The sequence below is a fragment of the Sciurus carolinensis genome, chromosome 2 (assembly GCF_902686445.1).
Source record: "Sciurus carolinensis chromosome 2, mSciCar1.2, whole genome shotgun sequence".
Taxonomy (NCBI): Eukaryota; Metazoa; Chordata; class Mammalia; order Rodentia; family Sciuridae; genus Sciurus; species Sciurus carolinensis.
This window is the reverse complement of record NC_062214.1, coordinates 69,318,332-69,462,510: the sequence shown is the minus strand read 5'-3', so window position 1 is coordinate 69,462,510 and position 144,179 is coordinate 69,318,332. Positions and strand designations below refer to the sequence as shown.

Sequence of the window (144,179 nt, the reverse complement as noted above, 5' to 3'; positions counted from 1 at the left end):
TGTTTTAATTTATCTGAGATTATTCTTTAACATCTGGGTATAAACAATGAAACACTATATAATATGAGAGATGGAACAGTACAAGTCAGTAGAATATTTAATAAGGTATACATGTATATACAAATGTGCATGTATCTAAGGCTATAATAAACAGAAATCATAAAACCATTTATGGCTTACATTCTCCATTTTGCTCTTAATGGCTACTTTAAGGGTCATTATTAAACTAGTGTAAGAAGCATTACCCAATGGAATAACTGTTCTTGTCCATTTGAATAAAAATGTAATTCAGGGACACACATTAACTTTCAAAATACCAGTGTTTTCCACCTGGATGTCTACATAAGAGGTCAAAACACTATTTACTTAAAATGTAACTGCCTGCTCACAAATCTACTCTACTGGGGATTACTACAGGAAAATGTAGCCTCTAGTAGAAGGAAAAGCAGATAGGTCCAAAAAAAAAGCAAGCCATAGTTTCGATTTTGCTGCTATCTTATTGTGCATGCTTTTAAAATATCAAATTTGTGCTTATTTTTCCCTAAATAAAATAATTTTTTACAATGTAACAAAATAGGTCCTGGTATAGCGATATTCATGACCATCCTCTCTGCTCAGTTGTAGTCTCTTTCTTCACATGTCTGCTATTTTTCTTCACCTGGCCCCAGGAAGGAAAATGTACCTACCTCTCAGAAGCCAGCCAGGGGTGCCTGCCTTCTGCTGCCTACTCCACCCATGCACTGGGACTTTCTCCTAAGTCAGCAGCAATTGTCCTTAACCCCATGCCCAGCCCAGTGGAGCTCTCTAGGCACTTGGTCTGTGTGCACTGTAACTTATCTGGGCCCCTGTCTTCACCCTGGTCAAACCCATGCTCCATGCTCCGTGTGCTTCATTAAGGATATAGGGAGATCCTTAAGAGAGAGACACATTTCTTTTGCAGGGGGCAGATGGGTACTGGGGATTGAACTCGGAGACACTCAACCACCAAGCCACACCCCCAGCCCTATTTTGTACTTTATTTAGAGACAGGGTCTCACTGAGTTGCTTAGCACGTTGGTTTTGCTGAGGCTGGCTTTGAACTTGCAATCCTCCTGCCTCAGCCTCCCCAAGTCACTGGGATTAGTTGTGCACCACCACACCCAGCGAGAGAGACACATTTCTAAGAACCATTTTTAGTAATAGCATTGGATTATAATGACAATAATGGCATTATTTTTGTCAATAAATTCCTCTTGACACATAAGTATATTGAAATCGGAAGTGCAGGAAGTCATCCATGACTGCAATGAGAACCCACTGAAGTTTGAGTCATTAACCAGGAATGCCTGGTCTCAGGAACTCCCAGTCAGAACCCACTGGTTTGAGAATGTCTGATTTAAGTGGCACCCTGTCTTAGCTCACCACTCAGGTTCAAGTACAAGCACCAGAGATGGAAGTGACCTGCTAGAGCCAACCAGCCTGCTTACCCCCACCCCTATCTTGTTTTTCTCAAAGAAGCTTCTACTGGTCCCTTTTGATATGTACTGATAAATAAAGCAAGCACAGGTTCCTTTTTTTGTTAGAGCCAGACTCCCATGGATGGCTCAAACGATCACACCCCTGCTCTTACGATATTTGTGCCTTTTGTCTTTATTTCTGATATATAAACTTCGTAGTTTTTACTTCACAGCCAGCCATCCCTCAGACAGGAACCTTTTCCCTCACCCACACAGGACATGAATGAGACTGAAGAATTCTTAAATGTGAATTATTTTTCATAGCAAAATTTAATTGCCGAGTTTTCTTGGTGCTGGGAGCTTTTCATTCTGTAAGATGCCTAGGGGTAGGGATAGCCATGTTGATGGGCGTGTGGTCTTCCACATCTTAGCTATGGTCCCAGCTGATTTTGTTTTTCATCAGCCAAAATTTCTCAGTCTCTTTAAACTTCACTGCACCAACCCACAGCAGCTGTCTCTCAATGGTTCTGGCCAACACTTGAAATAAGTTTTCAAGTCTACCATAATTTTCTATAATGGAAAGAAATATCTTCTTCCAATTCCCAGAGGGCTTTTTTATCTCTCTGTTGTACCCTTTGCCACTTACATTCCACAGATCCATGTCATCAATCCCAGGAGAGAGTAGCTTCTAATCATTGAACCCATATTCTCCATTAATTCCTAAGTAAAAGGAGTCAGCATTTCCCAGCATCCCTTGCAGCTGGGTGAGGGCACGCACAACTCTCTTCTGGTCTGACCCCTTTAAAATCTCTCATTTGCACTGATTGATGTTCCCTCCCCAGCCTCAGGCTGGATACCCAAAGCAGGGAGACCCTGGAAGCCAGAACCTGGGAGCTGTGTTGAAGGTGGAGGTGCCATGGTGGCCTGGGGTCCTTGAATGACCAGGAGTAGAGCCCCAACTTTTGACACAAAACCAGTCCACTGACCTAGAACCCCATTGGACTATGGAACCCACACAGAGTCCTTGAAATGTGGGCATTTGGGTGGTTACAGCAGTTAGCCTGCATTGATTAGTTTCTCAACCAGTCTCCAAGCCAACATTTGGGGCTTCCTTGGCTCTTTCAAAGGTGGCCCAAATGCACCAGGCTTCTGCCTTTTCTGTTTGTGGGCTGGGACACTTGGGCATTGTTAGGATTGTCCTAACAGCCTTAATGTCAGACATCAGTTCATCTGGGGTACAGCAGTCCTGGTGTGTCCCCAAGCCAGCCCTTTCTGCCACCTTCAAGTGACTGTTTCAAGTCTCTGGTTTTCGGAAGCCCTTGAACCTCTCTTCCTTCTTCAAGGAGAAAGTTGCCATCATGGGCTGGGAACTTGTTCCAAGCACTGGTCATCTATATCCACTAGCCACCCACTCCTCCCATGCCTGAAGAGGTCACAGCCAGCCCTCCTGGCTGGGGACCAGCTTCCGGGCTCCACAGGGACACTGCCCTACATCATGCCCCCTCTCTCCTATGCCTTCCTCTCTGCTCATGCCTGTCTCTGGTAGACTCAGCTCTGTATGTGTTCTGTATAAGCAAGGACAACTTCAACACTAAAAAATCATACACAGCAGCTTTAATGCCTCTGAACACTATTTATAGAGCAGCTGCCAAGTACTTGCAATCTAGCCAACATGCAAATCTTGCTCAACTCCTCTGCTATCTGTCTCCTTTCTAGCCATTGTGCTCCACTAAACAAAACGGTTCTCTTTAAAGGAGTGGCACAGATCATTCACAGTGGGTAGCACACCACATGGATTGCTACTTTTTGCTTTCTTGCAGGTGATAATGGAGAGCCTCCAGGGAACGCTTGCTCCCCTCCAGCTCCCTCTTTGTGGGAGAAAACTGGGTTGTGCTCTAAAACCTGTCATTCGAGTCATATTTGGAGAGCTGTGCTCATGAACTAGCTGAGGTCTCTTTTCCTTCTGAACAACACACTGGCTGCCATGCAACCAATCCTGACAGGCAACACCAGGGGAAGCTGGAGTCCACATCTTGGACTCGTGGTTTTCCGTCTTGTTTCTGTGGTTAAGCACATTTAGAGTATATTTGAATGTTCAAATGTTCAAGAGATGACCCTTCTGCATTATGCAAATCATAGGTATGTGCATTTAAGGAATGCAAAGAACCTATGTAAATTATCTTTTGAAAAACAGAAGTTGTTTAGACATTCAAATGTCTAATCAACATTTCAAACATTAACACAGCCAAAACTAAATTCTTGGTGTCCTTCTCCAACAACCTGCACCCCAGCAGGGGTGTCACTAGCAACTCGGGTCAAAAATCTAACAGTCAGACTTGATTACTTTCCCTGTCTCTCACCCAACATCCAGCAATATTGTTGGCTCTACTTTCCAAACCTACCTCCGTCACATCTCCCCCAACTTCCCACCCTGCCCCCACCCCCAGGGCCAGAATGCCCAACTTTTCTGGTTAGATGCAGTGACCTTTTAACAGGTTATCCTATTTCTAGTGCTGTCACACCCAATCCTATTTTTCATAGGAAAGCTAGATGGTTTGTTTTCTTTTGTTTTGTTTTTTGGGTACCAGGGATTGAACTCAGGGGCACTAGCCCCTAAGCCACATCCCCCACTCGTATTTCGTATTTTATTTATGGACAGGGTCTCACTGAGTTGCTTAGCACCTTGCTTTTGCTGAGGCTGGCTTTAAACTTGAGATTCTCTTGCCTCAGCCTCCTGAGCCGCTGGGATTACAGGCATGCACCACTGCACCTGGTGCTGGACAGTTTTGGTCAAGCTGGTTCCCTACTTAAAATGTCCTCCTATCCAATATGAGATCAAACCTGAAATCTTCACTGTGCTTACATGAGGTGGTCTCAGTCCTCAGCATTGACCTCCAACCCTTGCTCCTTGCTCCTGAACCTGCCAGGCAAATTCCCACCTCAGAATATCTGATTTGCTACATCCTCTACCAAGAAAGCTCTTCCCTGAGATATAAACTCCTGGAGTGGCCTTCCTTGATATCTGTATCAGTTTTTCAGGACTGCCATTACCACACACTGGGTGGCTTTAAACAACGGAAACTTAGTCTCTCACAGAGTCAGAAATCCAAAATCAAGGTATCCTGCAGGGCAATGCTCTCTCCAAAAGCTCTAGGGAAGAATCTGATCTATGTGTTTCTCTTAGCTCTTGTGGTTCCATCAATCCTTGTTGCTCTTTGGCCTATAGCTGCAGCATTCCAACTTCCATCCCCACCTGGCATTCTCCCTATGAATCTGAGTCTCTTCGCTTTCTATAAAGATCCTGGTCAACTTGATTATATCTGTAAACACCTTATTTCCAAATAAAGTCACCTTCCCAGGTACTAGAGGTTAGGGCTTCACTGTATCCTTTGAGGGGACACAATTCAACCCAAACAATGCCCTACATATGTCAGATTCCTATTTGTTCCATCATCTTGGCCTTTTTTGTTCACTCCCAGTTTTAGTCAGCTTTTTCACTGCTATGACTAAAAGATCAGACCAGAACAATTTTAGGAAAGAAAAGTTTACTTGAGGGCTGCTCATAGTTTCAGAGGTCCATAGAACACTGGCTCCATTCCTTGGGGCTCAAGGTGAGGTAGAACACCATGATGGCAGAGTGTTGAAGAGAGAACCAGCTCACATGATGATGAGAAAGCAGAGAGAGGGACTCACACTCCAGATAAAAAATATATACCCCATAGCCACGCCCCCAATGAACCACGTGCTCAAGTCACACACCACCTGCTTCCACTTACCACTCAGTTAAACCCACCATGGATTAATTAACTAATTAGGTTAATGCTATAGCCCAATCATTTCTCCTCCAAACCTTGCATTGTCTCACATGTGAGCTTTTAGGGGACACCTCACATTCAAACCATAACACTCCCTGAAAATATGCATTTGGTTCTCCCCAAGGATAATGGCAGTGGCCTAACTTAGAATCTCTCAACCCCTTCTTAAAACTTTGCAGATAAACGAGGAGAAAAACAAAACCACCCATTGCTCATGTGTACAAACACACCTAGGAGACAAAAGAAATAAAAAAGAAACTCAAAGAAATAGAGGCCCACCTGAAGCAAGAAAGTATGATAGAAATAGAGGGCAGAAGAAACAGTGCCTCATTGATTAAAGAAAGTGCCCTTTGCTCTAGAACAGAAGAGGGAGCAATTGATCTGCTCAGCCTGGTGGTCACTCAGACCCCTCTGCCTCTACTGCACGTCTGCTATTGCCTGTCAAAGAAATGGAGCAGAAAGAATCAAGAGTAAAGGGGAAAATCAGAACCAAAAATATCTGGCAGGTATAGCCAATTTAGAAAACAGTGTAGCGATTCCTCAAAAAAGTAAACATAATTACCATGACCCTCCTAGGTCCACCCAAAACAAATAAAAACATATATGGTACAAGTACCTATACATGAATGTTCAGAGAAATGTTGTTTTATAACAGACAAGAAGTGGGAAACAACTCAAGTGGCCAACAAATTATGACAACAACAAATTAAGCTGTGGTGTACCCATAGGACAGAAGATTATTTAGTAACAAATAGGAATGAAATACTGACCATGTTACAACATGGAGTCACTTTGAAAACATCATGCTAAATTAAAGAAGCTGATCATGAATAACATCATTCTTTGATATGAAATATCCAGAAGAGGCAAATCCAGATGGCTAGTGGTGGGTGGGCCAGGCAGGAGGGACAGCGAGGAGTGACTGTCAATGGGTGTGAGGTTTATTTGAGAGGGTGACAAAATTGTTATGGAACCAGATCATGGTAGGGGTTACACAATTCTGTGAATATATTTCAAAACCACTGAATAGTAGACCTGAAAAGAGTGAATCGTATAGTGTGTGAATTCGATCTCAATTTTAAAAATGTATGAAAAAAAATTGAAAGAATAAAAAAACAGGAAAGACTCTGAGACAGATAAAAATGCACCCAAACAAATACAGCTGCTGGGTCAGTTATTATAAGCTATCGCCTCTTGGTTCCCACCCAGTCTTCTTTTCTTGCTTCAAGATGAAACCCTGTTTTCTGGACATGTTTCAGGGAGAAAAGGATTTATTCCCAAGTTTATAAGATGGGTCAAATATTTATTTTACTAACATTTTATCTGGTGATTCATGTCCATGAATCAAAAACTGTATTTTTACTCCAATAATCTCATTAGTAAGAATTTGTTTCCAGGCTATATAGAAGACACTGTTTATAGAACTGAAAAAAAAATTTAATTACTTGATGCCTCATGTCAGTTGGCATTCCTTCTGATGGAATCCTGTGCTGAAGGATGGCTTAGAAGCACATTTAGTATGGGAAACTGTTGAAGATGCAAAGCGGGGAAATGTGGGTTAATTAGCAATATCATCAGTGTTTTCCTGTGTCATAAAAATGGACATAAAAAAAAAAGACTCAAAGGATATATACCAAAATATTAATCGCGTCATCTTGGGGTAAGAAAATGGATTTGCAAAGTGTAATTTTCCATGTTTATACTTTTACTCAACTAAAGTGCAATATTTTGTGATCAGAAATTTTAATGTTTTAAGACCCAATAAAACCCGTAAATGTTACATAGTACACTTATGTGAGTTTCATTCCCTCCAACTCCAGCAGCACTAACTGTCCCCATGCATCTGCCTCCAGCTCTGGGGGTTCCAGCTGCAGGCCCTCCAGGTGAGGAAATGGATTTAAACACACACACGAGCTCACACACACACTTCTCTCACATTCTTACATATATGCTGTAGAAGACACACATACTTTCACACTCTCAAGACCACTCTTCATTACTCTGACACACTCTCACATATTAATACATTCTCACAACTCACACATTCACACACTTCCACACTCACACACCGATGAACACAGTTTCACTCACACACTGTCACATTCATGTCCACACATTCACACAATTCACGTTTGTACACATACACATTTTCACAAAACACTTCCTGGCATGCACATGCATGCACTCTCTCACGCACATACACCCTTGCACCCTCGGGTTCTACCCCTGCAAGTGCATTTCTGCTGCTCTTTGGTGGGACTGGAAACCTAGTCAAGTTCCCTCCAAACTAAGAGGAATTGAGGTGAGGCTTGGAATACTTTTTACTGAAACTACTTCAGAAGGAAAATATGCACTGGTATTTAACTCCTGATCCTTGAGGACTTGCTCATCGAATGCAGGGCTTATCCAGAGGTAATCCTTGTCTGCTTCCTCCCTCCACCCCTCCAGGAAGGGACAGACACAACCCGCTGCCCCATTCAGAAGGGGGCCTGTGGTGGTGTTTGTAGCAGCTCCCTTAAGAGGGGCTCAGAGAGAGGAGACTGAATTATTTCCCCAAGTGTGTCTTATTTTTTAATGATGTGCTGATTTCCATTATCCATGTCATTCCTGTCCCCCATTACCATAAATTATGAAAGCACTAGCTGTACCTGGAAATGTCTGTTGGAGTGGCAAGGGACCGATTCCATGAGGCGCCTGACCTGTCAAGCATGGTGACTGTGCTTACAAATGAAACTCCAGCCTGTCCCAGTGCTCACTGTCACTTTCATCACTCTGAGTCAGAACTTCCAGATGCCAGACACTCCACAGCCATGTCAGCTCAGCTGTCAAGATGAAGCAGTTGATTGCATCTTATATTTGTGATAAACTCAATTGACATGCAGATTTCAAATATCTTATTTTGAAGCAATTTTAATCTAGGTTGAATGTAGCCTGTCAGATTCACCTGCAAGGCAGGAACCATAGTGGGGGCTGGGGATTGAGGGGAGAGGACACCAGCGTGGTTGGCATGCAGCGGAAAGGGAACATAAGTGGCAAAGGAAGTGCCTGAGTCCCCAAACTCTGCCCAGAAGTCATGTGGCTCTGTGGCAGGACACCTGCAGGGTCTAGCTTGGGTGAGCTCAGGTGGCTTCAGCATGCATTCCCAGGGATTGACTTGTTGCAGGAATGCGACTTTGGAGTCCCTGAGGAAGAGAGAGAGGTTGAGTCACAAGAGGATTCTGGTCTTTGGAGGACTATGTATTAGTACACACGGGACAGCCTTGGAAATTGAACATGCTCTTGACTTATAATGGTGCCACTTGTGAAGTTGCTGGACTGGAATTTACTCATTTAAGACTCTGTTATAACTTCTATGATGAGAAAAGTCAAGCTGTGTTATTATATCCTGAGGCAGATTTGTGGAGCCTGAGGTTTATGCAACCAGGGAGCTCTCTATGAGAAACAGATCACAAAATTGTATAATGACCCTAGGAACCCTCTGAGGGTCCATGGAAAGTGTCTACAAGGGTGGGGGTTTATGTATTCTGGGCACAGGGGACCCTGAGTTTCCCATGGCCTCAGGCCTATGGAAGGCTAAGCTGTGAAGCTCTGGAATACAACAGGAAATATATGGAGCATTATCTGTGATTTGCATTCCATGGTTTCAGTTACCCAAGGTCAATCTTGGGTAAGAAGACTGAACATAGTGCCATAAAATGTTCTGTGAGAGAGCAAGCACATTCACATAATTTTATTACAGTGTATTATTATAACTGGTCTATTTTATTATTAGTTATTGTTGTGAATCTCTTACTGTGCCTCATTTGTAAATTAAGTTTTATCACAGATATGTATGTATGGGGAAAACACAGTATGTAGGGGTCAATACTGTCTGTGGTTTCAGGCAGAGAGGAGTGATCAGTCTTTTTTTAATGTGCCATCAGGCCCTCAGAGCTTTGGGATAGGGCTGGAAACAGAGGTGAAAGGCAAGACCAAGAATTGGCACTTGCAGCCCAACTCCTGACTTCCAGGAAAGGGAGAAGGGTGAGACTGCGGTTAATCAGTCATGGTCAATGATTTAGCCAATCATGCCTATGTAATGAAGCTTCCATAAATACCCACAAACAACAGGATTCAGTGAAATTCCAGGTTAGAAGGCACATTGCGTGCCACTACCAAGGGTACACTCCAACTTCTCGGGAATAAGACGTTCCTGGGAACTTTGCAGACCTTGCCCTGCGTGTACTTCTTTGGAGAGCAGGCAGTGCCCTGCTCTGAGTTACTCTATTTTATAAAGCAGCTGTTTGTCCTGTCCTACTCCATTTTGAGTGCAGGCACTATGGCAGGATGATTTGGTAACTTGTCTGGGTAAATAGATAACCACCAGCTGTTGAACACAGTATTTATTGAAAAGAATAACCCCCCTCTGCATAGCACAGTCCTGTCATGATTGATAAATAAATTAGTTGTGCTAATAAAAAGTGACCAAGTTATCAAATTAAATCAGAAGCACATGGATGCATGGGCGTATCAAACCCACATCAGAGAAACTGAACCCATCACCTTCTGGTAAACACAATCATGAGGTCAACAGGTAATGAACTCCTGACTACCCCTGCGGCTTGGCTGGATCTCCCTGCTTCAGACAGCCCACTTCTGTGTGGGGGCCCTACCTAGAATAATTTCTGCACCCTGAATAAGTTCTCTGACTTGCTCTTAATCTTATTTGACACCAGAGGTCACTTTTTTGCATCTGTCATCTCTCAGTCTCTTTAAACCCTGTGGCCACTGTTAACCCTTTCTTAGTCATTCTGTAATCTATATATCATTGTGTAAAGTGTGATGGGTGACTTGATTAATGAATCTTAATTAAGATTGAAATAGAATTTTTAAAAACCTGTGTGTTATGGTTTAGATGTGAGGTGACCCCCAAAAGCTCATATGTGAGACGATGCAAGAACATTTAGAGGTGAAATGAGTAGATTATGAGAGCCTTAACTTAATCAGTGCATTAATCCTGTGACAGGGATTAACTGAGTGGTGACTGTAGACAGATAGGCTATGGCTGGACCAGGTGGGTCACTGGGGGTGTGTCACTTGGTATATATATTTTGTGAGCTGAGCTTAGTCTGTGCTTCCTGGTGCCATGTCTCGAGCTGCTTCTCTCTACTACACTCTTCCACCAAGATGCTCTGCCTTAATTCAAGACCAGAGGAATGAAGTTAGCTGTGTATGGACTGAGACCTCTGAAACCATGAGCCCCTAAATAAACTTTTCCTCCCTAAAATTATTCTTGTCAGTTCTTAAAAAACTGACTAAAACACTGTGATTGCCCTGCTCATGGTTACCAAGTGAACCATGAATTAATGCTGATAGAAGTGATATAGCTCCTGAATTTATTGTTATTCAATAAAATCTCACATTGTGGAAAGACACAAACTTGTCCAGTCTATATTAATGGCGTAGCTAGCTCGTAACAACCTCTTCTCCTGACTGTCCATTTGTATTCATTGTAACAAACTGGTAGTAGTCAGTAAAATGTTCTCTTAAGTTCTGGGTGTTGTTGTAGAAAATAATGACTGAGTTAGGTGTGGGTTGTGGGAACTTCTGACTTTGTAGCTAAAGTCAGACAGAGGTGTGGGTACCCTGAGTACCTGTGACTGGTGACTGGTATGGGTCCTGTGGGACCCATCCTTACACCTGTGACCTTTGATGCCAACTCTGGTAGGACATCCTGTTGATTTTGGAGAGCTGGTTGGTGGGGGAAAACCCACACACTCATGGTGTGAGAAGTGCTGTGAATAAAAACAGTTCAATCTTTATCATTTCTTTATGGTGAGGGCATTCAAAACCCTCTCTTCTAACTATTTTAAGATATAAATTTACTATTTTTTGTTTGTTCTAATTATTTAGACATGACAGTAAAATGCATTTTGACACATCATATGTAAATGGAGTATAAGTTCTCATTCATCTGGTTGTACATGATATAGAGATGTACGGTTACACAGGTCATGTAATCATATATGCACACAGGGTAATAATGTCCGATTGATTCTACTATCATTCCTACCCCCGTGCTCCCTCCCCTCCCTTCACCCCGCTCTATTTAGTGCGAAATACCACTATCCGCCTCCAACCTTATTGTGAATTAGAATCTAGTGCATATCAAAGAAAACATTCAGCCTTTGGCTCTTTGGGATTGGCTATTATTTTTATCCACTTTCATCCTGTTGTGGCACAAAACAACAGAATTATTCCTTCTAACTCTAATAATAATGTCAATAAAAGTAATAATTTTTAAAAACCAGTTCGAGCCCATTTTTCATTTCTCAACATGGTGGCTTTTATTTTCTTTGATGTTCCAACATTTTATTTTTCACCTGGATCCCAGCAGGCCTCAATTAGGAAGCTAAACCTTTTAACATAGAATCTGGCTCTGGATCTGAGTCCACTCACTCCCCAGAGCCTCTCTAGGGTCCTCATGGGCTCTGTTTGGATATGATCCAGCTTCAGAGGCCATGAATCTGTGATCCCCTCAGAGGCAGCACAGGCTGTCGTGTCCCCAAGAAGCCCCCTCTTCCTCCAGCCTGAGGCAGGGCAGAAGAAACAAAAGGTAGGTAGAAAGGAGATATAAAGGAAAGAAAAGGAAACATAATTTTAATCTGAGGTTCTGTGTGCATTTCTAGGTCTTTCACTTCCCAAGTCAGTCTCTCTTCCAGGCCTGTCACTCCCAAATTTCTGGGAAATCTATAAATCTCAATTATTGTTTAATTCTTCTACTTATGAGAATCATAGTGTGTATTGTTAATCAGCCCACCATTAAATAGACAGTAAAGAGAGATGTGACATTTTAAGAGATCTATAACTGACAGGACTGTCTAGCATCATCTACTGAGAGGTAATGAAGACCGTGTCAGCCTAAGAAGCCTGAGAATGCCAGACCACCACAGACCATCCTGGGATCACCTGGCTGGTGTCATCCTCACGAACCTTCCCACATCCGCTCTCACTGATTTTTCCTTAAAAGAAGAGCTGGGGGCCCTGAACACATGCGTCTCACTCAGGATGCCCTGCATCCTCCCTGGAGGTGCATCCTTGCCTTCCTACGTGAATGTCAGTGCTGACACAGTGACACTGACCCAGCGTGACCGGACCAATGAGTGTCCTGGCTCTTGGATGCTGAGTTACCACACACGGTCCTTGGAGGCAGCATGGTGAAGATCTATCATTAAACACGTGCTCTTTCTTTGAAGGCTGTTTGGTGTGGGTGGCCTATGAAAACCCGTGTCCCATCACTGTGTGTGTGTTTGGAAGTTGGAAGGGCATTTCCCCCATCTTCATTTTCCTACTGGGTCAAGTAGGAGCGTCACTTAGGAAATGGTGTCCTGGGGACCCTGGTTACCTTTCAGGCTACTTGGGACTTACTCCCTCCCCAGCCCACAGAGGAAGTGTCCCTAGGGCTGTGGGCTGCCTGGGAGACTGGTTGTCAGCTGGGTTGCAGGGAAGCCACACGTGGGGGCTGTGCCAGTGGGCCAGGAGCACTCTCTGGGGACCAGGAAGCCCTGTCCCACCCACCTAGCCAGGCACAACAAACCCTCTACCTCCCCTGCCACTCAGTTGACCGAGCACAGTTTTAATCAGATTTTTCTGCCACACCTCTGATGACTGCTCCCCCATGTTTGTGACCCAGCCCTATGTCCTCCACGGTGCACTCGTCCCTCCCAGCCTCCTTCCTGTCCCTTCCTCAGCCCTTACCTCTCTCAGCTTCCACTGACTTCCCCCCTCCCCTCCACCCCAGGAATCCTAGTGCCAACTGGTCATGGAAGATGCACAAATTGCCTCCCTTGCCCCTGCCAGACCATGGGCCTATGTGCTCCTCCTCTTGCAGCTCTCTGCCCCCTTTAGCTCCAGCACAATGTCCCTACTCTCCCTCCTCTTTTATCTCTGTCCCCTGACAGCATGTCCTCGAGTCTCTAGCTGAATGTCCAGAGTTCCCAGCCTGGGGTTCCTCTTCTGGTTATGAAGCCACCTCCTACTCTTCTGTCCCCAGAAGTCTGCATGTTCCCTACTTCTCAACCCAAGGTCAAGAGGTCCAGGCCTCTGAATGCTGCCTCCTTCACTCCGTGGTATTCACATGCCCCAGAAGTGGGTCTGTCCCCCTCTCCCTCTGCCCTGCTCTGGCCACCTGGCACCTTCTCCATACCCTCCTCCTGCTCAGGCATAGCACCTTGTGTTGGGTGCTCTAAGGACGACTTAGCTCATGGACGGGCCTCAGGGCTTCCCACAGTGTAGTGGGCTCAGCCCTGAGCTGTCAGTGATACAGATCTTGCTCCTGGCCTAGGCCACAGTGAGGTTGCCCAGCACACACTCGAACCAGATCCCAACAGGGTCCTGATGGGCCCATAAGTGTGGCCTCAGAGGCAGCTGTGTGGTATACACTCATTTTCCTAGAAGTGGACATTTATTTATTTATTTTTAGAGATGGTTCTCCCTGTGTTGCCCAGGTTGGTCTCAAGCTCCTGGGCTCAAGAGATCCTCCTGCCTCAGTCTCCTGAGTACTAAGACTACAGGTGTGCCCCACATCTGCTGTGGGCTTTTAAATAGAGCAAACAATGAGACTGCTAAAAAGAAAAAAAAAAGTGGCTTTCTTTTTGAAAGCAGTGAAGAGCATCGAGTACATGGGGATGTCAAATTCTTGGTGACTAAGCTGTTTGTGCCACATTCACCCTCAGTGTTAGAGCTGTGATGCTCTGACCCAGAAACATCAGGTCCAGAGTTCCACAGGGTTTGGGGAATCAGTGACCAGGGGAGGCTTCGTGCAGGATCCAGGGAAGATTCAGGAGGCACTGAGGGTGGCAGGGAGGGCAGAGCCAGGAGGAGGCGGCTCAGGCTGCAGAAGCACTGCTGGAGCCCCGAGTGGTGCACACTCAGGAGGCAGTCAGGAGAGGAGCAGTGGCCTGGATTTGTCCTGAGCTGTCCCTGGAAGAGAGCTCTGTGGGGAGCAGAGGAGGGGGAGAGAGTAGGAAGAAAGGAAAGAGAATAGAAGACAGAAGGAGAAGGAGGACTGGAAGAAGGGCATGGCAGCAAGGAGAAGGAGGGAAAGGAGGGAGAGGGACAAAGGGGAAGAGAAGGGAGAATAGGAGGGAGGTGGAGAGGAAGAATAGGAAGAGAGGGGGAAAAGGCGGGGAGAAGAGGAGAAGGAGAGGGAGAGGGGGTATCAGGAGGCGGTGTTAGGATTTGGATCTTAAATATCCTCCCAAGGACCAAAGACTTGGTCAACAGTCCAGTGGCACTGCTGGAAGGAGGTGGAACCTTTATGAGATGGGGCCTTGAGAAAGGAAGGAAGGTCATTGGAGGTTTGCCCTTGAAGGGGAGGTTGGGACCTCACCCCTCCTCTTTCTCTTTTGCTTCCTGGCCTCCATGAAGTGAACAACTTCCTGTGCATGCACTCCTGCCAAGATATACTGACCCAAAGTCAACAGGGCCAAGGACCCCATGGACTGACCTCTGAAACCATGAGCCAAAATAAATCCTTCTTCCTCTGAAGTTGTTTAAGTCAGGTATTTGTCACAGAGAAGGAAGATGACTGACACAGGAGGAGAAGGAGAGGAAGTGGAAGGAGGATAGGAGAAGGGAAAGGAAGGAGAAGCTAGGGAGGAAGGGGAGAAAGAAGACTAGGAAGAGGGGCACAGGAGAGGTTCCACTTGACCAGCAGGAGGCCTCCATAAAGGTTTCAGTCAGTTTTTCATCACTGTGACTAAAATACTCAACAGAACAGCTTAGAGGAGGGAAAGTTTATTTTGGCTCAAGGTTTCAGAGGTTCAGTTCACAGTTGGCAGACTTCGTAGTTTTGGGCCTGAAGTGAGGCAGAACATCATGGTGGAAAGGTGAAGTGGAGGAAGGCAGCTCAGTTCATGATGGTCAGGGAGCAGAGAGAGCTCTGCTCACCAGGGACAGAACATAAACTTCAGAGACATGCCCCCAGTGACCTACCTCCTCCAGCCTACCTGCCTATAGTCACCCCCAGTACAGTAGTCCTTTTGAATTATTAATCCACTAAATGGATTAATCCACTGATTAGGTTACAACTCTCAATCTAATCATTCACCTCGAACATTTCTGCATTGCCCCACACATGAGCTCTTGGGAGACACCACATATCCAAACCATACAATGGACATTCCAGCTGGGCTCAAACCAAGGAGGAGGGTGGTGTTTTGTGTGTTTCGGGTGGCCTTTAGGATGGTATTACTGTTTCTACCACTGCAGGAGTTGAGAAAAGTCACCCTGCTGAGCCCTGGCATGCGTCTGATAAAGGCTGCTGTTTTCTTCCCCACAATTCACACAGCAATAACCTACACAGGGCTTTGTCCTTGGGAAGTTGTACTCTTCAGAATGATGTCCCATTCTCCAGGATTATTAATAATAGGAAGATTGCTTTCCTCAGTTCCTCAGAAGGCCAAAAATAGCAATACAGATGGTCTAGGCAGCTTTGGTTTTATTACAAGGAGCAGCATGCACAAAATTTCTACGTGTGAATAAGGATGTGCACATGGAAACTCACATTAGGGTGGAGGCCAATCTTCGGACTCTGGGAGGTTTGGAAAAGAAAGTTCCGGTAATCAGCACACATCTAGTAGAAAAACAACAACAACAACAACAACAACACACACACATACACACACACACACACACACACCTGTAATCCCAGCAGCTCAGGAGGCTGAGGCAGGAGGGTTGTAAGTTCAAAGCCAGCCTTAGCAACTTAGTGAGGCCCTAAGCAACTTAGCTAGACACTGTCTCAAAATAAAAAATAAAAAAGACTGTGAATGTGATTCAGTGGTTAAGTACCCCTGGGTTCAGTTCCTGGTATCCCCCCCAAATTAACACACACCTATGGCTTCTCCCTGGGTGCCAAGGCAGCCCTTGACACAGGGCAAAACTGCTCTGGGGAAAACCCTACTGGCTCTTGCTTATGTAGAAAGAAAGGATAGCGCAGAGTTTATTGGCACACCTGCTAGCTCAATATAATTGCAGTTTCCTTAGCAGTCAGGGGAGCACCCCAAAAGCCCTGCCAAAGTTCCTTGCAAAGTTGGCTAGGCCCCCTCAGCACTCTGCCCAGAGGCAACTGGAGAAAATGCATATCTATGCTGGGGGAAAACAGGAAAATGTGTGGCATTTCAGAGAAACTTATTTAAAACCTATTAATGAAAAAAAAAAAAAGCCTATTGATGACCATGTCTTTTTTTCCTCCCATAACTAATGATCTTTACCCCCAGTGCTGGGGATAGAACCCAGGGCCTTTGCATGCCAGGTAAAAACTCCACCACTGAACGACACCCTCAGCCCCTAATAATTTGATAGGTGGAGGTAATGCAGTTATTTTGCACTCAGTCTTGGAATTATGTGACTTTGTACTAAGATAATGACTGAAGATAGTCATTTCTAAACTCAAACCAACTGCTTTCATCTGTGATTTTAATCTTAGCCGGCAGAAGAATGAACCCATGCATTCGGGCATTGCTTGGGCAGGCAGAGCAGGCAGGGGATGTGGTGGCTGGAACACAGAGAGTACAGGGTTCCCGGAGGAACAGGGAGGGCTGCAGTTAACACTGATGCACTGTGGGAGGGCTTGTTGGAGGAAGTGAGAAGTGAGCTCAGAATCTGATCTAAGCTAAGGGGGAACAGCATCCAGGGACAGGAGCCAGCTTCTGGAAAGATCAGAGGCACCATCTCTGAGTGACTGGCATGGTGGGGTCTTGGATGGGAGGAAGGGAGACCTCAAGTGAAAATAGTGGATTCTGTTTTGTACAAGAGCCTGTGAGGTGCTGGCAGGAACCCTGGAGAAGGAGGTGGTTTTCTAGTGGAGCATGTCTGTGCCCAGGGGACCACTTAACCAATAGGGGTGTCAGCTAGGGTCCCTGCAGCAGAAATAGTGGCCTGAGGAAAGGTGATAGCAGATGGGGAGTCCCTGAAGTGAGTGGTTTAGGGGACCCTGCAGGGGGGCTTCCTCAGAGGGGCTGCCTGGCAAAAGCATGGCCTTCCTAGGAAGATGCTGCCATTTGGAGGGTATCTAGTAGGGACCCAGTGTCAGGTAGGGGGACAGATCCACCATCCTTGCTCTCCTCCTGTTGTCTACTTCTGGGTGTCCCTCAAGGGCAAAAAAGGTAAGACGTGAGGGAGACTGGAGGACAGGGCTGTCAGCAGAGAAGCTGCCACCTACTACAGGAGGCCTGAGGCCCCTACACAGCAATAGAACAACTGTGGAAGGACAGCTGGGGTCATCCCAGAGGGTCCTGACTTTCACGGAGTGGCCAGAAATCTGAGGCTGGCAGGGGGAAGAGGTGGCAGATGGGGATGGGGTGGGATGTTGGGAAGGGAGGAGTAGGCGCAAGTCCAGGGCTGGGACCTCTGTTATGTCAGCATTTGTGATCTGTAGGTAACAACCACTGTCATAAGGTAAGCACTTCAAGCTTAAAATGAAAATATTCAATGTGGTTTTGGGAGCAAACACGTGCCCAGGTGTCCCAGTATTGGGGCCCTTGACTGATCTAGTGACCCTCCTGGGTAGTGGGCTCTCAGGGAGCAGGAAAGATAAAAGCTTACAGGGAAATGTGTCATCAATAAGGCTTGCCTACATCTCCACATCACAACCCCCAAGACAGAGACTGGGAAGCAGAGCTAATTCTCAAGCCCAGAGTGTCCGGCAGCCTTCGGGTTTTATGTCTACTTGCAAAATGGAGGAGCCCAGGATGGGCTGTGGCTTTGGGGTGAGTGGTGGTTCAGCCCCTTGGTGCCCACCTAGGTCACCTCTGCCCTACAAGGCCAAGGTCAAGTATTACTTCATCTTCCCATCAGGCCAGGAAAGGGCCATGCACCTGGGCAACAGCATGGTTTGAATCAAGTTCATGTGCCCTGAGTATCAGATGCTCATTTATCATCTCAGAAAGCCTGAAATGAAAAGAAGCAGAAGAATAGAAGGTGAAGAAAGAGGAGGAGTTGGAAAGAGGGCAAAGGGGCAGAGTGCAGAGAAGGACACTAGAGAGTGGAGGGGGAAGAGCCAGGGGCCTACCTGGTGCAGGGAGCCTTGGTCTAAACAGGGCACTTGTCCCTGGCCCTGCAGAATTGGTGATACCCCTTTATTCCCACTACATTTTGTAGAGGGTTAAGGGTGGTCTCCTTCCTGCTCATCATAAAGGGTCATAGTTGACACTCCTATAACAAAAGCCAGATTGATAGAAGAGCACATAGATTCATTTGATTGTAGTTTTATGTGACTCAGCATTGAAGACTCAAAGACCTGGGTGAACTATTCATTTTTATGTCGAGGTTGCCAGTGCAGACACCCCTGTAGAAATACGGTAGAACAAAAGCGTGTGATCTAACAGTAACAGACTGAGGAGGGGAAATCCAGTGAGGTCTGTATAGCACTTCTTCCTCCCAAGAATGGGGCAGGACCCCTCTGGAATGAGAATCCTATGCTCTACAATCAAACAAGGAAGGTCAGGGGATTTCTTTATGGCCAAGAAGAGCAGGAGAAGGTTAGAGTCAAAAATTTTAGGTTTTAAGGCTGACTTTGTGGAAAGGTGTTCTGGTTTGCATGACCTGCCTTGGGAAAGAGGCATTCTAGTTTCTGTGGTTTGCCTTCCAAAAGGAGACAGGAGGGCAGGAGGCACAGAGAGACTGCTTCTGAGGCCTTCACTTTGAGTTATCATTTTCTGAGACCTAACAGTTTCATATTTCCGGAGCAGTTCTGGTATTGTTGAGTAGGTAACAGGTCTTGAGTTTTTCTCTTCTTCTTAATTGCAAGGCTCAGGAGAACAGGAGCAGTTGCCATCTGTACAGTGTTCAACCTCCTGCAGCAGGGGAAATGAGTAATTTTAGGATAAAATGCAGCACTGCCATGAAATTCAAATTGCAGTAAGGTGGCAAGAATTATAATGTTTGCAGAAAGGCTCATCTAGGGGACTAATATCAGGCGAGCAATAGTCTGGCTACCTCACAGTCAGGCTGGTCTGACCAGGACATTGGCCTGATCACCCTTGTCAACTCTTTATTTATTCTACAACTTTTTGTTTTTGAACATTAAATAAGATGAAGAAAGTAAGAAGGTGGGAGAGAGTATCCCTGCAAATAAGTCATCATTCCAGAGTTATCAGTTGAACAGGCAGAATTCTTGCCAGTTTCATTGACTACATGGAGGGGAAATTCCTTGTGCTGTCTGAAAAGGGCAGCTTTCCTTATAGGGGTTGCAATAATATCCTGAATATTCCAGAAATGATCTACCTGTACCTTAAGCCTGGTGGCCAGTTTTAGATCTGCAGTGACAGATACACTGTGGGCAGGAGGAAAAGAATACTCCTGTCAAGGTAACAAAATCAAAGAGATGCCCTTGCTGAGTTCCAATCTGACAGTTGCCTCAAACCCACATTTTGGCTAAAACATTTAGGTTTTAAGTTCTCTGTGAGGAGGGTGGAGGATGAGAAGGGCAGACCTGGTGGTGGTATTTCTCTGTGAGAAATCAGACTGTTGACTCTTTATGTGACAAGTTGGATCTGTGCCTTCTGTATCCACAGTCAAAGGATTCAGCTTTCCTTGGGATTGTGAACCCAGTCACTTCCACCAAGGTTGGCAGGCATTGTGTGACACTCCCTGAGTGGGGCTGGAAGATGATGCAGTGGCCCATGCACTTCAATGTTCTAAGCCCTTGGCAGTTGTGACACATGGGCTCCAGCTTCCCTGTGGGGTGGGAAGCTGCCCTGCACTAGCCAGCAGCCTTGTCCTTGGCAGCCAGGCAGTTATGGCTCTTGGTAGGAAGAACAGCTGGGACAGATAGGTGTTTCCTCAGGTGAGAATGTCCACTGGTCAAGCATCACTCACCAGGGAAAGATAGTTGACAACCACACCTGCTCTCAAAGGCCCACGCTCTGGATTCCTGTTGCCTGGGTGGAACTTGTTTTGCTGGGAAGGACTTTCCTCAAGGTTGACGTTTTCTGGAAACAATGTGTGTATATGCTGTGGTGTCCCTACAGGGCTGCCCAGGGTGGAACATGCAAGAAACTCCAGCCTGCAAAATCCAGGGTTCTTGTCAGGACTGAAATGGCATCTCTTGATCATTTCAATCTCACTTCCAGTAGAGGGGGTCGTCAGGGAGGTAACAATAGGAACAGTGTGGGAGTCATTTTCTGGGTAGGGACTGAGAATGTGGCACATGGAGGGGCAGTATAAATCACCTAGTCTTTAGAGCCAGAGATGAGGAGGGCTGACATCTGCATGGGCCTTGAAAGAGAGGAACGGTTTGCCAGTGGGGTTCAGGCTCACCAGCACCCACAGCAAGGGCCAGTGGAGGTAGAACCATGGGAACTGAGGCACTTCAGGACTCCTGGTCCCAACCTGTGTCCAGAGACACATCGCCAACAGACACACACTTTCTGTATTATACTTGGTCAAAATGTTGATGGGTCATGTTCCCAGAGAGACTACCTTAATCTGGGGCTTGCTCTGGGACTGGAAAGTTGTGGTTTGAGTCTTACCCTGTCTCAGTTTCCCCAAGCAATCCTGCCCTGCTGTAAAGCACTGAAGTGATTCTTTTGTACTTCTGGAACAGCAGTCCAAACTTTCACCTTAAGAGCACTGGCCTGGAAGTCAGGAGTTCAGCTCTGCCCCAGATTCATATGTGAGTCAATGAGACCCCATGCCTTAGTTTCTCATCTTTATTATGTTTTGGTACTGGGGAATGAACTCAGGGGCACCACTGAGTTATATCCCCAGTTCTTTTTTAAAACTGAGACAGGGTCTTGCTGTGTTGCCGAGGATCTTAACTTGGTTGCTGAGGCTTGTCTAAATTTGCAATTCTCCTGCCTTAGCTTCCCGAGTTGCTAAGATTACAGGTGTGTACCATTGCATCTGGTAGTTTTTCATCTTTAAATGGATCCTGACACTGAACTGGGGTCTCCAATGGCATCCCACAGACTGAACCCAGTTGGAACCTTTTTGTAGAGGAAGTTAGAGGAAGGTGTTTCCCAGGGCACATGGTGTGCAGAGCCCACAGTACCCACAGCACCTCCCAATGCTCCATATTCCCTGCTAAGGGTTACTGCCATGTGCTGACTGCAGACAACTAGAACCTACCGTACTCAGGGCAGGTCAAGATCTTATGAAACATTGCCAGGAGGACAGTAATTGTTACAGCAATGGTCCCAAACCGCACCATGCACAAAATAAATCAAAACAAGTTTTAATATTTATTCTTAGGGTGACTGGATTAACTGGTTAAAACCCAACCGTTGCCAGGTGCAGTGATGCACACCTATAATCCCAACAACTTGGGAGGCTGAAGCCAAGAGAATCACAAGCTCAAAGCCAGCCTCAGCAACTTAGTGAGGCCCTAAGCAACTTAGCCAAGACCCTGTGTCAAAAAAAAAAATTATAAGGGCTGAGGCTGCAGCTCAGTGGTCAAACACCCCCTGGTTCAACGCTTAGCACACCCAAAAAACAACAAAAACCCATCCTTTGTTTGAGGAAATGGCCTACATGGAGACGTGTGGCAAGCCGGGTGTGGTGGTGCATACCTGTAATCCAGCAGTTTGGGAGGCTGAGACAGGAGGATTGCCAGTTCAAAATCAGCTGCAGCAACTTAGTGAGGCCCTAAGCAACTTAGCAAGATTCTATCTCAAAATATAAGACAAAACAGGCTGGGGATGTGGGTCAGTGGTTAAGCACTCCTGGATTAAATTCCTGGCACTCTACCTCCCAAAAAATAAAAGAAAAAAGATGAGGAAAATGCAAGCAACATGTGACCTTGCACTGGATCTCACTGGAAGGAAGGAAAGTACTGCGAAGGGTTTAGTGGGTCAAAAGATCAATAAGAATATGGACAATTAGATGTACATATGTACATTAAATTTTATGAGGCTGGACTTTTGGAATGACAGTGAGGAGCTCATCAAATTCTTTCCCTAAAAGGTAGTAACAAACCTTGATAAATTACTAAAATACCCATTCCCAAACTCTGGATATCAACCAAAGGTATGAGATACATTGAGCAATGTTTATTCAAGAAAAAGATCTCTGAGTACAAAAAATGGTAGTCTGTGACATTTTTTGCCTGGGGTTTGTCCCTTCACTTTCTACCTTCAGCTCTGAAGATTTACTAGGGCAGAGCAAGCTATGGAAAATGGCAGCATTACTTCCAAAGGTGCTGACCAGATCTGAAACAGAAACATAAAAGATCTTGGGAAAGTAAAAAATGTTGCTAGCCTGAGATTGTAATTCTAGATGGGCAAAAATCAGACTAGCAGATGAGCCAGAAATTTAATTGAGATCAGAAAAGAGGGTAGTGGTAAGTTCCTACAAGTCTTTGGTGATCTGGAAGACCAGGTGCCTGTGAAGGGCTGTACACAATGCCCAGGAGAGATGGGAAAGGGCTGCAGCCATGTGTGTGTCCCTGGTTGGAATGAGACTTTGTGCTAGGATAGTGGAGCGAGACAAGAACCAACAAAAAGTAAAAGATGGGGCACACTTGTCCACTCTCTGAACTCTGAATACATTCTCTAGACCACACACAAATCCACTGATGAGTGGAAGAATTAGTGGATCAAGGTATTTGAGCACAACACCTGATCAGTTATTGGCTACTAAGATATGCTAATCCAGAGGAGACCATCAGGAAGCCAGACTGTTTAAAAAATACAAATAATAAATAACAAAAACCCAGAACCCCAAACTGAATAGAGGCTACAGTGGTAGAACACTGAGATTCAGACAAATTGTATAGAATTTGTTTAGTGAAGTAACAAAAACGAGAACACAGCAAGGACCCACTGGGAGGTAAAGGGATGGTTCAGAATCCAGAGTTGATATAACATCACAAGTGTTCACTTCTTAAAAATTATGAGACATGCAAAGAAACAGGATACTGTGACCTGCAGTTTAGGGATCAGGAAGCAGTCAACAGACATTGTTTGATGGACCCAGATGCTGAACTGAGCAAACACTTCAAAATATGTTCGAAAACTTAAAGGGAATCATGGTTAAGGAATTAAAAAACAGTATGATAACAACATTCATTGAAATGAACAATTTACTAGAGGGGCTCACAGCAGATTTGATATTATGTAAGAATCAGTGAACTTGAGAGTAATAAAAATCATTCAATCCATGGAAATAAAACCAGGAAGAAAAACAGACCTGAGTGTGGGGTATATCAAGCATACCAGTATGTTATGAGAGTCTCAGAAGTAAAGGAGAGTGTGGGGCGCGGTGGCACACACCTCTAATCCCAGCAGCTTGGGAGGCTGAGGCAGGAGGATTGTGTGTTCAAAGCCAGGTTCAGCAACAGTGAGGCTCTAAAAAAACTCAGTGAGACCCTGTCTCTAAATAAAATACAAAATAGGGCTGGGGATGTGGCTCACTGGTTGAGTGCCCCTCAGCTCAATCCCTGGTACTCCCCCCCCAACCACACAAAATAAAAGAAGTAAACGAGAGGAAGAACAGGAAGAAATATTTGAAAAATGGCAACAAAATCCCTAAATTTAATGAAAGGTATCAATTTACACATCACTGAAGGGCAACAAACTTCAAACATGATTAACCCAAAGAGAACCAGAGGTAGATACACCACAGTCAAACGTGAGAGAGAAACAATTTCAACAAGGTAAGAAATAAAGCTTATTAGATACAAGGGCAGTACTGTTTAACTCCTGAGCTCTCATCAAAAACAATGAAATGAAGACAGCAGTAAAATGACATGTTCAAAGTGTTGAAAGTATCTGCCAAGGAATTCCATAGCAAAAATTACCCTTCAAAAATGAAGATCAAGTAAAAACACTTTGAGATAAAGCTTGAAAAAATTCACTGGAAGCAAATCTGTCTTCTAAAAAATACAAAAGGAAGTCCTTTGGACTAAAAAGAAGTGACATTGGAAGAGAACTTGAAAACATTGGAAGAGTACCGAAAACATTTTAGAAGTTACATAGGTCAACATAAGACTGTATTAATGTGTATTTCTCTTATCTGATAAAAGACAATCACTTATAAAAATATCAAACCTTGTCAGTAGTTAAGATTAAATGTAAATGGGATTAAGCACTCCAATTAAAGTGAGAAATAAACTTCAATTATAAAATAAGATCAAACTACATGCTTTGTATGAAAGATACACTTTAGAAAGCAGAATAATAGAAAAAATATTCCATATAAACAGTGACCGTAAGGAAATTGGAATGGCTATACTAATACCAGTCAAAAAGACTTTGAAGACTCCCCCAACAAAAAGTAGTGCTAGAGATAATGAAGGACATTTTATAACAGAGCCCCCCCAAACAGAGCTTCAAAATAAATGAAACAAAAACTGACAGGAGAAACAGGCAATTCAACAATAGTTGGAAGTCAAAAAATTGAGAGGACAACTAGGCAGAAAATAAGGAAAGAGACCTGAACAGCAGCATCAACTAACTTGATTTATCCAGTGTAACAACACAGAATACCCATTCTCTTCAAGAGTATATCACTGGCTCCATGGAGGCGCATGCCTATAATCCTAGCTACCGGGTTGGCGAAAGGAGGAACACAAGCTTGAGGCCAGGCTTGGCATTTTAGTGAGACTCTAACTATAAAACAGAACACATGGAGCATTCCCCAGATTGATCTCATGCTAGGTCATTAAAAAGGCCTCAAACAAAAACCTAAGAGGATTCAATCACACAAAGTATGTTTTCTGATCAGATGGGCATTAAAACAGAAAGCTATTTGGGAAAGCCCCAAATATTTGAAAATAAGTCATAGGTGAAGAAATCAAAAAAATTAGAAAATATTTTGAACTAAATAAAAACAAAACACAACATTATCAAGATTTACGGAATGCAGCTAAAGCAGTGTCTTAGGAGAATTTATACCTTTAAAATGCTTACATAAAAAAGATCTTGCAATATTACCCTGATACCTAAACCAGACAGAGACACATCAAGGAAAGAAAATTTCAGACCAATATCCTTAATGAACATCGACGCAAAAATTCTCAACAAAATTTTAGCAAATCGCATACAAAAACATATTAAAAAGATAGTGCACCATGATCAAGTGGGTTTCATCCCAGGGATGCAAGGTTGGTTCAACATCAGGAAATCAATAAATGTCATTCACCATATCAATAGACTTAAAGTCAAGAATCACATGATTATTTCGATAGATGCAGAAAAAGCATTTGATAAAATACAGTATCCCTTCATGCTCAAAACACTAGAAAAAATAGGGATAGTGGGAACATTCCTTAACATTGTAAAGGCCATCTACGCTAAGCCCATGGCTAATATTATTCTAAATGGTGAAAAACTGAAAGCATTCCCTCTAAAAACTGGAACAAGGCAGGGATGCCCTCTTTCACCACTTCTATTCAATATCGTCCTTGAAACTCTAGCCAGAGCAATTAGACAGACCAAAGAAATTAAAGGGATATGAATAGGAAAAGAAGAACTCAAACTATCCCTGTTTGCTGATGATATGATTGTATACTTAGAGGAACCAGGAAATTCCACCAGAAAACTGTTAGATCTCACAAGTGAATTCAGTAAAGTAGCGGAATATAAGATCAATGCACATAAATCTAAGGCATTTCTATACATAAGCGATGAATCTTCAGAAAGAGAAATTAGGAAAAGAACCCCATTCACAATAGCTTCGAAAAAAATAAAATACTTGGGAATCCATCTCACAAAAGAGGTGAAAGACCTCTACAATGAGAACTACAGAACACTAAAGAAAGAAATTAAAGAAAACCTCAGAAGATGGAAAGATCTCCCATGTTCTTGGATAGGAAGAATTAATATTGTCAAAATGGCCATACTACCCAAAAGTGCTATACAGATTCAATGCAATTCCAATTAAAATCCCAATGATGTACCTTACAGAAATAGAGCAAGCAATTATGAAATTCATCTGGAAGAATAAAAAACCCAGAATAGCTAAAGCAATCCTTGGCAGAAAGAGTGAAGCAGGGGGTATGGCAATACCAGATCTTCAACTCTACTACAAAGCAATAGTAACAAAAACGGCATGGTATTGGTACCAAAATAGAAAGGTGGATCAATGGTACAGAATAGAGGACACGGACACAAACCCAAATAAATACAATTTTCTCATACTAGACAAAGGTTCCAACAATATGCAATGGAGAAAAGATAGCCTCTTCAACAAATGGTGCTGGGAGAATTGGAAATCCATATGCAACAGAATGAAACTAAACCCATATCTCTCACCATGCACGAAACTAAACTCAAAATGGATTAAGGATCTCGGAATCAGACCAGAGATCTTGCATCTTATAGAAGAAAAAGTAGGTCCAGAGCTTCAACATGTCGGCTTAGGACCAGACTTCCTCAACAGGACTCCAATAGCACAAGAAATAAAAGCAAGAATTAATAACTGGGATAGATTCAAACTAAAAAGCTTTCTCTCAGCAAAGGAAACTGTCAGCAATGCGAAGAAAGAGCCTACAGAGTGGGAGAAAATCTTTGCCAATCATACTTCAGATAGAGCACTAATCTCCAGAATCTATAAAGAACTCAAAAAACTCTGCACCAAGAATGCAAGTAATCCAATAGACAAATGGGCTAAGGAAATGAATAGACACTTCACAGAAGATCTACAAGCAATCAACAAACATATGGAAAAATGTTCAACATCTCTAGTAATAAGAGAAATGCAAATCAAAACCACCCTAAGATTCCACCTCACCCCAATTAGAATGGCGATTATCAAGAATACAAGCAACAACAGGTGTTGGCGAGGATGTGGGGAGAAAGGTACACTCATACATTGCTGGTGGGGCTGCAAATTAGTGCAGCCACTCTGGAAAGCAGTATGGAGACTCCTTAGAAAACTTGGAATGGAACCACCATTTGACCCAGCTATCCCACTCCTTGGCCTATACCCAAAGGATTTAAAATCAGCATATTACAGAGATACAGCCACATCAATGTTCATAGCTGCTCAGTTCACAATAGCCAGATTGTGGAACCAACCTAGATGTCTTTCAATTGATGAATGGATAAAGAAACTGTGGTATATATATACAATGGAATATTACTCTGCCATAAAGAATGATAAAATTATGGCATTTGCAGGCAAATGGATGAAACTGGAGAATATCATGCTAAGTGAGATAAGCCAATCTCAAAAAACCAAAGGAAGAATGATATCGCTAATAAGTGGATGAGGACACATAATGGGGGGTGGGAAGAGTTAGTGTTAGGGTTAGAGTTAGGTTTAGGGAGGGGGGCAAGAATGGAGGAAGGAAGGACTGTATAGAGGGAAAAGAGGGGTGGGAGTGGTGGGGGGGAAGGGAAAAAAGTAACTAAATGAATCAAACAACATTACCTATGTAAATTTATGATTACACAAATGGTATGCCTTTACGCCATGTACAGAGAAACATGTATCCCATTTGTTTACAATAAAAAAAAAAAATCTCGAATCATAAACTAAGGTTTCACCTTTAAAAGAGCAAAAGAGCAAACTGAATCTAAAGCTAACTGAAGTAAATAATGAAGTTTAGAGCAAAACTCCACACAAAGAAAAACAGAGAGCCAATAAAGTGAAACTAACATTTTATGAGGTTAAGTGTATAGTTATTTATTTAAGAGAATTCCCTTATTCTTAGGAAACAGGCATTGTATCTGAAAACTTAAAATGATTTAGAAAAAATGTTTTGAGTTGAATGTCCCGGTCCCCTAAATTCATATGTTGAAGCCCTAACCCCAGGGTGGCTTTGAATGTGGGGCCTTTAAGCACATTTAATTAAATTTGGTCCTAAGTGTGAGGCCAACCTCCAATGGGCTTAAGTGTCCTTACAAAACACCAGAAATCTTGCTTGCTCCTCCATTCGAATGTACCAAGGAAAGGGCACATGAGGATACAATGAGAAAGTGGTCATCTACAAGACAGGAAGAGAACCCTCAGCAGAAAACAACTATCCTGGCAACCTGATTTGAACTTCCAGCCTCTAGAACTTTAAGAAAATGTCTCTTGGTTAAGTCATCCAGTATAATACATATAAATATCCAGTATTTTATTACAATAGTACAAGCTGTATCTGTATACCTATCTACCTAGATATACTATATACTATATACTAATAGAGCTACCCTGGGGTTACAGTTTCAACAAAGTAATTTTGGGGAAAAGAGATATTCAGCTCAGAGCAAGTAATTTTTTTCTGAATCATCTGAACATTCTTTAGTGGAACTCACTGAGACCATTCCATGATACTTTCTCTCTCACACTAATTACCAAGCACTAAAGGGCTTTTAATGTCAATAGTGGGTTTCCCCACCCTGACACTAAACACTGGGAACATTCTGGTCACATGCTTTCCTTCTGCTTTTAAGGGGTTAAAAACGAATTAACACCTACATATTTTCAAATCCACTTAAGACCTTCCCACCTGCCAATAATCTATGACAATCAGACCTACCACAAATATGCCAAAATCAAAACCTCTAAACACACTTCTCCAAGTGTAGAGGAGGGCAGCTCAATGTGGGGACTCTTCTATATCCCATTAGTTGCAGTTTTCAAGCAAACTAAAACTGATATATCTTCCCCGCTTGGCACTGGTCCAGCAGGGAAAATTTTGGTTTAACAAAAATCAAATTTTAGTCCTCATAGGCATGTTGTTTCCTAGGTAACTGGAAACCCACTCATTCAGGACAGCCTATAAAACAAAGGGACAGTGTCAATATGTAGAAGGTTAACCACGTTTCAAACTTCACCTCTGAGTATCTCATTTGTGTCTACTTCCTGTTGAACCCAAGTGCTCACGTGGAAAAAACAAGCTCTAGGCTACAATTTGAAAGACATCTACAAAGCCTTGATTTTCTATGAAACAGGAACGGAACACCGTTAAAAGTATGATTTAACAAAATGCATAAATGCATTCTACTGTCATGTATAATTAGAACAAATTTTTAAAAAAATGTACCACCAAAATAAATAAATGTACCACTATAATCTAGTGGTGAAAAGAGAAAAAAAAAAGAAGTTCTATGCATTTTTATTTTGAATTAGATATTTTCCTATTTATTGCACACCTTCTTTGTGAATTTCAAAAAAAACCCTAATGTTAATACACCTTGTGTTAACAGTTCCTTTGCTATCAAGTGATCCGAAAGGAAAGCACACTAAAGAGTGAAGGAACTGAATAAAAAACATCAATTAATAGATTTTTACTGTGACTAAATTATGACAATACAGTTTTGTGAAAATCAGCATATAAATCTTAATCTTCCCAGCACACTATGTGGGGAAACTCGATAGAACAACCTGAGAACAGGAACCGTTCATCTTCTATAGAGCTGTCCAGCAACTTAAGTGACTTAACTTGATGCATCTCTGCATAGTAGTTTCCTATCCAGAATGGAGTTTTCAAACTGCAAGTCAAGGCAAATCAAAAATTCATTGTTCCCATCTGCTTGCTGGGTGGCCTTGCCTACATCTGCTGCCACACCTAAACTTAGGCCACTATGTCAAGTTGTATCTCCTCACCTGAGTCAACTCCATCTGCACAGTGTCTCACATATTGCACCAAGTGAACATTTGCTAAGAGGTCAAGAGGAGGAAGAAACTATTCAAGGAGCACTTGTGGATACTAAGTTTTCTATTAGTATATTAGTAGTATAGGAAAGGGTAAAAACAGACTTCTGACCCTGGAACCTGGTAATGAGTTATTTCACCAAACCATGCTCAGTACTGTTGGAAGATGGCCTAACAACAGAAATGTCCTTACTTCTATTGACATTAAAAAGGAATTGTTTTAGCCTTTTGGTGCTATGACCAAAATACCTGACAAGAACAACTTAGAGGAGGAAAAGTTTATTTGGGCATCAGAGTTTCAGAGGTTCAGTTCATACATGACTGTCTCCATTGCTCTGGGCTTAAGATGAGGCAGCACATCATGGGAAAAGGGTTTAGCAGAGGAAAGCTGCCTGGCATGGCAGGATCAGGAAGCAGAGAGAGGGGGGATAAGGCCGTAGAACAACCCAACCAGTAACCCAACTCTGCCAGCCATGGCCTTCCACCCAGTCAGTCCATTCAAACTAGGAATGGAGAGATCAGGTTGCAACTCTCGTAATCTTATCATTTCACCTCTGAACATTCCTGCATTAACAGGAGCTTTGGGAAACAACTCATATCCAAATCGAAACAGCAGTAGATATTTAAACCTTGCCTGACATTCACACCATAGAGTGCAGAAAGCAGGTAGGTACAAACAGCAGACTTTTATGTTCCTTTCATTCACTTATTTATATGGAAGACCAATGTCTTGTGTTTTCTACATGAAGGTCAAATATAACACTGCACAGACTAAGTGAAACTTGACACATAACCTCATACTACCCACAAAATTAAAAATGAATCAAACATAAATGTAAAATCTTTAAAAAGTTCTGAAAGAAAACTTAAAATTCTACGTTGTGGGTTAGACAAAGTTTTCTAAGATATGATACTGAAAGTTACAATCCATGAAAGAAAAGTCATAAATTGAACTTCATCAAAATCAACTCCTACTCTGACAGTATTAAGAAAACAGAGAAAATATTTGCAAAACAAATTACACAATGTGCATTCAGAATATGTGAACTCTCAAAAATCAGAAAATAAACAATACAATTTTTAAAACTGGATAAGATCTGATCAGATACTTTACCCAAAAGATGTATTGATGGTGAAAAAAAGATGTTTAACATCAAGAATCATTAAAGAGATACAAATCAAAACCACACTGAGATAGCCTAAGAGAATGGCCAGGATAGCTGGGTACAGTGGTGCACACCTGTAATCCCAGAGGCATGGGAGGCTGAGGCAGTAGGATCTCGAGTTCAAAGCCAGTCTCAACAAAAGCAAGGTGCTAAGTGAGGTGTCTCTAAATAAAAACACAAAGTAGGGCTGGGGAGGTGGCTCAGTGGTCAAGTGCCCAAGTTCAATCCCTGGCACTGCACGCCCCCACCCCCAAAGAAAAAACAGCCAAGATAAAAACTACTGACAAAAGTAATGTCTGGAAGATACAGATCTGGACTCTCAGCCTGCTAATATAACTACAAAATGGTACAGTCACTCTAGAAAACAGTTTAGCCATTTCTTATAGGTTAAAAACATCCACTTAGTACATGAGTCAGTGATTTCACTCCTAGGTATTCAGTCAATTGAAATGAAAGCTTATGTTCACACAAAGGCTTGTATGCAAATGTTTAAAGCAATTTTATTCATCATCTCGAAAACCTAGAAACAAGTCAACAGTTCCTTAACTAGGGAATGGATCAAGAAACTCTAGCACGACTGCACACCACAATACCACCCAGTAATCAAAAAGAACTACTGAACCTGCAAGATGATAAATGCGTCTTAAAAGCATCACAGATCTGTGGCACTTTGGCCACAGATTTTAAGACTACATAATCTATGATTCTATTTACAGGACACCCTCAAGAAGGCAAACTATAGGAGCAGAAAAGATATCATGACCAGGAGCTGATTAAGTCTAAAAGTGTATGAGGAACTCCAGGGGTGGGGCAGAGGATAAGAAAAATGTTGTATATTTTAATTGTGATAATAATTATGACAGTATTCTTTATTAAAATTTGGAGAACTATATACTTCGAAAAGGGTAACATGGTATATAAATTATAAAAAGAAGAAACAAATTAAATAAAGAAATAAAAAAGAACAAAACAAATTCCACAAAGATGGATTAAATCTACAAAGTTGTTCACTAAAACACTATGGCAAGGACTTAAATGGCAATAAAGGTGGGTGGTTAAACAAACCTCCCTCCATCTCGACCCCTCCCCTCCTTGATAGTACTGGGGTTTGCACATGCTGGGCAAGTGCTTTACCACTGAGCTATATCCCCAATTCCCATGTTATGTTATGTTTTTGGGGAGAACAATGCTATACACAAATTGGTCCTAATGAACACACACACACACGAGAACACAAGTATGCTCATACATGCACTGGAGAGACAGTCTACAGTCTGCCTTCTCTTTCCTACTCACGGGCTTCCCCCTGAAGCCCTTCTTACTAGCAATGCCCAACCCACAGTACACAACGGCTACAGGGAACAGATTCTGCACATGCAGCACCAGATCTAAGGCAGCAACAAGTGACCTGTATGAGGATTAATGTGTGCAGGATTTAAAAGTAGTATTATAAAGTTGCATGAAACTAGAAACATGGGCAAACAGACCAAACCAGAACTTTACTTTAAAAAGTTTTATTCTGCAGATTTAGAAATTTGAGATTTTTAATAACCGCAAAAGAAATTCAGTCACACCTAATGATTAACAGAATGTAGTGGTGTATTATCTAAACAAAAATCGTGCTGATGTGCCATAATAAATTGTCTATTAGTAAAAAAATACACTTTAGGGCACAGCATTGTATCACAAATTACAGTAGGGATACTTTGCAAGAATTTAATCAAACTAGAGAATTCTGAGTAACTGTCTTTTAAATGCAGCACTTAAAAATGTAACAACTCTGTGCATTCTTTTTCTTTAAAAAATGACCTTGTGTGTGTCATAGAAATGCTGCTTTATTGCTGCAGAGGTCAAAGTTCAAGGCTCAAGAGGTACAGGAGAAAATACAAAGGTAGCCTTTAGAAACTTGGTTTTGTTTATGTATAAAAAAGGTAAAGTTTATAAAAGTTAATTTACAAACCAAGAACAAAAGTGGTATGCACGCATTATGTACAAGCATCCTTAAAACATCAAAATTTCAAATGCCAAAAAGAACAAAAAACCACTGCCCCTTGTCAAAAGAAAGACAGAGAGAGAGAGAGAGAGAGAGAGAGAGAGGAGAGAGAGAGAGAGAGAGAGAGAGAAAGAAGGAAGAAAGGAAGGAGAGAGAGAGAGGAAGAAAAAGAGAAAAAAGAAATTCCCAAATCATACCATACACCATTATTTTCTGCTAGGTGATTATACATTTCTGAAACCACCAAATTCACAATTTACTCATTCTTTTCCATGATACAGTATGTAGATGTGCACAAAAGCCATAAAAACTTAGTAATACATAGCAAGAACAATCTAAGAATTAAAACATGAGGGTAAGGCATTCCTGCTGGTTAGTATTTCTGTTGTGATATGGTTAATTTATAGATCCAAAGAGGCCATGGAACCAGTCTCACATGCTTTGGTGTCCTCCCTAAGAAAAATGTGTTTTCATATACAATAAGTAATTGTCTTTATTTGACCCTCCCCCCCCCTCCCCAAAGTAATAAATTCCCCTGCTGTACATTTCTGTTAACTCCACTACACTGGTTATATATTCCAGGTGCATTTAAAAAACATGTGCATATTACCTCATGCATAATAAATAAAATGTGTATGGTAGGCCAGGGCCATAATAAAGTTTGAAAGAGTGTACTTTGGAAAGAACAGAACTCAAATGCACCCCCATTTACTGGCTGGTATTTTAACGGAAATCAGTATGTGAAGTTAAGCAGTGACCATAAAAAAGTACAAAAATCATTACAAAGCAAAATATCTTTGAACCTATAGCCAATACCAACAGTTCTTCAATCACAAACATGCATTCTGTAGCATGTTTTTGGACCATGGTTCAGGAGCATGCTCACTAATCTTCATCAGTTCCAATAAATGCTTAATACTAACAAATTATATCAATTCTAAGAAAAGTATAATACTTGATAGAGTGGTTTCATTTAAATTTAGTAAGTTCAACCCAGTTTCACATTATTTAATCAAATTCCTATATTTTAAGAATTAAAAATGGTCAATCAGGACAGAAACACAGTTTGCTCCAACAAGATAATTTGGATCTCCAGGAAGACACTTGTTTTGCCAGGTTTTAGGATCACCTACGAGATAAAGAGAAATAAAAGTCACTTATATGTGGTTAAACTGTTATCTATAACACTTCACAATTATGGGCAAAAATAAATACATTTATTATTAGATTTCACTTTCTTCTTTATCTTTAGCATATTGTACATATATCAGAACTCTTTAGTGCTACATTTTCATATAGCCTGGCTGGCAACAAATAATTTGAAAGCTGTTTCAAATGATTTTAATATAAGTTCACAGCCTTTTCAAAAGATGAATAAAGTTAGGGCAACCATAGGCCTAAGACAGTCCCAGTTTGCCCCTGAGTCTATAATTATTAAAAACATCTTTCACTTTCAAAAGTTTGGATAATAATTATATGATCATCCATTTGACCTGAATGTGAGAACACATTTGTTACGTTCATGGACCAAGAAATAAACCCCCAAACTCCCACAGACTCTAGCTCCTGAAGACCCTTACAAAATCAAACCAAAATAAAACCCTGCAAGACTGCTCTACCACTGATTCTAGCTGTGTAACAAAATCATTTGTGGACCTTTAAAAACTCACTGGCAGATAGTGGACTGAGACAGACATTATTACCCTATGTACATGTATGATTACATGAATGGTGTGAATCTACATAGTGTACAACCATGAAATGAAAAAATCGTACCCCATTTGAGTATAGTATAATGAGTCAAAATGCAGTCTGTAAAAAAAAGAAAATAAAAATAACCTCTCCTAGGAGGAAAAAAAAAAAAAGAATAGTAAACTGGGCGGGGGGAGGAAAAAAACAACTCATCGGCTGTGTAGGTCTGAGGCAGGTGGTGGGCACTTGAGCTTTTAATAAGATCGTGGTGTTTTCAGATATGAAACTAGCACTAAGAATCTCTGGGCAGTACGGATTAAATGGAAAGAAGGCCAAAACATCTGTATGTTTCTCTGGTATTCAAGGTGACAGTCAAAACCACTAACTTTTATTTCCTTTACAGCAATAAATTTCAACCAGGAGTAACTGATTCTGTGTACAAGAAACAATTGTCTGGAGACTTTTTTTTTTTTTTTTGCTTGACACAACTGGAATTTAGCGGGGAAAAGGCCAGAGAAACTACTACATATCCCATAACAGAACAGCCCCCACAACAAAAGATTATTTGGTCCAAATGTCAAGGGTACCAGTTGGGCATGTTGTCTTTATTAAGCTATACATCACCTAAGCAGTATTTAAAGTAACATTTTATGATTGTATCAGTGGTTTTAACTGATTTAACTTCAGATACAGATGGGCTTATGTATTACTGCAAAGAGCAAACTTCAAGCTATCAGAATTATAACAATTCTAGAAGTAAACAAAAGCATATCATCTTTAGTCTTAAGTTTTTGTTGGGATTATGTCAGTAGTTAACAAAATCTATAGTGACTTCTTGAACCAATATTTATAGCAGCAACGTATTCTAAAGCCATCTACGATTCATATAGTTACATATATTTTCTGGGTGAACATACTCAAATTTAGCAGAATAAGTAATTTAACAACTTATATTTTATCACATAAAACACTGGATATAACAAATGTAGAAATCATTAACACTTATGGGAAGCAAGTAACTTCAATGGACAATTAAAGATCCCATCCTAATTTGGTTTAGAGGAAAATCTGATCTTATGCTATTATCTGGCTTTTGGAATACACAATTTAAATGCAGTTTTATTGTTAATTCACTCATTCAAACTAGAAATAAAGTTTCTTAAAGGAGTCCTTGAAGAAATAGCTTTAATACCTGGCATATTAAAACTTATTTATTTTTTCTGGAAAACGGGGTACTTATAAATGAGGAAAATGCTACTATTTTTTTCTCGAGTTACATTAAAATATGCCCCTACTATAATCTTTATTCCTCTAACCTCTATTTGTTAAACCTACTTAATTTATCAAAAATTTAGAAGCAAAATTTTAAATTCTTTTTTTTTCTAGATTAGGTTCTCTTAAAGTGATATACCAATAACAAAGACAGTTCCAACTGGTAACTGACTTAAGTCACCTAAAGGAAGTGAGAAAATGTGAAAATTCAAGGGAAACTTTGAAATCATGATCTTAAGAGCAAAAAGACATTTAAAAAATAGTGTGTAACAGCATTGAAAAACCATGGCCAAGTATGATCACAGTGGAAGATCTTTTTTGCCTTTCAAGTTTCTCTGGTATACATGCTTTTTAGATAAGAAATTAAAGAACAGTAACCAAAAATAGAAATAATTACATGAAGGGACCAAATCATTTCAGTAAGATTATAAAAATTTATTAATACTGAAGATGCCTACGAGGCCACAGGAACAGAGGTAAAGATCTGCTAACATACAGCATGGGAGCATCATTAGCCCAGGTATTAATCAATGACAGTACCCAAAGCCCCCAGAGGACAGAGTGAAGACAGCATACCCGACGAAGAGTCGGATGATTTTAGAGCAAAAGACCAACCGTCAGGAGTCATGGACGCACAGTGTGGTAAGCGCAGTTCCACAGGTTTCAGGAATTTGAGGCCATGGGGCCCGCACATCACTAAGGGACTCAGCAGAGTTTCACCTGGAGTCAGGGAAGGGGACAGACAAGAGGTGAGATGATGGTCTTTCTTCTAAACACACAGCTCTCCTCACCTCACTTCTAATTATATGCCTTAAGGACAAATGTGATGAGTTTTCTACAGCCCTACTGACCCAGAAAAATGTAACAGAAGCTACAAATGTAATTTATAGTAGCCAAATTAGAATGTAAAAAGAAATAGGTGACATCAATTTTAATATTTTATCTAACTCAATAAAACTGAAACGACATTATTCCAACATGTAATACTGCACTAACACTTTGAAATTGGTATTTCACGTTTCTAATACCTTTTGATTCAAGATAGCCACATTTCAAGTGCTAAATATGCACATGTAGCTAGTGGCTATTGCATTCATATGGTCTATACTGTACAACATACTCAAATGTACTTTTCACAAATGTCACTTATACCTTCCATTTCTGAATGTGTGCTATGCACTTAGTTTAAGGGATTCATGCAAGGCCAACATCATTAGTCCTATTGATTTTTAAGACAAAATTAGCATACAGAATGAGATTTTAGTATTCTGGCAAAATATAAAAAAGTGAGCTGAAGTTAACATACTTAGAGAAGTAAAGTACTGCTATAAGACATCATAATATAGCTCATCATAATTTTATCCTGTTAGGTCCAGGAAGGTTGTGAAAACAACAGCATTCCTAGTTCCTTAGAAAGCTCAGAACCATACTCTGATATCTTCTAAAGAGATTTCATTTATCCGACTGAGGGTTTACTAGTGCTGACTTCTGGGGTGATGAGTAAGACAGTTCTGCACCAGCAGAATCTGTAATCAGGGGACAGGCAGGACAAAGCCTTTCTGAGGGGATGCTCCTTAACCCATTTCCAGAGATGAAAGGGCAGAATGATTCACAAACAGCTTTGGTTAGGTCAGCCAAGACTGCCTAGCAGTCATGTGTGAGGGACATCTAGTGGCCTGTCACCTGCCAACACTTTGGATTTCACATGAAAGTAGCAATGTCAAAGATAACTGGGGTTCCACTATGGATGATCCACTGCATGTCCATGACATTGCTCCCACTCGCAGAGCTCATTTGAGAGCCCCTTCCTGTTGGAAGGAACATGCTGTGGTTGGTCCAGAGAGAACAGAAAAGAGAGGTTGCTAGTTTATCCCACAGGGTAATTTTTAAGTTATTAAAACTAAGCAGAAAAATAACATTTACCTAAATAACATTTACCTTTCTCTTTATCTAAAGGTGGGAGGATGCTATTGTCTCGGCAGACCTTGAAATAGATTTCTTGCTCAATTCCTTCAGGAATGGCTCCTTGTGGAATAATTATACTAACACCAGTTTCTATGGAACTCAACACCCCACCGTTGCTGTTAAATATGCCTCGGGCTGTGGCCACCACAGTATGACCATCTTCATCTTCATCTTCTTCCACAGCTGAAGGACTGAGAGTTCAGAAATAGCTAATAAGTAAATTCCTAATAACACACAGGAGCTTTCCCTTTATTAACTATTGTAATAAAAGGTTTCATTTTATTTCTCTATACAATCAAGAAGTTACTTTAACAAGATAAGTGTTTAGTAAAAGATTTTACTCACAGAGATAATTAAGCATATTTTTTCCTGGAGAAATCAACTGCATTTCTGATAGCTAGTTGAGTTAGCATCATTACGAATTGTGCAATATGACTGTAAAAAACCTGGTATCTTGGCTCACACAACTACCCTGGGTTTTAATAAAAGAAGCACATTTTAATATTTATCAATGTGGTGCTTTAAAACTAATGGTTAGTCACAATTTAATTAGTAGCATTTTCTTTAATCTTCTTGGTGATACATGAAACTATGGTGTATCTTACAACTGAGAACATTTTAGATTTGATAAAATCTCTCTAGCATTTTAAGTGTGCACATGCATGGCCCTTCCTGAGCACTCTCCTACCAAATGACCATGCTATCAAAGCCAAGACTTTCAAGGTTACAAAAGGTATGGATACATCCCAAACATACATGAAAGTAGGTTAATGTAGTATAGAAGAATCTCAAAGGCAAATAAGATGTGGTGTCAATGACTGCTTAAAAAAATGGAGTCTATCAAGACTTTCTGAAGTAAAGTTTTGATCCAGAATTTAAGGGTGGGCAGAAAAATAGACCAATAACATAGAAGCATATGAAGGGCAGCTACAGCTTCATTCCAGCATGACTAGAGTGTCAGGGATGGATTCTTATGGCACAATTTGCAAGATTAGCAGAGTCCTCGGCCTGAGGTGGTAGTACGATATAGTCCCTACATAGCAGGAGTCCCCTGTGGCTCATCCCTGACAACCTGGGAGGTGTACAGAGGCAGGAAGGCAGTAGATTGATGTAACCATCCTCTCTTAGGAAGCAGAGTGCAGATGGCTCTCCTGGTCTTTGGTTCTGTCTGTGAGTTTGAAAACATAACTAGACTTAGGAGGCTGATCTAATCTGATATGTGGCCAGATGGGTCTGGTCAGTCACTATTTAATGAGAAGACAGAAAGCAACAAAGTGGAACTCTAGGTAGGCTCACTTTGTCTCATCTGCTCAACCACCTTATTACTAAACGCTATTTTGTAATAGCAGTTTTTGAGGTTACTACATCTATTTCCTTTCAGTATCCTTGTTGAATAAATAGTGATGAGTAATACAGATACTTATATTTCTAAGATATTCTTCGAATATACCTCACCAGTAGAAGTTAGGAGGTTACAGGAAACCACGGTTAACTGAGACTATGGGCTCTTAGGTAGATACCAGGGCCTGAATCAGCTTTACCTTGCTCTAGTTATGTGACCCTAGGCAAACTGTTTTCTGTCACAAAAGGATAAATGACAATACCTATCAATCATACATGATTATTAGCTTTATTATTTTATTAACATCTCATACTTCCCAGAGATACATAATGATACTCATAGCAAGGACATTTTGTTTAGTTTATATGTAGAATTACAGTTATAATTTCAAGTTCCATATCATATAAACTATATTGAACTTACATAAAATAAATCAAAGGGCTAATGTTTTACACAAAGGCAAGTAAGAATCTTACCTCACAGGAATAGCTTTAGGCACTGTGCTGATATTATTTATTTGATATTTGGGCTTATCTGCATGGATGGAAAAAGTTTCAACTCCACTGTCAAATTCAGGAGGTTGTGCTGAACTGTGTGCTTTCATAAGAGTTTTTGGAGAAGTAGGGGCTTTTGAAGACAAGTCAGGTTTATGTACAGTTTCACTTGGCAGAAGATTGTGATTGAATTTCGGACTTTCAAACTTGCGTTCAAATGGTCGGGCAGAACTTGTATATGGTTTTGGTGTGAATCGATTGTATGCTGGAGTGATAGTTTTCTGAGTCTGTTCAGCTCCATTAACTGGAGCTTTATCTGGAAAATTTTTGGGGGGATAGAAAGTAGTCTGAGCAGTATCTTCTCGGTTTGGTGGTCTAAAAGTCGCTGGCTTACTTTGAGATGGAGGTGGGTCTGGTTTGGATACTAAAGAATTCTGAAAATCCAATGATACTGAATTACCTGAAAAACAAACATGTAAACATTTTTAAAACTTCGTGAAAGAAGTTTCAGTAGCCCTCTGATGTCTTGTCTAGCTCAACTTGTCCTGGTGCTGGAATAGAAACCCAGGTCTGGGTAATTTACTCAATGCTATTAGTGTACTCTATTTCCTTGGATTCAGGGTCATGTTGTAAGGGTCCTTGCCTCCAGAGACTGGTGTCTGGTAACCCTCTTATAATATCTATCACAAATTAGGAACAGAATGACAGATTGATTCACTAAAAATTTCACATTAAGAAAGTAAAGGAGAAAAATCATATGACCACCTTAATACATGAAAAAAAGCATTTGACAAAATGCTTTCAGTAAACTAGGACTAAAGGATACTTCCTAACCATGATAAAGGACAGCTACAAAAAACCTACAGTAACATCATGAGGGTTAAAAATCGTTATCTTTTCTCCTTAAATCCATTATGTCTTGGCATCCCATACACAAGACACCTATAAAAATTTAAACTTAGCAATGACCATACTGTTGATCAATTTAAATTTTTAAATGTAGGACCCTGGGACATAATGGGACATAATGGGCAAAACTGTGAACGATGTCTGCTTTTAGCATTTCTATTCAACATTTCACATTTCAGGAGGTGCTGGCTGGTGCTATAAAGTAAGAAAGAGGGGGAAAAAGGCATAAAGAAGGGAAAGTAAGAATTAAAACTGTCTTTATTGGCAGATGTGATAGTGTGTGACGAAAATCTCAAACCAAAGTAGTATCAATTCAGAACTACATACAACTTGTTGGTTGAAGATTTAAATACCCTGGATTTTGACTCCTCTGTAAATAACAGAGAAGTACCGTAGGCACTAGCAAAATGTCTGTCAACAGGAGAATGGATAAATACATTATGTTACATTTTTAGGGTATCAGATTAGGTAGCTATTTGAATGAATAAACTGAATATATGTTATCTACCTGGCTGAGATTTTACCAAGAAATTAAACGAAAAAGACAAGGTGCTATGGATAACATTTTATGGCTTTTCTATGTCTATGTGAAAAGATGGAACATAACAATTTTTAGAAACCACTATTCAAAAGTATAAAAATTCAGACACACTGGTAAACACATATTACTTCCAGAAGATTTGAAGACTGGCATAAAATTAAACTATGTTGAAAAAAGATTAAGATCTGTTAAGTTAAAATGCTGACCAATATATAATGGTTGCAGTCATAAAAACAGAAGATACACTTTTAACAAAATCCTTAGTTTCCACTGATCCCAGCTCAAAGATTATTTTTTAACATATAAAACATTTAGCTTAGAAACTACAAGAATTGAATTTTATAGTTATAGTGTCAACTTCTGAACTTCCTACCTTCACCATGTGCTCCCTTAGAATGTACGTGGAGAGAAGAGCTGGTTACAGGTTGAGCTGGCTGGGTGTACTGTGAGGGCAATGGAGGAGGAGGAGGGGTGGCCTGGATTGGGTCATAGCGTTTCTCACCAAATGATCTATCCATAGCATCAGTTTCGGGTTTTCCCCTGTTAGGAAAAAAGAAAGAAAAGAAAAGAAAATACTGACCCCTGAATATGGACTTATTTACAAAACAAGTTCTCATTCTTCCAAGTATCCCTAAGTTAGAAAAAAAAAAAAAAAAAACCAAAAATTTCACAATTTTCTCATGTGTATGAATAGTTATTCTACCAAAATATACAAACGAATTCAACCATTCATCAGCACAAGAAATGTCAAGACAGCACAGATACTTAAGAATATTAGTAAAACATCAAGAATATAGCAACCAAAAGGTGGATTAAATTTTGGGTATAATTTTTAATATTTAATTGTAGCATTTACAAAAAAATAGTAATGGTTGGTAGGTTTAAGGAAGTCTTTGAAGTATTTTGTAAAATATACCCTGATACAAGTCTTCCTTAGACCCACTTCTGAGCCTTCTATAGATTCACTTCTGATTTTGAATCTTAAGGTTTAAAGTCTTGGAGTCTGGCATACTTATATCACCATAAATGATGATGTCAGACACCAGAGATTGGCAAACTTACTCACTAAAGTGCCAAACAAGTAAATGTTTTTGGCTTCTAGGGATCATATGGCCTCTGTAACAACTATTCAGCTTTGACATTTTAGCAGCCACAGACAATAAGTCAATGAATGGGCATATCTGTGTTCCAGGAACACTAAAAAACTGAACATCTTTTACTTTAAAATCTGCCCTTGAGTGATCATTTTGTTGTTGGTGTTGTTAATGACTGCTAGAGAAGCAGATACTACTTTATTTTACAAAGCTCATTTAAGTCAAATTGTGATATGTAGTATTTTTTCAGATTGCCAATTGTTAATATATAACACACAAAATTCAAACAAAAGAAAACTTCTAAATAGACCCATGATTGCAACATTGCCATCTAAACCTTACTGCAGAGTGCCAAAGCTGCACTGGTTTTATGTGCACAAATAACAACATACACATTTGAAATGCATGTTTATTTTAATAGAAGACTCTGTGAAGAAAGTTAGCCTTATGATTAGCTTTAAAACTATGCTGTTATTTTGAACTTTCATGCATTTAGACTAAACATTTGGAGATACCACGAAGATCTGGAAGTGCACATAATGCCAGTGACACAGTGAGGGACACCTCAAGTAACAGCCTCACATTAATGCCAGTCTTACCACTTGACGTTCCTTTTCAAGTAGTCATAGCTATTGTAAGAGCCAAGAAATCTAGGTGATGGCAAAGCAAGCGCAATAGAAAAATGAAAGAAAATGGTCAATCTAACTAAGTAAATTTGCAGCAAATGGACTCATATGTCATGTTAAAATATCAACCAACATCCACCATGTCAATGTCAGTATAATTTAGTTCAGAAAAGAACATTATCACTGTCATTTAGGAAATTACCAATATATTAAAACATAGTAACTTATGCCCTATATGCCAGCCCACCCTCCACATATTTTAGTTAGGGTTGCCAGTGAAAAGTAATCAATGTTTTTGAGCTCCACTTTTCTTTAGCTTCTGGCTCACTTCTGCTGCAGTTGCTAATGGTAAGCAAAGAAATGAACCAAGCTGGGGATGAAGTTCAGAGGCAGAGCACTTGCCTAGCATGCGTCAGGTTCTGGGTTCCATTCCCAGCACTACATATACCACCCACACACACCCACACACAAAGGATAAAAGAATCAAATGAAGGAATGGTACCAGGGATAATCAGAAGTTTCTGAATAAGTAAGAGTGAAATGTCCCAAGAAATTCTCCAAGTAAAAAAAAAAAAAAAAAAAAAAAAAATACATGAAAAAGTGATATAACATGACAGCTATACTGATTCCCCAATAGGGTAATATTATTATGAATATTTTTTTGGCAAATAAAAACACGCATACCTTCAAATCATGACTATGATTAACATACCTTACTTTCTAGTAAGACCTTATCAATCTCAAGTGGCAAGCTAAGCCCTGTGGTGGGTGGAATTTTATTTGTAAAGCTTCCATGCTTACTTCTCAACGAATAACGTCATGACACAAAAACAACTTGCCATCAATCTCTTCCACTTAGGTTTTTGTGGTATTGGGTATTGAACTCAGGGCCTTCCACATGCTAGGCAGGTGCTCTATTACTGAGCTACATCACCAGTCCTACAGTTAGTTCTTCAAAAAGCAAAACAGACGTTATTTTTCTTTCAAAGGCAGTATGTTCTTGACCAGCAGTGAACACTGATTCCTCCCAGAGCTCTGTTAAGGAAAAGTTAGGTGGCTGATGCACCTACTATCATGTGCCCTGCATTGAACTTCATTCGCCCAACAAATAATTAATGACCTTTTACTGTATACCAGGCAGTGTTCTAGACTCTATCTGAAAGTTATATATCACAAACAAGCTATTCAGTTTTCTTTCTAGAAAGCCAAAATAATACAAAATCAAGTAAGCCTTTCAACTGTGCATGGCAGCATACACTTAAAACCCCAGCTGCTAGGAAGGTTGAGGCAGTATGGTCACCAAATTCCAGGCCAGCCTTGGGAACACAGCAGGACTGTCTATAAAAAAAATGATTGGGAACATAGCTCAGTCATATAGCAACCCTGGGTTCAATCCCCAGTACTGGCCAGTGGTGGTAGGTTGGAGGGTGTCCTTCATTTAATTCCCTGGCAAAATTTTTACTTACTTTTTAGACCTAAATATATTCTTTTAAGGCCATATCTGTTTATCAAATGTGTAAAAGGATAAATAAAATAACTAAACTGCACTGCTGGGCCCTTTTCTGATAGGAATGTCTTGTGGTGTACGTAAAAATAATTACTATAGAATATAGTCTTCTACCTTGCCAAAGGTAAGCTCATATGAGTCTTAATACTCTTATCTAAATCTTACTGGACAACTGTCTAGTTTGTGCTAAGGGAATGTAAGATGTAAGATATTGTCTTACATCGATCTTCATTATAGCACTCAGTATGCATCTGTATTTCTCATAAACTACTTTCTTCTAAAGGCATAAAGATTTAAGTAAAAAAGTCTTCAGTGCAAATGATGTCTCAGTAAAACAAAAAAAAACAGAGGCAACCAAGTTTTTAATGTTAGAGATTTAAAAATACATTCTAAAAGAATTTTCAGTCAATAGTAAATGACAAATGATAAATGGGTTCATATGATCCCAGGCATTTAAGTAAAAATCGAGGTGCTTTTCATCTTAGACTCAAAACTGATATGGCTGATGACTTTTGATGTGTCAACTTGCTTAGGCTATATACTAGTCCTAGTTATTCAAACAAACACTCATGCAGGTGCTGCAGTAAGGGTTACAATGCCTCTTCATCAGCTGATTAAGTTTATCAGAAGGGAAATGATGTGGGTGGGCCTGACCTAATCAGACAAGGGTAGAAGGTCTTCCCTGAGCTTAAATACTTCCTAGCAGCTCTGGATCCTCCTTTCTAGACCACCTGGCCCGACTTAGGACTAGTGTAGCCATAACAAGTGACAAATGTAACTTTGTAACAAATCCACATCTGCTTTTATTCCTATGGGCTGTTTTTGGTTTGAGGGTATGAACCCACTGATGCCCATGAGGCTTTATACCCAACACTCTGTACCAAACCCTATGAGTTATGCCTCAACTAGAAAAACAGTATCAGCAGGAGACACAAACACACTAGACACAAGAAGAAAAACACATCAACACAAAACCCAAGAGGAGGGAGCAGCAGATTGGGAAAAAAACAAAGTCAAGAAACTTGGGGATCAGTCCCAGTTCTGCCCTATCATTTCACTTCATCTGACTTTGGTTTCTCTGTCTGTAAAAGCTGAACCAGAAATCTCTAGAGTGCCCTCAAGCTTCAACAATAAAAAAGACAAGTTCTTTCTTGCTTGGACAAAAACAGAACAAACAATACTCTATTATCTCCCCTCAGCATCCCTATTTTAAGATTTAGAAAATAAGGAAAAGAATCATCACTGAATGTGTGTATAGAAGTGGGAAGACTAATGGTTGTACCTAAAAATTAGGATCTTTTTTTTTTATTATTGTCAACAAATGGGATACATGTTGTTTCTCTGTTTGTACATGGAGTCAAGGCATACCATTTGTGTAATCATAAATTTACATAGGGTAATGTTGTTTGATTCATTCTGTTATTTTTTTTCCCTTCCCCCCCAAAAATTAGGATCTTTAGAGTTTATGTTCTTTCCTCAAAACCCTCTGATTTTAGCATCTTTTCTAAAGTCAAAAAGGTATAAATCTGACATTAGTGATTAAGAACACACCTAAAACTAGAAAGTATATATGATAAGGAACTCCTAGAGCCTAAGAAAATCATGATATTATATGAAATCTTTCTTTAAAAATATATTGAACTTCATGTTAATAACTCCATTTTATACAACTGAACCTTCATATTTCATTTAGTTTTAAAAGCTAAGTCTTAGGTGAAATTACTTACTTAGAAGAATAACTAGAAAAATTTGGTTGATTCTGAGAATGAACTGGTTTTGCAGGTTCTGAGAGATGGCTGGCAGGAATGTGTGCAGGAGGCTTGTTCTCAAAACTTCTTCGGTCAAAGTATGAGAGCTGTTTTCGATAGTATTCTTCATCTTCCTCTGGATCATAATGATTTGATCGAACAATATCATCTGGTGGTTTCAGTTGAGGTTTTTGAGGTTCTGGGATCCTGACAGAGAATGAATGACTAATGAACCACTTTTGAGATGTGAATTTTACAAAAAAACAAAGAAAAAAAAAAAAGGAATATATCAATCTTATCTTGACTTGTTTAATGACATTTGGAATCTTTACAAAGAGTCAAAATGGATATTTGAAGTAGGATGTGGTAGTGCACACCTGTAATACCAGCAATTGGGGTATTACAATTACAGGAGGATTGCAGGAGAACCTGCCTCAGCCTCCTGAGTATCAGGAATTACAGGGAAGTGTCACAGCGCCTTGCCTCAGCACCACTCTTTAAAAATGCAGTAAACAATGGTGTTGCCTCATAGTGCTGATGTTATTATTTGCACAATGGCAAGAACACTATGCATGCTCACTAAATGATTAATTGTAGTGATTTAAACCAATCTGAAATGGGAAAACATATAATAAAATTAGGGCTTTAAATTTTTTATTTAACCATCTGCTGAAAAAAAATCTCTTTTCAAAAGTTTGTTTACTGAAGGTATATACTAACATTCCTGCCCCCTCTCTAGGACCAATATTCTGATGAGGAGAGCCAGTCGTTTTTAAGAAAATTCTCTTTTTACATCTCTCTGCTAACACAGAATACTATCTCATTAACTAAGAGAGTAAATTCTTGGTCAGTTCTGTGCTACAAATACCACAAAGTGCACCCACCTGTAGAGAGTTTTGTCATGTTCACTGAATTGATTCTGAGGAGTGGCTTTAGGACCAGTAATGGAAGCACCTGGAGGTTTAGATGCTACTTCTGGAGGCTGCGAAAACAAGACAAAGATGCCCAAAGAAACGATCATTACCAAGCAGGATTCATTTAAGGAGAGAGGGCAGAGCTAAGACACATTCTAAACTGCTATTGCACTCTCTGTGCCTATGCACATTCAAAGCAATATATATATGCACTCACATATTTACCTTAAAGTTGGCAGTGTCATTCATATCCTTTTTGTTCTCCAATGATGCAGATCTTTTGTTTTCAAACATTTTAACTCTGGTGAGCACAGACTGTGGTTTCATTGCTGGATCTTCCTCTTCTTCAGTTAGATTTGGGGGTGGAGGCAGTGGTTTAGTAGTTGAAGGCAGAACTTCTGGTTTATGTTGAGATGAAGGTATTAGAGGAGGGACAACTGCAGCACCATGGAGAGGCTCATAATGGCCTGCTTTGGAGGTAAATCCTTGTGATGGTACTTGCTCATAACTTCTTGGGTACTGATCAAAATACTGCTTGGGCTCAGAAGACTTAGGACCTGCTGAAGGATAGGCCTGTGCTTCTGGTCTATATCTATTATGTACGTCATATCCAGGAGTTGGTTGTTCTTCATGTCGTAGGGAGGAGGTTCTTGGTGGCTGGTCATATCGTGGTCTACTATCATAAGACAGAGGGGCTGGCTCTTCAAAACGTGGAAAATAACCTCGTTCTGAGGACTCTTCAGGATGCTGTCTGGATTCAAGGTCTCGAGGGTGCTGATTATCAAAAGAGGGTCGAGGTTGGTAGGACTGTTTGTCATCATAATATGACCACTGTTCTTCATATGCAGGAATTCTATCCTCATATCGTAGGCGATGGTCATAGTTTCGAGAAAACTGGTCTGTATAGCTTGAGGAATCATATCTGTATGTGGGCTGTTCAAGATCTCTGCTGGCTTGTTTCTCAACATAAGGAAGTTGGGCTTCATAGGTCAGGTTTGGCTCTTTGTCTGGTCTCTGGCCTGTGTGACCAACAGTTGGTTGTTTCAAAACATGATTTTGTCTCATCATTTCCTCAGGATATGGATCCTTTCTATATACCTGTACAACAAATTCACATTTAAGGACAAAGGTTTGTTTTCGTTCTAGTTTATTTTATTAGACTATGGTTAAAGTATGATTTTAATACATGAAAATGGTATGTTTACCATTTATTACCAGGATAGATAAGATTAGTGAAGAAAGCTAGTTTAAGTGAAAGCTCAAAATTTATAGTGCAGGTAGGGGTTTTTAGGTTTTAGCATGTATTAAATGAAAAGTGAGTCACAGATAATTATTAAATTTAGTAGAATAGTAATGCACTCAACTATTGATTTCACTTTATTTTGACACCGATAATCAGGAAATTTTATGGACATCATGATTTATATGAACTTAGAAATGCTTATGACAGATCTCAACTACATATTAAGGAATTCTGGAAAACACTAAAAATCAAAAATAAAAATAAAAATATTAAGAGCAAATCTTAATTAAAAGACTTTTCTTAAATAATCAGTATATCACCAGAAGCCATGCAAACTACAAAACTGAAATGATTTGTACTGATTTGAAAGCACCAGAGTATTTAAGCCCACAGTAAAAAAAGAAAAAAAGCAAAAGAAAACTTAAAGGGCGAAGCAAAAATGATCATGTGCTAGATTGATGGAGAGCAACGAATTAGTGCAACACTGCAGCACAGGTACCTTTGTTGGATCTACATGCGACGACAATGATGGCTCTTGATCTCTTAGCATTATGTGAGCTGCCTCTGTACTTGGTGTTCTTAAAGAATCAGCTTGTGGTGAGTAAGAGGTGGAAGGAGCTGGGGTGGGCTCCTCCAGTCTGACATTAGTTAAATTTACATTATGATTAACTGCAGAGGTTGATGATGCTGGGTTTGTTTCAGGCGAAAGGTAAGGGACTGGAGATGAGGCTTCTGCTTTCTGTGAAGTGTTTAAAATATTTTAAATATAGTGTTTATGTTTACTGCTAACTTCCCACTTCAATTTATAGTGATTGGCAGACATCAATTTTAAGTGTGCTGAGTAACAATGTTAAACTACGACCTCATGTACTAAATTCTTTTTGAAAAGTTTAGAACATTGGCTGTGTAAGATGAACAAACAAATTTAGAACTGTCCTTGGTATTCTCAAACTGAGTTAAAGATTAAGTTTTAATTTAGAGAAAGGACAAAATATACCTTTTTAACTCAATCACCACATTCTAAAATTTAATAATGCACCTCTAACTACAAAACGTTGAATGCTTACTGCTTACCTGTTGAGAGGCTGTCTTAAATCCAGGGGAGTCTATTCTATGAATAGGTTGTGGCTGAGCTTGTGGTGAGTAAGGAGGATATGTTTGGTTTTCATGATGCATTCCAGAGGAGTCCTCTCTTACAGGCTCAGAGGACCGTGTAATGGCAGACTCCGGTGGAGTCCCAACCTCATCATTAAGAGTTTCATCTAGTTCTTGATCAGTGTAGGCCCCGCCTTCTGTATCTGTGTCTTCATAGTCAGAAGTGTGTCTACTGTCCGTGCTATACATTGAGTATTCACTACCTGGGGCTGACAGGTAGGACAGACGATCATCATGCAAATCAAGGTCATCACTTGTAGCACCATCCGCCTGGGTCAAATAAAAGTAAATTAAAAATTTTATTCAGTAGTTCTTTAAGAGATGGCCTTTATTTTACAAGGGAGATTGAAAAGGATACTTTTCTTTGGAAAAATCATATCTATTTCTTGAAACTTCTGGTCAGGAAAGGTCAAGAAGATTGTACAAGCACACATGCAGACACACATAGCATCCCTTGAGATCTGAAGGCCTTGGATGAATGAAACATTGGTTGGCCAGCCAGGACAAAACTGGATTCCAGGGCCCAGCCCCAGAGGACAATGAAGGAACTGACACTACTCACATTTATAAAACCTACGCACTATCTTTTTAGACCAAAATAAGGTGAAGAGGGAGAATGCTACCAAACCAAGCTCATACAAACAAGGACACACTGACAGAACAATGTATGTGAGAATAACTATGAAAATAAGCCCACAGTTCAAGATGAATAAGAGATAATACACTTATATTAAAGAACAACTTTTAAAAAGTCGGTATCTGGCTCTTAAAGATTTTACAAAACACAACAGAAAATCATCACCTATGTGGTGGTTGCCCCGTTCAATTAAGAAGAAATTTTTAGTTATTTTTCACAGAAGTAGTATTCAGTGGATGGAGAGGGAGAAATGCAGTTATGCTTCCCTTTTTCAAGTAATTTAAGAGCTGAATTTGTTTCTAATGGTACAATGATTAGCTTCTGAGTAGATCAGAAAGAGAAAAGTATGTGAGGGAAAGGGAAGTATGGCGTTCCAATTATCAGGTTGTCACTATACAGTAATTTGAGACTAGTACCTGGATTAAACAGAACAGTCTCTGATTATCTTGCATAGATACTGTGCCTGGTTAGGGATGAGAGTCAAAGGGTCTGAAAAATGGTCCAGAAAGTAGAAAATATTTCTTCCGTTTCAGCATGGACTGAATGACAATCATAAAACTCTTGTTGTTCAGGAAGATGCATTGCTATTTACTAGCAGGTTTCATGTGGCTCTCCCAAGTCTGCTATGCCAGATATATTGTCTTTGAAGTTGAGCTGCCTGAAAGGAATATTCCTTGAAGTCTTATGCTTGGCTCTGTAGGAGCCTGACCCTGAACACTGCCTTTCTGATAATAAAGACCAGGGCATGTCATGACTCCCTGTGGCTCTCGCTTTCATCAGAGCATTTGCCAGGGATCTGCCCTGTTAGAGCAGAATCTCTCCAAATGAAGTCCCACTGCCTTCTCAATGCTATAATGGCTGCTGCAGAAGAGAATTCTTGCTATTTAGTCTTAAACGTGTCAGGAAATCCTTAAGGCCTGGGGAAGATTCACTTAAAACCCACTAATTCACCTAGCTTCTGCACCTTGTTTGAAATGCAGAAGTGTGCAAGAACTGTGGGTTGTTTGGAACCAGGAACTGGTATGTCTATACTATAAGAAAGCCTTACCATGACTTTTCTTGATTCAGTAAAGAACATACAAGAATGTGTCAGATCTTGCAAAAAGGAACTCTTCCCAGCAACTAGGTCAAAGTAGTTAGTTCAGGAGAATGTCAATATGCAATGAAGTGGTTTTATTTTACTAAGTATTAGTAATGTGTCTATTACGATAGACTTCAATGGAAAGGGACAGGAAGAGAAATCAAACTTGATTTGAATTGTAGTAACATTCTATGACTTAGGAAATGTATTAATCTATCCTAATAATGATAAATTATCTACCTTTTCTTCATAAAAAAGACCTTTATTTTAAAACCAAGCAAAGAAAGGAAGTACACAATATCACAAAGAGAAATTATAGGAAATTAAGAATAGTGACTTAAAAAAAAAAAAAAAAAAACAAAAAAACAAACCTCAGGTAGACATGTTTACTTTGTGCATCTGGAGAAAAGATTTAAAGACTTATTCCAAGAGTTCACTAGTGCAAGCTATTAACCTGTAAGCTATTTACCTGACAAAGAATACTAACAGAATTGTGCAGTTATGGAAGATTAGTATGAAGACTATAATCCATTTTATCAAAAGGAATGAAAGTAAAAATGAGTAATAGTGTATTGCTGTAAAATGGTGTAGTGAATTTTTCCACCATGGTTTTCTTATCAAGAGTCCCAGCTAACATGTAAGTTATTCAAAGTGGTCTTATGATCTCATTTGCATGAAAACTGTTACATGAGAAAATTATGGTTCTGACACATTTCTACTGGTGAGAACAGTGACACTACCTCTAGATATAAACATTTAACATCTCTTCTTGAAGAGGTCACGTGTTTCTAAATAAGGGGTACATGGTCCTACGCATGCAGCATGCACTGCCAGAGCACTTGTACCAATAGCCAGGCAGAGGAAAGTAGGGGCCATGCAGGGGCAAAACACAACGAAAACAAATCAACAAGGAAATACAAAAAACAAAACAAAAAACTAGAGATATTCTCAAAGTTCCCTAACAACCAAAGCTTTTAATACTGCACTGATCTGTAGGTAACAGACATCAAAAACAAAGGTTCTTTCAACAGTATACTTGAAGAAAACAATTCTCCAAACAAAATAAACAGACCTTTCCCATCAAAAAAGGCTGACAACAGAATGTAGTTATTTTAAAGCTGGCCATTTGGGTGTACATAAAAAGCAAAATCAGAGCTAGAAAAGATCTATTGCTTTGTTTAATATTTCCCAGTTATGTTTTAAGAATGTTGGCAGGTGCTGAGTAGAAGGAGGGGAAAAAAAAAAAATCCCAAGGTAAAAGGTAAAAATGTAAGGAAATATTTTTAAATAGGTTTTTTTTTTTTTTTTTTTTTTAACTTACAAAACTTTTGGAATCTTTAATATGCTAGCGGCTACCATGACACTCAAAGGGACAAGGGTTGGTGGTATTTCCCATCCACTGCTTGCCTTTAGAACAAGTCCTGACCCGTGTGCGCCAAGGACAGCACTTCAGGAAACGTTCATTTATGTCATCCAAGTCCTCTTATTTTGAGAGGAAGAAAATGAAGACAGGTTCAAAGTTGTCTTTCCTCAGTCAGAAAGAGGCAGAGTCATAACTGTTTTCCATTATCATCTGATAATTCTTTTAAGGGAGAATCCCACTGGAGTGGTAGTCCGATGACAGGGGAGGAAATTTAAGAATCTCTAACTTAAAAACAACATAATCTCTACACACAAATGATAAAAGAATAAAAGCTAACTTTTCCAAAATTAGTCTAACATCTTGATCCAGTAAGCAAACAATGGTAACTTAAAGGCATCTTGGATTAGTAACCTAATTTATCAAATGGGTCAAAAGAATATTAAGAGATTTCTTACCTTTCCCTCAGAAACCCATACCAGCTGGTTTTGTTGTTGCTGAATTGCTTCTTTCAGTGCACCATACCAACCATCATTCATTGAATTTAAGTTTATTGTAGCTGAAAATAAATTTAACAATGTACATTGTTTTATAGTTAGAATATTGCCCCAAGTCAGGAGAATTCATTCAACCCTTCTTAAAATCATTACTGAAATGATGGCAGTAGAGGATACAAACATTTAAAATTTCTATTTTGGCATTACACATTTTCTTTTGGCTTTTAATATAATACAAAGCTTTTCAAGCAAAGGTCATGTAAGTTTTCGTATATGAACAACATAACATTTTTACCTACATATTGCTGCCTATAAATTTTAATCTAAAAGGCAATCTTAATATACTCACTTGTAAAAAGATGGTGATTGTTTTTACGAAGTTTATGAGATCGCTCATACAATTTCCTGGCACTTTTCCGAGATTCTGGACATAATCTCATTCTCATTGTTTTCACACCTTGCTTAGAATCAGGGTTAAGGAATACAACAATTGGGTACCACTGGGCATAATTAAGACGATCAACTGCATTTGGTGTTACATCTAATAAAGCATGTTTGTCCTGGAAACAGTAAGAGACAAGACACTGTTAACTAAAATCATCTTCAGAAAACACAGCCTATATTACATTTCAATTCTAACAGACATTTGTGTACTAGTATATGTCAGGAGCATATATTAAAAACTTTGTAATCCGAAGTTAATTCAAAACAATTTCTAGCTCTTTAAGACAAAACAAAACAAAACCTTTTAAGCCACCATTTTTAGGACTTAGCCTCCCCAAACTGGAAAGTTGACAGTATTATTTGTGTTCAGTTAGAATGCAAATAAATGCAACAATTAAATATTCATGACATTTCTTTATCATGTAAGTAAGTTCACCCTGAATTATACTGATGTAATACAAAGAGTTTGTTAATTACATCCAAACATCATATACTTTCTTGCAGTAATGAAAAATCATCTTTGGTGTTTATAATAACTATTCCCTTGAAAGCAATCATTATGAAATGCTTTTCAGTGGGGGCTTCTCTTATAGTATATCAGTAATAATCTTAGGAAAACACCTTCTACTTTCAAATTAATCAGATCTCTTCCCACTTAAAAACAACCATTACAGCTTATAATGAAACAGATCAACTTTGAATAACTTACTTGATCTATTATTTGCTTTATTGTATGAAGACGAATAATGCCAGAGCTACGTTGGTCAGTTCCAGCATCTCGTGGCTCACTTTCTATTCATGAAATAGGACAAACAAAATATCATATTGCTTAGATCAGAGTTTCTCAAATATTGGGCACTACTGACATGCTGAAATAATACTTTCTGATGGGGGGCTGTCTGTGTCATGGCCTGTTTGGTAGCATAAACTCCACGCACTAGAGGAAGCAGATAACCCATCCCCAAAGTCTCTTCTCATTCACTGTGAAAGTGAAAAAGGTCTCTAGATAGAGCTAAAAGTCCTCAAATGGGAGACATACACTTTCCTCCCTACTGCCTAGTTAAGAACCACTAGGTTAGATAGATGCTTAGGATTAGAAGTGAGATGCTCGCTTAAAATTAAGGGGATACCCCAAAAACACTGGTAATGAAGACAAATAATATTTTGACACAGTGTTTTAAGAAATAAATTAATTAATAAGCAACACTATCAACATTTTAATTAGAATCAAGCAGCAAGCAGAACTTGAATAAAATTATTTAAGACTCACTTTCTCAACAGAATGATCAAATATGGCAATTCTAAGAAAGTAAGGTGAAGATTTAAAAAAAAATAGTCCTGATGAACCTGCTCATCAGTATTTTAACTTACTTTCCATTAAAGCCAGCAAAGTAAAATTATAATAAATTCTATGTATGGTGTAAATAAAATATTTAAACTTAAAATAATGCAAGTTTTAATAGGCATACTTTTTTTTTTTTGGTACGATGATTGAACCCAGAGGAGCTCTACTACTGAGTTACATCCCTAGCCCTTTTTATTTTGAGACAGTCTTGCTAAACTGATGAGGTTGGCCTCGAACCTGCAATCTTCCTGCCTCAGCCTTCCAAGTAGCTGGGATTGTAGGCATGTACCACAGCATACAGCTTAATATGCTTCAGTATTTACATTTAATACTACCTTATATAAAAATTTACAATAGTAACAACTGATTAATCATGCTTTTTTTTTTTTAACCTTTTTTACATATTTGAGCATTTGTTAGTGTAATCATTAAAATTCACTGGGTTGGGGCAAAAAAAGATTGGAATAAAAGCCTAATTTTGCCATTCATTAATGGGTGTCATATACAAAGTTTAAACTGAAGGGACTGGTATGATTTCAGCCACAACCACAAGGCTCAGTCTGCTTAACTTCAGCATATTTTAATTCTTACTTGGCAGTGTTATTGTGAAGATTAAACTAGAGTGTGAGCTAAATGGTTTTCATATGAAGTCAAGAGTTTCATAAATGGTGACTGTTATTAAAGGGAAATGGTAGAACAAGGACACAATAATTTGGGCTTCCTTACAAATTAAAAGAATGGGAGAGAAAATTACAAATTTCTCACAGTAAGTTTTTTAAATTAAAGTAATAGGTCAGATCCATCCTTTTTGAAGAGTTAATTGATAAAAGAATACACTGGAGTTCATCTTAATTAAATTCAATCTTGAGTGTACTTACTTGCAATCTGATAAATATCTGGTTCTTCTCTTGCCAGCTTTTCTCTAGCAACATCAGCTATTGGTCCAAAGATGGTTACAGGCCTCAGGAATCCAGCTGGGGATAAATTAAAATGAAAAATACTACAGTTTATACTTTTGGTTTCTTAAACACTCTAACATTCAAAGATATTAGATTAACCTATAGGAAACAAGCTACCTTCCCGAAGAACAACCCTTTCATAAGCTGGAAACTTGGTTTGAACTGGTTGAGCTGACAAATCCTCTCTGCTTTTTCGAAGATTTCTCTTGGAGCTGCGAAGACCCCGGAATCTCCAGAAGTCAGCACGATCTCCTCCTGCTGTTTTTGGAAGTGTGTACTGTACACTGGCTAATTGCTCAGCTCTACGAAAGAGATAAAAGTAAAATAAAGGTATTTAAAAAGAGACAATAAAATGAAATGTTAAAATACTGAGAAGTTCACATGCAGTTTAAATCTCAACAGTTACAATAAAAGGGTACACAACTAAGTCAGTTATGGCTATGGTGAATACAATGAAAAATAGTTCTGTACACTACCAAAATTTCACAGTGAAACTGAAAGTATCATCATTTACTTAATTCATTCTATGAGAAGTATCCAAACATTCATACCTGTTCTTATTAGGAATGATGCCTCGTTCTACCTCCTTATGATTTTTGCCAATTCGAATAGCAAGCCAAGAACCCAGTTTTCCATTGTACAGGGTATCCACGACACGGAATACTTCTCCTTTGTTAAAACTAAGTCCATAGGGAGACTCTTTTTCATATTCAAAATGGGTTCTAATATAGAAAGAATCGCCTACATCTGATTCTACAATGCGACGATAAACTAAGAGAGAAAACAAACACATTAGTATTACTTGGTAGGACAATAAATTAGTCCAAAGAGAAGACATTCTATTAAAAGTTTAAAATATTAAACCAACAAAAACAACAGTATCCAAAAAATGGTAAGTTCTTACTATGTACAGGCATTGCATTAATTACTTCATCTCAAGTACTCATATCCACTACCTCATGAATTGAGTACTCTCAGTATGTCCATTTTGTATAAGTTAATTTGTTTAAATTATATACTTGATTTCTATTTACATTATCTGATTTAATTTATCTGCAAACATCAAAGACTTTCCATATTCTATTCTAAAAAAGTGGTTCTCAAATGAGGATATTTTTGCCCCCCTCAGAAAATGTTTGCCAAAATCTGGAGGAATTTTTTTTATAAAGCTCCAATTATGTGTGTTGAAGGGGGAAGGGAGGTGTTCTGATAACATTCCACCTAGTGGGTAGAGGCTAGGAAAGTTCCTAAACATCCTACAATAAACAGAACAGCCTCTAAAACATATACTTTACTTGGCTCAAAATGTCAGCAGTGTTGAAGCTGAGAAATCAAATTCTAAACTTCAGTATAATTGTTTAATCACAGAGAATATTAGGTGTTGTTTTGTATAATGCTAACAAACATTTCAGTATATTTCTTAGAACTTTAGTCCAAGACTTGGGAATTGTCCATATACAAACTTTTGTAAAGGGTTGGTTAGCATTTTACTTAAAACCAGAATGCCATTAAGATTGGTCCTATTACTGTGTTCTGCTAATAAGCATAATGTAAGACTGTGTGCCCTGAAATGAATTAAAATAAATGAAGTTAACTCTTTGAGATCAATGAATTCATTCATCCCTCAACTTTACGTGGTTTATTTTAAAAAACTAAATAAATATCTAGGTAAGTCCTCACAACTCCCACAGGTTCATTTTTCCCCATCTTCTGACAAAATCTTACCATCCTTTTTCTTCTGAGCCAATATGGTCACTTCTTCTCCTTTGGGGAGGTCAAGTAAGAAAAGAACAGCTTCTTCTCTTATGATATTTGTGAAATCTACATTATTCACCTATTAAGATAAGATTTTTGTAAGTTAGCATGGCTATTTCCTAAGAACATAAAATATTTTTATTTATGAAGGAAACAAATATTCTCTGAGTCAATCTAATTTGAAAATACTACATCTTTAAAGAGGAAAAAATTATTTTACTTTGGAAAAAAATTCAGTCTGTTCTAATTTAAACAAGCAGAAACCAAGTAAATGAAGTAAGTGAAGGTGTAAATTTAGAGTGCTGTTACAACATATACTGACATTAAAGATCATATGGTAGGGATAGAGGTGTAGCTGTATTGTAAAAACCTTTGCCTAATGTGCATAAGGTCCAGTGTTCAATCTTCAGCTTGGCAAAACACACACACACCAAAATCTAAGACCAAAAAAGTCAACTTATATTTATTATTGTGAAATCCATTGCTTTAAATTTTTAAATAATTAATTATATGAATGTATGATACTTACTTTTTACTAGTTGTGAAAAACAAAGCAAAAGGAAGTGACATTTAAAATAATAATAATAAAGGACTATAATTATGGCAACCCTGTAACAGCAACTTCGTAAAAGTAGGTGTGATGTCTGACAAGTCAATATGTATTTGTAACAGAAGCTCCATCAAAATGTCACCAGTGATTTGTGTGAGATTACAGATTTCTTTTTTCTTTCCGCCTTTTGGGAATTTTCCATATTAAAAAGGAAAAAAAGAAAAACCCAAAACCAAAACAATCAATCAGCATGTGCTATTTATTTGTAACAAAAATAAAAATGAACTATTAAGGAACATTTTAAAAATAGTGTACACACTGATTACTTCAAAACAGGATAGAAGGTGGGTAAGAAAGAAAAGTTTAATTTCCTTGATACGGTGCACATGATTATATAGGTTGTATTCAAATGTGTTTAACCTAAGTCAGAGATGATGCCTTGTCTTTTTGACATGCTGTGTTTGAAGGGAAAGGAAAAGAAACAGATGAAAACTCCAGAGATAGTAGTCTGAGGAGCCTAGGAAACTGCTCAGGGTTAAAAAGACTCTGATGCTGGGCGTATTGGCGCATACCTCTAATCCCAGTGGCCTGGGAGGCTGAGACAGGAGGATCGTGAGTTCAAAGTCAGCCTCAGCAAAAGTGAGGTGCTAAGCAACTCAGTGAGACCCTGTCTCTAAATAAAACACAAAAACAGAACTGGGAATGTGGCTCAGTGGTCGAGTGCTTCTAAGTTCAATCTCCAGTACTGCCCCCACCAAAAAAGGATTTTGACAGTGGGCTGCTCACATGAGTGATGAAGACTGTAGCAAAAAAGAAGCAGGGAAATACTGATATTGCCCAAATCTTACAGTAGTAAAGGCAGGAAAAGAATAAAAAAGGACTGAGTCATTTTGTTTGTTCACTGCTGTGGGATCTAAGAGAGAATACACTTCACAGATTATGGACAAGCAAACCGCTGCTTTAAAAAAAATGAAAAATGGGTTCTGAGGTTGATACTGGTCAGTGATGGCTTGTGAAAATTCAACAAGACGAAAGCCAGATTGTAAAACAATATGCACACGATGACTGAAAAGAAAGTAGGGAAGGAACTTGACCACTCCTTTAACTAGCTCAACAGCAAAGGGGAGAAATAAGACAGTGGAAAAAGGATAAAGAACTAGAGGACAGGCAAAGAGAAAAAGATGAACAAAGCTACAAAATTCTAGAGCAGACAGGAGACTGAATTCAGAGTACAGGCAGGAGGTAGGTTGAAAACAGAAAGAACAGAAAAGAGGCAGCAAAGACACTTTTGAGTTAAATATGTAAAGTGGGTGTGGGAACTCTCACTTGACAGATTTGATCTTCTGACTAAAATGTGACATAGTTTATCTACTAGAAGTCAAATGAAGGTCTGGACATTTTATAAAAAGAAAAGTAAGATACAGATGAAGAAAGTATTATCACTAGGCAACATGTTTATGGGAAAGAAGAAGAAAAAAGAGAAGGAAGGGGGAAAAAGTCAAAGGCAAAGAAAAAGAAGCAACGCCCCATTGGTAAACGGCACCTAATGGAGGTTTTCCTGACTTTTGTAACTGATCCTCTTTCTTGTGGGTTATAAAGCTTCAAAGTCAGGGCAGCTTGCATATTTCACTGATATAAACTCTATCTTCTTGTGACTGAGACACTATTTGGGGTAAAGGCGATCCCAGAGGCTATGTGGACTGCTACAAAGGTTATTCTCCCATGGGAGAGGAACTCCTGATATTATCTGTTGGCAAGTTGTGGCCTGTGGCACAGTCTGGTCAGTCTGTTTAGTTAATTTAAAAATACTGCCGAGTAGGTACTATAGGGATCTAAGACTTCTTTTCTTCTAGGTTCAAAGAATACCAGCGAACACCATACTGTGTAGTAACACATAAATAAGAGCACATGTAGGAATGGGAAGTGATTAGTCTGGCACAGGCTAGACCTGATAGATTCTTAATTTCAAAACTTAATCAGCTTTTTTGGTCTAACCAAAACGGTAAGTTTTGTTGTGTCTTATTATCTTTTTCTAGGGTACTTTCAAATCCACATTAACTTGATACACTGACATACCCTGAGGATTTGATCACCTTCCTCTAAGCCTTCTTTGGCTGCAGGGCTATCTTCTAGAACTCCAGCTACAAATATTCCGACATCATTTCCACCAGCTAGCCGTAAACCAACACTGTCTCCTTTTCTGAATTTTACCAATTTCATGCTGGGCCTGTTAAAACAGATATTTCATTTGAAACAGTTAGTAAAAGCTTTAAAAGTTATAGCAAGCTGTTATACTGAAAATCATATTCAGAATGAAATAAAAGACCATCATTTCTAAAATCTCCCACATGCCACTAATCTATTGAATAAAATTTTGTGTTAAGAATCCAAAATCAGATTTAATATAATTTCATCCTCTGATAAACAGTAAGCTTTGGAATATACAAATTTAATGTGCAAGCACTGCTTTACATAACTAATTTATAATTTTTCCTTATAAAACAATGTTTTCCCAATGATTCATTCCCAAAGGCTAAAAAAATCTCTTATTCTTTCCACCCCAATCCACACCATATCACTGAACTGGAAAGTGTCATTTCTATAAAAATAGAAATTGAAGCACAAATTAATGAACTTTCCTAATACCAGAGAGTCAAATTTAGACCCTATGCATTATAATCTTTAATTTAAAAAAATTTTGAGGGGGTACTGGGGATTGAACCCAGGGGCACTCTACCACTGAGCCACATCCCCAGCCCTTTTTACTTTATTTTTGGACAAGGTCTTGCTAAGTTGCCCTGACTAGCCTTGAATTTTTGATCCTCTTGCATTAATCTCCTGAGTAGCTGGGATTACAGGTGTGTGCTACTGTACCCAGGATCCCCTTTGAATTTTAAAATAAAAATCTTATAATCATTTACCCCTTTCTGGATTAGTGCCATATCTAATCTTTACCCATTATTTGTTAGAACTGAAGGAATAGATCCAGGTATATTCCTCTACCATCAAAGTAGTGTAGTAGTGTTAACACCTTGTGACATCCTAAAACAAATACTGAAGCAAGCCTTAGAAGACTGGCTGTGAAGAAACAGATCTTAATTACAAATTACCTTTTACATTTCCCCTCTAGGTTATCATAACTACCTCTACATTCCTGACCAAGAAGACACACTATTGGACCTCAAATTCACTATTCTGAACAAGAAGTGTAGAAAAAAATCTGTCTTAATTCACCAACAACAGCCAAACTAATAGAAACTAATAGAAAATAACTAAAAACCACAAATGAATGAATGAGTTGAAGGAAGAGAGATTTTTAGTCCTTTTGGATGAACTAGTTAAAAACCACTTTAATTAAAAAAAAACTTATATTCACCTTTGATACAGTTTTAACTGGAAATAACTTTAGCTGACATAAAAGAAGAACCCTCAGATTAGATGATGTCACTCAGGGCTAGGGCTGGTAGCATTCTTGATCCCTGCCTGAAACTATTTACCAATTATGACATAATTGTCTGAGTCCCTGGTTGTGATGGTATCCTATTTTTCCAAGCTGGTCAAAGACATTCTCATAAATTCCTTTCCTAAACCAACAGTACAGAAAGCTCTTTTAAACATTTCCTCCAAGTTCTTAAGACTGTAGATCCTTGGAAATCCTCCTCTAACACAGACCAATCTAGAGTGCTTCAAAAAGTAGATCTGACTGTGGTCTGTAAATTGAGTAAAATATGACCTTTGAGAACCACTGTTAAGAGAACAGCTTTAGGTCACATCTCACAGTGATATGTGCTAGGTGTGATTGACATTTTGTACTTTCCCTCATCTGCATTATACCAACCACCCTGTAAGAGAAAAAACAGACAACACTCTTTTTCCTCAAATCCATTCACTGGATTTGAATAAAACACCTTTATCGGCTCAGCACTAATCCTGCCCATATCCTCAAATCCTCTTTGGTAATTGTTCTTCAGAGCTCTCCCACAGAAGCAGATCTCTGAAATCTTATTCAAGGTTTCTACACCTTAAAAACATTCAAGCAATTTCCAAAAAAGTGGGGGAAAAAAAAAAAAAAGATGGGGAAACTAATGTTTGAATCATCAGTTAGCTAATATTAAAAAGGTGAAATTTAAAACTTGTGTCGTACCCACTAACTCGTGAAACTCTTTCTCTCTGCTGATTTGGATACTGAGATAACAAGATAATTTTCTTTAATAGAGAAAATAAATGAGAGTGGGGAAATGGGTCCAGATCTAACCCAACCCACTTCAAGAAATTTTCAAAAATTTCAATTATTCACATCATCTCCCTTTACCAGAGGCAAAAAAAAAAAAAAAAAACTATTTTGATATCATTCATTTACAAAATTTTTATTTCAATTCCGCTAACCATAAAATACTTAATACAATAAAAGGCACAGAATATCAAAACTTACTTTTACATTGTTAACTAATCTAAAACAGCTTTCTTAACTAGGAGTTATTGTCCTTCACAAAACATTTGGCAATGTCTGGAGACATTTTTGATTGTCATAACTGAAGGTGTGCTACTGGCACCTAGGGGGCAGGGATGCTGACAGAGATGTCACAGTGCCTAGAAGAGTGTCCCTGCCCCACTCATGATAACAGTTATCTATCCCAAAATGTAGATGGGGCTAAGACTGAGAATATACATACTTTTAAATGGTAGGGCATTAGAAAGTTTGTGGAAATTCTGCTATCTTGAATAGAAAACAACTTTCACTTTTCTAATTCCTGACTTTAAAACTAGGTAGGTGATGTGGTGACAAAGAATATATCCAAAAAGGTTCTTTGTTAGTCTCTAATCTCTAAGTGACTCTATCATATAAAACTGTTAAATAAAGAAATAACCTAATCATAACATTGTGTCATATGCTATTTTAAAAAGTATGTGTAATATGGTTTGCAATTAAATTTTCATTCTAAATAATGCTTAATAATGGACAAAGACGACAAATAATTTAAAAACTGCATTACCGAAGAATACCATCTTCATGTGTTGAATTAGGTATGACACCATCTGAAGGACTGACAGGTAAATCCACATCTGGTTGTCCAACTTGAGCATACACAGGTTTTGGTTCTAAAAAGAAAAAGAAAATTTAAATTGCAAAGGATTCGCCTTTTAAAAACATGAGATAATAATATAAGCAACTGGTGAAATAACAATAAAAATTCTACAAAATACGTGTGATTCATCAGCAAAATAAATTCAGAAAACCTGATGGAGAGCATATATACCATATGTATCAGAGTACATTTTACAGTTAAAAATTCTAAGTCTTTGTAACGAGTATGCAGGTTACATGGCCACTTGTGCTTCCCATAGCTCTAGTTGTTAGGATATGAAAAAATCTAGATACTCTATGGAAGAATAACCAAAAGATAACATAAGAGAAAATCCACACATTTCTCTATTAATAGATTGTCAATATTGTTGCCATTCCTATGATAAAATGTTTTTAAATATCCACATTTCTGTTATTTAGCAGAGCAAGATGAATGTGAGAGAAGCAGAGAGATATTAGAAACAAAATGTCTAGTCTTTTGAGCAATTTTACAACCCTGCAGATTCTTAGTCCAAGTCCTTATATACAGTCTTAAAGAGTACACTTAATAAGTGTTAGAAAACACTGTTTATAAAAGTTTGAAGCCAATCCAATGCTTCTTTAATAATCAGTGTTGGAGAAAAACAAAGTAGCTGTTAACCATTTTCTACCTAGAAAATAAAGGCATTTATTAAATGCTACTGACTTAGATCAACGTCTTACTCAATGAAGAAAATGCTGAAAGTCATATACAGAAAAATTCATATATGAGAAATCATAACTGCATCTTATCTTTTGCAAATCTTGCCATTACCTTAGTCTGATTGCAAAGTTTTTTGAAGTTAAGTGTTTTGTTATACTTACCTGGAAGAGTAGGAGTTTGTTTCTCATTTCTTTCGACCGTAACTTCTTCCACTGTTTTGGATGTGTGATCATCTGCATGCTTTACAGGAGTTGAGACAGCCCCAGGTTTAGAAATTCTCTCGTCCTCTCTGCTTCGGAGACTACATTATTAAAATAAAGAATTAAGAACATAAGGTTGATTCTGAAAATCATTTTTGAAAGAAAGAACAAGAGCCTTGACAACTTCAAAAACAGTGACAAAAGACTTGCTTTAATATTTAACAAAATAAAAAGTAATTAAACTAAGACAACACAAAATAAAAAGTAAAACTGGATAGCATACCAACACAAAGAACAAATGCATCTTTATAACAATACTGGAAACTGAGAAATAGTCATACTGGCAAAGTTTATTATGAATGTGTTATTCCAAGACAGCCAAAAAACAACTTACTTATATGGAAAAAAATTAATAAACAGCATTGGGACAATTATCCAAAAATTTAGAAAGATTAGAACTATGCATATCAATAATGAAAATAAATTAATTTCAGGTGAAATAAAGTCCTAAGCAACAACAACAACAACAACAACAAAACAAAAAAACAAAAAAACAATTTTTGGTGATATTGGGTATTGAACCCAGGAGACGTCTACCACTGAGCTATATCCCCAGTCCTTTTTATTTTTTATTTTGAGACAGGGTCTAGCTAAGCTGCCCAGACTGGCTTCCAACTGTGGTTCTCCTGCCTCAGCTTTTTGAGTCACTGGGATTACAGATATGAGCACCATGCCTGGCTCTAAACAAAAAAACTTTAAACACTGAATTAAAGAATAAGAAAGGAAGGCCTTTAAGAGTAAGACTCACTGCCCAAAAGCCATGGTGTATCAACAATGATGATTACATAAAAATGAAATCAAAAGACATGCAAATAATGGGGAAAAATATACACAATGAACTGAGCCAAATAAAAGATGTTTTTAAATTCAAACGGATGAATAATAATTACATATAGTTTGGTCAAACATAAATAGGAAGAGTTCAACATTAAGATTATAGATTGAGCTAATAAACACCTAAAAATTTGACATTTAGGAAAAAATAACTCCGTATTAGTCAAGTAACTCAAGAGAAAAAGGACAAAATACTAGAAAGAGGCAAATCACCAAGAGATATACAGATAATACATATACGAACACATTCAACTAACTAGGGAAACGCAAGTTAAAATAATCAGAAATCACCTTATCATCAAAGAGAACTTCCACATGACAGAATAAAAGTAGGGAAGGATATGGAGCAACAGACACATAATTATGTTACAATAAGTATACAAGTAGGTGAGGACAAAATTGGAGTTATTTATCAAAACGAAAAATGCAAAACATGTCAATGCAGTTCCATATACAGATTGTTCATAAAGAAATACTAATCAATGTGCCCAAGATGTTCATAAGAATATTCATTCTGATGTTTTAATAGCAACAAACAAAATAAAAACTGTCCACTACAAGTTTATCCAAAAAAATATGAATTTCAGAAGCTGAATTAAGAGAATATATATGTATATATTTTTAAAGAGGGTAATAAATCAAGACCTATCATTTCAAAAAGACCTATGATTTTATGATGAGTTCTCCCAATCTCTGAAAAACAAAATAATTTCTCTCAATTATGTTAGACTACAGGGAAACTGAAGAAGCTCTTCAATTCGATAAAAAAATCCTTTATTTCCAAATATATGTAGTAATAAAAAGATTAGTACCCTAACATCCCATGTAGCTATCTTCGACAAATGTCAATATTTAATTATCAATGCAATCATTGCAGATCTTGCTACTCAAACTTTGAAGATGATAGTAAAGAGAGAAAACAATGGTTTTCCTTATGAATAGAGGACAAAAAGAATTAATAAAATACCATTTAAGGGAATATAGCAATGTATTAGAAGATTGTTATATCAGGGTTACTTCAAGAATGTAAAAGCTAATTCAACATTAAGAAATCTATTAACATTTCATTTATTAGTATTACAGAAAAATGTTAATACTGGCTGAAAGAGTCATTTGAGAAAATTCAGTAGTAATTTCTAATAAAAACCATCAATTAAAGCAAAGAAATGGGTAATATTATGAAAGACACTATTTTCTACAACTAAGAGAGAGCATCCTATTAAACAGGGAAATTCTCCATGTATTTATAACAAAATTAGTTAATAGTTCTGTCAATGTTATTATTATTCACTACAATTTGAAGACCCGAATAATTATAGTCACGAAATAATGGGCCTGAAATACTTGGAAAAATTAGCATAAAATACTAAAACATTTGAATTAAAGAGAATTGATTATGGTTTCTAAATTCAATAATTTTTGCAATAGCATCAACAACTTGATGAAAATAAAAAGGAGAAAATATATCAGTAAAAATAGCATCAAAGAACTGGAGATGTGTGATTCCATGATAATGTGCTTACTATACACAAGGTCTTGGGTTTGATCCCCAAAACTGCAAAAAATAAATTAAAATCTTAAAAAAATGGGGGATGGAGGAGGAAAGGGAATAATACTGGGGATTGAAATGGAAAAACACTGTTATATACATTCATGAATATGTCAAAATAAACCCCATTATGTATAACCACAATGCACTAAAAATTTAAAAATTAAATAAATAGCATTGAAAATTCTAAAGCTCCTAGAGAAAATGTGTATTATTATTATTATTATTTTTTGGTACCAGGGACTGAACCCAGGGGAACTTAAGCACTGAGCCACATCCACAGCCCTTTTTTCAGACTTTATTTAGAGACAGGGCCTTGCTAAGTTGCTGAGGCTGGCTTTGAACTTGTGATCCTCCTGCCTGTTTCTTAAGTTGCTACAATTACAGGTGTATGCCACTGTGCCTGGCTTAAATTTTGTATAACCTTAAGACTAGTAGAAACCTTCAGTCAAAAATTAAGAAGCAATAAAGATGAAAATATAAATGCACAGTAAAAGACATCGTAAAGACTTCTATTCACAATATACTTGCTAAACATACTATTGCTAAGGGATGAAAAAAGGAAAAAATAAATGCAAGAGAAAAAAATGAGAAATGAACCAAATGATTTACTGAGGAAGTAATTTTATGAAAAGATGTTCTGCTCCACTACTAGACCATAAAATATCAATTCAAAATAAGGAGTTTTCCAAGCATCAGATTGATAAACATAGGATTCTGAAAACATGTAGTCTCACACATTACTTTTGGAAAGGAAAACATCCATTAAAGTTTTTAAATAATAATAAAAGAAAACTCTTCCATCACTTTAGAAATAAAAAGTGCCAATATATGAAATCATGGATAAAGATGCTGACTGTAATGCTGTTTGCACAGGCAAAAACCTAGAAACAGACTTTTCAAAATATGGAAATGTTTTTATCAAAAGAACAAACTGGAAGGACATTCACCTTGTACTGTTAAACTGAGATAAGCTGGTTGGGAAATAACTACAGAGGCTGATATTTTTTATTTATGGGGGGGGGCAGCAGGGAGTAAAACACTATTCTTCTCTGGCATCCTTTATACCGTACCTCACATCTGGTATGCTTTATTAACCAGGAAAGAAAAGAATGGTTGGGGAAATACACATTCCTACTTATTTTGCTCATAAAGCCTCCTCTTGTGGGACAGTAAGGCCCTGGTATCTGTTTTTTTTTTTTTTGGTACCAAGGACCAAACCCAGAGGCACTTTACCATTGAGTCACATATCCCCAGTTCTTTTTTATTTTTGAGACAGGATCTTGCTAAATTGCTAAGACTGGGTTTGAATTTTTGATTCTTCTGCTCAGCTTCCCGAGACACTGGGATTACAATTGTGTGCCACTGCACCTGGCAAGGCCCCCTTATCTTCAAGCAATCTTCATGCATGTGGTAACAACATTACACCTATAAAGTCTCAAGAAACAGCTGAGTCTTAAGTATTTTCCATCTAGATACTATACCAAACTGAGCCACACTCCCTGCACCTTAGACTGGAACCTTCCACACAAGACTTAAGCTTAACTGGGAATTTGGCTTTATTGGAGGAAATTTTTTTTTTTCTGGTCTCACGAAACATGTTTTACTGAACACTTAAAAATAGTTATATAGGGGCTGGGGTGTGGTTCAATGGTAGAGAATTTGCCCAGCATGGAGGGGGGGTCATACAAACAAAGGTACAAAGCATGATGAGTACAAAGGAGGGAAAGTAAACAGAGTAGAGAGCATTGTCAGAGGTCTGATTTGGGTTGGGAGAGTCAGACAAGACTGCTATTGTGACTTTCTCCCTTATTGCTTCTTTTTTTTTTTTTTGGTACTGGGGATTGAATCCGGGGGTACCTCTCTTATTTTTAATTGTGAGACAGGGTCTTGCTAAGTTGCTTAGGGCTTCACAAAGTTGCTGAGTGAGGCTGGCCCTGAACTTAGGATCCTCCTGTCTCAGCCTCTCAGGTCACTGGGATTAAAGGTATACCTGACCATACCTGACCCTCCATCACCACTGATACCCTTCCCACTTAGCACCATCACATGTTGTGAACTTCATGAGGGCAGGAAATAATCTGTCCAGTTCTGGGGGTCTGATTGATTGACAGAAAGGTTACAGGATAAACAAAGAAGAGTAGAAGGCACTGAGGTACACACCTATGTTCCCATCTACTCAGGAGGCTGAGGAAGGAAGAGCACAAGTTCTAGACCAACCTCAGCAACTTAGATCCTGTCTCATTTAAAAATGGCTAGCCATATAGTTCAGGAGTAGAACGTTTGCCTAGCTTGTGCAAGTCCCTGGTTTTCATCCCCAGTATCACAAAAAAAGATGGCAGTGGGAAGGAAGGAGTCAGCCAGAAAGTGAGTGTTTTGGTAGAGGAAACAGAATGCTTAGAAGTCCTTGAGCTAGGAAAGAGCCTCAATGTACAGGGATAGAAGGAAGGCCAGTGTAGCAAGCACAGGGTATGGATAGTGACTGGGGTTCACAGGCCCTGGAGAGCTCTGTGAGAGGCCAGGAAGGAAGGAAAAATGCAGTGAAGGTTTCAAGCAAGGGAGTGACATGATTAAATGACCCTTTAAGCCATGACCCTGGCTTACGTTGGGAATATGCATGAGGGACAAACTGAGGGACCATCAGGTCACAAGACCACTGCAGTGGTCTGGGCACAAGATTCTGGGACCTTAGTTGAGCAGGGGAGCTTTAGTCTAGGATAGCCCACATGCTTTTTTCTCTAAAAGAAAAACTGCCAGAGGAGACTCCAAGGGATATAGTTCATCCCAAATGTCCTTTGTCTTCTCTGGGCTACTGGGGTCCAAGAGGGAAAAACTTAGCTGATGAATCCAAAGCTTGGGCTTAGGTCCAGGTTCCAGTTCCTTTGTCTTCAGCACTGGGCATTGGCTTTCTAGCCAAGCCAATCCTGCAAATGGCTTTCAGTGTTGAGGAAGATTCCAGACTACCATTGGTGATGTCATTCCTTGGTTCAATGGTGAACATTTACTGACAGCTCCTGATTTTTTCACTGGCTCCCAGGATACAGAGCAGCACCGGGCCTGGGACCTAAAGTCACTTGGTTGGAAAGGCAAGCAAGTCTTTAATTCCAGAATCTTCGGCAGCCAGGCTTTTGATAATGGAGGGGAGAGTCTGGGGTATTCTTTGAACATTAAGCTGGGCGACGTCTTTCAATGCAGCAGGTGCCCTCCAGTCAGGTGGGATGTCTTGGGAAAAGGAATCCTGATAGCGGGGTATTATTTTCTAAATAAGGTCTAATTTTAAACAAAGATTTTCTCTTATGATACAATTATTATGGATTTCAAAGCTATTAGGCCTTTAAAAATTTCATATAAATGAAGGGCACATCATTCTATGAAATTTTGCATATAATTAATATTTGGAAAAGTACTGCTCTTTTTCATGCATTTCCATTATCTACCAAAAGATGGAAGCATTATTCAATAACACATGAAGATGTAAACTAGTGCAATTTAACAGAATTACACAGTGAGTTGCTTAGGCAATTTAAATTATCTAGAACTCACATTTAATGAGGTTAAAAAATCCATTATTAAATTTTAATTAACTCAATAATCTAAAATATTACTTCATCTTGTAAATATAAATAATGAAGTATATTACATTCTTTTTTGTGTACTCAAGTCTTTAAAATCCAATGTGCTTCTTTTTCATGTTTACAATGTATCTCAATCTGGCAACCAATTTCTCTTTTTTTCTTTTTTTTGTGCTACTAGGGATTGACCTAGTGCTTCATGCATGCTAGATGAGCCACATGCTTTAATCCAATACACTTCATTTTGGACTAACCGCATTTCAAATGTTCAACAGCCATACGTGGTTAGTGGCTTTGGTCTTGGGTAATGCAATCTGAAGTTATACAGAACAAAATAATCAACTTTTCCAAATACTTAAGCTGTTCTCTTATGAGTAGATGTGAATGCAAAGACAAAACCAATTTATATCCGTGAAATTAGTCTATAATTAGCAGCAATTACTGAAAGAAACTGTTGAGGTTTGGAAACATACCCCCCCACCACCAAACTTTCTTCACAATATTATCTATCCTAATGGCTCTAATAATATTAAATCATATACATTCTGATTAGACTCATGTTTATCTACCATACTCTGCCTCTTAGTAGCCCAGATGGAAACTCAAGGCATTCTAAGGGGCCTCAAGACCTTCTTAAGGGCTTTTTTCCCCTCAGGATAGACAGATTTTAGGTTTTTAATTTTTAACCTGAACATATCAACCTAATGGTAATGACCCATTTTTCTAGAGACTTTGAAAGGCTGGTTAAAATTCTTAAAAGGATAGTTGTTAAAGATGGAGTAGAAATGTATCTGAGGAGAATTTTTACAGTTTACATAAATAATAGATTCACTGTAAATAGCCTTCTTCTTTAACCTTCCAATTTGTGTTAACAGAGTAACAGAGTGTTTAACACACTCAATGAGATCAATAAGAGGTAAGATTGTTTTAAGAGAAAAACTGAAGGCTTTTTAAAAAAAATTTTTCCCCAAAGCAACTGTTTGGAGCTAGTTAGTACAGGCGGAGGGCAGAAGGCAGAGTGACCCAGGAAGATGCGCAGGAGGAAAGGTGCATTCCCTCAACATGCTCTTGTAGCATACATTGGGCATGAAAACTCAATGGTCAGCAGAGTGCTCCAGCCACTCACTTAGATACCTTTGTAGTGCAATGTCTCTGATGAGACATCTCCATCAATGGCTTTCCCAAGCACCACAGAGGGAGAATACCCTTTAAGTTCATCTGGTGACCCACTACAGCAAATTCTCTGCCACACACTGAGCCAAGGTTGTGCCTTTTCAGAGAAGACTAAACCTCATCCCTGGGCATGGGTGGAGCTATCTCTTACTTTGGCAGTGTCTCACCACCAATGGTAGTGATTTTGTTCCTTGCTATCTATGGCTCTTATATTCTTAAGATTTCTCTTTAATTCTTACTATTCAATCCTTCATCACTCTAATACCTTGCTACGTTTAGTTTACATTAACCTTTGTCCATTCTCAGAAACTGTGCTATCTTCTGATTACATCTTGATAAGATACACCAGGCTGCCCATTCATGGAGCTTTCCCTCATACTTCTGGGCACTCACTTTCCCAAAAGACTGGTTGTACCTTTATTTTAAAAAGATCTTGCTAGGCATGGCCAGGCATGGTGGTGCACACCTGGAATCCCAGTGGCTCCAGAGAGCTGAGGCAGGAGGATTGCAAGTTCAAAGTCAGCCTCAGCAACTTAGCCAGGACCTAAGCAGCTCAATGAGACCCTGTCTCTAAATAAAAATACAAAAAAGGGCTGGGGATGTGGCTCATTGGTTAACTGGCCCTAGGTATAATCTTGCTGGGCACAGTATTGCACACCTGTAATTTCAGCTACTTGGGAGACTGGGGCAGAGTATCGTAAGATCCAGGTGGGCCCCAGCAACTTATCAAGACCTTGTCTAAATATAAAAAGGGCTGGGAATACAGCTTAGTGGTAGAGAGCCCTGGAGTTCAATCCACAGTACTGGTTTAAAAAAAAGTTTTCAAATTTTTGAACCTACCTGCTTTCTTTAGTCTTGGATATAAACTCTACAAATGAAGCAAAGATCTTGTCCAGCTCATTCAGTGCATTTATAATCATGAACTGATGATAATGTGGTATCAGTAAATATTTGATAAAAGACCAATCAGCAGGACACTGTCCAAATTACTGACTTACTGAAAAAGAAAACTTTTCAACCTTCACTACAGAAACTGCCATCTGTTAAAACTAAAAACCGACTACATTAGTCAAGCTATAATGATGAGGAGACATAGGAAAGAAGAAATCAATCAGCTGATTAACTCCATTGAGATAATTAATCATATCTTTCTACCTGGGCTTTTCTTCTTACAGATTTGAAGGGAAATAAGAGGGGGGAGATGATGATGTCAATCCACAAAAAAACAATGCAGTAGTACCTACACCGAGTTAATTATCAATAGTAGCATATGTCATTCTTGTTTAGAATAAGGTGCCAATGTAAACTGTAGGTATGAAACCTTTTTTAGACAAAGGACTAAAGCCAAAGATCAGTAATTAACATTTGAAATTCACTAGTCAGAAAATGGTAACTCCTCCACATATGACATATTAAAAGAGATTCAAGTGACATATTAGGATGTTTCAATAATAACTTTTAACCTATTGGCAGAGCTACACACATATCCCAGAGAAAACTAAGCCATGTGGAGCAGAAACAGTATTATAGTGTGATTAAAGAATATTTATAGCTTTCTAGTAACTATTTCTTCAAAAAAACAAACAACAAAAAGCCAACTATGAAAGGTGATTGAAGGTATGCAAATAAAAGGAAAAAAAAAAAAAAACTAGGTCCTCTCTAATTTAAAAAGATCATTATATGCCCTATGTGTATATACATATTAAGACTTAAAAGGCCCTCTTAGAAAATGAATAATATGGGTGGACTGAACTTTGAGCTTTAGTCCCCAAATACATTATCTTAATTTGGCTCAACACCTGGATTTGGGCTAGAAATTTCTCACTCATGAAACTCAACTTTACAATCAATGTATTTACTCTAATATAAATCAATGATGACACCACTAAATTCAGAGTTTAGTGGAGGCATTTATCTTCAGAGGAATAAATAATGAATAAAGAAAATATGTAAGATTTTTACAAAGTTTCAATCTTTTGAAAACACTGCTTTCAAGTATTGAGAAACAACTACTTTCACAGAATGGATATACTAAATAAAATTTTGAATTTTTCTATTTGTTAAAAATACTTTTCTTAAAAACTCTGTACAACAGCTTAGACCTTAGATGAGCTTTGCCACCAGTTTCATGGAATGACTGGGTGTAAGCAAATCTGGACAATTGAAGTTTTCACAATTCAATCTTACCTTATTAATCTGAGTTTTTATTGTGACAGAACTTCTTTAAAATTGTTCAAACTTACGATTAATAAGTAGCATCATACGCATAAATGTTTATAGCACAGAGAAAAGGCAGACATATTCTTTCTCCAGGGGAAAAAGTCAAAATTCATGTACTAAAGTAACTGTAAATACTAGAAGAGTATAATAGAACCATGCAGAATCTAAAACATATTCTGCAAATCAAATACTTCCTTATGCTGGAACTACGGTGAGATGAGAGAAATTGTCTTTATAGTGCTACTCAGCAATCACTAGAAGCAGTGTCACCATCAACTACAAATGCTCTCAGTATTCCCATCTCCTAAGAGTTTGTCCAAGTCATGGGCCCAGAATGGCCTCTGAAATAATACTGAGTAAAATACAAAGGGCAAACAAGGCCAGTCACATGCATCAAGGCAAAGACTGGCTAACTTTTTCTGTAAACAGCTCCCCCTTGTTCATATGGTTTCTGTTACAACTTCTCAATTATTCATTATAAGAATAATTTCCAATAAAACTTTATTTATAAAACCAGGCTGGATTTAGTCCATGAACCATAGTATGCCAATCCCTGTTATACTCAACAATGAAGGTACTTTGTTAATCAAAATGAAGAACAAGTATACGTGTTTTCTCATTCTCTTCCCTGTTTACTCTCTGAGAAAAGAATATCACACAAAAAAACTTAAGTTGGTCATGACAACAATAACAACTATCTGCAGACTTTTGTTCCTTGAAGATGAAAAAGTACTTAATCTACTTCCTTCCTTTCTCTGTATTAGTAAAATCGAAGATTTGGGTCAAAAGGTCAAGAGTTTTAATCCTGGTTCCAGTCCCTTTTCACACACTAAATAAAAAAACTATTCTCACGGAGACAAAGGCAGTTTTGTATCATTTCTTTAAACAACATAATTTAATAACATTTGTAACACAAAGACATGTATACAAACAAAACTAAAGTAAAAGATTACATGGAAGTTACATGATGTTTATTATACCAGCATTTTACTCTTACAATATATTCAAATTGTTTCTCAAAATGCAGAGCACCTTTTAAACTAAAACTCCATGGTTTCTGAATTTTAAAATTAACTTTGGGTAGGGAGTGGGGGAACTTTAAATAGCCAGTAATACTATTTCATATTTTGCCTGTGGACAGGTTACTTCATTTTTAGGGATTACATTCTTAACACAATTTGAGAGAACTTAAAAAGACTTCTGCTATCCTTTCAAATACTCTCTTTTCTTTTGCATGCTACCTTTTTAACCAGTAGACCCCAAGTTTGATAGAATACAAAGTGAACAATACCAGGAGCTTAAAGAAAAGCATTCCTTCTCTATTTTATCTGAACTGAGAATAGGCCCCAGGGCATTCTATTTTTAAAAGTTTTGCTAAGACTGGTGTTGCCCATGAAAATATTTAAGGTTCCTAAAAGAAGTGAAACATACTAAAAAAGTATGAGTATAATTAATTTTACAAAGATAAGACTCCTTCAGTTTTCAAGTTAAGGTTATAGATGACAAGACTTCAGGAAGGCTTTTTAAAAAAAGGAGTATAAAAAAGAAATTTCTAAGATTTAGAGTCTGCTTATAATCAAATTAAGTGGCCAAATTTTCGATATTCTGATTAAAAATTTTTTAAAGGGAAAAATCATGTCCAAACTGCTTGATATCACCATGGCTTCTAGGTGTGAGAAATGTGTTAAAATTACAGTTGCTCCCATGAATCATCAAAGATGTTAGTTATATCACTATGTATATGTTGTGGCAGTAATCCTTGTATGTGTATGTGTTCCTGACAGCAATCCTGCTGCATCAGGTAGTTTTTCAGAATTAATATATTATTTTTAGAATCAATATACATTATCTTTCAGGGTTTAAAATAAGTATCAGGTTAAAAAATTGAAATTTACTAAGAATCAGCTTCACAAATATCTAAACTAGAGTGGATGCAATAATAGCAACCACGCCCACAGCTGTTACTAGTTATCTTCTCTTATTAGCTTCTATTTTAGTAGAAAGTCAAACACCTCTACAGTTTAACAACTGTTACCATTATGGTTTTTACTGAACTTCTAGAAAACCTCCCTTCTGGCAAGGTATTGCTCCTCTCCATTTACTTCTCCTTTACCTCCTCACTTTCCTAAAGCAATGTGCTTCCTATGGCCCAAGCCTCCATATTCTTCCTCTAAGCAATTTTAGTGACTTCTATGACTTCAGACAAAATACTGCCATACAGACAAATTGCAAAACTATGTATCTAATCCTATACTTTCTCTTTGGTTCTGGAACTGAGTTTATCTTCGCAGCTTTAATGAAATGTTACTGACCACATATATTTAAGGTACACATGTGTTGTTTTGATATATCTATAATTTTGAAATGATGACCATAAATAGCAGGTCTATTACCTCACAGTTACCTATTTTCATGATGAGAACACTTAAGATCTACTCTTTTAGTGAATTTTAAGTATATATTAATAACTATAATCACCACACTGTATATCAGGTTTCTACAACTTTAGTCATAACTAAAACTTTGTACCCTTTGACCGAAATCTTCCCATTTCTCCCTAACACCTTTTACTCTCGATTTCTGCATTCAACATTTTTAGATTCCATATGTAAGGAGATCACAGGAGATCCTGTGTCTGGTTTATTTCACTAAGTATCACATTCTCTAAGTTCATCTATGTTGCTGCAGTCAGCCAAATTTCCTTCTTTTTTAAGACCAAATAATATTCCATTGCATATATTATACACACTTTCTGTTTTACTCATTTATCCACTGCTGAACACAGTGATTCCGTATCTTGGCTACTATGAATAAAGCTGCAACCAACATGGGTGTGCAGGTATCTCTTGAGGATAATGATTTTATTTCTTGAAAAGCAGGATTACTGATTTTTTTTTTTGGTAGTACTGGAGACTGAAGCCAGGGGAACTTCATAATTTACCTATATCCCCAGCACTTTGTATTTTATATTCTGACACAGGGTCTTGGTAAGTGCTGGGGCTGGCCCTGAACTTGGAATCCTCCTGTCTCAGCCTCCTGAAAAGCTGGAAATAGGTGTGTGCCATCATGCCTGGCCTATTTTTAATTTGGGGGGAACCTCTAAACTATTTTCCATAAAGGTTGTATCAATTTAAATTCTCACTAACAAATGAATAAAGGTCCCCTTTTCTCCAAGAATGTCTCTATGGTTTCAAGGCCGTATTTTTAAATGCCTCCAGATTTACATATTTACTGTTGTAGGTCAAAAGGCAGGCTAGAGAGCTTTGGTAATATCCAGAAATTGTAGCAAAATGCTGCATATGTATGCACATGTGCATTTTTTCTCAAGCAAAGTATCATATTCAGACTTTCATATGTATATGTGACCCCAAACAAGATAAACTCAGGTTACACACTAATCACATACCAGACACTTTGGATACCAGGCAAAGTATTTTTAAAAGGAAAAACAAAGTCTAGAATAATCTATTAAAAGATTTTTTTCCATAGTTAACCTTCCCAAGGAGTAGATTCCTGAAGCTTGCTAGCATCTTCTAATGCAACAGATTGGCAAACTGCATCTGTGGACCATTGTTTTAAATAAATAAATAAAATATTGGGACACAGCCATGCACCCATTCATTTACATATTGACTATGGTTGCTTTTGTGATACAAAGGCAGTTAGAACAGAATAGATACTGTACAGCCTGCATGCCTAAAATATTTACTATTTGGCCCTTTAAGAGAAAGTGTAGTTGTCCTCTGTTCTTTTAGATAAGAAATGTCTAAACTGAAGAAGAACAGATCAAATATTAAATAATCAAAAGAAAATCTACCTTTTGATTTTATTTCTAAGTAATTACAGATGCATGTATGAAAGAAAACATAATCATTTTATTTTAAACAACAGAGCATTATTACCTGCCATTGCTGGGCTGCTGTGGAGAGTGTCTGGAATGATCAGAGGGCTCTGACCGTTGGTCAGGAGATCGTGACCGGCTGCGTCGGGGAGGCCTGTCATGTGAGCGACCGGAATGATCTGATGCTAGTGACTGAATTTCTGAAATGTCTGTTAAATAAAAGGGTATTATTTAACTTTCCTTGAAATGATGTACAAACAAGTGTTAAGACACTCCAGTGATACTGGAAATAAGGCAAGTATAATTCCATACAAAACGACATTAACTTCATCAGCTGGTAATTAAATCAACAGTGATGAGCTGCTTACAGAGAGAAAAGAAAAAAATATATGGAGATGTAATTTTTGGATTCTGAAGGCCTGTAGAAAATGAACATATCACTCAAATATGTCAAGTCTTTCTAGTACTTTGAGAAATAAGACATTTGGGACCCTCCAAACAGAACTGTACTCACCATCTCTTTCAGATGCATTGGCAGAATGGATACTGTCAGAAAGATCAGGGACATTCAATAGGGTGGCCCGTTCATCTCTTTGAACTACCATTTTTAACTTGCCTTTAGATCTTTCTATCAATGTCTTTGCATCTGTCAATGACATATTTTCTGTCACAGTACCATTTATCTGCAAGAGAAAAGATACTACAAAAGTAAATAACAAAGGTACAAATGTTAATTCTGTATGAACAGGAATATCCAAATTACTCCTTGTTACAAGAGCCAAAGTATTCCCCTTGTATTTTTCTAAGTCATTGAACTGTTCCACCTTCTGAAATGATAAAATCTTTATTACATTGTTCTGTTAGATAAACTCAAATTAGAATCCCCTAACCCCTCCCTACTTCTGTCCCATCCTACTACTTATAAACAAACAAACATTTCAATATCTGGAACAATTATCAAAACCACTCAATGTATATATGAACAGACATCTCCATCTACCAAATACCTCCTGCTGGTGAAAGATACATATTTACACAATTTATTCTCTCCACAGCTGAAGTATTATTGTTGACATGTAAAAATGGATTGGGGCAATCTGGGTCACTCTCCCCCAAACACAGATTTTTAATCCTCTTTGGCTAAATTATTTCAAGCAGGAGTAAAGGCTAGCTAACTCTAGGACCTGGTTTTATTTCAGTTCATTAAAATGTAAGAATATGACTATACCTTTAATACAACATCACCTTCTTGAATATTGCCATCTCTTGCTGCCAAACTATCTTGTGAAATTTCCTTTACAAATATATGGCTGGCCAATCGAAGACCGTATTCTGGAATAATATATTTAAATGTCTTTAGTGTAAAATACTAAGACACTTAAGTAGAATTTAAAATACTAGCCTAATAATCACTGCAAAAACAGTTTTAAAACATAATCAATGTACATGAATTATTCCTGGTCATCCTGCAAATAAGACATTTTCTTTTATCAAAAAGTTTGCAATGTCAATGTGAAAGCGAAGTGAAAGTATGTGGTTCAAAGAAAAAATTGAGACCCTGTGTTCCCATTTTACTAAAAGGGAGAAGCCCTGAAGAGAATTCCATTTCTTTCTGATCACGTATTGACATAGCACTGGCTTCTAAGAAAGTTACAAGAAATATAATTCTGAAAAAGTGAACTGCTTGAGGCTTGAAAAACTTTGGGAAGTTTGAAGGTTTTATTGATGGATGTTATCGAGCATAAACTATTTTTGCTTTTCCCAGCTCACAGAACAAAATATTTCTGATCCTATGTACCTGATAACTAGAGAGACTTACTCAGAACATTAGCTATGCTATTATATATTAGTGCAACTGTTCACAACCAGCCAGGAAGGTGTGAGCAGGAGTTAAAATGCTAGTCCTCTCCTTTATATAACCAACAAAGGATCCAAGAGTGAGGCAACATTAATTTTGTCTGTTGGTGAGGAAGTTACTAGTAAGAGTCCAGAGAACTTTCTGGTTCTTATGACAGTTTTATAAAATATATGTTTTAAAGAATAAGACCAACAACTACAACCATCAGTGTAGTGTCAACAAGAAAAGGCATGCCCTTGGTTCTACGAGGAGAAAAAGAAGGACTCTTAAGTCTTCCTGCATTAAAAAACAAACACCACACACACAAACCCAAAACCCACATGAAGCAAAATTTTAAAAGCCAAGATGGAAAACAGAAAATTATTTTTATTCTGGAATAAAGTTAGCGGGTTTGTTACTCAAGCATCTAAAAGTTCCATCAGTTATAATTAACTAAAGTAAAAGAATGCTCACAAGCAGGAATAGAACAAAGGTGAAAAAAGAAAATGACTTTTTAGGGAATTAGGTAAGGAACTAGGCGGGCAACTACATGTGCTTTGGAAATGGTCATTATCACAAAATATAGTACTGATTAGAGGACTATTCTTCAAGATTAAAACTTACAAATGATCATTATTATATATGATCCCAAAATATTCCTTAGATATTATTCAGTTAACCCATGTTATTTCTTCGGGTACATATTTAATAACTATGTGTCAGGCATTATGGATAAAACAGCATAGGAAAAAGTCCCAATTCTGTGGCAACGTATGAGGCCAGTGGCAAAAAAAGATGTTACCATAGCAATTACAAGTGCTATAAAGATTTCAAATCGTAGAAATGAATATAGGGTATTACATCGAGTACGCAGGGGTGAGAGAAGGCCTCTTTGAGAAAGAAATACTAAAACTTTGCCTAAAAAATACTAAAACTAAACATGAAGGCTGTTTCTGTGTGCAGGAATTGCGGGTGTTAAAAGAACAGTTAAAAACAAATGCTTCAAAAAGTATGAAGGAAAAAGTCAGCAGGTATAGTGAAATCCTAAATCTAATAAAACTGAAAAATAACAGTCAAAAGAGCAATACAGAAACATCACAGACCAATCTACAGAACCCACTGAAAAGGATCTAGGGAACAGTCATGAGAATGAACAAGTCCACTGAAGAGATGGTAGTAGCCTGGGAAAGGGCAGTGACAGTAAAGAAAAACAGAGGTAGAACAGAAAAGAATGGCATTTGGAAATCAGGACATATTCATAAGGCATAGGAAAAGAAGAGATGTCAAAGATAATTGTTATGGTTTGGATATGAGGCATTCCCAAAAGCTGATGTCCATGCAGGAATATTCAGAGGGGAAATGACTGAATTGTGAGAGCTGTACTCTAATCATTCCATTCCAGTTTGAATGAACTGACGAGGTAGTAATGGTAAACAGATGGGGTATGGCTGAAGGATGTGGGTGACTACAGATGTGCCCTAGGAGGACACATCTTCCCTTTGGCCCCTTCCATCCACACTTATGCTTCCTGACACGTGCTAAGAACTAAACAGTTTTCCTCCAATGGGCCCTCTCCCATTTCTTTGAGCCCAAAGAAATGCAGTCATCTATGGATAAAACTGTGAGTCTTAAAAAGTTTTTCTCCTCTAAGTTGCTCCTGTTGGGTATTTTGGTCACAAGCAATGTAAAGTTGACTAAAACAGAAATCTACCATGTTATCTGTAACTGGCTTGAGAAACCAGGTAAGACAGGAAAATATTCAATCGATTACTTTATAAGAAACAAAAACTTTAAGGAGTTGTGCTCTCGTGAGAGACAGGTTAAGATGTTCCATGTAGAACATCTAAGTAAATATGCCTAACAGTAAGCTGGGAACACAGAAACATACAAATCTGGGTTGCAGAAATTGGTGATGCCGTGACCTGAGGCAATGAGAGTAGTTGAAATGGGCTGAAAAAATCATGTTAAGTGGAAGAAGAGGACAGAAACCTACAGAATATATTTTTTTAAAGATTAAAATAAGCAGAATGAGCTTGCAAAAGATACCAGCAAAGGGAGGAGTGGGGACCCCAGAGGATGTAATATAGGAGCCAAAAGAAGACATTAATTCAAAAAGTCATGAGTGGTTAACTATGAAAAGGCATATAAGATGAAGACTGTTTCTACTGGATTTATTGTAAACTGTTTTGGTACCCAGGGAACAGATACCAAGCCACAGAGGGTTGAAGAGTAAGGGGTGAATAAAGAAGAAACAGCAAGTAAAGATGATTTTACTGAGAAGTTCACTTCAGTGGTGGGTATAGAACTAGAAGGAAATACATTAAGCAGATCAGTGAGCCTTTAAAATATTCTTACACCTTTTTATCAAAATGATCAGTCATGCACTGCCCACAGCAGGAAGAAGCAACAGATTCATCTTTTAAGAAGTAAATTTGATGAGGAGTAAGGTAAAGCAGTTGGGCTTCAGTTTCAAAAATGTTTAAAAGAATCCTGCATTATGAAGAAATGATGGGGGCATAAGAGGTTCCTTCTTTCATACCTCTATTTAAAAACATCCTACCTAACCATCCCCCCAAAAAAGACCCAAGATTTTTCCCCATGGTAATAGTTCTACTGATCCTTATGGCAAAAAAAAAAAAAAAAAAATCAAGAAATTTCAATATGATGATGGTGTGACATTTCTTGTCAGCAAAATTTCTCTTTGGCTATTCTTATCACAATAATAAATCCAAAATCCAACTAGTAGATAATTTATTTGAAGTGCAAACTGTTCCGACAAAATGATTTCAAAGAAAATAAACCAGAAAAAAAAAGGAGAGAGAGAAAATGGACAATCCCTGAAACCTGTCATAAAAGAATTTCACTCACAGCAATAGAACACAAAACACAAAGCAGAAACAGAACCACAAAGCAAAGATATGAAAATATTGCAAATGTACTTATTAAAATTAGTCTTAACATTTTCATGTCAAAATAGTAATGCAAAAGTTGGTAGGGAATACCTTCATTTTTTCGGGATTTCACCAATGTGACTTTGGTGGGTTTGGCAGGCTGACTGGAGGCCACTGATCGCCTATCTGATCGTGGAGACAAGCTCCTCTCTCTACTTGCACTTCTATCCCTTGCCCAACTCTTCTCACTTCTTCTGTTAACCAGACCACCATGGCCACTTCTTGGATCATGTACTTCCTCATCATAACTATCTTCATCATTATCAGATATTGGTTCAGGATCAGGACGACTTACTGGTATTTGAACTTTCTTCTTCCTTCGAATGGTCTACATTAAAAAAAAGAGAAAAGTTATAATAAGATAAACTGCTTGATTTTCATTCATATAATTTAAGTTCCTAAGAGAGAGGAACATACATTTCTCTTGTCCCATATTAATTTAAATATGAATGAGATATAAAATACATAATTATAAAACAATACATTTCTATAATGGCTGCTCTTTCCTCAGTGGGTCTAATACATCCTTATTTACTTTATCCAGAAAGCTTACAGGGAAGTTAAAAATTGTTGATGGCTGGAATAAAGGATAAGCACTGTAATGCCATCAAATTTACTACAGATGTTACTAAAACCATAGCAACCTTGTAAGCCCAATGTGGTTCCTTCATATTTTTAAAATGCATCAATATCCAGGTGCACAATATCCAGGTACCCAACTTAGTATGTTGGAGTTATTAACTAAGCTATACTCCACCAACACCAACTGCCTGCCTTCCATCTTCACAATGCTCCAATTTATAACTTCCGGCATAGATGCAAGGTCTTTCTATTGGCATTCTTTTCTTAACACTCTGTGTTCCCTGTCCACTTATTCCTTTCATTCTAAGTTCAAGATCTATACAGATTATTGTCTGACTGAGTGGCCCTGTAATCCCTGAACTACACTTTGCCTTCTCACACTGGTATATATTGAATTGCCTCAGAGTAAGTGAGAGCTTCTTGGGTAACACTTGTCTTCTACTCTACACGCCTCTATCTACTGAAACTTTCACTGTTCATCTTATTTCTAGTTCCTCCATTCTCGCCTATTCTCTCAGTCCATCAGTTCTCTCTGGTTTCACTTTTCTTCCTCCCAAGTCAGCACCAGACTCCATGCTGACATATTTAAATGACTTTCTAATGACCCCTCAATCATCTGCTATGATAAGAGCCAGTCCAGTATTTACTTTACTTTTGGATGGCTGCACTTCTACATTTTGCTGATCAGGTCCTCTATAAATTCATTTTATTTGACAAAAATTTTGCTGTTATTTAGCAATTCTTTCATCTATATCTTGCTGCCGCCTTTCAGTGGAATTTATTAACACAGGAATTGCAACAAAGCTGTTCTCCAGGGTCCTAATCACTTAAGTCTGCTTCTAGAGATCAGTGCTACTTTGTTCCCCAATCCACTTCTAAGTATTTTCAATGTATTTCTCTTTTTTGTGTGTGTGTGGGGGGACGGATCCTGTTTTCTAATCTTCAAAGACCAAGTGGATCTTCTATGGGTATAAACAAAACTCTTCCATTTGAACTCTATTCTTCCTGTCCCTATACACCTCCAAGATCTTCATCAGTTACCATTCTCCAAGTTATTTGCAACTTTAATCTCTTCCTATTTACTTCAAATCTGTCCTCTATCCACTAATCTCCCAATTAACCGTCTGTGTTCCCGTCTCACTACTTACCTTTAAGTTATCTAATCTCTTCTCTTCACAACTCAATTTCTTTGAAAGGTGATCTACACTAAGTACTGTTGCTTCCAAGACTCTGGGATTTTACTCTATTAACTGTTCAAGGACAGAGCCTTCTGAGGACATCCCAAGACAGTATACAGTCTTGTGGTCTACTTGGAAATAAGTATAGATAGTATTTCAAAGGAGACATCCTGTTGATTTTGACAGAAAAACATTTTAGAGAAGAGTGATAGAGCTAACCCTTATCTGTAAGTTTTGAATTAATATTGTTTCACCCCACATACAAAACTATTTTTTCTACAAATAATTTTTTTGTAGTGGGGGTTGTAAAAGAAAGTAAAAATGTTTTATGATTTTTGCTTCAGTGACTTCAAGACAAATTAAAAATTCTGAAAAAACATACTGTTACTAAAGAGTGATCAGAGCAGGCCTTTCCAGAAAAACAAAACAAACTTTGCTACTGAAGGACAAGAAGCAACAAGAGAGGCCCACATGTAGAAAGAACAACCAATGCTCTATTATGAACTGACAGAAGGCTAACTTTCCTCTCTCAGTACACTCAGGTGGGTCCTTCTCAGGTAACATTTACTGAAAGCATCCCTGACTGATTCCCTGCTTTTAAGTCTCACCTCTATGTCAATCACCAACATAGTGTTTAGGGAGTTATACTCTGTTTATACTTTAATCTTCAATTCCTCCCTAGTAATGTATAAATAAAAATACAAACAAAAAGTCACTGGGATTATCAGAAGCACCTCTCTGAAATTCTACTGTACCTGAAAGACTCTCAATATCATGTTATGGTGCATCATAGTTAAGTGTGTATACCCATCTAACCTACTAAGTTCAAGTTCCTTGGCATTCATTCAACTGTACATATGACAAAATACCTCAACCTAGTAGGTGGTTAACTTATTGAAAAATATCCAGTTCTGTTTTGATTCCTCATTTAATTTCACTGGAATGACATTTAGAGCAGGTTTGATAACATGCTTAGGTTTAACTATGATAATTTTGGAACAAATCTTTTCATGGAAAAATGCCTACTTTCAAACAGTTAACTAATTTATGGTTTCAAATATAAAATGGAATTATGTAAGTATGAGAATAAAATTCTCAACAAAGGTTTTTATAATTCTGGCATGGCAAAGGCCTTGGTAAGCAAGGCACCAAAAGAAGAATCAATAAAGTACAAGTCTGACAAATCAAATGCTTCCATGTTGCAACAAAATTATATAAGAACAAAAACCAAAATCAGTATGAAGAACTCACACTCACAAATGCCAAATGGAAAAATAATACATGTAGTTTATGACAAAACACTAATAATCGCAACACACAGAACACTTCTACTATCATATAAATGCAAGGGCTGTGAACAGGCAAAAGAAACATAAAGGGTAGTGAACATACTATGAGAGGATCAAACCCACTTGTGATTAAAAGTATTTCATTTGAAATAATTATACTTAGTTTATCAGTTTGGAAAAGATTCAAAAAGTATTCAACTATCACTGTCCAATTGGTTTTCTGAAGGGTGATACATAAGTCATTTGTGTCTTCTATCTCTAAAAAGTCATTTCTAAATTTATTTCTAAACTTATTCCTAAAAATTAACTGAACAAGTAAGTAGGAACATGACAACCTTCACCACAGCATTATTATTATTTTTTTAATACTTGTGGAAACTGGACATGAATTGCCCATCAGTAAGTAGCCTGGATAAGTACAGGTATACTATAATGAAATGCTGCACAATCATGTAAAGGGTTCATCGAGGTGTTTTTTGCATCTTCATTTGCTCCACAATGCTTTTACAGTATGTTCAAAACTGTAGTGAGGGCTGGGGATATAGTTCAGTTGGTAGAGTGCTTGCCTCACATGCACAAGGCCCTGGGTTCAATCCCCAGCACCGCCAAAAAAAAAAAAAAGTCATATATTAAGCCTACTGCCTGAAGGCCTCTTAGTCCAAAGAGACCATGGCCACAATGCAAGATCACAGAGAATTAATAAATTGAGTAAGGAGAAAGGGGAGATGGCTATTTGGAAATGGGGAGCCATATATACATATGACATATAAAATCATATTATATACTGTATTATATATTACATTATATGATAATATATAGATTTTTTGGGGGGGAGAGAGAGATCAGGGATCAAATTCAGGGGCACTCAACCACATCCCCAGCTCTATTTTGTATTTTATTTAGAGACAGGGTCTCACTGAGTTGCTTAGTGCCTCACTTTTTTGCTAAGGCTAGCTCTGAACTCAAGATCCTCCTGCCTCAGTCCCTGGAGGTGCTGGAATTACAGGTGTGCATCACTGCACCTGACATATATAGGTTTTTGATGGTCTGGTTATGACTGGGGATAAGGCAAAAAAAAAAAAAGAAGCTTACAATGAAAGAATATATACTACGGCACTGGGATTTTATTCTAAGTGTCATGTGGAGATGAAAGATAATATAAATTAATGACATGATTCAAGCTATTCAAATATAGAAATGAGCAAATGTTCTTTGCTGATTAAGACACTCTACCACTACAGCCACTACAGCCTCTACAGCCTCTACAGCCTCTCCCCACAGAGAAAAAAAATACACGGCCAAGTCTCCTGAGTTCCTTCTGTCCAATTGATAAAGCTTTGAGATGTCCAAATCCTTTTCCTTACATGCCGGGCCAAATATGTGCTATTTCAAGAACATTCTTGGTATCAGACCTTCTTATTAAATCATTTTTATGGGGAAAATTAGCAAGTACAGGAATAAAACTTTCTTAGATACAATATCAGTGTGAGGTTATGTATGGTAAATATTTGGCATGGAAAAACAAAACAGCTCAACATTACAGAGGAATGGAAGGCTTAAAAAGCTAGGATGGGTGAAGTTTACCTCCTCAGATGCAGGGGAATAAACACCAATTTACCCAAGGTTCTCACTTTAGAATGTGCCAAGTGACCTATCTAAAAAAGCACTATGAATAATAATTATGATGTTCAGGGTAAAGAGTTAAAAGCAAGAAATCTAAAGTTTATCTGACAACAAAGTTTACAAAAACAATGAAATAGTTATAAAAATAAGTAATTTGCTTGTGTAAGCAATGAAATCTCATGTTATAAAAATTGTTTTAAAATTTTTGCCACCCACTAGGCAGTCTGCATATTAACTACAATTTTCAAATGTTATGATTGTAAAAAATGATTACAATGAGGCTGTGGAAACATCAAAATGGAAGGTGTGTTATTTGGAACAAAGTAATAACTAAATACTGTGTCTACTGCAGTGTGAGAAAAATGCTCATCTCACCAGCAATGACACTGGTGTGAGGATAACACTATGTGGCAATGGCAGCCTGCACAGGGCAAGAGGGCCTAGCAACTGTTTGGTGCAGTCTTAGAGAACATCCCTTCTAGCTTTCATGATAGTTCCCAGAGATCAAAACACAATGCAGGCTTCCCCTCAGGCCTGTCTACTGGGTCCACTGTGGTTCTGAGTATTTGCTGAGGGTTAAGATAGGTTCTCGAAGGATAAAGCAGGACAGACCAATTCACCACCTAGCCTCTGCCTCCTGCTCTTGTATGTTTGAGTTCAGGCTTCAAGTTGTGCCTTTATTAGTCCTTCAGAAGCTAGGTAGGGTGAAGTCAGGTGAGGAACAAAGTGGGTGAAGAGGCTCATGTGCTCCTCAACATCAACATTATTTAAAGTAAGACTTCTACATCAAATCTTTTTCGTGCCACATTTCCCAAGTTTTAACTGTGATGGAAGGTCAGTTATTGAGAGATAACTGAATGTTTTATACTTAAAAATGTATACCTCTCAGAGAAATATGAAATATAATCAAGATTCTAGCCATATAATAAGGTAGTTACATGAAATATACCCCGATCAACTCTAGAAAGAAAATCTGAGACTTTCTGCTCAAACTCAATCATAGTAACAAGGAAAGCAGCTGATGATATAGGTTAAAGAGAAAATGTAAAACTTCCAAAGTAAACAAGTATTACACAAGAAAACAGGGTCACGTATTTCAAATTACTTGCCAAAATTCAATCTAACCAAAATACTTAGAAGAGAAGGAAATAATGTTAAGCCATAAAAAGCCATTTGACCACTCTCCTTCCTTTTGTAATTGAAAAAAACAAAAATCCCAGTATCTAAACTTTGAGCAAATACACCAATATTAGAAGAAGCACTCTTACTTTCAACAACTAACTTCGGAACTTTTGTTTCAGTTTTCATTCTCCTAAAGGGAAGGACAAAATCAAACACCAGAAAAGTATCAACAATAGATGGTACACTTCTAATGAACTAAAAATAAAAGATACTTACAATTTTTGCATTTTTTCCACTTTTCCTGAGTTGCTGAACAGCAAAAGCATGTTCAACATTATCCATTGAAACTCCATTAACCATTGCAACTCGGTCATTTTCCCTAGGTGGGAAAAAGGCACCAAACAACATGTTAGAGAAAAATACACAGATAAAGTTTATGAAGAATTTTCTTTACCAAAAAAAAAAAAAAAAGTCTTCTAATTATGGACTAATTTATCTATTTGTGTTCTAAGTAATGATATAATAATGTCAAACTATTTACTTTCTGATCTTTCACAAAATGTTCAGCAAGTAACTAACTGTAGGCTACCATTTTTGTAACTATTAACATAATGTTTCCCCAATGGACAAAACAGGTATCATAATAGAAGAACAATTATTGATAATTCAATAACAGAGCATTAGATGATACTAGATTATCTCATCTAGCTAGAAAAAGTCATTCCCTTTTAAAAAGGTAAATTCTTGGGCTGAAGATATGTCTCATTGATAAGAGCATGTACCTAGTATTCACTGAGATCCTGAGTTTGATCCCAGTACCATCAAAAATAAAAAAGTTCTTTCTTTCTTTCTTTTTTTTTTGTGGTGCTGGGGATTTGAACCCAGGGCCTTGTGCTTGTGAGGCAAGCACTCTACCAACTGAGCTATATCCCCAGTCCAGTTCTTTCTTAAGTTTCTTATTATCCTTCTAATTATACTCTCATTTTTTTTTACTGTATTTGTTGATTCTCTTTGTCTTGCTAATCACTTTGTCATACGAAAAGAGCAAGACTTGGGGTGAGAGGCTCCTGAAAGCTAAAGTCTACCTAAATTGAGTTAGCAAAATCATTAGGAAAGCAGGTCAGTGACAAGACAGGAATAGTACTTATCACACAGGCGCCTGAAAGAAGAAAAGCACTTACTGTAGCTGTCCTTCAGCTGGTCCTCCTTTCAATACATCTGAAATTACTATGGAGGTTTCTCCACTCTGAAAATGAGGATTATCTCTTCCACCAGATATTGCAATTCCAAATCCAAATCCAGGAGCCTAATGTAGTAATTACAGTAAATTACTGACAAAAATAATTGCTCATTATGGCATATGCTATAATCTAAAAAGTTAAACAAAATTAGTCATTCTGTGATCTATATTTGCTTATATGATTATGTATTAGAACTATTCTTATGAGAATACATGATCTAATAAATTAAATACTAGACATTAACAATATTAAAAATTTTCAATTACATAAATGTTAAGAACTACAATAGTTTAACAATTCTGTACACTGAAATCTTGATTTCTGATTATGAAAAAAGGTCCTGAGGGTACTGGCAGTACCCAGTGTGATCATCACAAACACTGGCAACTAATTTAGAAAATGACACATTAAACTAGCAAATACACCATTTGTAATTCAAAATAAAAAGTAGATTTGAAAGTCAAATATTAGTTTGACTTTAATTATTCTACAAATTTTGTGTAATATTTACAGAAGAAATAAAGTCCTGAACACACTGTATACATTAGTTGTATGAAGTACATTAGTTATATTTTTAGCTAAAGTAAATTAAACTACAAACTTCTGAAAGAGCTAAAAATCTTTACCATAATGACAAAGGATAGCCAAATTCAGAAAATATTCAAAATATTTTCAACTTATTTAAAAATTACTGAACCTCAAGGAATCCAAAAACATTCTCTAGAATAGAAATAAACTACTCATACTAGTCTAAAGAAATACATATTTCCTTAGGGTTGCAGAAACACTAAGATAGAGGAGTATATTTTTGTGTTAAGTTGTACTACATTCCTATGTTCTGCAATATAAAACAAAGAGGATAAAAATAACAACTCCCTTCCCTAAGCTGTCCAGTTCACCAAAGAGGAGACCATGTCCACCATGGAAAGAGCAGGTCATGATCTTCCCTTCCACCCCAAAGTCTGAAGTGGCAAAAGTGGAAAAAAACAAACTCTCCTTAAAAAAACAATAAGCGCCACTGATTTTACTTCTAGGTATATACCCAAGAAAAACAAAAACGTACCCAAAGACTTACACATAAATATTAACAGTGGCATCAAACATAATAGCCATAATGTAGAAATAAACCAATGTCCATCAACTGAAGAATGGATATAAGTAAAATGTGGTATGGCCATACAATGGAAAATAATTTGTCAATGAAAAGGAATGAAGTACTGACACATGCTACAACATAGATGAACCTTGAAGACTTTATCAGTTAAGAAACCAGTCACAAAAGTCCATATGTATTATTCCATTTATATGAAATGTTCAGGAAAAGGCAAATCAACAGAGACACAAATTAGATTAGCTGTTGTCTAGGACCAAGAGGGAAGGGAAAAACTGGGGAGTGATAGCTAACAGGAATGGCATTTCCTTCAGAAGACACAAATCAAGACAATAATACCAAACCTGACAGTCACTGCCACAAAGTCATAATTTAAAAGAAAAATTCAGTTATACTTCAGAATGATTTGAAGCAACAAAAATTCTCAATTTTACTATATCTCAATCTTAAGTATACATCTTTCCAATAATCTATGTTTAGAAATGAGAGGTACCCACAAAACACGTTTACCTTATACCCAAGTGCTATGGTGAATGCAAGTTCAACTAGTTGTGTATATATGCAAGAAAGAGGGGAACACCAGACACCATTTTTCACCATTTTTACTTGAAGGAATGTATAGTTATTCAGGCCTGAATATTTGAGATATTTCTCCCCCAAATGAATGAATATCTGCTGCTTCAAGGAAAACAACTAATGGTACTTGCTGCCAACAATGAAAATTTATTTTTTTAGTTGTTATTTATTTATTTATTTTTTATTTAGTGCTGAGGATCAAACCCAGCGCCTCACATGTGCCAAGCAAGCACTCTTACCACTGAGCTACAATCCCAACTCCCAAATTTATTTTTAAGATAGAAATTTTAAATTTGGAAAAATTTATCTGCCACCATGAGTTCAATAGTCTTTCAATATTTGACACACCTTCCTTATGAGATTGGTGGTGGTATTAAGATGTGATTTTAAAAATATACTGTATGATAAAATGTGTTACCATTTGAAAGATGTGCCTTAACTCTAGGAACCAGCATTTCCCAAAAGATTGATCAAGTTGTCTTAAAATTGTGCATAGATAAAATACCGATTCAGGGTATAATAAGCCAATGGATATTTGTGTAACAGTACAAAAAGTTCACTGATATGGATTTAAAGACTGTACATGGCAAATACCCTTTAGAAACTACCACTTAGCATGTTGATGACTATACATCATAATCAAGTAAAAGTGCTGTAAGATAACTCCTCTTTTCCAACAATGTGTATAAAGTCAGATTTTCTGTGAACTTTAACAAATAATAACCTTAAAAAATTTTTTTCAGGACCTTCGAGATAATCGTAGAACTTGAGATTTATTAATAGGGTATAGTATACCAATGGATTTCCTAATATGCTAATCTTAATGCCTTTATCATGGAGTATTTATGTAATGTTGACCTGTTTGCTTATTTTTATTTTGTACGTTTGCACAGATACACATATAACATGCTGGTTTTAATTCTGGAGAGGAGAAGTCAGTCTTAATAATAAACAGTCACTATCAGGTCTCATTATCAATACTAGCTGTACACTGCTAATGAGCATGCAACCTGCTACTCTTTAGGGGAGCAATTTGGTAATACCTAAGTAAAGTACAAATATACTTCTTTTGATAGTTATCAATTTCTAGAAACCAATTTCTAAAAATGTATCAATACTTCAATTTTACTGCTTAATAATATTTGATCATAGAACTATATGATGAATAATAGACATCAGCTATTATTCATCAGCTAGTGGACATTTGTGTTATTTCTACTTTCTATTTTCTATTGCTATGAATATTTGTGTATAATTTATGGGGTGGATATTTTGTTTCCACTTCTCTTCAGTACACACCTAGGAGTGAACTGCTAGTGTCACAAGTGTCACATACTTGGCAATCCTATGGTTAACTTTTTTTTTTTTTGTACCAGGGATTAAACCCAGGGGCACTTAACCATTGAGTCACATCCCCAGTCTTTTTCTATTTTACCTAAAGACAGGGTTTTGTTGAGTTGCTCGGTGCCTTACTAAGTTACTGAGCCTGTCTTTGAACTTGCATTCCTCCTGCCTCAGCCTCCCAAGCCACTGGAATTGCAGGCATGAGCCACTGCACCTGGCTATGGTTAACTTTTGAGGAATTGTTTTCTACAATGGCTACATCATTTTACATTATTACCTGGAATGTATAAAGGTTCTAATTTATCCACATCCTTGCCAACACTTGCTGTTGTCTATTCTTGTGCTTACAGCCATCCTAGTAGCTATAAAGGGGAACCTCTGTTGGAGGTATAATACAGTGACAGAGTTCTTGCCTAGTGTGCTCAAGGTCTCTGGGTTCAATCCCCAGCACATACACATACATCCTCCCCAAGGAGGGATAGGAATCTGACTTTTTTAAATGCTGGGGGTTGAATCCAGGGGGGTTTAAATGCTGGGGGTTGAATCCAGGGGTACCCCCATTGAATTACAACTACAGCCCTTTTTATTTTGATACAGGATTTCACTAAGTTACTGAGTGGTTATTAGTCGATCGATAACCATTGCCTAATCTCAGACCAAGAAGATCTATTCCTGTGTTTTCTTTGAAGAGTTTTATAGCTTTAGTTGTTTCATTTAGGTCTATAATTCATTTTAAGTTTTGTTTTTGGTTTGAGGTAGGGGGTTCAAATTCATTATTTTATATTTGGTTAACCAACTATCCTGGCACCATCTGTTCAAGACTATTCCCCACCCCCCATTCCATTCTCCCAATACTCAGGTCCCATGTTACCTCTTCTTCAATCACCTCCTTAATTTAAACTTTTTATCAGCTCACTCATGTTATTTTCTTGACCAGTTTCCTTGTTTTGACTATATTTTCACCCTTTAAAACTTCAGCATACTAAAAATTCTTCAGTACACAAATACTCATTATGTACACTACAGAATTTCATTTTAGAAAATGAAAAAGTAGGAAGTGGGCATGTGTGGCTCAGTGGTAGTGCATTTGCCTAGCATGTGTGGAAAAAACATTTTTTTTAACAAAAAAGAAAATGGAAAGGCAGAGATGACCAACTCATTCCTAAAAAATTTATTTTTTAAGAGTGTAAATATATATGCATTTTATAAGGAAGTACATCCAAAAGTAAAGAAAGTGTGGGTGTGTTATGGTGGCAGGGAGTAGAACACAGTCCTCCAGATGGTCAGATCAACTTAACCTATAGAGAGACCTGTGCTTGCTAGTATGATAGCCATTAGATATGTGATGAGCACTGTAAATGTGGCTAGTATTACCTAAAATGTGAAATTGTATGATGAGCACTAATTTTATAAGAAAAGTAAAGTTACGAATTTTTCAATATTGACTACATGTTGAAATGACATAGGATATATTCATAGGAAATTAACTTTTACTGAGCTTTACTATGTATCAAGCACTGAGGGGATATGAAACTAAGACTTCCCACCCTGAGAAAGTTATAATGCACTAAGGGAAGGGGTAAACCACTACTGGAGGTATATATTCAGCTTTCAGGAGAAATCAAAGTACATGAGAGTAAGCATGAAGGTCTGATTGTTTTGTTCCCTGACATAACTCCAGGGCCTACAACAGTGTTTGCATAGAGTGGAATACCAAATAATTACTTAGCCTTGAAGAATGAATAGAATTTCAATTGTTTCTAGTTTTCCAAAATGCAGAAAGTTTCCTGTGAGAATGCAAATGAAAGAACAAGGCATATCATATATTATTCTATGCAGTAAAAAGAAGAAAATATTAGCATTCTAGTCCATATGATTTTTATTCATTTCAAAGTTATCTCCACCTTTCATATGATTATGGATTTGCCCTTATTTGACAATAGAGGACATAAGTATTCCAGGTTATTGCCAAAAGAACACAGATTCAAACCTTCTTTACTTATTACCATTGTCTAACGTCCACTTGCTCACCACTGTAAGAGCGTGTTGTTTTGTTTGTTTGTTTTTGTGTTATGTGGTATCAGAAATTAAACCCAGGGGTGCCTAACAGTGATCCACATCCCCAGCCCTTTTTGAGATAGGGTCTCATTAAGTGACTGGGTTTGGTTTTGAACTTGGGATCCTCCAGCCTCAACCTCCTGAATCCCTGGGATTACTGGTGTGCGCCACTGCTCCTAGCTGTCAATGTTTCTTAAAAGTGTGATGCTGAGCCTGGTGAGTAGCGCATACCTGCAATCTGAGAAACTAGGGAAAGTTGAGGCAAGAGAATTGTTCCAAGATGGAGGCCAGCCTCTGCAATTTAGTGAGACCCCACCTCAAAATTAAAAATAAAAAGGACTCAGTAGTAGAGTGCTCCTGGGTTCAAGACACAGTACTAGCGGAGGTGGGGATTTATGCCAGAGAGGCTCTCCATTTCAAACTGGAACATTTAAAAAATATTACATGGAGGCTCCACCCCATACGCACTAAATCAGAATCTCTAGTGGTAAGGGCAATCCAGATGATTCCTCTTCTTTACAATAAACCTGGAAAGTCACTGCTCTAGATCAATGGTCAGCAAACTATGGCCCAAAGGCCATGTGGCCAGTTACTTATTTCTATAAATAAAGTGTTACTGGAATATAGCCTTGTCTATTTCTTTACTTGTTGTCTATAGTTGTTTTTGTAATATACCTACAGAGTTATGTAGTTGTGACAGAGATTTATGGCCTGCAAAATTTGAAATAGAAATTTTTATAGAAAATTTTTATAGAAAAAGTTTGCTGATCCTGCTCTAGAGAGTCTATATTTTATTCTGGATCAACTTAAAACACCAAAAGACTAAGATATTTCAAAGTACTGTGTTCTATAGCCTCAGAGAATAAAGTCAACTGAATTATGCTTTGGCATAAGTCTCTCAGTTTGCACTGACAAAGCTATTTTTAAAAACCTTCAAAATAATCACTCCAGGAGGGTTGGTTGTTGAGGCCTTCCATTCAACACAATCTCTCTCTGATGAAATTCACAGATGACAAAGCTCTGTGCTCCCGACACAACAATTAACATTAAAAACTCAAAGAACTATGAGTTATAAGTCCCTCTTGTCTGTATCTTCTGATATTTTTCCCCCTTGGACAAATGGCTCTCTTATGGCAAAAGAAAACTGAGAGCACAGGAAGGAGCCTAATCACCCAGACAGGAGTTCTCAGATTTGCCTGAATATTATTTACCATGAGTTAGAATGATACTTAAAAAGTTCAGAAAAATCAGACTATATCTCAACATTCAGGATCCTTCCCTGTAGTAAATACTTTTAGTATTTCTTCATACCTGAATTCCTAACAAAATCAAGCAAAACAGTACAAGGAGAAAATATGTTTAGTTAATTTAAGTCTCTTGTATTCTTTTACTTATTAACTAAAAGTATTAGAAAAAATAAAAGTATTATATAATGGAAATTATCTAGCTTCTACATAAATAAACTATACATAAGAGCAATCTAAATAATATATACAGATAGAAATGCTAAAACAAGAACAGAATTCGATGAGATAGAAAACAGAAAATAAAGAGAATCAATTAAAAAAACTGGTATTTTGCAAAAAAACAATAAAACCGTCAAACTGTTGGCCAGACTAAACAAGAAATAAGACATAAAATTATCCAAAAAATCAAGGAAAAAAGGGACATCATTATACAACAAACATTAAATATACAGAAATGTTATGAAAAATTTTATGTCCATAAATGTATTGACTTAGATGATGAGCAATATATACTTTGCAAGATACAAATTAGCAAATATATAAAAAACAACCCCTACAAAGAAACTAATGAGAGGAAATTTGTAAACTGGACAATCCTACAGAATATTAAAGAAATTAAATTTGTAGTTAAAAACCTTCCCAACAAAGAAGAGTCCAGCACCAGATGGCTATACTGGTGAATTGTACCAATCATTAAAGGGGGGAAGAAACTACATCAATTGTACACAAACTCATCAAAAACCACAGGAGAAAGGAATACTTCCAAGCTCCTCCTCCTGAGTTAGTAGCTTTCCCATGATATCATCAATGTAAGAAAAAAAGTCAATTAACTAATTTGTCTCTCAACACCAAAAGAAGTTAGCTTCACAAAACACTGTCAAATCAATCCAGCAACATATAAAATGGGTACTACATCACAATTACAATTTATATTAGAAATACAAGACTGTCCAACAATCAAAAATATTAAAATTCACCAAATGCACAAATAAATAAAAACCTCTATATTATGTGTGAGCCAATGCAGTAATGTTTAGGGGCAATAAGATTAGATTATGAGAACTATGACCTAATCAGTGAACTAATTCACTTGATGAATTAATAATTTGAAAGGACTACTGTATTAAGTGGTGACTACAGGCAGGCAGAGTATGACTAGAGGAAGTAGGTCACTGGGGTGGGCATTTGGGGTTTATATTTTGTCCCCCATGAACAAGAGTTCTCGCTCTGATTCCTGGCTATTACATCCTAAACTGCTTCCCTCTGTCACACCCTTCCTCCACGCTGTTTTGCCTTACTGTGAGTTCAAAGCTATGGAGCTGGCTGATCATGAACTATAAACTTCTGCAATCCTGAACCAAAATAAAGATTTTCCTCCTTTAAGCTGTACTTGTCAGGTCTTTTGGTCACAGTGACAAAAAGCTGACTAAAACACCATGACAATGTCGAAGAATACTTGTTAAAAAAAAAAAAAAAAAAAAAGAGTGCTGAAAAATTCAATATTCACTTGTGATTTTGAAAACTCTTAGTAAACCCGGCATGGTGGTGAACACCCATAATCCCAGTGGCTCAGGAGGCTAAGGCAGGAGGATTACAAGTTCAAAACCAGCCTCAGCAATTTAGTGAGGCCCTAAGCAACTAAGTGAGACCCTATATCAAAATAAAAATATGAAAAGGGTTGGGGATCTGGCTCCATGGTTAAGCAAGCCTGAGTTCAATCCCCAGTACTCAAAACAAAACAAAAACGACAACAAAAACCCTCCCAGTAAATTAAAAGGAAACTTTCTTAACCAAATAAATGACAAAACCCAAAGAGAATTACACAATAAAAATGCTTCTTCAGTCTGATAACAGGCATATACAAAAGACATCATACTTAATGATAAAATACAGTGATTTTACCCAATATTACAAAGGAAGTGTCTGCTCACCACTCCTATTCAACAACATACTGAAGTCCTAGTATTGCACTAGGACATGAAAAATAAGCAGCATACAGATTGGGAAAGAAGAAATAAAACTGCTTCAGTTCATAGATAACATGACTGTCTATGAGAAAAGACTACTTTTAGTCTCTATGTCCACTGGTAGACATGACTGTTTATAAAAAAAAGTTCCCACAATTAATAAGCTTAGGAAGTTACAAGGTTGTTAATTAAAAAAAAAAAAAAAAAAAATCAACTGTATTTCTACATATCAATCAATAAACAATCAAAAACTGAAGTTAAAAAAAAAAAAAAACTACAACAGCACCAAGAAATCAGAAATATTTAACTAAAACCTAATGAGAAATATGCAGGATCTATATGTCCAAAACTGCAAAACAATGATGAAAGCCATCAGACAAATGGGGGATACATCATATTGATAGTTTGCAAGACTTATTTGTGAAGATGTTAATTCTCCCCAATTGACTTATATAGAGTACAATCCAATGAAAATCACAGATTTTTTTTGGGGGGGGGGCAGGGGGAACGTAGGCAAAAACTGCCAAGTTTATTCTAAAATTTATATGGAAATTTGCCATGGCAGTGTACACCTGTAATCACAGCTACTTGGGAGGAGGTAGGAGGATTGCTTAGAAGCTCAAACCTGGGCAACATGGCAAGACTCCATCTCTAAATAAATAAATAGAAGTTAAAAAACAAAATAACAAAAAAATCCCAGAAAAACAGCAACAAAAAACAAACAAAGGCAAAGGAACCTGAACAGTCAAAATTATAGTTCATTTTTCTCCTTTTTTAAATAATAGATTTAGAGGATTTGTACTAGCTGATTTTCATGCTTAACATAAAGCTACAGTAATCAATGGCAGAAGTCACTGGTGAATCGGTAGACACATATATAAATCAATTAAAAAGACTAGAGAGTCTAGAAACAGATGCAAGCATAGATGGTCAAGTGATTTTTGACAAAGGAAGAAAGAATATTTAAACAGAGAAATAAATACTCTTCATCAAAATGGTTGCTCAAAATATTAGATATCCATATGAAAAAAAAATCCTCTGCCTATATCTTATATCACATACAAAATTTAACTCAAATAATATCTAGAAGAAAATACAGAAAAAAAAAAAAAACCTTTTGTGATTTGGCAAGTATTTCTCAGATACAAAACCAAAAGCATGACTGATGAAAACCAAAGTTGAACTAGACTTTTCAAAATTTAAAACTTACAGTCTGCAAAAGATACTGTTAAGAGAAGGAAAAGGTAAACCATAGGCTGGCCCAAAATATCAGCAAAATAGAACCTGATGAGTAAACTGTATCCAGAATACACAAAAAACTCCAACTTCTATGCATAATCAACAGTGAAAAGGCAATCAATGAATGAGACAAAATATTTGCAAGTTATACTTCTGGTAAGGGGTTAATATTCAGATATACACAGTACTTCTACAACTAAAACATGAGCAACCTGATTAAATTATGGACAAAGAACTTGCACAGATGGTAAATTTTGTTATGTATTTTTCCACAATTTAAAAAAAACCTCCATAACAAACAATATAATTAAAAATGTGCAAAATATCCGAACACATTTTACCAAAAAATATTTTGCGAACATGTTAACAAATAAATAGGTACTCAACATCACTACAGAAATACAAACTAAAACTGCAATGCAATATTACTAGACATTTATTAGAATGACTAAAATTAAGGGAAAAAAACTAAAAATATTGACAAGGATACTGAGCAAGGAGCTCTTATACACTAATACTGAATATGAAAGGTGGTATAGAGTTTGGCAGTTTCCTATAAAATTAAACAATTACTATGTAACCCACAGCCATTCCATTACTAAGTAGTTACCAAGAAAAGTGCAAAATTATGTTCACGTTAAAAAAACTGCACATTAAAGCAGATTTATTCATAATAAACAAAACTGAACAACTCAAAGTACTACACAACTAGAGAATGAATAAGTTATTATACATTCATATAATGGTATGCTAGTCAGCAATAAGTACGAACTAATTACTAATACAAACTACATCATGAGATCTCAAATGCTATTATGGTTTTGATGTGTCCTCCAAAAGCTCCTGTATTAATGCAGAAAACTTTGGGGGTGAAATGATGAGATTATGAGAGTTGTGACCAAGGTAAGTCTATCCTAGTTTGAATGATCTGCGTGGTAACTTCAGGTGGGGGCATGGCATGGCTGGACATGGGTCACTGAGGGCATACCCTGGAAAGGTTGTTCTTTCTGAGGCCCTGTTCCTCCCCATCCCTTCCTTGTTGCCATAAAAGGATCCCCTGCCACACCCTTCCCCGAAGACATGCTGCCTCACCTTGCACCCAGAACAACAGAGCTGGTCATCTATGGACTGAGACTTCTGAAACTGTGAGACCCAAATAAACTTTTCCTCATCTAAGTTGTTCTTGTCAGATAGTCTGGTCTCAGCAATGCAAAAGTTGACTAAAACAAATGCATTAGTCTAAACTTAAGAAGTTAGCCTCAAAAGGATACATAAAAGGATACTTTGGAAAAGGTCAAAGTATAGGAACAGAAAACAGATAGGGTTTTTAAGGGTTGGGGGCAAGGACAGAAATGACTACAAATGGGCTTAAAGGAAAGTTTTAAGGTGATAGAGCTGTTCTGTATTATAAATGTGGTGCTGGTTACATGACTATGAGTTTGTCAAAACTCAGAACTGTACACTAAATAAATTTTATTGTATGAATTATACCAAAATAAAAATAAAGGTAGTAAGAAAAATAAATGTAATATAAAATTATACTAAATCGTCATATTGATCAATTAAACAGTCATAAGGAATGAAGTTATTCTGTACTTATTCATATATATCTGATTTAAATATGCTACATACAAGCAGATTTCAAACAGGTTGTTTTATTTTAGTTTTATAAATTAAAAGTTAATGTTAGTATCACTGAATGATTTTCTTTACCATTTTTTGAAGCACCAAAAAGTCAACTATATCCTACTTGAAATCACTGTTGTTGAATATTTACCCATTATCTGTTATGTGCAGATTCAAATGTTCATGAGATAATCAGGGGTAGGGTCAAAGCACATGATTCTCCCCTTTCCAACTTCCTAATAATAAATACAGCTAGTGTAAATACTTAAGTGTGAAAATACGTTCTATATTTAAATATTCTCTATTCTCTTTCTATACCTTCTCTTAAGAGGGAGGGTAATCAGTCAAGTCAGTTCTCCTCAAAGTAGGAAGGGGGGAATTTGGGGAAGCACTTATGTTATGAATTAGTTGAGCATGAACTGGTGCCATTACCCCATTTTTAAACATGTGAAAAACATGGCTGTACAGTAGAGGCTGGATCACTTGCTCATTTCTAAAACAAAAGAAAGGCAGAACTAGGATTCAAATCCAGGACAATTCCACTTCAGAGTTCTTTAAGCTTACTTCTAATCTTTCAAAATGTTAGTAATTGAGCAACAGCTAAGGTACATATTTCAAATGAACAAGAATCTTTCAAGATTATGTTATGTGTTCTGGTTTAATTTTAAACCTCAGACTCACAAAACATGTATATAAACTCAAACGGGTTGAAGCAAGCAGTTTATAATTTACACTAATGTATAGCCTTTGAGCATTCATTTTTTAAGAAATAAAGTACTTTAAGTCAGGAATAAAATCAGCAACTCTACAAGTAACAACCAAAAGGATATATGAAATAGTAATCATACTCACTTTTGACCTTAATAAAGAATTTATTGCAACTCTAATTTTAAACAAAAGAATATAGAAAAATTTTCCCCTTTCTTCTGGCTTCCTGACATCTGGCTTTCCTCTATTGTTTTCAAAAGCTGCCAGTATCCTGAGTTGTAACACAAGATTATTTACTGCAACAGAAACTTACCCTGTGAAGCGTCACTGTGTGTTGTTCCCATATAGCTGTTTCCTCCATTGCTGTACTCTGATAAAGGAAAAGAAAAATAAAACATTCACCTTTTAAGAAAATGTTTTCCATCAAGTGAACAGGAACATCCAATAAATAATTCAGCACAATAAAATACCAAAATTCATACTATTTATTAATATGCTCTGAAAAGGAACTTAAATAATTATTAAAGGTTTTTGTTTGCTTTTGTTTTAAGAGACAGGAAACTATACACAGGAAGTTCCTTTGTTTTTAACTTAAATCTGGGCAGAAGCTGCTCTATATTAGTTTCATTCCAGCTGAAATCAGTGTTCAAACTAATTTGAACAAAAATTGGAAGGCTTCTATTTTGAAATTATCTAAAGGAAAATAAACATTTGAAAGCATACCTTGTGTTCTGCAAAGGAAGGAAAAGTTAAACTTCTGAATTCAGTAACTTATATGTGTGTGCATATATATGTGTGTTTGTGTGGTGTGTGTGTAAATGTACATGAATTGGTAAAGCATGAATTAGTAAATGTTTACCCCCTTTTAAACATGTGGAAAAGTTTTACAGTGGAGACTGAATCATCGGCTCGTGTCTAAAAGATGGTTTTATGTTGTGTGTGTGTGTGTGTGTGTGTGTGTGTGTGTGTGCACGTGTAAAAAAACATAAGACCATCTGATAGATTTGGTCAATGTTTGCTTTATATCACAAACACTACTGCTTCACCTGGTTTGTTTTACTACAGAATTACCTTCTTAAGTTTCACTAATAATCATATGGAAAAAATGGCTTTTCTAATACATGCATGCATCACACACATATATACAAACACGAGAAGCAAAAAAGGAAAAAACAAATTAACAATAATCCCCTATTCCAAGAATAATCATAAAATAAAGGCAATGTAAGATTCATATAGGTCCTACTCAAATCACAGGGTAGTTCACTTTCATTTCATATCATGAAACTCTTGAGGAAAATAGTTATCTAAAGGATAAACACTAAAAAAGTCAAAATAAATTTTTTTAGAATTGGGTTAATTTCTCTTGGAGATTTAAGATAATTCAGTCTTACTGGTAAAATTGTATGAAATTAGAATTTCTAAAAATGTATTTATTTGAGTAAATTTAATAAAATCTTTCAGAGTTACTGAAAGGTAGGGTAAAGGGGAGCATGCTGAGCATGACATTCTCAGAATATCTCTCATCACCTATTATTATAAATGCTTATTTCAAAAGTGAGATGTTTTCTGTTATACTGTTGTCATTAGCATCATGAGATTATGCCCATCAAGGTGCAATGGGCCCATGTCTCCTTTCCCACAGCAGTTTTAATTAAAGATTAATGTCACTTTAGAAAAACGAATCCTTATAAAGAAAGCCTGCTTTTCCTAAATTCAAAGCAACTAGATTAACTTCCCTGCCAAATGAATAAAAGGGGAGAGAGAAAGGATCTCTCTGTTCACTCCCATAGATAAGAACTGCCAACCTTACAAGTGTTTTGTTTCAATCTTCCAATCAAGTGCAGTAAACCTTCCCTTTAATGAGACCTCTACTGGAAACAAAGCTGTTTTGTTTTTTTTTTAACAAAAACTGACCAGGATTCAATGCATTAAAAAAAAAAAAAAAAAAACTGTTCCATCATTGTAAAGAAATGATGGTATTAAACACACACACACACACACACACACACACACAAAAAAAAAAAAAAAACCTCCTCCATCAATGTGAAGCAATGTTGTAAGTTAATCAGCTAAGTATTAACAATTATACCAAAATATAAGTGATAAAAATATCTGTAATAATTGCCAGTCTGTCTAATCTCAGCTGACATTAAGAATGAAAATTGCTTGCAGAGCTGTAAGCTGGTCTTTTCTTGATCCACTTCATTAACCAGTAGCATTGCTTCACTGCTTTTTAAATCCATGTCCTATCAGTCCAAACTGTAAGTGATCTGATAATAGGCACTTATTTTCTTGATAACATACTCTTCAATATGAAACAGTTTATCATCCTCCATACGGTTTAAATGAACAAATAGTTCATTCAACGTTAGAGGCAGGAAAGCAGGTTATGAAACAGTTTGTATATTTTAATTTTGTTTAAACTTGGGGGGAGCAGTTGAAAGGGACACACTAAATGTAAACAATGATCATCTTCGAAGTGAAGGGACTGTGGTTGACACTTTTTCATCAAGTATGCTCTCTTTTTGCTTTCCTTACTCTATTCTCAATCAGAACAAAATGGCAATATATTTTCAACTACATTTACCAAATTCTACTCCTACTTTAAATTTCAAATATTTACTTTGTAAATGGGCTGGGGATATAGCTCAGTTGGTAGAGTGCTTGCCTTGCAAGCACAAGGCCCTGGATTCAATCCCCGACATCACAAAAAACAACAACAACAAAAAAACAGAGTAAGTATCCCTAGTTTAAACCACAGACCATGGCTTCTCTCTCCACCCTCTACTCTTTCATTTGTATCAGTAGCAAAAGCAGAAAATTCTGTCTTTGGTTGTTTTTACAACACGGCAATCCTTGAGGAGTTCTGAATGAATTGAAGGATGGTTAGATGGATAACACATAGGCAGAGAATGATACCAATATAGTAAAATGACAGTGGTAGAATCTCAATGGTCAGAATTTAGGAATCCAGTATAAAATTTCTTCAACCTTGTTACATTTGAAAATGATCATAATAAAATGCTGGGGTTAAAAACAAAGTAGCTTTTTTCAGTAAGTCATTCAGAAATTGAAGCTAAAATAGATTAAAAACATATTTTGTACCAGTAAATTTACTGAGGACTATTTTCATGAGCACTACATACATAGAATAATTATCATTAATGGCAGAATTTTGATGTTTTAGAAAAGGGGGCTCTTTAGGAAGAACATCAGAGAAACAAATACAGAAACAGAAATCAGTAGGTGAGGAGTCTTACATTTTCACTGTGAGCACTTTTGCTCTGTTTTGTAATAGTCATCTATTAGGCAAATGAATTATTTTCAAAACAGTATTCTTGCTTTAAACTTGCTTATCATTTGTCTTATTAAAAAAATACAGAATGAGGGTTGTGGCTGTGGCTCAGTGGTAGAGTGCTTGCCTCACAATTGCAGGGCACTGGTGTTTGATCCTCAGCACCACATAAAAATAAGTAAAGATACTGTGCCCATCTACAACTAAAAAAAAAAAAAAGTATAGAATGAATAGTTGTATAATTTGCAAAGATCTTTGGTAAATCCCTAGTCTCATTTCCAAAGCACTTCAGCTTGTGGAAGACCAAGGGAAAAGTGGATTATTCCCTGTAAACATGACTACTATTATTCCCTAGTAACTATGAAAGGTGCTATTAAACAGAAAACGAACTAGCCCAGAAACAGTAAGACCAAAGCCCAAATCTGTCATAAACTAGAAATGTGACCTTAACTTTTTTCCTCACCTATAAAATTGGGAAACTGGTTAAGATTATCTCAAGTAAAAAGGTCTTTCCAGTTCCAAATTTCTATTAGACTATAATGTCAAAGAGCGGCTAAGAAATTAAATGATCAGTGAAACATGCAGGCATCAAAAGTGATTGTAATCTGTGGTTACTGGATTAGTTCTGTGTACATTTCTACAAAGTCAGCATCAACTAACTAGAATCACAATTTCTGAAGAAGCAAAAAGCTGCATTTCAGAATCTGCCAAGAGTTTGTTTGGTTTCTTTGTTCTAAGCTCCAGCTGGCAAAGATACCACTCAGATCACCAACTCTGAAGGGCTTCCTGCCAAAACTCCAGGTCCCAATTGTAGGCAGTTTCACCATTCTTTAGGACTGATTACAAATCAAAATGAGAAAAGACAAGAGGGCACAAGAACTCACAAGATAGTTGCTTTGGTATGACTGAGTTGTACAATTTGTGGAATAGGGAGGAAGTAAAAAGAGAAGTTACAAAAAGTACTACATCACAAGCCTTGTGATGTAATGCCAAGGATTTAAAATTCAGTAGGGAGATATAATAAATTTTAGATATCAAATGATATAGTCAAAATCTTCATTGTAAAGACTATAATGTGGGGGCTGGGGTTGTGGCTCAGTGGTAGAGTACTTGCCTAGCATGTGTGAGGCACTGGATTCCATTCTCAGCACCACATAAAAATAAATGAATAAAATAAAGGTCTATCAACATCTAAAAATTAAAAAAAAAAAAAGACTAATGTGGAATACGGATTTGAAGAAGACCACAAGGAAAGTTAAAATGAAAAGATGGGAGGAGTTAAAGATGCCTGGTTTCTGAGTTAGGCAGCTGAGTGGAAAGGCAGGAAGGCTTAAAATGCAGTTTTAGAAATGTTTAATTTTTTTTTTTTTTTTTTTTAAAGAAATGCTTAATTTAAGGTGCCTATGGAACCATCAGGGCAGACTTAAAAAGTAGCCAGTCGGATATACAGGTTTGAAGAATCAAGATGAGATGTGGAGTAGAAAGGATCTAAGAGTAATCAACAAGGCAGTGTATCCTGGAAACCAAAAGAAAAGATCCAACTACCAAAGGACTAAGATGACCCTGTGGACTACAATATTTTGGGGGTTAAAAAAAAGGAAGAACCAAAGGAACTACAGAAGGAGCCATCAGTGAAGGTACATGAAAATCAATGGAGCTAATATAAAACATCATTCATTATCCAAAGAATACACCAAAAAAGAATATAAAAACTGAAGATCTCTCAATTTGAGAACAAAATACTTTATATATACAGGCTATCATAAAAGAACAAGATTTCCATGAAATTTCTAAAAGTCTGACCCTTAAACATTACTAAATATATACCTAAAACAGATTATTCAGCATGATAAACAATTTCCTGATGACTTGCATTCCCCCATTAGAAAAATCAACTAGTAAAGAAAAGTGACACTTGGGGTACACTCTCTAAGTTCCTTCTATAAGCTAAACCGCTACCCTGAATTGTTTCTGATTTCTTTTGTGATTCTGAGTGTTTTTGTTGGTTTTGTTGTTGTTGCTGGCTTTTTTCCCCTATCCAAAATAAAAAGCGAGGTTACTTACTGAGATGATGAGTCAGGAACTTATCAGGAAATTCAAGGATGACCCCTGACTCTGTATGAAATTTTACTTTTGTATTTAATTTCAAACTCTGACCACTGTTATGAGAATGAAGTACAAAGAAAGTAGCATATGTGTTGAAAGTACAGGAAAGGTATGTAGTATTTGTATTGACCTGATGGTTGGCTTTTAAATTCTCAAACTGACATGCCAAAAAGGTAGGAATAAAGTCCATCTAAAGTAAAATGAAGAGGTCCTAAAGACATTCCTTGAGATTCAACATACTTCACAAATACAAGATTAAGAACTAAAATAAACATAAGAATTAAAATAGTTATCAAAATAAAAGTACAACAACTATAGCACAAAAGTCTAAATAGAAATGAAGTAAATTTGGCATCTAGTACCAACCATATTTAACATTAGCTCCATTTACAAATTTTTTTTGTATCCAAACCTTGATTTACAATTCAGGATAAAAAATGACAAGATATATATTAGTAGGAAATATTAAGCATTGGAAGAAAGATAGTAGACCTGGAATTTTTTGATCAAGTCTGGAAGTATGTTAAAAATGTAAATTCACAGGCAAGTTGCTATACTTATATTCACTGCTCACCTAGAAATAATATCATCTTAAACAAGTTACCATTTTGTGCACATTAAACATTGAGAAATTTCCACTAGGGACAGTTAAATACCTTGGAAAGTTTGAGATCTAAAATGCTTTCCAGTTATCAAAATTAAAACTATTTTTAGGCATGGCATTTTATAGTGGCTAGAGGCTGAGAAAAAGCCTCTCAAATTTTTTCCAGATAAAAAGGAAGAAGGGAATGGGATAGCAAGGATAGCAAGCTTACCCTTTTTTATTTAGTCCTGAATTTTAGAACCACTATACTCCATAACATGCCATTCACACATTAGGAAAATTAGACATTAAAACCAACAAAGATAATGGTGTGTTTGGGGGTGGGCAAAGAAGGAATAAAAACAGTAACCAACATACAAACACCAACTATATTACAAATGAATGACCAAACCACAAAGCAATCTAATATTCCAATTTTTAAAAAAAAAGTTATAGAGGTATATGGAAAACAATGCAAAACGATACCAATTTTGTTTTTTTAAAGCATATTTATATACTTACAGTTTTGAAAGATTAGCTTCAGAATGCATATTTTAATTTTTGATATTTGACAATGAAGAATGAATTTTATAACCAAAGAAAAATCGCATATGTGATTTTTAAAAAATAAAAAGCAAGCAAAAGTGACCTATACTGTTAGAAGTCAAGATAGGGTTTATCCTTGTATATGCACCAATTGGAAGGGCATAAAAACTAAGAAAAACTCCTGAGATACTGATAATGTTCCTTCTTGATCTAGGTGCTGGGCAAAAATCTGTATACAACTATAATTTATTCACCTTAACAGTTATAATAAAGTTCAAAATAAAATAACTTGGCAATAAGGACTGTACATGGATATACTTCCATCAACCCATTTGTACAGTGATGTTAAAAAATGATAAGTACTGACATAATTCATTACAGTCTTTTGAAAAAAATGGCACATATAAGGAATGGATTAAGCTAAATATTCATTCTGCCTTTCCTATACAAAGAGTACCACTGGATAATCAGTAGATATGGTGAAGTTCCTCTTTTTAGAGCTATCCCAGCTAATAAATGAAGAAGTAATAAAATTTGACCATCATCATTTTACAATACCTAGTGAATTAAGAAATCTAGGCACTGATATAGCTGCTTAATATCACTTAAAAGAGCAACAACAACGAAACCTCTGGAACTAAATACCACTTATGAAGTAGTAGTATTAAAAGAAAGAAAAAAATCAAATCCGATTCTGATCACTGCTCTAGATCTGTGCTAATATAGCAGGTCAGTCACATCTGGCTAATGAGCACTTAAAATGTGGCTATTCTAAACTGAGATGAGCTGACACGCATAAAATGCACAAAGGATAGATTTCAATTACTGAGTTTATAAAAATAATATGAAATACTTCATTTTTAAGTTTTATATTATTATATGCCAAGATGATATTTTGCATAAATGAATTAAATAAAACATTAAAATAAACTTTCCTTAAAATTTTTCCATGAGGCTACTAGAAAATTTTAAATTACATAGGTGGTATTTTACCTAGTATTCTTTACTAGAGAGAATTGTTCCACCTCTAATTACCAACTTGTAGGAAGTATCAAGGGCTGAGTACCATTATAATCACTACAAAGAAGCAAAGATCAAAATCCAGACAGAATACTGCTGTAGGACAGACAATCCAGTTTCTTAACCAGTAAAACTGCAATCTAATGAGGGGGAGATGAGAAAGAGAGAAACATGGGGGACCTTGAATAATAAGACATAGATATAAGATATGTCAATCATAATTAAGAGATCCTTATTCAGATCCTAATTTAAAAACACACTTAAAAGAAAAAGTTAATATTTAAAACAATTAGAAAATACTAGTTAATTTAGAATTTATTTTAAAAGTATGACAATGGTAATATAGCTATATATTTTTAAAAAGTGTTCCTATCTTTTGAAGATACATACTCAAACATTAACAGAAGATAAAAAGTTTGACATTTACTTCAAAATCATGGGAAGGACACAATGAATGGAAGTATAGCTAAAACTATACTGGGTGAGAGCGGATTCAATATACTCCTCATTTACTTTTATATGGGTTTGAAATTTTCCACTTAAAAAAAGATAAACTTGAGAAGACTAGAAATTACTGATCTAATAAACACTCAAACCAAGAATGTAGCTACCACAGCCTAGAATAAAGTAAAATTTCCTGTGCTGGCTATTCCAACAACTGCCTCCCCTTTCAGAAAAGTAAGAAAAATGCAGCTGGTATTGGAGAAGATTTCTGGGAGTTTCTAGGCTCATTCTGAGATGCTCTAATGCAATTGGCAAGTTAATAAGAGGAGGAAAAAAGCAACTCTCATCTAGAAGGGACATCAGATTTTAATCAAATAACCAACAGACAACTAAGTATAAGTTGTTTTAAGTGTTCTGGAGAGATAGACGAAGGAGCATAAAGCAGAGTTCTGACCTAGTTTCTGGATTCAGGACAAAATTCTTGAGGAAAAGAATTGAGGAACAGGTGCTAGGTGAATAAGGGATAAAAGTGGGAAACTTTCCAGGTACAGAAAACAGCACAATCAAAAGCCCTGGGGCAGGAGAGTGTCTCATTCATTCAAATGTTTGTGTTTATTATGTGCTAGACACTGTGTTAAATTGCAGATAACCAGACAGGTAAGAAGACCTTGGAGAACATGGAGCTTATAGTCTAGTGGGAGAATCAGATGATGATGATAATCAAAACACCTCATGACTAAATATATAATCACAGGTTTAAATAAGCACTATGGGGGGGAACCCACAGGGCCATGCGAAGTTGGTAGGAAATACAGTACCTGTTAGGAACTAAAAATGAGGAAAGTAGAGAACAAGGAGAATGATGGAAGATGAGGGCTACAGGGGTAAGCAGAGAGGCCAAATAATATACTAGGAGTGGATCCATATTATGAATTTGGGGCAGGAGAGTGGGTACTGGGGATTGAACTCAGGGGCACTTAACCACTGAGTCACATCCCCAGCCCTTTTTTTAATTTTATTTAGAAACAGTGTCTAACTGAATTGCTTAGCACCTTGCTTTTGCTGAGGTTGGTTTTGAATTAGCAATCCTCCTGCCTCAAACTCTTGAGCCACTGGGATTACAGGTATGCACATACAGGTATGTCCGGCTGTATTACGAATTTTGATCTTTTACTTCTAAAGGCAGTTAAGAATAGGAATTTTAGAAGGAATCTGAATGACTGAAGGGGGGGAGGAGAAACTAATTAAACTTAGATTATGGAAAATTATTTTAGAAAAGGTTTATAAGGAAAAGAGGGGGATACTATACTCTTTAGGAGGCTACTATATCAAAGGGGGGGCACTGTTGGGGAGAAGAGGATATAAATGGCAAAAGTACAGATGGAATACATGGAAAGACATGACATGTCATGTTCAGCATGTCAAAAACTAATCAGAACTTGCTAATCATTCATTCACCTTACTAGGTAGATATTCAAACTAAGTCAAGTATAATGGATTTGAAATGGTCTTTAATCCCTATTGCCTAATCCATCAGACTGAACACTGTATCTCTTAATGTCACTGCAATAAATTTTTCATTAAGTATCTGACGAGCTCACAGACTTCCTTCAAACCATCAAACATCTTGCCGAGCTAAAACGACTACTAATCTACAGGCTAATCTTTTTTCAAAAGTAAGTATTTATGTACACGTATGCATACACACAAAACCATAATTTCAATATGCACTTTCTCTGACATTAAAATGAGCATCACCTAAAATGTTATAAAAAGACCGAACTAACATAATAGTTTACCATGTGCTGGGTTCTGTGCTAAGCACACAAATATCCCGAGATGGGTATTGTTTGCACTTTTATATTCACACATTTTTTTAACAGATGAGAAAACAGCTATTAAGTGGTAGATGCAGGACTCAGATTCTAGGTTCTAAACTCACATAGGAAGTGACAGAAACTTAGAGAGTTACTCAACAATAATCTTTTCAGTCCTTATATTACTAAATCTCTCTCTCTATATATATAGGAGTTGGCCTACTAACAGGTGAATGGTGTTTACATGGGAATTCACTATATAATAATACATTAATGTATATTTGCTTTATGCACTTTTATACATATGGTACATTTCACAATAAAAAGGTATAAAATATTAAATCAGCTGGCAAGCTTTTAAGTCAAGGCAATGTAGAATTCAGATTTATAGCCCGTTTTGAAAAACTGGAAGATCTGGCCTGCCTTCCTCCAAGACAAAAATCAGCTGTAGCTGAGCAATAGCTGCTTCCTTCAGTCCAGCCTGTGCTGTAATGCTACAGTACTCTCTTTCAGCTTTCATGATTCATATCACTTATCTGATCTAAGACTCACCTAACACCATTCAAAACTCATCTGACGCTTATTTAGAATGTAGGAAGATATATATGTGTGTGTGCTTCTATGAGTTATGAGGTATGTAAGATGTTTGACTAGCTATAATAAGTAAATATACCCTCAGATTAATAGTAGTACCTAACAAAATTGTGAAGATCAAATGTGATCATTCACATGAAACACTTAGTATCTTTCAGAGTTAGCACTAAACATGAGGGGCCATTGTCTATTATTGACACAGATTTCTGATACTTACAACTTGAATATAACTACTTTCCAGGGTTACTATCTTCTTTTAAGGTGAAATAGCATCAAAATATGGGTTTCTGTACTTTCATTTAATTACACTGTTCAATATTTATCACGTCAAAAAAAAAAAAGTGTTGAAATCTTCTGACATTCCTTTATGTGATACTACCAAGAAAAGTTTCCTACAATTTTAATTTGAAAGGAAGACTTCTTTTTACTTTTGTCCAAAACACATATTTCTCAAGAGTGGCTTTTAGTGGTCTAATCAAGGGACATAAGTAACACTTTAAAATGATGGTTCTAAGAATCATAAAACATCCCCAAAAGTAAGACAGACTTGATGTCAGGGTAAACCATAAAAACACCAAAACCAGTTTACTACCTTTCACACAATTGTTAGTACTCCAATGACTGCTTATGACACTTAATTCTTTTTCCTTTGACGTATGTATACAATATTTGCCTCCAAAAAACCACGAAGGTCTAAAATCAATTATTTTTTTCGCCAAAGTCAATAGTAAATCCTTACATAATAAATCACTGTGAAGTTTATAAATGAATACAATGAAAACTAAGAACTGCTGGGCACAGTAGCACATGCCTGTAATCCCAGCAACTTGGGAAGCTGAGGCATGAAGATCGAGAGTTCAAAGTTAACCTTAGCATGAAGCTCTAACCAACTCAGTGAGACCCTGTCTCTAAGTAAAATATAAAAAAGGGCTGGGGATGTGGCTCAATGGTTAAGTGCCCCTGAGTTCAATCCCCAGTACCAAAAAAAAAAAAAAAAAAAAACAAAAAAAACCAAAACCAAAAACTAACTACCGAACCAGTTAGCTACCCCTAGGAAGGATCATCTTCAAACAGTGCTCAAACAATAAAAAAAAACAAAAAAATAAAAAAATCCACACACATCAGAATCCACACAGGAGGATTCTGTTTGTGTTAAGTTTAGAAAGAGGCAAAACTATAGTGTTGATGGAATGAATAATTAGGTGGCAAAATTATGAAGAAAAAACAGAAAACAGTAACATAGAAGGCAAGACAGATATAATCTTTGGGCAGGGGAGACTGTTAAACAGAAGTAGCATGTTAAGAATTCTAACACTTATTATTGTGTTACGGAGTTTAATTTGCTATTATCTACCCTCACTATTAAAATTTTCTATCATCCATCAGAACATAGATGCGTTCACTGTACTGTATCTATCACCAACAAAGGTACCTGGTATACACTGGGCATGTAGTATCTACTGAACATAAAATAGTTTAAAAATCAATATTGTTAGATATATCACAACTTGTTAGTAGACCCTAACTATAAACAGTAACAGATAGCATAGTGTCCGTGTTCCAGGTCATTATATTCAAGGAAGATAAAGAATTCTAAATTTCAGTTACTTATGTATTTTCAATCTCTTTGTCCAACTGAAATACACCACTTACTAAAAACACTTCTGAGTATGTTTCCAGATTCAGTTCAAACAGGAAAAATGTGGAAACTGTATTAGATATCTCTCTACCACCTCCCTCAATCAAGAAAACACCAGAATGCTATTACAGGATGAGTGTGAATTTGCTCATACTTACTTTTTAAGAGTAAACAATGCAAATGCTTTGGATATTAAACAATGACTTACACATTTCACACTGACCATTATAACACAGAGCAAATGAAAACTATAAGCTTCTAGAGGACAGGGATCTAAAACAAAATGTGCTCAATTAATGTTTGTTGAGCTAACAAAAAGAACTAGTCATTACTGGTACCTTAAATTTTAGAGTTAAATACTGAATTAGAAGAATTAATCGTTAAGTTTTGCGTGTAATATTCAGTTATCAGAAGCTATTTACAAACCCTCAAAATACCAGTGATAATTTCAAAAGAGTAAAAATTCCCAAGATGGAAAATGAGCTTTTATATTTTTGGGAATTTGCATTATTTAAAAAAATAAAACCCAAAAATAATTTAGCTGAGCAAAAAAGAAATTTTACTTCAATCGGATATATGCTAATCTTATGCCCCTAATTAATACCCATAGAAAGTAATATCAGGTCCCTTTTTCGCCTTTCTGCACATGATAAACTAGGATGTTTGAGTTTATTTACCAATCAACCTTCCTCTCAAGACTTTTATCAGTGCAAAATAGTTTGTTCTAGTAACTGAAATGTACCTACAATACAAATCTTTTTTTTCATCAGATCTATATCAGTGCTCTGTGGTGTAATCATTCAATCCATTGTTTTCATCCATTTTTAGGATGTGAAATGAATGAAACTCCCTATTGATGTCCTCCCCACATACTTCTCATTATTAAGAATTTATCTGTTTAAGAAGGAATGGAAATAAAGCACCTGGCTAACCCATAAAGGAGCAACCTGAAGCCACTCTTCTCCATAATAAATAAATTAAGAAGAACTCTAAGTCAGAGATAGCAAAAGGCCTATTTTTATTGTCTCTTTACACTGGAAATACTGTTTTGAAACAGGTCAAATTAGATTAATTTTAAAACTAGGGTTAATTTCTACAATATTAAGTGTTAAAATTAAATATTAAATAAGGATTTTCAGGATTATCTTTGGAACTTGCTTTTCATCTCAGAGATGCAAACCAAGTTCCAGTCAAGTACTTCAGGAATATCAGTCTAGATACAGCTAATAAAAAAATAATTTTGTTCATTCCACTGGTTTGTCTTTAGCTACTACTCTGCTCAGTCAGGACTCAATGCTGACTGTGTGAATGTGCTGTGTGGGCCTGGGAAGCCCTGTGACTGAGCAGTCAGAGATGGGTGACACTACATGTAATCCAAATTTTTCACAAAAACAATTATTTTAAAAGATAATTTTCCTTTTCAGCATTGTGATCTACCTTATTTCTGCTCAGTTTTATTCTTAAAACTGTACTAAGTTTATGTTTGGTCTTTAAATAGAAAAAAAAAAAAAAGATTACAGAGCAAGTAAAAAGTCAAAGCCAGAACATTGTTTCCAGGATTGGAAAAAAAAAAAAAAAGAGAGAGAGAGAGAGAAAGAGAAAAAAAAAAGACTGAAACTACTATTTTTTTCCCCCAAACTAAACCAAACCAGAAGCGGTCCTATATATACTGCATTACAGCCCTCAAAACCACAGATTGGTTTCAACTCATTATCTGTTGGTGTGGATGGCTGAACTCTATCACTGATAGCAATCAACAGCAGCATAAGTCTTCTTTAAATCTGAAGTAGAAGTTCAGTCTGCAAGTTCCTACCAAGAAAACATCAGTTGGGAGAAAAGGCGCTAATATATATATGACTGGAAAAGTAAGTCCTACAAAAATATCCTAAAAACAAATTTAAGAGTTAAAAAAAATGTAGTTATCAGTCAATTACACAAGAACCTAAATTGCCAAGCTAATAATAAAAGCTTTGTCTAAAATACTACAAAAGTAATACTAGTGAAAAAATTGTACAAACTGAGCAGACTCAGCAAAGTGTTACAACAGTGAAGATCATTAAAAGTTGGCAGACACAATTAAGTAAATGTTCACAAACCACAGTCTTATTTTTACAATTAAATATCAAAATGAAATCTATATTGTTACTGTTACTCAAGAAACAATTTCTTTCTTTCTTTCTTTTTCCGTACTGGGGATTGAACTCAGGCACCTGACCACGGAGCTATATCCCCAGCCCTATTTTGTATTTTTATTTAGGGACAGGGTCTCATTGAGTTGCTTAGAGCCTTACCACTGCCGAGGCTGGCTTTGAACTCATGATCCTCTTTTCTCAGCCTCCCCAGCCATTGGAATTAGTTTTGGTCATTAGCTTAGCTATTTTCTGCAATTCTTAACTTATAAAAATGTTCGACTACTGAAAAAAGTTCAATGTACTTTAATTTGACATAATAGATTCTTGAAAATACTATAAATTGATAGTGTAATGGTAAAAACTGATATAAATCATTTCTATACTAACCTACATTATCATTTCAGACATAGCCACCAGGGGAAAAAAACTCCCTGAGACATAAAAACACTGAAGTATACAACAAAATAATAAGCATATATAATAACAATCTTAAATTTTATTGCTCCCTCCAAAGTGAAACAGCTTGAAAATCCAGAAGCCACTCCAATTTCCTTCAACCACTTTCTGTGATTCAACCAATGAAAATGTTCCTAATAATTATTCATACCATTTTCTTACATAATTAAACAATTCTTTGGCAAAGCACAGAACCACCCTCAAATTTCTATTTTCAACTTTCAAAAAATTTTGTATCAGGTGCACTACTGAATAAAATTCTGATCGCAAATTCAGATGTATATTACACAGGTGAAAGCTTTTTTTCCTTTAGTACTTAATGTCACACAGGAAAGTCCTTTCCAATCCGGGTATATTAAAAAAAAAAATAATACCCTGTATTTTCTCCCAGTAGTTTGTGATTTATTTTGTATGTTTTTTTTTTTTTTTTTTTTAAACCCCCAAACCCTTAGGCTTCATTTGGGTTGAGGAGAAAGGGTGGACCTTCAAGGCAAAAAACCCAACATTTTAAAGAGTACATAACCAACAGTTTTAGCACAATCTACTGAACAATCCATTCCTTCCTCAATAACCTACACTGCTAAATTTACCTCATAACTGTAGTTTTCCCTCTTACAAGGCTAACTGAACTTAGGCAAGTTACTTTGTTTCAATTTCTTAACCCAGTGCCTACTTCATAGGGTTACTCAGAATGTAATTAAGCACATAGAACAGTATCTGACAAATGCCACTCAATACAATCATTAAAAGCCCATAAAAACATACGCCCTGGTTCCAGTCTGTTTTTGAATTGATATATACTACTTGACTTTGAATTTACATCAAATTACAGTTTCTGAAAGGGCCTCCTTTTCCCAAAATTTTCTGGCTATCGATCATTTTACTTATCAGGTAAACTTCCTTATCAGTATGTCCAGTTTTATACAATACCCCCCAGAATTCTATTTGGAACTGTATTACATCTATACATCAACTGGGGGAAAATTAGTAAATTCTACAATATTGATTCTTTTCATCTAGAAATTAAAAATTGTTTTATCCCACTGACTCAGATTTTTTGTCAATCATTAAGATTCAGGCAACTCCCAAAGATTTGTTATATTTGTTCCTAGGTAGTCTTTTTGGAAAAAAATTAGTGGTGTATTTCAAATGCACATACTCTTGGACCCAGCAGTTTAATTTTACAGAATTTGCCATATAGGAATAAGTGTACAGATATAAAAGTATAAATATAAGCACATAAAATGTATTTACTGCAACAGCAAAATCCTGGAAACAAGTTAAATGCCTATCAATAAGGCAATGGTGATCTAAAGTGGAGCATATTCACAGGATTAAACACTTCAACCATTACTAGAACTTAAAAGTAGACAAGAGTTCCACAACTACTGGGCTAAAAGCAAAGAGGGTGCAAAATTAATGTCTGTGGGTTTTTGTTTTGTTTTGTTTTAAACTCAGGAGCGGAAGAAACTATAAGCAACCTATGTAAAGTATTGAGCACAGAGCTTGGTTCCTAAGCATTTGGATCACTTTAAAAAAGTAAATGGGATTTAGGGAAAGAACTGTTCTATGCAAGATTTCAAGATGGTCCCATAATGCAGTATTTAAAGAAATACATATCCAACTTCCATTTTATAAATATTTAAGCATGCAAATGTCCCTACAATGTAAAATTTAAAGAAAATTTTCAATATTACATAAAACCTTAATATCATAATTTAGGAGCAAAAGTACTACTCCTAAATCATCTTAATATGGCCATCTATTGAAAACATTTCTCTCCATACTTGACATAACCCTTTAAAAGTGTGTTATCTTGAGTATCAAGTACCAGATATCAATATTCGGGAACAAAGTGATATTCTTTGTAATATGGAAACAAAGCCTTTCCTCCTAGGAAAGGAAGCCCTAGAAAAGGTAAATAATGTGACCTTATTTTAAAAACAAAGTAAAATTTTGCTTTTTAATCTATAAATCTTTGGATCAAGTTTTACCTTTAGACTGTACTTCATCAATGAAAGGTCCAAAAAATACGAATTAAATTTTTCTTAAAAAATTACTACATTTCCTAAAAAAAAATCTACTCAATACTAAACGTAACTGTTAATTTCTGCCGGTCAGAAAAAGTCCTGTTAAAGAGCTCAGAAGTTTCAAGGGCATATTATACCTTCTCCTGGATCTTATGAATAAAACAATTCAAACAAAAAATAAATACAAAAAAACAAACAAACAAAAAAACCACCTCTCGTTTAAGTACCTCTATAATATTTGAAGTAATGAGGTGTTTTTTTTTTTTTTTTAAAGGGGAGATTTTTACTTTTCACTATTCCTGTTGTTTGATGAGCAGATGTTACTTTGTGATGAAGAAGGTTAAAATGTACAAAAGGAAAGGAGGATTCTAATTGGTTCTGGGAAATTTGAGCTTTTTAATGTAACACAAGCTACTATCAAGGAAATGAGAAAATAACAATACTTCAGAGCACATGGGGAAATTGATAGGAAAACTTACTTTTTGTGCTAAATCCACCGAACTTTACTAATTTTTAGTTTAGGAATCAATCTGACTGCTCATGTGTAGGGGTATTTTGCGTTATTTTTGGAAGTCAGCTCAAATTATTAAAGAATGCTAAGCACTTAGTTTTGCCAAAGGTACCTTAAATAATACAGCATTAAAAAGTCCGACCTACTACTCACAGGTCGTGCTATGCTGTCTCAACGTCTTATCGCTACCTTGCGCATACCGCAGCGGGTGACATCAGATCGAAACTACACGGTTTCGCCGGGGACCAACCACTCCTTCAAAGACAGCAGCTACCGGCCTGCTGGAGGTAGCACCCCAAACCTCGACTCCAGCTCGCCACCGACACGGGAAAGCCCTAACTGGAAGCCGAGTTTCCGGGCGCAGGACCTGTTGCGCGTCCCGGCTCGCAGCGAGCCGGAGCCAGGCACCGGCAGCGGTGCACCTGTCCGGGACGGCGGTTCTGCGCGCCCGGAGCCCCCTCCCACGGGCTTGTCCGCCCCGGCGCGGCCACAGCGGCCCGCCGCCCCCCGCCAACCCGGCCCACCCCGCCGTCGCCGCCCGGGCTTTCGCCTGAGGTGGAGGGCGGGGCGCGGCCCGATGCCGGCGGGCGGCCGCACTCGCCGCGGCCCGGCCAGGCCCTGGCGGCCGCGGAGGCGCTCACCTTGGCGGCCGCGGCTCTGGCGGACATCTTGTCTCTCTCCAGCGCCGCGCTAGGTTCCTCGGACCCGAAACTCCGCGCCACCGGCCCGCCCGGTCCTCACGCCACAGCCCAAATAAACATCTCCCGGGAACGAGCGGGACTGGGGCGGGGGGCGGGCGGAAAGGCCCGGCCCACGGGGAGGGGATTCAACTCGGACAAAAGTCCAGGAAGCGTCCGCCCCGCCCGGGTCTTCTCCACGGGGCGCGCCCGGCCGGCGCCTCCCTCCGACTGCAGTCGCTCGTTGGGCCTCCCGAAGCTCTTGCAACCCGGCCACGTCGGCCCCGCCCGCACGCCACTCGGCAGCGCCCGCGGCCTCCGGCGTCTCCTCCGAAGCCGGCTTCCACACGTAACTTCCCCGGAGCGCGCGGCCGAGAAGGGGCGCGGCGTCGGCGGGCTGAGCCGACGCCGGCAACTCCGGGCAGCCACGCAAACCTGCTAGCCCGGCCCACTGAGCATGCCCGACCGAGCGGGGGCGGGGGCGGGGGCGGGCCGGGGGCGGAGCGCGCGAGGGGGCGGGGCGAGGCCGCGGCCGGGGTCCGACCAGAGGCGCCCAAGGAAAAGCCCCGTTACCCAAGAAACTTGAAGGCAGTTTCCGCTGCCGTGGAGTCTTTCTGGGTTTTTGTTTGTTTTTAATCAAAGTCCTACAGAATTTGCCCCCCACTGAGTACCTCAACCCCGCTTTTTCGACTCCCAACAGAGGCTTGTCCACTTGCTCCTCAACAAGCCATGCTGGGTCAGCCCATGGCAGCAGTATAGCAGGAAACACTGGCCTGACAAATACCTAGCTGTTGTTCCTTTAACTGTGGAAATATTCATGGTCAAAGCTGTCGTCTCGTGTCTGGGCATTGTTGCCCTTTGAAGACAATGCATTCTTGCATCTCTGAAGCGCTCTAACAGACTCAGGACACTGCTCTCCTTTACGACAAGCCGACTGCCATAACTAAACTGGTCACATATCAGGGGCACTTCTAGGGGCAAGCAGTCTGAGAAGCACCCAAGAGACCTATGATAACCTGGCCCACCCCTCATAAGGCCCCGAGATGTACCCAAAGCCTCTTTCCCCCCACCAGCTAGACAGGGAAATCTAAAGTTTTTAGCCATCAAAATTGCTGAAATTCTTGGCGAGTAAAGGGGCCAGACTGCATTTCTAAACCCTTTCCTCCAGCTCAATCTGGGCAGAAAAGGATGTAAAGATGCGCAGTCCACTGTCCAGTTTAATCAGCTACTACACACACTCCCGGCAATGCCTACAGCCTTGCTAAACACCAAAGAATCTGTATGTAGGGAAACATTCCCAGCCTCAGTAATTTCTACTTCGTAAAATGTAAAAAAGCTCCTCTCAGCTGGTTATGCTGGAGGGTTTGAGTGGGCAGTTCTGTGAGTCTGCAGTAGGAAAGGAACAACACTGTCTACTGGCACAATGCCATTAAGTAAATTTAGTTTAACAATGGAAATAAACATTTCAGAAAAAAAAGTAAAGTTCCTCACAAATGTCCAAAATTCTTAATATAATTAAATAACATCTAAACAAAATTCTAGTATAGTGTCATAAAAGGCACACAAGAAATGGAAAAAAGCATACATGCCAGATTTTAAACAAAGGTTTTCTCTTTAGAATTCAACTATATGAAAATATCAAACAATTGTATCCAAGAAATATCTACATACAATATGTAAATATCAATTAAGGTCTCAAAGTACCATATATTTTATAACTAAGCTATATGAACTACAACAACAGCATTCTGCAAAGCAAACCCTTATTCTTTTCATTCTTTTCTCCTGCATAAAAATAGTCTAAAACATTTTTATTTTGAAGTAATATTGTGTATGATTGTTTTATCTTTGGACACAGTGTTATTTATTTGCTTAAGAAAGGTGATTAAAATTCCCTTATGGACGAACATCATTTTAAAAATTTTGGTAGAAATGTTTTATTTTAAAAGGTGGTTTCCACAAGACCTTTCACATTATCTTTACCATTTAATAAAATGTACAATATAGATAACCTGCATAGAGTTAGGGTGTCTTTAATGACACCTAAATCTGGAGATAATATCTACAAAAACACTGACATCTGTCCCTTTTTCTCATTTATCACTCTTACATCATTTCCCAAAATATAATTTAAGTACTACATGACAACAATGTCACCAATCTAATAGATCTGATTATAGTTTTAACTTTGCCATGGTTTTAAACAATGAAATCAAGTAAAAATATTTCACATTGAGAAGGCTTTGCTTCAGAAATGATAATCAAGGGGATGGGGATGTGGCTCAGTAGTAGAAAGAGTGCTTGCCTAGCATGCCTAAGGCCTTAGGTAGTTCCATCCTTAGTTAACCCCAAAAAAAAGAAAGAAAAAAGATTATCAAGAAAAAACATTTCAGCAAATAACAGAATCCCTTTGAAATGGCCTTATGCTTGCGAGGTAAGTACTCTACCAACTGAGCTACAACCCCAGTCCTGAAATGGTTCAATCCCTAGCACCAAAAAAAAAAAAAAAGTATTTTTTTAAAGATTTTTAGTTGTAGATGGACCCAATATCTTTATTTTCTTTATTTATATGTGTTGCTGAGGATCGAACCCCTGTGCCTCATACATGCTAGGCAAGCGCTCTACCACTGAGCTATAACTCCATCCCTTTGAAATGGTATTTTTTAATTTTTAAAAAAAGATTGTGGTGCTGGGGATTCAACCCAGGAGAGAACTCTACCCCTAAGCACTGTTTATTCTTATTTTGAGAAGGGGTCTCCCTAAGTTGCCCAGGCTGTTCTTTTGCAATCCTTCTGCCTCAGCTTCCCAAGTCACTGGAATTAAAGGAGTGTGCCACCCTGCCTGGTCTACAAATAATATTTTTAATAGCTAAATTAAACTGTATCTAAATTGAACTGTTAAACTATATAAACTGTATAAATATTTTAAGTATCTAAATTAAATTGTATTTTGATGTATCTCCAAATAACCAAGAAAAAGTTTTTGTTGTTAAAAATAAAGTTTTTGTTGATAAAAAGTAAAGTTAAAACACATGTCAAGAATTAAAAACATTTCTACATTTCTACAGTTTAATTTTGGGAAGGTGCTTTGATATGAAACATAAAGCATAAAGCATAATCTAAAGAATTACCCTTTTTAATAATTAAGTTTATCAATTGAATACCAAAAATGTTTCAAATTAAACCAAGATGAATGTGGTCATAATTCCTGTAGATCAATGAAATGGGAAAATATACAACTAAATCAGAGATTCTCATTTAGAGTTACAATAAAGTTTAACCAAGAACTTCTTTCAATGTACAGATTTATTTCTGATCATCTACTGCTACTGAACAGGAAACTAAAAAACCACAACACTTGCAAAGACAACTTCCTGTGGGATATTTGGTGTCTGCGGCTCAAAAATGAAAGAAACATGGTTTGTGTAAAATCTTTTATATCACAGTACCACTTATTACAGCTTTGACCTAATGAACACCTTATCCATTACCTACATTTTACATATGTACGTTTATGTTTCCATTGCTAAACAGATCCTCAGAAAAGCATCTTTCTGTTACTTTTGGTAGAAGCTATGGGTTTATACATGAACTGCAAAGAGGAAGTATTAGGAGACCACAGTAGAGCATGAGACAATCTTGATAAAGTCATAGAAGAAAATAAATACAAAATCCTAGAAGTAGGAAAACTTTATCAAAGCACTATAAAACAAGAATGTAAGTCATCCTAATCTCACTCCTATGCCATATCATTAAAAATTCTACAGATTGCTTCAGAATTTTCCTGTGCCGATAAAGTTGTATAACAATGTTAAATGGTTAACATTTTTAAGACTCAGAAAATTTCTATTTTTCATATACTAGTAAAATTTTTAAAAAACACTTTAGGGGTGACAGAGGATTGCCAACTCTTTAATCTTATTTTAAAATAAACATTACAAATTGTGCACTTTAATATTGTTAAAATGGCAAATTTTATATTAAGTACATTTCATTACAATAAAAAATTATACCCATTTGCCAAAGTCATTTCATTTTTTTTAAAAAGCACTAAAACCAAGTCATTTTTTATTCATTTCAGAATAAATAGGAGTCTTTTCCTAAAAAGAACAACTCCTTTGGGTCCACCTTTCCTCTGACTTTGGCAAGGTGAAACTTTCTCTTAAGGGTCCTGAATATTGTGCAACCAGGCAATTTGAAAGCTCCAAAAGCCTATAACTATTGAACGAGCCAGGCTGGCAGCTTCTGGAGCATCTCTGAGCAGTGTATCCTTTATTCTCTACAACTATTACACATCTTATATACTCTCCTAATGATTCCTCATAGACCCCATCCTCAGCCCAAGCAAAACATCTCTTTCCAGAATTCATAAAGAGAATAGAAATTGAAGAATGGAAACTCCCTTCCCTTTCTACTAAAACACTGACAGACCTATCTTGAGCATCTGCTTTTCTTCTGGGCTGGGAATTGGGGTTGAGTAGGGGTGGGGCTGACTCTCTCGGTTGTATCCTCTCTCCCCATCAATTTCATTCCCACTATTTAGCCAAATAATTCTACCTCAGGATTCAAGCTTCATTTAGTGCCTCCCATCTTAAACCCAGAGCAAAAAAATTATTAATCCCTCCTGGCTACCTCCAGAGGTATATACCAGTGAGGGTGTAAAAGGCCCCACCACAGAAGTGCCCTGCAAAATGGTCTGCAGCTGTGGTCTTGAATCTTAAAAATTTCAGTTTTGGATTTGTGTTTTGTAAATGAAAATTTATGTGACAGTGAAGTGGGCACTGGAGACTTGGGGCCTCTGCTGTCACATAGTCCAATGTCTAATCACCTGTCAGGAGGGGTTCTGAGCTATTCCATACTGTACCCACTAATGTCTCTGCTGGTCCTCTCCCACCCTGTTCCACCACTTGTCCATTGCACAGATCTAAGCAAGGGGTGGGGCCCAGTGTGGGTACACACAGCATCTTTGGTTGCACAAGAACACCAGGCAGGCAAAACCACTTCCTGTCTGGTGGTTAGCTGGCTGGAGGCCACTTCTTGGTGGAGGTGAACTTCTGGCTTAGTAGAGAATCAGGGACCAAGATGTCTAGCAATGGAATTTTAACGATCCTTGGTGATTGCTGTGGCTGGAGTAGCAGGCATGTGACTCAACTTCCCCAGACTGTATTCCTAGCAGGACATTTTAGACTTTTGAGAAGGAGACTCAGCAAGTCAGCAGGCTCAACACATGTACAAATGGGACCCTGGGACCCTGGAAGGGTCTGTGCTTGCTGTGATTATGTGCCCTAAGCCTGACATAGGGTGCTGTGTTGTCTGTACTGGTTCTGTGCCTGGCGATGGAATCTTCTCCCCCTCCTTCCAACCTTTCTGAGTCTGGCTGATTTTGTCTCTTTTGGCCGGCCCATTTGAAGCATACTCCAGAGACATGCCACAAAGTCTGAATTATATAATTTCAGTGTCTCTTCATGTGAACTAAATGCTCTGAAATTTTCATTTACAAAATGAATAGTAAAATTCAAGCTAATACTTCACATTTTTAATTGTTCCATTTTTACTTAGAATGACATTAAGTAGTAAGTTAAAAAACATGACAAGATGTAGACTGTAGAAGAAAAGCAAAAGCTACATGCTGTAGGTATGTTTAAGAGCACTTATTTCTGCTTGTTGAACAAGGGGGCCTGATGTTCATTTTGCACTGGGCCTCAGATCATATAGGCAGCACTGTGCCCACCTCTGTTCTATCAGTTTGTGACAAACTTCTCAAGAGCTGCCTACCAGCTTTAGGTCTCTCTGTTAACCAATGTCCAGGCCCTTTTGAATCCTCCCTTAATTTCACAAGTAATACTGGTATACATTCCTTCTGGGAAAGTTTCAAGCAAGGTATTTTTAAAAAGTCAACTGAATCTCATCTACTGCATCTCCCTTCCTATTACCCAGGGATACTATTATTTAAACCTAACCAGAAAGTTTGTTTCCAGATGGCTTTCTGTGTTTTTATGTGTGTGTGTGTGTGTAAACAGAGGAAAGAGAGAAATACATATATAGGAATATATGATTTTGTGTTTTTTAAACAAATGATAGGCAATATTTATTATTAAGTTCATTTTTTTACTTAATATTTGGTCTCAGAAATTCTTTCGAACAATGAAAATCTGCCTCATCTTAAAATGGCTTTCTAGAACGCTATAATATGAATGTTTAGGATGATTACTACTATTATAATGTTGAAATGAAAATTCTTACATATTTTTTTGGATACATATAAGTATTTCTCTAGGAGAGGCATCCAAAAAGGAACTTTCTGGCTTGCAGGATATGCTTATTTAAAAAATAAAAATAGATTTTATAAAATAATAAAAAAATTTTAACTGGATACTGCTCTTCAAGAAAACCAAATCAACCTATCCTGTTCCCCCCTCACACACCCATATGAACACTTGAGAATATTAATATTTAGTAGGAAGAAATGGCATATCACTTGCCTGATGCTGTTGTTTACCCATTTTGTCCTATTAGGTCATTTCTTTTATTGATTTGTTCACCTTCTTTATGTATCTTTTTGTATTGCATGCAGTTTAAGTCTTCTCTCTTTGTTGACTGTGTGTGTGTATTAAATAAAATGCACTTCAGAATAACTGTAATTTTACAGAAAAGTTGCAAAGAGAGTTCCTAAACATCCCTCCACTGACCCAGCTTCCCCTAAGGTTAATATCTTGCATAATGACAGGGCATATGTTAAAAACAAAAAGATTCTCATTGGTGCAACATTATTAACTAAACTACATCTAACTCATCAGATGTAGTTTAATGCTTGAATTTCTCTTACATTCTTCCGATTTTGCCAATTCCACCTACCCTCCAAATCTTGTGAAAACTATTTTGGTCATGTTAGTTTTGAGCCTCTAGACTTCATAAGTTCAAGGTTTGAGAACATGACTAGATAAGGCAGAATATAGATCGAAAAAGTCGGAGGACAATGCAAACAGTACACATGGAATTTCAAGTTTCTTATTATGCTCCAGAAGCTCTTTTTCTGAGGCTCATTATTGGGAAAGGACTGCTGTGAGTCATTTTCTGGGTCTCAAATACTAGTGGAAGTTAGAAGAAACCTATCCACACCTTTTTAGTTTGGAGTCTGTCCTCCAAAGATGGCAAGGAGTACCAAACTCATTAGAATGGGGGGGAAGGTGATGTGGATAAAATACAATTATGGTTTGGATCCTAAATGCCCTTCAAAGGTCCACATGCTAAAGGGGTGGTCCCTAGTCTGTGGTGCTACTGAGAGGTGGTGGAAACTGTAGGAGGTAGAGCCCAGCAGCAGGATGTTAGGTCACTAGGGATGTGCTCTTGACGTAAAGGGGAAACTGGGGCCCTGGCTCTCCCTCTCTTTGCTTCCTGGCCACCATGAGGTGAGCAGCTTTCCTCCACCACCTACTCCTGACACAATATACTGTGCCACCACAGGCCCACAGCAATGAGGCCAAGTGACAATGGACTTAAACCTCTGAAACTGTGAGCCAATAATAAATATTTCCTCCTTTTAGGTTATTTTTCTCAGATATTTTGTCACAGTGTCAGAAAGATAACAAACACAAATCTATTATAAAAGAAGTCAAAGGCTTCCCCAAAGTATGATTTTTTTTAACAATGTGTGTGTTGTAAAATCTTTATAATGATCTTTTAAGCAAAATATGAAAAGTTAATAGAATTTCATAAAATACTACATCTAAAAGAGGTAAATATACTTTTATTGTTAAAAATATTTGGGGGGGGGGGTACCCAGGGGCACTTTACTACTGAGTCACATCCCCAACCCTTTATATTTTGAGACTGGGTTTCACTAAGTTCTTAGGTCCTTGTTAAGTAAAATAATTTTTAAAGGGAATAAAAGTATATACATATATTTGCTGATATTTGTAAAAAGAAACTTTGTAAGGAAAACTAAAAACAAAAACTTTTACAGGAAGGAGGAAGCAATTATATGAATACTTTCTAATATATATCTTATGAATCATTTTAAGTTTTGAAACAAAAACATTTTATGTATTTAAAAATAAAATGAAATAAAAATGCAATCCATAAAAGCTGAAAACAAATTGAAACAAGAAAACTTAATATACAACACAAGCAATAATAGGTATTGGCACAGATATGGGGAAAAAGGCACACTCATACATTGCTGGTGGAGTTGCAAACTGGTGCAGTTACTCTGGAAAGCAGTATGGAGATTCCTCAGAAAACTTGAAATGAACCCACCATTTGACCCAGTTATCCCACTCCTTGGTTTATACCCAAAGAACTTAAATTCAGCATACTACGTTGATGTCAATGTTTACAGCAGCTCAATTAACAACAGCTAGACTGTGGAACCAACCTAGATGCCCTTCAATAGTTGAATAGATAACAAAACCAGGGTATATATATGCAATGGAATATAATTCAGCCATAAAGAATAAAATTATGGCATTTGCAGGTAAATGGATGGATTTTGAGAATATCATGCTAAGTGAAATAAGTCAATTCCAAAAAACCAAAGGCCAAATGTTTTCTCTGATAAGTGGATGATGATACATAACGAGGTGAGGTGGTGGGGGGAATAAGAGAAGAATGGAGGAACTTTGGATTGTGTAGAGGGAAATGAGGGGGATGGGGGCAGGAGAAGGAAAAATAGTGGAATGAGACAGACATCATTACCCTATGTACATGTATGATTACACAAATGGTGTGAATCTACATCATGTACAACCATAGAAATGAAAAGTTGCACCCCATTTGTGTACAATGAATCAAAATGCAGTCTGTAAAAATAAAATAAAAAAAGAAACCTTAATGTACATAAAATCAGCAACCTAACTATACAGAGAGATTTCCAAAGACTCTAGCATATTCTAAGAAAAACAGCATTGCAGAGAAGAGTTTAAATTTCATTCATTAATCTGTTATTAATAATATTAGCATTACTACTTTGAAACATATTCATAATATAAGACATATATTCATTGATGTATTATGTAATATATATTAGCCAGTACATATTAGTATACTTAACTTATATTAACATTATTAACATACATCCATTTATAACATTGTCATCATTATACTATGTATATAATAATTTTGAAGTTATACATTTAGAACAATTCTAAGTAATAATGCTAGCATAATATATGTTGTATACTAATAATGTTGGCATTGTTATATATGTTATAATAGTGATACATATTAGTGTATATTAACATTGTTAGGAAACAAGATTTTCTAACTAAGAAAAAAGTATAAAATCAAAGAAGTAAAAAAAAAACTTGCAATTCTAATTTAAGTTAAAAAAGTCAGTCTCTCTCTCTCTCTCTCTTTCTCTCTCTCTCTCTCTCTCTCTCTCTCCATTGAAAAGGACTAGAAAAAATGAAAACTCAAAAGCAGTGAGCACACCTAATGTCCATATTGAATTTCCAGCCAAGAATGACTACTTATAATCTGGACCAAAGAATGTGCAAGATAATCTGGGAATATTTTGTGACAGAATGCAAAGAAGTTCTCAAATATTAATGAGACAAAATTATACAGAAGCCAATAAGTAGCTCTCATTGGTCAATGATGATATAGTTTGACCCTGACGGAAGGAAGGAAGGAAGGAAGGAAGGAAGGAAGGAAGGAAGGAAGGAAGGAAGGAAAAGAGAGAAAGAGAGAAGGGAAGGGAAGGGAGGAGAGGGAAGGGGAGGGAAAGGAGTGAAGAGGGAAGGGAGGAAGGAAGGAAAGAAGGGGGTAGAAAAGAAAAAGAATGCATTTGACTGAATCACACTGAATATCTAAAACCCATGACTTCATAATAACAAAGTAAGAAAGTGAAAGAGCTCTCAAAACAAACAATAACTCATTGCACATCTGTGGATATAACTTGGACACCACATCCCTACTTCCTAAGCTGTCAATTAAAAGGAAAGATACACTTCGCATGAACTTTGTTTCAGGTAACCAAGTAACTCTGATTGATGAGGAAAAGTTCCTCATCATGAACTCCAGCTAATAAATCTGGAAATAAATAAGAGAAAATCATCTTGTGCACTTAATAGATTTAGGCAATGATCACCAAAAGATCAAAGGATCAACCTGAGAATCACTAAAAGAAAGACATGCAAATATATGACTCCCGTGAGGCAATTAGAAATACACATTACTAACTATGAAGAATTTCTGGGCTGGGGATATAGCTCAGTTGGTAGAGTGCTTGCCTCACAAGCACAAGGCCCTGGGTTCAATCCCCAGCACCACAAAAAAAAAAAAAAAAAAAAAAAAAAAGAATTTCTATTTTTTAAAAAAAAGAACCTAAATGAAATCCAGCCTATAGGGCTAACTTGGGTAGACAGAAATACAGGAGCTGTAGATGCAAGTTAAATGATTCCACAGGAAACAAACAAATGTGGAAGGTTCTATGTAGGAATCAGCCCTGCTTTTCCAAACAGAGCAACAGAAAAAAAGAAAAGTAAGTTGGGACTTACAATGGATCTTATATGGATTTCTTTTCATATCAACCTACTTTAAGACTTTTTTAAAAGGCAATTGGGAATATTTGATGATGGACAGTTATATGATACCAAGATGTGATGATGGCATTGCAACTACCTAAGGAAGGGACTTTGTTAAGAGCATATTCAAACATACAAAGTTGAAATGGCATATGTTTGGAACTTGCTATATTTCAACAAAGAGGAAAATTTTTAAATAGAAGAGGCAAATGTAGCAAAATGTTGAAAATTGGTGAATCTAGGTGATGGACATATGGGAGATTCATTGCACTGTATTACTCTTTCTACTCTAAGGTAGGTTTGAACTTTGGTATTCATTTTCTTTAATCATGAAAATCAACAAAAGCATAAAACCAGGAACACTCTACCAGAGAAGAGAGGAGGACTTAAACAACTGTCACAAATTCTTTCCATCCCTATCTGGTGGTGCTATTGCAACACTTTCTTTCAAAAGGTGTAGTCTTTTACCCCCATTCCTTGAATCTGGGGTGCAGTGTGACCTCTTTCAGTGAAGGGGCCAACATGAGAAAAGCAGAGACATGAAAAGTACTTGGGCACTGGGGTTTGCAAGCCTATGCTGCTGAGAACCCTGAAACCTCTACAAGAAAAGCCCAGACTTGCTTGCTAGAGAGGTCACATGAAAAAGAAATTAGCGTTGGCTGATAGCCTGCCAACCTCTCAAATATGGGTGAGGCAGTTCTAGATTCTCCAGCCTCAGCCAAGCCACAAACAACACAGCATCTGCATGAGTGAGCCCAGGAAAGTGCAGCACTCAGCAGAAATGAGCCCAATTTGCTGGTCCACAGAATCATGATTGTTCTTTAAATTGGTAAATATTGGAATGGTTTGTTACACAGCAATGACTAACTAATACAAAAGACTAAACCTATAAGAATACTATACACAAATGCATGCACTCATTCAAGAGGATAGCTTCTTAGTACTGTACTCAATGAGAGTGTCTGAATAGGAATTTTGTTGCACTATAAAATGGTATGTACAGAAACTTCTTTAAAGGTAATGGAAGGTTTGGATAGGATACCTCTTTTTGTATAAAGGAAGTGCGATTAAACCAAGTATGGTAGTTACTCTACTGACAGAAGTCCAGTACGACAGATGGACTATGAAAAACTTTTAATTTTTCCCCTTGGAGAACTAAAAGGCCTGGCTCTACCTCTGTTCAATAATGACCAGGTGCTAGAGAAACAGTGTTTGAGATTGGTGGCAGCTGGCCTAACTTTCTTTCCTGATGCAGTTCTGCATCTGTTCTCTCCCTGCATTCCCCTAACAGGCTGGCTAAACTTCCCTCCTCTGAGGGGCATGCTGGCCACCCTATCACACATGATTCAGCAGGTACACATCCCAACAGCAGGTACTCTGAGAATAAATCGCCTTTCATCTTTACCATATGTTTTCACTTGTAAAGGATGGATTCAGCTGGAAAGATTACAGAGTATTTACAGCACTATTAAAAAATGTACAGAAGTCACTGAGGTGCATATGGATATTTAAGTCAAAGTATTTTTTACTAAAAGAAACTAGTAAAGGTGAAAGATTTACATGATCTAAAGAGTAGCCAGGTACGGTGTTGCACACCTGTAATTCCAGTGGCTCAAGAGGTTGAGGCAGGAGGATCATGAGTTCAAAGTCAGCCTCAGCAACTTAGTGGGGTGCTAAGCAATTCAGAGAGACCCTGTGTCTAAATAAAATATAAAAAAGGGCTGGGGATATGGTTCAGTGGTTAAGTGCCCCTGAGTTCAATCTCCAGTACCAAAAAAGAAAATAGTATAGGATTTTTACTATAAAAAGCTCAAGCAAATTATAACCAATCAATTTAACTGAGTCACATAACTTTAAAATAATCATCATAAAGACTGTGGTTCATCTGAGTATCATTAGCAAAATGTTGTATTTGTAAAAGAAAAAAATTCAAGAGAGTTAAATATTTCTCCACAATGGCAGCCATTTATTTGGAAATTATTTTTAAATTACTTTGATACTTTAATTTTTGATGAATATGTCTATTTTCAGTACAATATAATTACTGTTTGCACAATTACCACCTACATTTACATGCTAATTTTCCCAACCTCTTCATTTATATTTTAAAAGGTGCAGTATAATTTTTATAAGTACATTTTGAAAAGCAAAGAATCTTATGAGTAAATGACAATATCTTATACTACTTTGCACTAGCAAACTATAGTAAATGTTGCAAATGCCTTTGGGGGCTACAGGTTTGATATTAACATTCGACAGGTTTAATGACACAAAAAAGGTGGACGAATATGGTACTTGGGAAGAACAGACTTCAAAAGCTAGGAATAACTGGTAACCACCTCATTATTTATGAAACTAAACTTCACAGAGATAAATTAAAACTTAACCCAAGCTAAGATTGGTATACCAGAAACCAGAGCACTTCGAGGTTCCTTCATTTGGAGGAGCATTTTGTCCTACTGCTATGGAAAGACTAGTCTTCTCTTTCTGAAAGGGGAACACAAAGAGCTGGGGACAAGCCATTAGATTCATTATCATCCCACATGATACTAAAATAATGTCCTCTTTGGTTAACAAAGTGTGGATACATATGGGGAAGGCATCAGAAAGCACATGATGGAAATAATATGAGAAAGTTCTTCTGGGAATAAAGTTTCTTCCTCCAGCCACACAATGGAGGGGGCAGGGGAGTAAAGAGAGGGCCCTTGATGGGTGAGGAGTGGGCTGTGTGAATTCTACGACCCTTTAAGGCTGCAAGATTCAGAAATCTGAATAGTTAATAGCCCGGATCTTCTGATCCCTGACACTCCGGTCATGAGGTTATTGGTAGATCTTACAAGTTTTGGAAAGATACATATTATATCTGTATACCTTGTTGCCATAAAAAGCTCTAATTTTAAATGTGATTAATATTTCCATAGGAGTGCATATTATATGAAAGTGAGGTTTTATAAAAAAACTGGGCAAGTTAGAAAACATAAAAACCTAGCTGAGCTTAAACACATGTGACAAAGAGTGTGTTTTGAATGGGTGTGGTTTCCTCTCTCTGCATTGTTTGGAAACATTCTGACAAAGGCAAATTTGTTTCTCTGAAATCCTGGACTGCAGAGAGGAACTGGATCCCAAAATAGCATGAACTATGATATACCTATAGGTAGAATCTGTTTAAGTCAACCAAGAAATGTGTTAAGCACCTAAAACATTTCACATCTATATTCTCTAATTCTTTTTTTAGACACAGTCTCTATAATTAGCTGGACTAGGAAATTTAGCAACACTTCATGTACTTTTCATTCACTCTCCCATTCATTCATTCATTCACTCATTTTTTTCAACCATTCACCAAACATTTATGTATCTTTTATTGTGTGCTAGAACCTACATTTCTTTTTTAAAAATTTCTGGTTGTTTTCCCTTTTTAAACTTCTCTCTCCCTTTGTTATCTACAATGTTGCATTCTTTGAGGCTACATGTAAATTGTGGCTGTAATTGTGTGGCTGTGTGTAAACAGAAGCAGTGTTTTCTCAGTGGGGGAAAACAATCCACTGTGTCAGAGGAGGTGGTGCAGGAGAAGCAAATCAATGTGTGAGCTGCTTAGTTCACTCCTCACTATCCCCACCTCAAGTGAACACAGAGGTGGGTCAGAGGTGGATCAGGAAGTCAGTTCCAGCTAGACTTATTTGCTTCTTACTGCCACTAGTGTTAGAGTCAACCCAGGACATAGCAGTAATAAGCTACCATCTGAATGTCTCCCAAATCCATGTGTTGAAACTTAATCATCAAGGTAACAGTATTAGGAGGCAGTGCCTTTAGGAGGTGATTAAGTCTCAATGGTGGAGCCCTTCATGAATAAAATTATCAAACTGTCTAAGAGATTAAGGTAGTGAAATCTCCCTCTGCCCCCTTTACCCTTCTTTCTTCCACATCAGGACACTGCATGCCTCCCCTTTAGAGAATACAGCAGCAAGGAGCCCTTTTGGAACCTGAGAGCAGTCCATCATCAGACATCAGGTAGGCTCGTGCCTTGGTTTTGAGTTTCCCAGCCCCCAGAACTTGAAGAAATAAATGTCTGTTGTTACAAAATTGCTTGTCTATAGCATTTTGTTATAGCAGCACAGACAGGCTAAGGTGCACATAAAAGTAACAAGTGTTACTGCTTTAACATAAAAAAGTAACATGAGAAATTATATATTCTGTATTATTTACCTTTCTGTTACATAAATGTAATTATTTAACCAAAATAATTACAAAAAATAGCAATTAGTAGTAATCAATAAAATTGTTTAAAATGGCAATCAGTAGTAATTTGTAGAACTAATTAAATGAGATGTGAGAAAAGTATAACAATATTTTAAAATGTTTCTGTTCTGATACAGCAGTTTCTTTTAACTCATTTAAAAATTATTCACTTTAAATTTTGTAGGCTTTATATTATGTATTCTGAAGATGTATAAATGTTAAGACTTTTAAAATGGAGAACATAAAAAAAAATGGATAGTTAAACAGTTACCTAGTTTTAATAACAACATCAAAAAAGTTTCTTTCTGTTCCCTGGTACAGTAGGATATTTTACAATTTCTGTTTCCTTCTCCATGAATGCTTCTCTGAACTTCCTGGAGTTGTTAAGACATTCCTTTTTCTTTATATGTTAGTAAAACTGAATAGTCATATGTAAAATTCACATTGATTTTGCAGCTCTGTGCTTCTCAAGTCCATAGTACACTGATCCATGACATGGGTCCAATGTGATGACATCAAACAAAATATCCTCTCAAAAAAAAAAAAAAAAATCAGTGGAGTATGGAATACCTATGATTTTACTCACTCGCATAAACAGGTTTCACTTATGGGAATTAATTTTCAGTTCTTTAAAAATATCCATTTTGAATCTACAGGCTTATTTGCTAATCAAGTTGTTTGCATCTATAAAATCATCATGTAGGCCATTCATGTTTACATTATACATTGTTTTATGAAACTTTGTATTTTGAAATAATTATAGATTCACAAGAAGTGGTTGAAAAGAAATGTACAAGGAGGTTTCACACACCTTGCACCCAGTATCTCCTGATATTAACATCATACACAATTCTAGAACATTACCAAAATCAAGAAATTGACATGGGTACAATCCAAACACAGCAGATTTCACACTCATATGTGTGCATATACACGTGTAGCTCTGTGTGTTTACCACAGCATCATCTTGTAAACCCACAGCCACTACCACCAAGATAATCGACAGTACAATCAGTAGAAGACCCCCCTCCTGTTACCCCTTATAGCCACAACCATCCCCTACCCACAATCCCTAATCTCTGGCAACTACTAATCTGTTCTCCATCTCTATAATTATGGTACCTCATTAATGTTACATAAATGAAATCATCCAGTATGTCACCTTTTGGAATTGTTTTTTTTTTCACTCATCATAATTTCTTTGAGGTTTATACAAGTTGTTGCATGTATAGGTGGTTCCTTCTTTTCATAAGAGCAGTATCCATGGTATTGATGCAGTTTAACTATTCACCTACTGAAAGACATTTCAGTAGTTTCCAATTTTTTGTTATCATGAAAAAAAGTGTTACGAGCACACTCTTACACATCTCCTGTGAACATACTCTCCTTTATCCAGAATTCAAATGATAAGTTTTATGGTAAATTCATTTTTAGTTTTTAAAGGAACTACAAACTATTTTCCAAAGTGGCAATCCTTTTTCAATCCCATTTTACATTCCTACTAGCAATATAGGAGTGATCTGATTTCTCTGCTTCTTTGCCAACATACGGAGTTACCCGTTTTTTTTTTTTTTTTTTTTTTTTTTTGTTATTGTTGTTTTTTTTTTCACCTTAGCCATTCTGATAGATGTATAATGGTATCTTATGGCTTTAATTTGCATTTCTTTAGTGGCTAATGATACTGAACAGCTTTCCCTGTGCTTATTGTCACCTGTATATCTGCTTTGGTGAGATGTCTTTTCCAATAGTTCTTTATATAATCCAGACATGCACTTTGTTGGATATGCAGTTTACAAATATTTTCTCCCTATCTAAAGCTTGCTTTTTTCATCCTCTCAGCAGGCTCTTTCCAAGAGAGAAGGTTACTTTTGATGAGTTCCAGTTTATCAATGTTTCCCCTTATAGATCTTACTTCTGGTGTCAAGTCTAAGTGTTCTTCACCCAGTTCAAAGTCCTAAAGATGTTCTCTTTTGTTCTTTTCTGGAAGTTTTGTAGTTTCGTGATTCACATTTAAGACTGCCTGCCATTTTTATACATTCCAAATAGATGTTAAGCTAAACTTCTCTTTCTCAGGAGAAATGGTTTTAAGTAAAAGCATAATTTGAATTTAGAAAATCATAGTTGTAGTTTAAGTGAGAAAGTCCAACTTAACTTGGTGTCTTGTTTCTGGTAACTTAAAATATTTTTTGAGCAGTCGTACTTCCAAAAATTATTCAATTTTTGTCCATATGAGTTTTTGTTATACCCTACACAGTTCCTTTACCCTTTTCTAGGTTCCCCCTGGCTTCATCAAAGCACTTCTGAAAATTTGTTTTACTTGACTTCTTTTCTCCAGTCTCACCCTCAATGTGTCTCCAAATAAAGAAGAACATTCTTTGTCCCATGCTTTGAAAATATGATTTGATGACAGGCTAACCTTTTAACATCAGATAGTTAAAAATGAAGACTATCCTCTTCCACTTTTATGAATTCAAATATTTTATTCAATGCTTCTGCACACTTTGAGGAAACTAGAAAATGACCCAAAACTTGCATGATGGAAGTCTCTTTATTACCTGTAAACAAACCGTACTCTTTGGAAGTGCATTGTGCTCAAAGTGGGCTAACATCATTTTAGTTTCTTTGATAAGTGTACAGACTGGATGGAATTTCCAAAATTTACCTTTGTACTATCTGTACAACATGCAGATTGATGAGCAAAGCTTAGTTTGCATTCGAGTAAGACAACAACAATCTTTTTGATTTATGTTTTCTGAGATTTCATCAAAATCTCTACAGAAATCAAGGTGATTTAAAATTTCTTATTCCAAATCAAAATCCCAAAGAGCTGTGGGGAATATTTATTTTGTCAGGATATGATACATTCCTTGACTAGAAAAGAGTGTCCCTGGTAAGACCTGACAGAATCATCTTTCAACCACAAGGGCCATTGCATTTGTTATCAAGATCTTCTCTCTTTGCCCACAGGGCACCTTCAGCAACTTCTGAGGCAGGAAGTGTATCTTTACTCAGTTCCAAGGGACAACAGGGGAACTACACAATAATGTGATTCCTTCATATGTTGTGTCCAGGACCAGTCAGCACCTGCTGCTTCCAAGAAACTACTACTGGTGTCTTTTGGGGAGACCAAAAGAGCTTTTGATTTAGAGGAACTTGCTTATCTCAGTCCACATTCATGAGACTCAATCTCCGTAAGTGGTTTCACATTGCTTTCTCCACCATACCCAATGCCAATTCCTTTTCTGTAGATTGCATAATCATTTATCCTTTTTAGTGAGGTCTAGGTCATGCTGGCATTGGTACCATATTAACATTTTAGGTAGCACTATCCTGTGAAAATTGTGTGTGTGTTCGTGTGTGTGTGTGTGTGTGTGTGTGTGTGTATGCCAGGCATTGAACCCAGGGCCTCAGGCATGCTAAATACACACTGTACCACTAAGTCACACCTCAGGGTCCTGCAAGCACTATCTTGATACAAAATATAGCAGCTGATAAACAGGCAAAATAAAAGCTGGATTTTTAATGTTCACGATTACAAAGCCCTTAATAGCACACTGAAGTCACATAGTTTTCAATGATGCAACAGTAAATGATCCATTACTGTGAACCACAAATCACAGTTGCAACATGAGCAGAGAGATAAAAACTGCTAGTTTTTAGCAATAGTGATAGTACTATTCCGTAGTGATATCAACTACAGAGGGCAGATAACCTACTCAGCATCCATCTGATGCTAAAACCATGTTGTTTTCAGTTCCTATTATTTTGCAGCTGCTTTATGGGTTTTGTATTCCTTTCCCCCCACCCAACCCCTCGACCTTCAGCACCCATTGCCAAAAGCCTGTGCTTTCTATGTCCCAGCGAATGGTTTCCTGGGAAACAGAATTTTCAGTGTTAAAATCAGAACAGTCCCGGGCAAATGAGGACAGCTGGCCACCCTAGTTATAAATACAGAAAAGCCATTCTAGAAGGGCTTATAATAGGAGGGCCTCTCTCAATGTCTTGGGTTGTCCCTTTCCCTGACCATGTTTATTCTAGAGGGCCAGGTGGAGAAGTTTGAAGGAGCAGATAAACATCCTTCTTTGTCGCTTCCACATCCATTCTTAATTTGAAAACTATATGCAGTCTTCTAGCTTTGTCCTTGCCCGGGAAAAGAGGGAGAAATGGGAGGGGCAAATGCTAAGCGAGGAACCTTACATCAGATGTGCTTCCTCAGGCCTCCAATAGTGACAGTCTGCTGCCATGGAGCCAAGCAGCACACAGTAGCATCTGTCATGAATACAAAGCATAACTCTCCATTATTTATTCATTACATCTTTCACTGGATGCTACTCCATTTGCTAGTTGTTTGGGATATGAGAAAAACTAACAAGAAGGTCTAGGTTCCCAAAAACCTACAATCCAGAGGACGATGCAAAATAAGAGAAAGAACTAATTTTCTACATATCAATAATGAATTTTCTGGGAAAAAAATCATGAGAACAAGCCCATTTGCCATAGCTACACAAAATAAAATAAAATATCCTAGAAATAAACTTAACCATGGAGGTAAGAGACCTCTGCAATGAAAATTACAAAACACCAATGAAAGAAATTGAAGACAAAAAAAAAAAAGTTAAGACCTCCCATGTTCATGAATTGGAAGAATTAATGTCATTAAAATGTCCATAATACCCCAAATGATCCACAGATTCAAGATACCAAAAACAATCTTCACAGAACTAGAAAAAACAATCCTGAAATTCATATAGAAGGACAAAAGACCCCAAATAGCCAAAGTCATCTTGAATAAAAAGAACAAGGCAGTAGGCATCACAATTCCTGATTTCAACTCATACTGTAGAGTTAGAGTAACCCAAAACAGCAAGGTATTGACAAAAACAAAACAAAACAAACAAACAAACAAAAAACCACCAAATATAACAGATCAATAGAATGGAACAGAATTACCAGAAATAAACCACACATTTACAGACAAGTGATTCACAACAAAGGTGCCAAAAACATACATTGGAGAAATGCTAGTCTCTTCAATAAATGGTATTGTAAAACATGGATATACACATGAAACTAAACTTAACCCCTCTCACCCTGCACAAAAAAATCAACTCAAAATGGAGCAAAAAGACCCCAAACTGCGAAAGCTACTAGAGGAAGACAGGGAAACACTTCATGACAGGCAGTGATTTTCTGAATAGAACTCTAAAAGCACAGGAAACAAAAGCAAAATTTGACAAACAGTATTAAATCAAGCTGAAAAGCTTCTACACAGTAAAGGAAACAATCAACACAGTGAAGAGACATCCTATGGAATGGTAGAGAAGATTTGTCAACTATTCATCTGACAGAGGATTAACACCCAGAATACATAAGGAACTCAAACAACAACAAAACAACTGAGCCAATTTAAAAATGGGCAAATCATCTGAATAAACACTTCTCAAAAGAAGTATAAATGATCAGCAAATACATGAAAATGTCCAATATCATTTGCCATCAGGGAAATGCAAATCAAAACTACAATGAGAAGCCGGGTGTCAGGACGCATGCTATAATCCCAGTGGCTCCGGCAGCTGAGGCAGAAGGATCACAAATCCAAGCCAGCCTCAGCAAATTAGCGAGGCCCTGAACAACTTAGTAAGACCCTATCTTAAAAATAAAAAAGATTAAAACTTTTTAGAAAAGGTCTGAGGGATGTAGCTTAGTAAAGAGCCTCTGGGTTCAATCCTCAGTACCCCAAAAAAATAAGTTTTAAAAAACTACAATGAGATAACAAGTTACCCTAGTTAGAATGCCTATTGTCAAGAAAACAAAAAATAACGAACGTTGGCAAGGATGTGGAGAAAAAGAAACTCTCATATACTGTTATTGGGAATATAAATCACTACAGCTATTATGGAGAACAGTATGGAGGTCACAAAAAAACAAAATAAATAAACAAACAAAAACTAAAATAGATTTACTGCATGACCCAGTTATCCATGGGTCATGGGTTTCTGTCCAAATGAAATGACTTCTGGGTTTATATCCAAAGGAAATGCAATTAACAAACCAAAGAGAAACCTACCTACATATCCATGTTTATTATTCATAATAGCTAAGATATGGAATCAGTTTAGGTGCCCATCAACAGATGAATGGACAAAGAAAAAGTGGTGTATATACACAATGGAGTATTACTCAGCCATAAAGAATGAAATCCTGTCATTTGCAGGAAAATGGATGGAACTAGAGGACATATGTTAAATGTAAATGTAAAGTCAGATACAGAAAGGCGTCTACCACATGTTCTCTCTTTTATGTGGAAGCTGAAAAATGTTGACCCAAAAGCAGTACAGTATACTGGAAGTTGGGGAAAGTTTGGAAGAGAAGGGTAGAAAAAAGAGGTCGGACTTGATCAGCGCATACTGTGAGCATGTATGAAAATATCACATTGAACTTCATTCATATGTACAATTAGTACATGTTAATTAAAAAAAAATAAAGCCCCCGATAAAGGCCTGGAACATGGTACCAGAATGTATTGGCAACGATGATGATGGTGATGCTATGCCATACCACTAAGCAAAACATGAGAGAGAGATGAGCGTAGGGGTGGGGGATAAGAGCACAGATGGGAAGCAAAAGCGAGAAGGAGAATTTAACTTAGACTGGGGGTCTGGGGAAGGCTTCCCCAAGAGAAGACATGGAGAAAGCAAGAATTCCCGAAACAGCAAATTATGAACCTGAGAATAAGTTCCTGCACTTCAAAGTCCTTGAAGTTCATTTCCAGGGTAACAGTTTGAGGGCTGCTTTTCTGAAAACAGCACATTGGCATTTCCCATGAGCAGCAAGAACTCATGAAAGAGTAGAATATGGCTGCAGATGGCTGACAAAAGGGCAAGAAACCCCGACATTCTCCCCACCACCTTAGAGCACTAGGCCTCTGGGAACACGAAAGGCCAGGGGGTTTAGGCTTCAGTGTCCTTATGTAATCTGGACCCAGCCGCAGTTTAGTCTGGCTAGTCCATGGTAAGACAAAAAGCTTACCAGGCAGAAACACAGGGGGAACATAATTCAGCCAAAATATTTAACCCACTGAAAATAATTTATACTTGTTCATATTTACAAACAACCTGCTAATTAAAAAAACATTTAACTACTCATTAAAAGAAGACCTACCCTTCAGGACCTATACTTTGCAAGACTTGATTACCATTTAATTGGAGTTACAGTATAAGCAAAATATATAAAGGTTGCATTTCTTTATATGCTGCAATTTTACTTTTTGACTAATCCAACGTTCTCTGTCCTCAGTTATTCTGACTTAGTTATATTTTGTCGGGTTCAGGCTATGAAGTCCTGACTTTGTGTCTCAACCTGCCAACCAGAAGAAGCAGGATTAATAAATTCTCAAGATTTTAGAAAGGTTCAGACTACAGTCCATCCTTTTCTTTATTAATTTTAAGAGGCAGCAAGCTATTGGGAAAATAATATTTTAACTTCAAAAATGCAACTATTTTTTTCTTAACCATAACTTAGATAGATTGAGAATCAAATTAGAATTTGTGGCTTCTGTCTTCTAATAATGTTAGAATACAATTGTGTATTTATTACACAGATGTTATAACTGTATAATAAATTTGCTCCATTACTATAACTTGGGGTTTCTCACTGAGAATTACCTTAAGTAGGGACACATCTAGAAATGGTGGAGCAGAGTGGGATTTTCTGTTCTTCAGGTAAACTTTGGGAGACCCAACTTGGGGTATTTCAATTTGAGATAGGGAAGAAAACTAGAGCAAATTACAGCTTCCAGATATAATTGCTAAAGGAAGGTTAATGCATGGTCAGAAATGCAAAAATCTCTGAAACCAGGAAGAGCTATTTTGCTTTTCCGTTCACACCTGCTGCCCATTATGAAAGGAATAAGTTTTCTTAAGTTATCTATTTCTTCTCCATATAAAAGGGAAAAAAAAATCACTTTTGAAATGCTAAATTAATCTGTTTACAGATAAGCGCAGTTTACATAAAGTTTAGTTTGGGCTTTGCCAACTACATGCTACCTATGTGTGGACAAACCACCCAACTTCTCTGAACCTTGGTGTCCTTTTTAATAAAAATGGGAATAATCACTATTTTATATAAATAGTGCTGTGATGCTTAAATGAGCTCATGGATAAGAAAGTACATGTAAGTATTCAAAAACATGAGTAAAAATGCTCATAGTTTACTGAACTATTCTATGCTTCCTATTTTTGCCACTAGTGCTTTTTATTGACATTCTTATCTTTGAATTTTATATCACTATAAGGGCAGAGGAGTTAAGCAACCATTCCCAAGATGACATGAGTTATTTTCTAGACCAAATTCAATTACTGAGCAGCTAGTATATGCTACATGCTGGGGACCCAGAGTAGACAAAAAGTCCCTTCCCTGCTCCCCAGCTTCTACTGTAGTGGAAAAAGAGACCAAATGAAATAAATAAGAAAAACATGTGAAATGTTAGATGGTAGGAAGTGCTAGAGATAAAAATAAAGTGAAGGTGAAAGGGAATCTGTGGAAAATGAAAACCAGTTCATCTAGAAAGTCTCATTAAGGAAACAGCTGGGTACAGGGCTAAAGGAGACTAGGGAGAACGCTGTGCGGACACCTAGAGAAAGATGGCCTGGAAGAAGGGTGGGCAACTGCTAGGTCTCTCAGATGGGAGCGGCATTGGACACCCACATAGACCTGTTGAGTAGGCAGTGGGAAGATGAATGCCTCTACAAGTAAGAGACCCAGGTTGGACAATCAATGGATGAATTGATAATCATCAAATGAAGATGCTGTTTGAAGCCAGGAGATGGGACAAATCCACAACTTGGTAAGTACAGATACCAAGAAGAGATCCAAGACAAAGCTTTGGGGAATGCCAATGGTAAGAGGTCCGGAAGAACCAGCAAAGGTGGCTAAGAATGAGTGGCCATGTGTTTTGGAAGCCAAGGGTAGAAAACATTTGAAAGAGAAGAAACTGATTAACATTACCAGTGTCAAACGCCACTGCTGGTTTCAGAAGATGAGAACAGAAAACTGACCAAAGCAGACATTCCAAAAATCCTCAAAAAAGGTATGTTAAACCAGTTTCTAATGACTTAATAAGGTCTTACAATTACATGAGAGCTTACACATGTATTTATCTTTATTACTAAATCTCACTAAAATGACATTAAAGATAAGAGTCTAAACATACAAGGACAAAGAGACAATATTAGTCAGGTCATGACTCTTCCTCTCCTCTCTTAACTCTCAACAGATCCTGGGGTCAATTCAAAGACGGATTTTTAAGCTAAATTTAGTGGGTTATACCAAGAAATCCAGAGAAATGGAGGCCCCAGCACTACTAAAGAAAATAGAAGAATCCTCCCAGAACAATAGCAGATTCATAAGGAGATGACACTCTAGATGAAGTAACAAAAATAAACACAGAAAAAGATAGCAAAATTTTTTTAAAAAGCTAAAGAATCACATTTAAATTGGCAAATTTCAAAATAAAAGGTATTAATAATCTAAGATGTTTTCATTGTTGTAAGACAGCAGAAGCCTCTTGCTCAATTCCTGCCCAATTCCTGCCTGCAGCCAGGGGCACACCAACATTCACATGGACACCATGCAGCTTCTCAATTCTGACCTTCCTGTGTCCACTCCCTCTCAACAACACAAGCCCATGGGCACACGAAGGGTTTTTCCCATTACCTCAGTCTGCCTCTCTCTGAAATCACTGCACCCAAATGTCCCAATCTCAGAGTTCATTTAGAAGATTTTCAGTCAATAATAATTTTTTCTATTATTTGTTGATTCGATACCAGAGTTGAGGGAATGAAACACAGAAATGGTAAAAATGAATAAAAGATGGAAATGTGAAGCAGAGAGAGTATAAAAGATCAGTTCATTTACTCATTCCAGATTTGTGAAAGAGGCAAAGGTAAACTGGAGGAGTGGGGCCATAAGACCCAGGCTCAATATGTCAGACTTAGGAAAAAAAGGACTGAGTCAAAGAAGAGAAAACTGTCTGAAAACACATAAATGCCTACTTCAAAAAAATGTGTTCTGAAGATATTAGTAAATATCTAATGACCTTTTACTTCAAAGTAACATACAATTAAATGCAATGTGCATTAGTGATCTATTGCTATGTAACAAAACTTGGCGATTTAAAACAACAAAATGTATTATTTCACGTAATTTCTAAAGGTCAGTGCTATGGTTTGAGTTTCCCAAAGCTGATGTGTTAGAAACTTAATGCCCATATTCATATGTTGATGGTATTTGGAGGTAAGGTCTTGGGAAGCAAGTGGGGGTTAGATGAGGTCATGAGGGTGGGGAACTCAGTGATGGGATTAATGACTTTATGAAAAAGAAGAGAGACCTGAGCCAGCACACTTGCTCTCTCACCTTGTGATGCCCTCCACCATTTTACAATGTAACAAGAAGGCTGTCCCGAGACACCATGGACTTCTCTACCTCCAGAACTGTGAGAAATAAATCTCTTTCCTTTATAAACTACTTATTCTGTAATAT

At 37.3% G+C, this 144,179-nt stretch overlaps 1 protein-coding gene across 9 annotated transcripts; it reads right to left on the bottom strand.

Moving 5' to 3' along the window:
- Positions 1-32,804: 32,804 nt before the first annotated feature.
- Tjp1 (tight junction protein 1) lies at positions 32,805-119,304 on the bottom strand. Of its 9 annotated transcripts, none has more exons than XM_047538536.1 (29): positions 118,844-119,304; positions 101,340-101,396; positions 89,091-89,215; positions 88,186-88,288; positions 82,167-82,443; positions 78,556-78,659; positions 77,842-78,010; positions 77,389-77,536; positions 64,040-64,179; positions 63,105-63,210; positions 60,187-60,337; positions 57,531-57,639; positions 56,357-56,576; positions 55,923-56,107; positions 55,725-55,820; positions 54,211-54,293; positions 53,407-53,617; positions 53,019-53,119; positions 49,402-49,752; positions 48,827-49,066; positions 47,310-48,182; positions 47,055-47,152; positions 46,150-46,377; positions 42,889-42,939; positions 41,569-41,735; positions 39,728-40,205; positions 37,883-38,100; positions 36,521-36,664; positions 32,805-34,109 (listed from the first exon to the last, which is right to left on the bottom strand). In XM_047538536.1, exons 1-29 carry the CDS (start codon positions 118,868-118,870, stop codon positions 34,015-34,017), a joined length of 5,355 nt encoding a protein of 1,784 aa, XP_047394492.1. In that variant the 5' UTR covers positions 118,871-119,304; the 3' UTR covers positions 32,805-34,014. The 9 variants fall into 9 exon arrangements, with proteins under 9 accessions (XP_047394492.1, XP_047394493.1, XP_047394495.1 ...); XM_047538537.1 differs by having other exon boundaries at positions 36,560-36,664; XM_047538539.1 differs by having other exon boundaries at positions 36,581-36,664.
- Between the last annotated feature and the right edge of the window lie 24,875 nt (positions 119,305-144,179).

Bases quoted from the DNA above. Each gene is read 5' to 3' on its own strand.
- Tjp1 (XM_047538536.1), bottom strand. From the start codon at position 118,870: ATGTCCGCCAGAGCCGCGGCCGCCAAG. The intron at 56,108-56,356 runs GTATGAATGTTT...TCTCTTTCGTAG, and splicing joins ATCATTCCTAATAAGAACAG to AGCTGAGCAATTAGCCAGTG. The intron at 42,940-46,149 runs GTAAGTAATTTC...GCCATCACCTAG, and splicing joins TTTTCTAGTTATTCTTCTAA to ATTTCTTGGCTCTTACAATA.